Genomic DNA, 118,264 nt, shown 5'->3' on the forward strand with positions numbered 1-118,264 from the left:
CGCTAGCATGTGGCACAGGTAGCAATCCCAAGATTACTACCCTGGAGGTTCTGCTTCTCAGCTTCCTTCCTAGCTCCTGGAAATCTCTCTTCAGGACCTCCTCCTTTGTCCTATCTATGTCATTGGTACCAACATGTACCAAGACAACTGGCTGCTCACCCTCCCCCTTCAGAATATTCAGGACCCGATCCGAGACATCCCGTACCCTGGCACCTGGGAGGCAACACACCGTGCGGGTATCTCTATCAGGCTCATAGAATCTCCTGTCCATTCCCCTGGCTATGGAATCCCCTACGACTACCGCATTCCTCTTCTCCCTCCTTCTCTCCTGCACAACAGCACCAGGCTCAGTGCCAGAGACCTGGTCACCATGGGCATCCCCTGACAGGTCATCCCCCTCAATAGCATCCAGAACAAGATATTTGTTGCTGAGGGGGACAGCCATAGGTGTGCTCTCTACTATCCGGGCATTTCCCTTCCCTCTCTTGACAGTGACCCAGTTTTCTGACCCCTGTAGCCTAGGGATGACTACCTCCCTGTAGCTCCTGTCTATCACCTCTTCACTTTCCCTGATAAGCAGTAGGTCATCAAGCTGCAGCTCCAGATCCCTAACACGGTCTCTGAGGAGCTGCATCTCGGTGCACCTGGTGCAGATGTGGCCATCAGGGAGGCTGGAGGTCTCCCAGGATTCCCACATCTGACACCCTGAACAAAGCACTAACCATGCAGGCATGCTATCTAATTCTACAGGAATGAAACAGGAAAAATAAGTCTACTCACCCACTTACCTCGCCAAACAGATGAACTTTTTAAACCGTTAGCTCTTACCGATAGCTGTGAGAGCCCTGCTGTTCCCGTCTGTCCGGGCCGATTCGCGAAGTGGGGGGGGGGGGGGGGTAGAAAAAAAGTGTTGGTGCTTCGCTCTCGCCTCTTCCCGTTTACCACCGAAGCCCGTTGAAGTCAAAGCCCTACACTCTGCTCCCACTCACTCCACTGCCCGCTGTATAGGGTGGTCTCCTTTTTAAACTCTCCGTACTGTCCTGTTGACGTCACGTGCCTGCGCAGTCTTGTCCTTCTTGCACTCGAAGAAGTTTTTTAAAAAACTGCCTTCCTTCAGAATTCAGCTCCCACGACACTCTGTAGTCCCGATCCAAAAGACAGTCGTTGGTAGCAACCTTCCTTTTAAAACTGTCCGCGCTGTCCTGTTGATGTCACACGCCTGTATAGGCAGGATGGTGGATATGGCAGTTGAATGCTCCTCCTTTAGGATGTGGGAATTCATGGAACCTGATGGTCTCCCTGATGACTACAAATGCGGGAAGTGCAGCCAGCTCCAGCTCCTGAAAGACTGCATTATGGAGCTGGAGCTGGAGCTGGATTAACTAAGGATCATCGGGAGACAGGGCAATTGATAGATAAGACTTTTGAGCAGGTGTAGAATGCAGAGTGCAGAACTCAGGGAGTAGATGTGTGAACACTGAGAGAGGTAAAGGGAGAAAGAAGTCGGTGCAGGATTTGTGGCCATTCTCTTTGGATACTGCTGAGGGGGAATAACCTATCTGGGCAAGGCCACAGCAGCCAAGCCAATGCACTGCGGTTGGCAGGTGGAGTAATAGCCACAGGGACTCGATAGTTAGGGGATCAGATGGAAGATTCTGCAGCAGCAAAAGAGATGCCAGGATAGCATGTTGCCTCACAGGTGCTAGGGTCCAGGATGTCTCTGAGTGGTTGCAGAATATTCTTGAAGGGGAGGGTGAGCAGCCAGAGGCTGTGGTACATATTGGTACTAATGCCATAGGCAGGAGAGGGGCAGAGGTCCTGCGCAGTAAGTTTGGGGAGTTAGGAAGGAGGCTGAAGAGCAGGACCTCCAAGGTGGTAACCTCCGGATTACTTCAGGTGCCATGAGCTAGGGAAGGTCAGAACAGGAAGACAGCGCAGACGAACGAGTGGCTGTGGAGATGGTGCAGGGACCAGGGTTTCAAGTTCTTGGATCATTGGAATCTTTTCTGGGGAAGGAATGACCTGTACAAGTGGGACGGGTTGCACCTGAAATGGAGAGGAACCAATATCCTGGGAAGGAGGTTCGCAATGCTATTGGGGAGGGTTTAAAATAGATTTGCAAGGAGGTGGGAACCGAAGTGAAGAGGCAGTGGGTGGGGCAGTTGGCGCACAAGTAGAGACAGCTTGCAGGAAGTTTGTGAGGAAGCATAGGCAGATGATAGAGCAAAGACGCACTTAGCCAGATGGTTTGAGATATGTCTATTTTATTGCAAAGAGTATCATAAACAAGGCGGATGAACTTAGATCGGGGATCAATGTGTGGAATTATGATGTTGTGACCATTGCAGAGATGTGGATGTCTCAGGGGCAGGAATGGCTGCTGAGTGTTCCGGGCTTTAGATGTTTCAAAAAGGACAGGGAGGGAGGCAAAAGAGGTGGGGGAGTGGCATTGCTAATCAGGGATAGTATCATGGCTGCAGAAAAGGAGGAAGTCGTGGAGGGCAACACACACAAAATGCTGGACCGAAACTTTGACTGTACTCTTTTCCTAGATGCTGCCTGGCCTGCAGAGTTCCTCCAGCATTTTGTGTGTGTTGCACGGATTTCCAGCATCTGCAGATTTTCTCCTCTAAGTCAGAAACAGGAAAGGGAAATGCACAGCAGAAATGAGACAAATGTTCAGGGATCGTTTACATGGTGTTCTACATAGGTATGTTCCACTGAGGCAGGGAACGGATGGTAGGGTAAAAGAACCATGGTGTACAAAGAATGTAGAAAATCTAGTTAAGAAGAAAAGCTTACCAAAGGTTCAAGAAACTAGGTACTGTTAGAGCTCAAGAAAATTACAAGGTTGCCAGGAAGAAGCTGAAGAATGAAATTGGAAAAGGTAGAAGGGGCCAAGAGAAGTTCAAGAGGATGAGCCATGTGACAATAGGATCAATCAGGTGCAACAGTGGAAACGTGTGCATGGAGTCGGAGGAGGTAGCGGAGGTACTTAATGAATACTTTGCTTCGGTATTCACCAGGAAAAAGGACCTTGGCAATTGTGGGGATGACTTACAGTGGACTGAAATGCTTGAGAATATAGACATTAAGAAAGAGGATGTGCTGGAGCTTTTGAAAAGCATTAAGTGAGATAAGTCACCCAGTCCAAACAAGATATACCCAAGGCTACTGTGGGAAGCGAGAGAGGAGATTGCTGAGCCTCTGGCAATCTTTGCATCATCAATAGGGATGGGAGAAATACCAGAGGATTGGAGGAAGTCATGGAGGGCAACACATTGTTCCCTGGTTCAAAAAAGGGAGTAGAGATAACCCAGGAAATTATAGACCAGTGAGTCTGACCAGTTGTGGGCAAGTTGTTGGAGCAAATCCTGAGAGGCAGGATTTATGAGCATTTGGAGAGACATAATCTGATTAAGGATAGTCAGCATAGATTTGTCAAAGGCAGGTCGTGCCTTACAAGCCTGTTTGAATTCTTTGAGGATCTAAGAAAACACATTGATGAAGGTAGAGCAGTGCATGCAGTGTATATGGATTTCAGCAAGGCATTTGATAAGGTACCCCATGCAAGGCTTATTGAGAAAGTAAGGAGGCATGGAATCCAAAGAGACCTTGCTTTGTGGATCCAGAATTGGCTTGCCTACAGAAAGCACAGTGTGATTGTAGATGGTTCGTATTCTCCTTGGAGGTCGGTGACCAGTGGTGTTCCACAGGTGTCTGTTCTGGGACCCCTCCTCTTTGTGATTTTTATAAATGACCTGGATGAAGAACTAGAAGGGTGGGTTAGTAAGTTTGCTGATGACACAAAAGTTGGGGGTGTTGTGGATAGTCTGGAGGGTTGTCAGAGGTTACAACGGGACATCAATAGGGTGCAGAACTGGGCTGAGAAGTGGCAGATGAAATTCAACCCAGATAAGTGTGAAGTGGTTCATTTTGGTAGGTCAAAATTAAAGACAGAATATAACAGTAAGACTCTTGGCAATGTGGAAGATCAGAGAGATCTTGGGGTCGTATTGATAGGACACTCAAAGCTGCTGCATAGGTTGACAGTGTTGTTAAGAAGGTGTATGGTGTGTTGGTATTCATCAACCATGGGGCTGAGTTCAAGAGCAGTGAGGTAATGCTACAGCTACAGTATATAAGACCATAGTAAGACCCCAGTTGGAGTATTGTGTTCAGTTCTGAACTACAAGAAGGATGTGGATAGTACAGAGAGAGTGCAGAGATTTACAAATTTGTTGCCTGGATTGGAGAGCACGCCTTATGAGAATAAGCTGAGTGAACTTGGCCTTTCCTCCTTGAATGAGAGGTGATCTGATAGAGGTGTATAAGATGATGAGAGGCATTGATTTTGTGGATAGCAGAGGCTTTTTCCCAGATCTGAAATGGCTAACACAAGGAGGCATAGTTTTAAGGTGCTTGGAAGTAGGTACAGGAGGATGTCAGGTAATTTTTTTACACAGAGAGTGGTGGGTGTGTGGAATGCACTGCCAGCGACAGTGGTAGAGGTGGATACAACAGGGTCTTTTGAGAGACTCCTAAATAGGTACATGGATCTTGGAAAAATAGAGGGCTATGCAGTAGGGAAATTGTAGGCAGTTTCTAGGTTAGGTTACATGGTCAGCACAACCTTGTGGGCCAAAGGGCCTGTAATGCATTGTAGATTTCTATGTTCAATGTTCTACGCTTCCTGATCATCCAACTTCCTACTCACTTTTGCTACCTTATGTGCTCTTTCCTTGTCTTTTATGCAGTCCTTAACTTCCCTTGTCAGCCACGGATACCTAGCCCCGTTATTTGAGAACTACTTCTGTGAACATATCTACCCTGCACCTTGTGAACTATTCCCAAAAACTTCAGCCACCTCTGTTCTGCCATCATCCCTACCAGTATCCTTCTCCAATCCACCTGGGCAAACGCCTCACTCATGCCTCTATAATTCCCTTTATTCCATTGCAATACTGGTACATGTGAGTTATGCTTCTCCCTCTCAAGTTGCAGTATGAATTCTATCATATTATGATCACTGCCTCCTAAGGGTTCCTTTATGTTAAGCTGACTAAACCTGATTTTCCCAATCTCCTTGCGTATTGAAGTTCCTCTTTATAATTGTGTCATTACTCTTATTACATGCCCTTTTCAGCTCCCTTTGCAACCTCATTCCCACATCTTGGCTACTATTTGGAGGCCCATATATGATTTTCATAAACCTTACAGTTTCTTCACCCACAAAGATTCAATATTCTCTGACCCTTTTGTCACCTCTTTCTAAAAATGTAATTCCATCTCTTACCAACAGAGCCACACCTCCACCTATGCCTCCGTCTGTCCATTTGATACAAAGTATATCCTTTGATGTTAAACTCCCAACTATGACCTCTCTCATCCATGACACAGTGATACCCACAATATCATACCAACCAATCCCTAATTGCACCATGAGTTTGTCCACTTTATTCTGAATGCTATGTGAATTTAAATACAGCACCTTCAGTCCTGCATTCTTTGCCCTTGTGAATTTTGCCTCTGTGGTACAACTTAAATCTTTGCTCTGTCTGCTATCATTGGCTTGTCCTTTCTTATATTCATATTACATCATCTACTTGTAAACCTGCTGGCTCATCTTCACAGCTCTATCATACTGGTTCCCATCCTCCTGCCATATTAGTTTAAACTGCTCCCAATAGCTCTAGCAAACCTGCCTCAGAAGTGATTCCAATGATCCAGAAATCTGAATCCCCGCCCCCGCTCCAATTCTTCAGCCACACATTTATCCGCCACCTCATCCTATTCCTATCCTCACTGTCATGTGGCTTAGGCAGCAATCGCGAGATTACTACCCTAAAGGTTCTGCTTTTCAGCTTCCTTCCTAACTCCCTATATTCTGTTTTCAAGGCCACCTCCCTTTTTCTACCTATGTCATTGGTACCAATGTGTACCATGACTTCTGGCTGCTCACCCTCCCATTTCAGGATATTGTGAATACACTCAGAAACATTGCAGACCCTGGCACCTGGCAGACAGACTACTATCCACGTTTCCTTATCGCATCCACAGAATCACCTATCTGTCCCCCTAACTGTACAGTCCCCTATTCCTGCTGCCATCCTCTTCAGTTTCCTGCCCTTCTGAGCTACAGGGCCAGACTCAGTGCCAGAGGCACTGTTTCCCCCAGGTAGGTTATCCCCCTAACAGTACTGAAAATGGAGTACTTATTGTTGATGGGGACAGCTACAGTGGAGCTTACCACTATCTGACATTCTCCCTTCCCTCTCCTGATAGTTTGCCTCCTGTAGTCTTGGGGTGCCTACCTCCCTGTAGCTCCAGTCTGTCACCACTGCACTTTCCCTAACAAGTCAGGGGTCATTAAGGATGCTATGATAGAGGAATAAAGAAATAATTAAATGGCAAAATAGTCCACCTGTGGCTGACAAAGTAAGTCAAAGCTGATGTAAAAGCAAAGAGAGTGTATACAACAAAGCAAAAATTAATGGGTAGAAGATAAATCTACAGAAGTATTAGGGAGGAAAAAAATGAAATATGAAAGCAAACTAGCAAACAATATCAAAGTGTATAGAAAGTTTTTCTCAAGTATATAAAAAAATAAGAGAGATGTGAGTGGATATAGGACCACTAGAAAGTGAGGCCAGAAAAATAATAATAGGGACAAGGAGATGGCAGGTGAACTAAATGAGTATTTTGCATCAGTCTTCACTGTGGAAGGCACTAGCAGTGTGCTTGGTGTTGAAGGGTGTGAAGGAAGAGAAGTGAGTGCAGTTACTATTACAAGGGAGAAGATGCTCAAAAAGCAGAAAGATCTAAAGGTACGTAAGTCACCCGGACCCGATGAACTGTATCCTAGGGTTCTAAAAAAGATGGTGGTAGAGATTTTGGAGGCATTAGTAATAATCTTTCAGGTATCATTGATCTCTGGCATGGTTCTGGAAAATTGCAAATGTCACTCCACTCTTTAAGAAAGGAGGCAGGCAGCAGCAAGGGAATTATAGACCAGTTAGCCTGACCTCTGTGGTTGGGAAGACGTTGGAGGCAATTGTTAAGGATGAGGTTATGGACTACTTGGTGACACTGGACAAGACGGGACTAAGGCAGCATGGTTTCCTCAAGGAAACATCTTGCATGGCAACCTGTTAGGATTCTTTGAGGAGATTGCAGGTAGGATGGATAAAGGAAATGCAGCGGATGTTGTATATTTTGGATTTTCTGAAGGCCTTTGACAAGGTGCGACACACAAGGCTGCTTACCAAGTTAAGAACTTATAGTATTACAAGTTACTAACATGGCTAGAGCATTGGCTGATTGGTAGGAGGCAGTGAGTGGGAATAAAAGGGTCCTTTTCTGGTTGGCTGCCAGTGATTAGCGGTGTTCCTCAGGTGTCAGTGTTGGGACCACCTTTTATGCTGTATATCAATAATTTAGATGATGGAATAGATGGCTTTGTTACCAAGTTTGCAGATGATATGAAGATTGGTGGAAGGACAGGCAGTGTTGAGGAAACATGAAGGGTGCAGAAGGACTTAGATTAGTGGAATGGGCAAGAAAGTGGCAAATGAAATACAATGTTAGCAAATATAAGGTCATGCACTTTGGTGGAAGAAACAAATGTGCAGACTATTTTCCAAATGGGGAGAAAATCAAAAAATCTGAGATGAAAGGGGTCTTGGGAGTCCTTGTGCAGAACACCCTGAAGGTTAACTTGCAGGTTGAGTTGGTAGTGAGGAAAGCAAATGCAATTTTAGCATTTATTTCAAGAGGTCTAGAATACAAGAGCAGGGATGTGATGCTGAGGCTTTGTAAGGCACTGGTAAGGCCTTACCTTGAGTATTGTGAACAGTTTTGGGCTCCTTATCTAAGAAAGGAGGTGCTGGCATTGGAGAGGGTTCAGATGAGGTTTACAAGAATGATTCCAGGAATAAAAAGGTCATCATTTGAGGAGCATTTGATGGCTCTGGGCCAGTACTCACTGATATTTAGAAGGATGAGGGGGGAATCTCATTGAAACCTTTATGAATGTTGAAAGGCCTAGACAGAGTAGATGTGGAAAGGACATGGTTGGGGAGTCTAGGACAAGAGGGCACAGACTCAGGATAGAGGGGCGTCCATTTAGAACAGAAATGTGGAGAAATTTCTTTAGCCAGAGGTTGGTGAATTTGGAGAATTTGTTACCAAAAATCAGCTGTGGAGACCAGGCCATTGGTGTACTTAAGGTGGAGAGTGATAGGATCTTGATTGGCCACAGCTTCGAAGGTTTCAGAGAGAAGGCTGAGGAATGGGGCCGGAGAGGGGTTAGATCTGCCATGATTGAATTGCGGAGCAGACTCAATGGGCCAAATGGCCAAATTCTGCTCCTCTGTCTTACGGTCTTATATTTAAATCAGCATTAGGGACAGGTGAGGTACTGCAGGATTGGAGGATCACTGATGTTGCTCTGCTGTTCAAGAAAGGTTCTAAAACTAAACCAAGAAAGTATAGGCCAGTGAGCCTGACCTCAGTAGTGGTTGTGGGAAAATTACTGGAAGGTAATCTAAGGGACTGGATATATGAGCGTTTGGGCAGACATGGACTGATTAGGGATAATCAGCATGGTTTTATGTTGTGGTAAGTCAGGTCTAACCAATTTTACAGAGTTTTTCAAGGAAGTTACCAGGAAAGTTGATGAAGGCAATACAGTGGAAGTTGTTTGCATGGATTTTAGCAAGGTATTTGACAAGGTCCCACATAGGTGGTATGTCAAGAAGGTTTAGCCGCTCAGCATTCAAGATGAGGTAGTAAACTGGATTAGACATTGCCTTGTGGGAGAAGCCAGAGGGTGGCAGGACATGGTTGCCTCTCTGACTGGAGGCCTGTGACTGGTGGTGTGCTGCGGCAATTGGTGCTGGGTCCATTGTTGTTTGTCATCTGTCTCAACAATCTGGATAATAATGTGGTTAATTGGATCAACAAATTTGCAGACGACGCCAAGATTAGGGATGTAGTGGACAGCGAGGAAGACTATCACGTCTTGCAGCGGGTTCTGAACCAGCTGGAAAAATGGCAGATGGAATGTAATGCAGACAAGTTTGCGAAGTGTTGCACCTCAGTAGAACCAACCAGAGTGGTTTAACACAGTGAACGCAAGGGCACTGAGGAGTGCTGTAGAACAAAGGGATCTGGGAATACAGATCTATAATTCCTTGAAAGTAATGTCAGAGGTAGATAGGGTTGTAAAGAAAGCTTTTGGTGCCTTGTCCTTCATAAAAAGCTTCAAATCTCTTACTAGCTCTTCTTTCAGTTAGTCCTGACGAAGGGTCTCGGCCCGAAACGTCGACTATACCTCTTCCTATAGATGCTGCCTGGCCTGGTGCGTTCACCAGCAACTTTGATGTATGTTACTGAGTACAAGAGATGGGATGGTATGTTAAAGTTGTACAAGGCATTGGTGAGGCCCAATTTGGAGTATTGTGTGCAGTTTTGGTCACCCTCCTACAGGAAAGAGATAAATAAGGTTGAAAGAGTAGAGAAAAAAAAATACATGGATGTTGCTGGGACTGGAAGACCCAAGTTATAAGATTGAATTGGATAGGACTTTATTCCTTGGAACAGAGAAGATTGAGGGGAGATTAGAAAAAGGTATACAAAATTATGAGGGGGATAGATAGGGTAAATGCAAGCAGACTTTTCCACTGAATTTGGATGGGATTACAATTAGACGTCATGGGTTAAGGATGAAAGGCAAAAGCTTAAGGGGAACATGAGAGGAAACATCTTCACTCAGAGGGTCATGAGAATATGGAACGAACTGCAAGTGCAAGTGGTACATGTGAGCTCAATTTCAACATTTAAGAGATGTTTGGATTGGTACATGAATGGTAGGGCTATGGAGGGCTATGGTTCCGATGCAGGTCGATAAAAGCAGGCAATTTAAATGGTCTGGCACAGACTAGATGGGCCGAAGCAGTTTTTGTGCTGTACTTTTCTGTGATATAAATACAACATATTAAGCATTGCCCAGAAGGCAGGTTTAACAGGTCACCAAAATATGTTATTTCATTATTTCTTGAACTTCAGAGATTTATTTTTCATGATATTTGAATACATGTTACTCAAGTCAGTTAGCACCATTGGATTCAGTGAAAACTTACAGGATAAAGGAGGAATGTGTTATATAAATGGTGCTGAGATATTCCAAAAGTGAAATGATTTCTAATACTGAGGTAAGAAAATTCCAACTTTCTTAATGGGGAAAGGATTGAAAGGGAAAGGAAAAATAACAAAAATACTGCATCATTTTCTTCTTGTTTAACACAGTTAATTGTGGCTCTGGTCAACTTGTAGAGGAGCAGCTTCTAAATAGTTAAAAATTGAGAGTTGCTATGTTTTGCAATAGGTGATAAGTATTGACTCAGGCATTGAAGGAAATATAGACCAAAGACAATCATTTTTTTTATTATAACCATCAGGCATTTTATTTCAAGGTACAAAGTTTTAATGGTGTTTTTTTTTCTCTCAACTCCCTGCAAACCATCATAGTAACCTGCAATAAGTGAAACATAAAAACATCAGGACTAGATTAAATTTTTCTGCTGCTCTGAAATCAAAACTGTGTACGTATAAATGAAAGGCCACCACACAATTTATTCTGTAATTTGAACTGCATTTCAAAACCCAATTTCTTAGCCAAGGTTAGCTCACAAAACCTCATGATTAAACCTCTTTTCAAGATAATGCTTTCACGTCAATGTCCTAGTCAAAAAGCCTAAAGCCACAACAGCAAGTCTGCAAAAGCTCTGGGTATTGAGGAAAGAGTTATGATTTTCTTAGATTTTTTTTTGAGGAAGTGGCGGTGCTGTTAGTGCAGTGGAAAACCCAGCTTTTTTATATTTAAAATTGAATAGTGAACTTACTATTTCTCAACAGCAAATCATCCCAATGACAATGGTTTTCAACTCCATCAACTATTTTCCACATAATGCTGTCCAATGTTAAGTGAAACATGATTTTAGCCTTAAATTTATGTGCCTTTTTCCTTCGGATTTCTGCTCGAGAGATACATGTTTGAAAGCTGAAAATAAATCTATTAATAACTTAAACTGTGAGCCAGCAGTGTATTCTAAAAGCAAATGTTAATATGAGGGATTTTTTTGACCACAACTGGTTTAGATGAACAGTTTCTTGCCAGCTACAAATGCTTAACATATCAGCTTTGTGTAACGATGAATCCTTGCCAACTGCAGAAAACAGCTAAAAAATGTCATCATCTTCATCACTCAGGAATTCATCTTCTACCTCAATACCTTGGAAAAGCCTACAAATTAAAAAGAAAAGTTATATATACACAAAATGTCCACTCATGAAAACTAACATACATGCCATTAGTTAGTGTCAGCTATGGTTCAGTAGGCAGCACTTACTCCTGAGGGCTAAAAGGCTGTGAGTGTTATACCACAGCAGGGTGCTCAGCAGAAAGTTTGGAATGGCACTCCAGAACTGTACCAAAGTAGCTGGCAGGAGCATCATTTAGAAGGAGTCCATTCTGTGTTCTCAGGTGGCTGTAGAAGTTCCTTTCTTGAGGAGAGAGGGAGTGTTCTGCTTATCCTTCAACTACCTTGATTAGTACCGGTTACCCAGTCATGATCTCACTGCTGTTGTGGGAGTTTGCTCTGTGCAAACTGCCTGCTGCATTTCTTATCTTGCAAAGGTAATTACTCTGCTAAGATACTATAATGTTGCAATGTACTTTCAGAATCCCTAAGTTGCAAAAGATGCTACATAAATATGTTTTTATTTTAAATACACTGCAGCCCAAACTAGGAATTCTGTATTGTGGCAGAGTATATACAGGTTAATATTTTTAGAGCATGGCCAGGAGATGTACTTAGGTGTCATACAGATTATTGCAAGTTACCTAGAAGTGAACAATTTTTAATAATGTTTCATTGTGAAACAAAGTCAGAGTACAAGGCAAGTTGTCTGGAGTGTTTTGTTTATGAAGCAGAATCTATAGGGGATCTTTTGAATCAGCAGTTGGTACAAAAAATATGACTAGTTTCCGGAAAAATTTATCAGCTCAAACTATATCAACACTGAATCATTTCCAAATACTGTATGTCTGATGGAAAATTTCCAGTTCTTCAGACATTATTATCCATCCATTTATAGATCTTCAGTCTAGCTTTAGCTCCCATCATTTTTTAGCCACCTAAATGTTCATTATAATCCAGGAGTGGGAAGATTTCCTGGTCGTTAACTGCTTCTTGTTCTCATCCATATAATAGTGTGTTAATCCCTCTCTCCAGTGAACATATAATAAGGTGGTGTCACTTTTGCTAATAACATTTAAAGATTTTCACTTCTGCTTTCACAACTAAAAGGCTGTTTTCTGTTAAGAATTGTGTTGAACTTTGATTTAAACCACAAAAAAAATCTGGCAAGTTTTTATCCTTTTTGTAGCTTCCCTGGTCTATATGGTGTCATTTGTTCTGTCCCTCTTGCTGAGTGCTTCTGAGTCCACATCTTTAAGTTGGAAGGTCATAAGATATTATTCTACATACAAAAGTTGCTAAATATTATTCCTGTCCTTGTCCTTCATAATACATTTCCAATAATGATAGTTTTTCCACTGTCCTGGTTGGTCTACTTATAGAAATATCAGTGTCTACAGTACTGCACAAAAGTCTTCGGCACATATATATATGTAGTTAGGGTGCCTAAAACTTTTGCATAGTACTGTATTTGTCAACATGGAGTTTGTAAAACTGGTGGGAGCAAAGGATATTGGAAATGGTGAGAGTGGAGTGCCGTATGAAGGATGTAGGACAGGGGTGGAGGGGGTAGGTACAGAGAAGGTCACTTGATTCCAAACAATTGGTTTATTGATCATTACAGAATGCCTCTCTGGTGCTTCCTGCTCCCTGCCCTCTCCCTTCCTGTTTTCCCAACCATGATTCCCCTCTCCCGACCTCCTTCCCAATCTCAGTCCACAAACGAGACCCATATCAAAATCAGGTTTATCGTCACTCACATATCATAAAACTTTTTTGCAGCAGCAGCAGTACAGTGTAATATATGAAACTACAATATCATGGAAAAGTTTTGGCACCCTATATTATATACGTACAGCACTGTATTTACCCTTCTCTTTGGATGCTCTTTGTACATGGCTTCCTAAATACGAATGTTGTCAACCACACTCCAATTTCAGATCATTATCTGTGCTCACATCTTCTTCTCCCAGAATATTTCCTTTACCTTAGGATATTTACATCCCCACCTAACCCTTTCCCAAAGTGTATCCATGCATTTCCCTTGCTCAATGCTATACATATTCCAAAATAGAATATACTAAAATCCTCATGGCAAAATGCTGTTATTGAAACATTAACTATATCCAAAGCCAGAGATTTGCTGATACTTTATCACTGACTTATTTCTAAATATTTTCATACCAGCACATCTACAGGAGACTTATAGAACCTGAAGTTTTCAGGATTATGTGATCAATACAAATCCAGAGCTTCTAAGCAAATCAGTCAATAGTTAACAATGCAAGTTACTGGAATACCATGAAAGCCTTATTTGATTAATAAGAAAGAAACTCACGCATTGAAACACGGTGAGGAGGGATCACGGAAATGTCCATATGGATTTACTCTTGATAATGGGCATTGGCAAAGCCAACAGAAGTAGTGTTTACAGCCACCACAAGTCATCTTATTACATCCATTCATCTTCTGAAAAGACACACAAACCACATTTTACTGTAACATCCAGTGACAACCCAAACAATAAAAATACTATAATGCCATTGATGAGTTCTTGACTGGAGATTTACATTTTAAGCAAATATTTTGTAGATGGCATGGCACAGAGCACCAGAGTCTAATGTCTTGAAGCACTAATAATATGACGTTTATTGAAGCAGCATGCAAACCTTGAGCAGGAAGTTGCTTTTAGTTAGTATCCCAGGCTGTCACTAAACTTTAAAGGCATTAAAGTATGGTGGATTCCAGTTCATTGGGACCAGCATATTTCTACCCACTTAAGTGGCTGCCAATTAGTTGAAGTTTCATGGAAGTAGTTAAAAAGGCAAGCTACCATTTAACTGAGTAACAAATTATGTATTTAAATGAAATGCAAAATAAATTAGAACACTGCCAATGCTACTACAGTACTTTCAAACTGTATATTAGTTCCTAATAGTTATCAATGGTGGAACTGATCCAGTGCACTCTGCTCTGTACGGGATGTCCAGGAGGGGTAGCACCTCTGATGAAGGTACTTGTCATGTCCATTCCAGGTCAGCTCACACGCCTTTGGTCCCCACGGCACACTCAGCTCTCACCTGTGGCTTCAAGTAGCTGTTTACATGTGAAAGTGGCCTTGCTCAGGTACACTGCTTTGACAGGCATAGTTAGCCAGGTGAGGATAGCCGGCAGTAGCGTTCTCTGGTGAAATAGGGATATGCTTGTTCTAGCATTTGAAGTCAGCTCCAGCGGACTGGGCAGACGAGACCAACAGTGAGATCTAACGGCCAAGAAGGCGGTTCTGCAATGGTTTGTAGAGAGCAAAGGGCATGACAAGGCACTGAAGTCATGGTTATCCAATGCAACAAAGGAAGACCCCAGTTTGTGATGAATACTCATACCACTGGACCCGGACATCCAATGTCAACAGAGTGGAATTGTCCTAGTACAATGGCTTTTCTACTTTAAAAACTCTCCTGCACATTGTCAGATATGACGGACAACCAACACACGGCTGTGTTCTTTTGAATGACTGTAAATTAATATAAGGTATAAGGTATAACTTGAAATTCTTCTTCTCTGGGTGTACTTTGATAATAAAATTAACCTTATGAATAAAACTAGTGCAGATAATGGGCTGCCTTCATACAATGTTTTTGACGATTGTATCTTCCAAATCTTTATTTTCATTGTAACATTCAAGACAATTGTCAATACCTTCAAATTCTTCATAGTTCCTAACTTGTTGAAGTAGTGAAATCTTTTCATTTTCCCTCCCAGCTATTTCTGGCATCTCCAAGATAGAATGCTTGAAACTGGGGTGTGCAAAATAATTCTAAACAGTCTTACTGCTTATTTCTCACCAACTATCAGTGACAAAAAACACTGCTTTTTGAACACAAACTAATGAAAATGACGACATTTAAAAACTTTTCGCTCTAATCACGATGTAGTGCCTAATGGCCACAAAAGTTCACGTGACTGACGCTAGTTAGAAACCATTTAGCAACAACATTCTGTTCCAATTAAGTTACAGAATGTTTCAAATAAATGAAGAAAACCCGGATATATTCTCAATTAATTTTTGTTCTTTAAGAGTTGTCCCAAAAACGAGGCTGCCCCAAATAACCGATGAACCAATTAAATGGAATCCACTGTACTTCAAAAATGCTTTAAATATTTTTCCAAATGAACTACTAATGAGTGATGCAAATCATGCTTCACTGTGAGGCATGTTTCCAATTTTAACTTTACATCAAACAGTTCAAAGGAATGAAAAAAATTCTTGGGATATTTCTCATGTTTTTGAATAGCTAATGCACGAATGTTACAAGGCTTGGCAAGATAATGTATCTCTGGAAAATTCTAAAAATGTATTCATAACCATGACCAAAAATTGTTCATTTTAAAATAATGAAAATAACTTGATTTGTTCAATTTATTTCAGTATTCACTCATTTAAGTTGAAATTAGATAGTCCTATATTTTCTGTTAGAAGAAAAATCTGTAAATGGTGGGAATCTAGAATAAAAACAGAAAATACTGGAAATATTCATCATCAGGCAACATGTCCAGAGAAGTCAACAAAAGCTAATATGCTTTTACATTAATGACCCTTTATTGAAAAATCTTTAAAAATTATATATAAAAAACTACCTTAATTCAAAACAATGAACTCTTGAAATAGAAAATTAAAATTAAACCACTGGATTTTCAGATGCAAATACGGCACTATCATCAAAAAGACACTGCAAAAATTACCATTAACACACTAATTCTTCAAAAAACTAAGGGTTTGTTTAAGATGCTGAAAAATGCTTTTACAATATAAAGGAAAAATAAAAATCCAGTAAAGTAACTACCTCCGTATGTAACAAGAAAATCCAATATGAGCATTTAGGCTGATCAACTAACCTGTATGTTTGTACCACAGCGGGGACAAGGCTTAGAGTTTTCATCAAGCCATTCCTGGCTACACAACTCTTCCACTGCTTTTTCAATCATTCGACGGCCATAAGTCTTTTCCAGTAGCTTCTTCCCAGATTCATCTGATTCCAAATACTCATCCCGCAACTCAGCAAGTTTCTCTGAAGACACCAAAAAAGACTAAATATGAAGAGCAAATAAAATTTCTTTCCTTGAATATCTTGATAATCCAACAAATGTGAATGAGAGTGAGATTCAATTGCTAAATTGTTTTAGCCTAATTTTTATTGATCCTGGTGTTAGATTTAGATGGTGGCATTTAGTGATCCTGTTGTTGATGTGATTTTCCTACTGCTCAGACTTTACTGCATTAAAAGTAGACAGTAAACAGAGTATTAGAGTTTCTGCCTACATGTCAAAAGGAATTTCAAGAGCAAGTTATGCTCTGATGAAAGCTTGCTGATTTGAAACATGCTATGTCATTCTAACACATTATCTGCAGTTCAGATTTTCAGCATAGTTTAAAGTTAGACACTCAGCAATGAGCTGGACCTTCTTACTGAAAAGCTATTAAATTTTAACCTTAAAACCAACAGGGTGCTACTGCTAAGGAGATTCGGGAATATTTTCTAATCAAAAATTCTAAAACATCTCATGGAAAACACCAGTTATGTAACTGGGTTTCGATAGAAATTTTCGAAACTTAGGGAAGTTCCAAGCATTATTTGTGAACTGACTACTCTCAAAACCAAAACAACGTCTAGTCATTTACAGGTAATCTCTTGGTAGATACTTATGTAGAAATGTAAATATTCTTTTCTTCCAGTGTCACAAATTAACTACTTGCATTTGTGGTAAATTCTTGTAACTAGAAAGCCCAGCTTTGGAAGCATAAAGTTGTATTGTAGCTGGAATATAGATGTATGCACAGATTTTGAAAGGGTTAATTGTCACACTGAATCTGATGTTCGTTAAAACTTTTGATAAGAACTCTTCACTCCCAGCTGTTTTTATCTACCCATTATAGCCAATTCAACAAAATATTTGCAAAACGTATAAGTTCATATGGATTTTCATAAAAATAATAACTCCAAATAAAAAATACCATATTTGGTTTTCAAGAGACTGCAATTTTCACCAACCATACTGAAGCCCAGTAAACCTTACTACTCCTGAAATTCGAATCAACTTTTTTCCATATATAAATTCCATTACCCATAGTTGGCAGAAATTCTTCATGTTATAGTTGCAAAACTGGGTAACTGAAGGGTGTTATGTAAAGATCTTAAATTTCTAGTACTTTTCAGTTCTTTTATTTTTAAGTTTAACTTCATTTTTTTTATAAAAAGGTCAAGACTTCGCCCTGTAATCTTCTGCACCTACTACAACTAACCCTTCCCTCAGAACCTTCTCTTCTGTGAAAGCAAGGTAAAGTACAATGGAAACTAAAAAAAATAGTGTGCAGGAGTGCAAACTCAGGGCACTTCCTTTTTCTGGCTGACACCAACCGGAATACACTTCAAACCATAACACTACCTGCCTATGAAAACATTTCAAAATCCGTATCTATCTGCAATGGAACCAGAGGTAATTATAACTATTCTTTAAAAAAGCCAAGTGAGAACATTTTCTTACCTGCTTTTAACTTACAAGGAGAAATTCCATGGTAAGCCATTTCACATAGTGCACAAAAGGCATGACGACATCCTGGACAGAGACCCATGGTACTCCCAGGTTCAAGCAATACGACTGACCTACAAACGCTACGAGGACAATACACCACATCTGCCATGAGGTCTAATGAAGACTTAAGGAGAAGGTGATCATACCGTGCAAACATCTCCTCATCAACAAGATCTTTGACCTATAAAGATGCAATTTTTTGTACCTTCTTAACAAACATGCATTGTAAATGTAACATGACAAAAAAAAGTGTAAATTTGAAGGATTCATTTAATATAACTGCTCTCTCCCACTGCAGCCAAGAACAAGGAGGTAGGAGGGTGGGGGGGTGCAAAGGGGGTGATGAGAGTGGGGATGGGCGCAGGGTGGAAAGGATGCGAGACAGAGAGCGAGGGTGTGAGAGAGAAATTACACTTGATTAAAGTTAATTACAGAGGTATGAGGGAGAAGCCCGCCAGAGTTGAATGGAAGGGAAACCTAGCCAGAATGATGGAAGAGCAGCAAATGGCAAGGTTTCTGGGAGTAATTCAGGAGACTCAGTCGAATTTCATCCCAAGGAAGCAGCAGCATACTAAGGGATCAATGAGATAACCATGGCCTTTCAGCTTCACCAACACCTTCGCCTAGGAAATGGCCACTATTCTCACCTCTCTTGAATTTCTGCCAATTAGCGGCTCTTCTACTGTAAATATTGATGGAAGGTCCTTGCTCAGTTCCTCCTTTACTCTGTTCTCTATTGTTACTTCCTCAGCTTCATTTCCAACTGGTCCAATGTCTATTCTCGCCTCTCTTACCCTTGGCGCACCTAAAAAGAATTTTGGATTATTGACTGGTTTCCTCTCATATTTCATCTTCTTCTCCCCCCTTATAGTCAGTTGTTCTTTACTGCAGGGGTTCCCAACCTGGGGTCCATGAGCCCCTTGCTTAATAGCACTGGTCCATGGTATAAAAAAGGTTGGGAACCCTTGCTTTATTGACTTTTAAATGGCTCTCAATCATCTTTGCCATATTGTGTGTCTTCTCATTTGCTTTTAGACTGTCCCCAACTTTCCTCAGCAGCCATGGGTTGCCTTATTGTATCCTTAGTATGATTCTTCATCCTCGAGATGAAATTCTGCCATGTTTCCCCAAATCACTCACAGAAACTTCTGACATTGCTGCCCCAGTGTTTTCCCTGGTAGTATCCCTTCCAATCAACTCTGGCCACCTCCTCCCTCATGCCTCCGTAGTTATTTTTACTCAGTTGTAATACCATTACATTTAACTTCAGCTTCTCTTTCACATTATGGTCACTGCCTCCTAAAGATTCCTACACCTTAAGGTCCCTGATCAAGTTTGCCTCATTACACATCACCAAATCCAGAATGGCTTGTTCTCTAGTGGGCTTACCACAAGTTTCTCCAAACAGCAACCTTGTAGACATTTCACAAATTCCTTTTCATATAGTCCTCCTCTACCAACCTGATTTTCCCAGTCTATCTGCATATTAAAGTCAAAGTTTGAAGTTCAAAGCAAATTTATCATCAAAGAACATGTACTCAGAGATTGATTTTCTTGCAGCCATTCATTGTAAATAGAAAAAAAACACAATAGAATCGATGAAAAACTACACAACAGACAAGCAATGTGCAAAAGACAACAAGCTGTGCAAATACAAAAAGGAAAGAAAATAATAATAAATAAACAATAAACATCAAGAACATGAGTTGGAGAGTCCTTAAAAGTTAGTCCACCATGATCATAACATTGCCCTTCCTTATATGCCTGTCCTATCTCCTGGAGTATTTTATGCTCACATCCTGACTACTACTCAAAGGCCTGTACATAACTCTCATCAAGAACTTTTTACCTTTCTACACACAAAGATTCTACGTCACTTGACCCTATATCGCTCTTTGCTATTTACTTAATTTCATTTTTTACCAACAGAGCCATCCATCTCACTGTTGGCTGTCTTTTCAATAGGATGCATATCCTTCTAGTTTTAGCCCCCAGCTCTTATCCTCTTTTGCCACATCTCTGTGATGCCCATAACATTGCACCCAACAATTTTGATCTGGGCGTTAAACTCATTTTCTTTGCTGTTATGTATACTGCAAGTGGGCCCTTCATCTTTCTGAGAAAGCTTTTAGCCTTCTGGTCTCAGAACTGTGTTTAGCAATTTAAGATAAAAACCACTGTTTCCATTTGCATCTCACAGCATGCATCTTTTGTTTCTGTCCTCCCATTTGCCATTGCACTTCCACCCTCTTTTTGTTTAATATCTCTTTCCTTCCACTCTCCCTACATCTTAAAAGTTACATGTAGTGACTGCTGTGGCTTAATGGCTGGCAGTCCCAGCTGCAGGCCAGCAGGCTCCATATTCAGGCGTGACACTGTAGCTCTGAATTGTGAGACGTGCCATCTATTGGCTTTGACTTTAAAACAAGAGTCCATCTGCTGCCCAAGGTGGACATAAAATGAGTTAGTTTTCAGTGTAGGATGGGTTTTCCCAGTATTTCTGACCAACATGTACCCTCTGTCCACATCACTAAAATAGGATCATCAGTCATTATCATGCCGCTGTCAAAAAGAGTGCACAAACTGGCTGCTCTATAGTATTTCCTATATTACTCTGGTACATATTCCAAAGTGGTTTACTGACCACAAAATGTTAAGGATTGTAGTGAAAATAATGTTAAAGCATGCATATAAAAGCAAGTCTGTCTCCTCCCCCCTTCTCTCTTCTTCTACTCCCCATTTGGTACCCTCTTACCTCTTTCCTTCTCCTCACCTGCCTATCACCTCCCTCTGGTGCCCCTCCTCCTCCCCTTTCTCCCATGGTTCACTCTCTTCTTATTAGATTCCTCCTCCTTCAGCCTTTTATCTTTTCCACCTATCAACACCCAGCTTCTTAATTCATCCCCACCTCCCCCACCCATCTAACTTTTTCTTCACCTGGCTTCACCCATCACCTTCTAGTTTGTACTCTCTCACCTCTCCCCACCTCATTCTGGCTTCTTCTCCATTCTTTTCCAGTCCTGGTGAAGGAACTCGGCCCAAAACATAGTCTCTATTCCTTTCGATAACTGGAAAATTGTTTTCAATGTCATGGAAAAATTAAGGAGAAAATAAGCAAAGACAATGAAAGGCTGCAGAAATTATCCTGGGGAAGACTGATACTATTATGGCACTGACAACAGGAATTCTGCAGATGCTGGAAATTCAAGCAACACACATAAAAGTTGCTGGTGAACGCAGCAGGCCAGGCAGCATCTCTAGGAAGAGGTGCAGTCAACGTTTCAGGCCAAGACCCTTCGTCAGGACTAACTGAAGGAAGAGTGAGTAAGGGATTTGAAAGTTGGAGGGCGAGGGGGAGATCCAAAATGATAGGAGAAGACAGGAGGGGGAGGGATGGAGCCAAGAGCTGGACAGGTGATAGGCAAAAGAGATACGAGAGGATCATGGGACAGGAGGTCCGGGAAGAAAGACGGGGGGGGGGGGGAACCCAGAGGATGGGCAAGGGGTATATTCAGAGGGACAGAGGGAGAAAAAGGAGAGTGAGAGAAAGAATGTGTGTATAAAAATAAGTAACAGATGGGGTACGAGGGGGAGGTGGGGCATTAGCGGAAGTTAGAGAAGTCGATGTTCATGCCATCAGGTTGGAGGCTACCCAGACGGAATATAAGGTGTTGTTCCTCCAACCTGAGTGTGGCTTCATCTTTACAGTAAAGGAGGCCGTGGATAGACATGTCAGAATGGGAATGGGATGTGGAATTAAAATGTGTGGCCACTGGGAGACCCTGCTTTCTCTGGCGGACAGAGCGTAGATGTTCAGCAAAGCGGTCTCCCAGTCTGCGTCGGGTCTCGCCAATATATAAAAGGCCACATCGGGAGCACCGGACTGGGAGACTGCTTTGCTGAACATCTACGCTCTGTTCTTTAAATTAAGGGAGTAACAATCAGGTCACTTCCATTCTACTGTTGTTAATATGCAAAATAAATATCAAGATATCAATGATTAAAAACTCTTACTTGGGCTGGTGTAGCAATTGAAGTACACTTTGGTTCCGGACAGTTAAGGCACTGGACGTTCCCATCATGGATCTGAATCTCAAAATATTCTTTCAAACAGGCTTTACAGTACACATGTTGACACTCCTTAAAGTACATGCAGTCAGTGCCAAGCTTTTCAGAAAAGCATACACTGCAGGTGAACACCTTGTTATTGAAAACTTGCTGTTGCTGCTTCTGATCAAAGTCCAAGATTTCACGTAAAACACTAGCCCATGATGCCACATCCTGAATAGCCCTAGGATCAAGGGGAGACTCTGCTTTGTCCAGCAATCCAAGCTCTTTTTTCTTATCAGTTGAGAAAATGCAATCAGATGTTGCTTTAATGTTTCTTTGTATTCGTAAAGGTGACTCAATTTGTAAAAAGGAGAGAGTCTCTTCTTTTAAGAATTGCACCCATGAAAATAGCACAACACAATTGCCATTGTCATTCCAAATTTTATCCAAGTAAGTACAAAGTGCAGAGAGCTGTGTGGAAACAAGTAACCCAGTTATTAAACAACACATGAACTAAAGTACAGAACTATTAGAATTACAATGAAGTACAGCAACATTTGCACCAACATTGACTCCAAAATGCTACAAGGAGAATGGAAATATTTTTTTAAAGTATTCTGTGACATGTCAGCCTGTTTGTGGAATCGTGCAAATTATCTGAAAGCTGTTTGGCCAATGACTTGTGCCACATTCTAGCCTGTTGATTGTTATCTCGCAATACAATAATGCTCCCATATCCACATATTGCCCTTTCATCCAATAATCCAACTTCTTCCAGAGAAATGGTACGACATCTATGTTCCCTATTGTGACTGTAGTGGAATTTTATCTTAACAAGTAATTGTTATTTATGGCACAGACTCTTCCGGTAAGATGGTGGTATGCTCGGAAGCAGCAGCCACTCCAGGTCCAATCAACGGTATAATTGTTCACCCTTTAAGTTTTTTTTTATTAATTGCAAGGCACTGCTGGATGCCAAGAACAAGAAGTACTGCAGTTCTGTCCATCAGTGAGATGGAACTGGATTTACTGCATACATTTGTTGTGTTGTTGCCTAGACTTGTTGCATACCATTGTTGTGCACAGTGTGAGCGATTGCCTTGGACATTTTTATTGTGATCTCAAGACTCTATTGAACGTTAGTAATGTAGAATACGACAAGTCCAGTTTGAGGGCTGGGAATCTGCGTTGCCTCAGTTGTGGTGAGGACTAGGCCCTCATGCCGTGGAGTCGCCTGTTTCAGCCGCCCAGGGGAGGAGATGCTGGAGATGCTGTGGGAGAGAGCAGAGGCCTCCCTGGGCATGCTGAAGTCTGTACTGGATTGGGGGCTGGCCCAATGGTGCTGCCCTCTGGTCAGCAGAAGAACAAGCTGGATCAGGTCCATTTACCATCAATCTACAGGCCATGCTACTCAGAGACTTGGGCTATATATTTTTTTTCTTTCTGACTGTATGTTTTTCTGCTATCGTAACCATATGTTGTATGAGCAGTGTGCTGTCTGCTGTTGCTAATATGTTTTGCACTTGGCCCCACAGGAATACTGCAGCCTTTGACTACATTCATGTATGGTTGAATGATAATTAACTTTGAACTTGACATAAAAATATTGTCTTCCACTTATTTCTACAACTCTTTTCTCCTTCCGAGCTATTGATTAATAATCGGACTAAATTGAACAGCATAGTTCAGTTCAACATTGCCCACTTGTTCCTAATGGAAACAAGAAGTTATTACAGATGAAAATAATTCCATAATTACTAATGTCTGACAGAAATTACTAAAAACAGTCAGCAGCAGAAATCAATGTTAATATTTCCCTCCATTTCCAAGGATTAATTGTAACAGATTGAAAAAAAATCAGTAAGTATTAGAAGGTAAATCTTGATCTCCAGGGCTTTAGTGATTAATTAAGAATATGTCCATAAGGGAACTGTCAATTCCCTTATAGCATGCATTCAAAACTAAAGACAATGAAAGTATATCATTGATTTCCTACCAATGGAGTTTCTTCAAAAAACACAAGCAGATTTATAGAAAAAATTTTTGTATTGCATCCACCCAATCCACTTGCAAGTATCTTTTTCCAGTCATGTCATAGATTAATTCTCAAACCCATAGATTATATCAATTTCATAATCCCACAAAACAATACTTCATAGAACACATATGATGTAAAATGCTAAGGCACAAAAGGCATTATAAAATTTATAACCCGTAAAACAAAGATAAAAATAAAATACTGGAAACATTCATTAGCTCAGGGAGCATCTTTAATCAACTTGAAACGTTAACTGTTTTTCACTAGAGACCTTGCCTGACCTACTAAGTATTTCTAAAATTTCCTTTTTAATTTTATGTTAATATGCCTAATGTGTAAACCACTGATGACTTAAGATAAGACCATAAGATACAGGAGCTGAAGTAGGCCATTCGGCCCATCGAGTCTGCTCCACCATTCAATCATGGGTTGATCCAATTCTTCCAGTCATCCCCACTCCCCTGCCTTCTCCCCATACCCTTTGATGCCCTGGCTAATCAAGAACCTATCCATCTCTGCCTTAAATGCACCCAATGACTCAGCCTCCACAGCCGCTCGTGGCAACAAATTCCACAGATTTACCACTCTCTGACTAAAGTAATTTCTCTGCATCTCTGTTCTAAATAGACGTCCTTCAGTCCTGAAGTCATGCCTTTTTGTCCTAGACTCCCCTACCATGCAAGCTAGTTGTACGTGAAAATCAAAGAAAAAAAATAAAAGTTTGAATGTTCAAAGAATTAGGAGTTCATACCTCTCCAATTAACATAAGAATTCGGCGGTGCTTTTGTAAAGAAGATATTAACCAAGATATCTGACCATGAATTTATCTAACAGATAAAATGGAGTTAAATTACATTTGAGTGGTGGATTGGAGAGACCTCTCTAGCAAAGGAGGTGTAAGACCCCTCCTCCACTAGCTTGCAGGTCACTCTTGGGCAAGGTGTAGCACTTGCTTAGCCACCCGACCAGGGTCAGGTGAAGCCACAGGAGCAGGTGGTGAATGGTCATATGAGCAGCCGGTGCACATCACAAGTCCTGGTTATGTGACCACTAATGCCAGGCACTCAATCTCCGAAGAGTATTGATAATGGCTGAGGTCACCAGAAGAAGGCAATGGCAAACCAATTATGTAGAAAAATTTGCCAATAACAATCATGATCATGGAAGGACCATGACCACCCTCTATAAGACATGGCACATAACATATGAATAAAACGGGGGCCTACAGAGCTCTACAAAGAAAAGGTGTTTCTCGCAGGTAGGTGGTGATTATTTAAAAAGAGAGCTTCATGGGCATTGTCCATTGTACGGCGCCTATCAGTGGTGTCAACAGAGCTCTGAGAACTAAATAAAAGTACAGAGTATTCGCTGATTGGTAGGAGGCAGCGAGTGGGAATAAAAGGATCCTTTTCTGGTTGGCTGCCAGTGGCTAGTGGTGTTCCGCAAGGGTCGGTGATGGGGCCACTTCTTTTTATGCTGTATATAATTGATTTAGATGATGGAATAGATGCCTTTGTTGCCAAGTTTGCAGATGATATGAACATTGCTGGAGGGGCAGGTAGTGTTGAGGAAACAGGTAGGATGTAGAAGGACTTAGACAGATCAGGAGAATGGGCAAGAAAGTGGCAAATGAATTACAATGTTGAAAAATGCATGCTCATGTACTTTGGTAGTAGAAATAAATGTGCGAACTATTTTCTAAATGGGGATAAAATCCAAAAATCTGAGATGCAAAGGGACTTGGGAGTCCTTGTGCAGAACACCCTGAAGGTTAATTTGCAGGTCGAGTTGGTGGAGAGGAAGACAAATGCCATGTTAGCATTCATTTCAAGAGGTCTAGAATACAAGAGCAAGGATGTGATGCTGAAGCTTTATAAGGCACTGGTGAGGCCTCACCTTGAGTATTGTGTACAGTTTTGGGCCTCTCATCTTCAAAAAGATGTGCTGGCATTGGAGAGGGTCCAGAGGGGGGTCACAAGGATAACTTCAGGATTGAAAGGGTTATTATACAAGGAACGTTTGATGGCTCTGGGTCTGTATTCGCTGGAATTCAAAAGGATGAGGGGGGAATCTCATTGAAACCTTTCGAATGTTGAAAGGCACAGACAGAGTAGATGTGGTCAGTGGGTGTATTTAAGGCAGAGATTGATAGGTTCTTGATTAGACATCACATCAAATATTATGGGGAGAAGGACAGGAACTGGGGTTCAGGAGGAGAAAAAGAAAGGATCACCCATGATTGAATGGCAGAGCAGACTCAGTGGGCCAGATGGCCCAATTCTGTTCCTATGTCTTATGGACTTATAGTCTAAAATTACATTACTTTTCACTGTATATATTGGAATATGTATTACTGGCACATAATTAAAAAGTAAGATTAACTCATTTTTATGGTTTCATAAGTTCAAGGTTCAACATAACCAAATGCCATTTCAGTTATATACTTTTATAACATATTCAATAATATAACTTGAACATCACTAGAGCATTTTGCCTGCGAAGCTGGTAGAGCCAAGTACTTACACAATTAAAAGGCATCCAAATTGAATGGCACTTAAGCTGCCAAGACATAATACACAATAAACCAAGTGCTGAAAGTGAGATTAGCTGAAGAACCTATTTCTGTGTTGCTTGACTCTATTAATATCCAACAAAGCATTGGAATAAACATTTTGAGATTTGTTTTTACAAAAGTTGTACTTCTAACTATATTTCATCACAAAATGTGTGTGAAATAAAAAATACAACATTTTAGGAAAGAAGAATGAGACAAACCTGAACTCGGGAAAGCCACTTGCAACTCAAGGTATATTTAGGAGGTGAACATGATGGATAATCTGGTGGAAATTCAAAATTCAACAGAATAGGGGGCAGAAACGAAACAACATATTCAATCTGATCCTTCTTATTCTGCTTCTCATCACCTGGGTAAAGAAATAAAATGTTAGTGGATGACTGATGCTTTAAGTTTGATAAACCATCTTTTAAGAGCATAAGAAATTGCAGGAATGGATCAGTCAGACCCTTATGTCTACTATCAATTCGATGTTAGCTGATCACTTACCTCAGTGCCACTTTCCTACACAAACCCAAATCCCTTGACTCTGTTGATACCTAAAATTGTATTGATCTGTTGTGAATATATTCAGTGTTTGACCCTCTACTGCCCTCAGTTTCGAAAGATTCACCACCTAGTCGTTGATAAAATTTCTTCTCAGCTCTGTCCTGCATGGCTGCTTCCTAGACACCACAGCAAAGCAAAGTACTTCCATAAGACTTATGTGAACTTCCATAAGTATTTGATTAATGTGATCATTCTTCTAAACTCAAGGGGGGAAAAGGCTCTGTCTGCTTAGTCTTTCATCATACAATAAACTTGCCATCCCAGGAATAAAGCTGTTGAGCATTTGTTGTGTTTTCTCTACCTGTGCAACATACAGATTTTTAAAACATTAACCGACTGTTCAACTTACCACAAAAAAGTATTTTGAAGTTTGCTGGTAATTCCAAACAGATGATTATTTCTCCACCCTGAGAAGATTCTGCATGTAGAAATTCATTCTCGCCATAAATGCTGGCGAGAGCCAGCAGCTCATCCTCTTGCTCTTCCTTATCCCTGGAGGACATTTAGATTCTGGGGAATTGGACAAGTTAAAAGAATCCACTGATACGAAATAGCAAATCCTGAGTTGCAAACAGCAATCTTAAATCTGATTTTCTATCCATTCTTACTTTGATTTCAAATAGAATTTTTATGCCATACAATAAAAAGGTTTTTGGTTGGTGAGTTAAATGAAAAATCCCTGGGAGCACACTTTGTACTTTTTCACATGAGAAACATTGCATGTGAAAAACCCCTTTTAGTGAAATGACATCACAATGATAACAATTTTTGCCCCTCCCCCAAAAAATCACTAAGGATCACTGTGTTTTCTTAAAAATAAATCAATATTGAAGGTATGGTTCATTTTATTGATTTTACTGCTGCAATACACAAGTAGAGTGCAATAGTAACCAAGGGTATTATTATGCTGCATTGTGATAAGTTGAACAATGCCTACCACAGCTTTCATGTGAGGGTAACCAAAACCTAGAAACTGAAAGTAACCTTACAATAAGGATGAAGGGTTAACAATCAAATTTAATAATTCTATATAAAATTATTAAAGCTGTACCTCAGTGGTTTATGATGAACCACTTTAACAATATCCAATTTTAATAATAAATAAAAAAGTGACTGGCTCACTCAGTTATTTTACATTGGCTCCAACTTTGAAATCCACTGTAATAGAAGTTAGATTTTCAAACTGTTTGATATCCTGGACTCCCTTCCTTTGTACGTTGATCAGAAAACTTAGATTTTTCTTTTGAAAAAGCATGTCGAACTTTTACTTTTAATTAAGACTGCAATCTCTTATAAATTAATTTCAAAATAATTTCAAATAAATTAATTTCAAATTATGGCTGATTTGCAATTCAAGAGAAAATTTTTAAAAAACAAAAGAAAGTGTTAAAGCTTTTAATAAGGTCCCCTGAGGGAAAAAATCCAAACAGATATTTCATTCAATGGTAAGGGTAAGAAATTATGAGTTTTGCTTTATTTCTGTTGGCTTTTTTGTGGGGAGGGGGAAGAAAAAGAAAAGGAAAAAAAAAGAAAAAAAAGGAAGTTATATAATGCAGCTTGATCAAACCACTGTCCCTTAAAAGTGATTTAAAGTAGGAAGTATAACAGGCTTTGACAATCTCAACCTGGGTTCTGACAGAATTCTATACACATATTAAGAACAATTTTAATTGTACATTTGACATGCAATGCCTGCTCCTAACAATGATCCAAGTTAGGATCTGCTTATCAAAGAGATTGAAACATCTAGTCCTATGAGCTCAAATATAAATCTGATTCACCAGTGACTGCTGTGAAAGAGCAGCTGACAAAGTCCTGGTGACATCTTGGAAAGACAGGTGACAGGAGGGAAACACCCCATTGGGGTTACCATGGACGAGCTACCCATGGCAGCAGTCTTCTTTTGCCTAAATAGCATACAGGCATCAACCACTGATGGCTACAAGAACCACAAAAAGAAAGATACTCCCAGAGTCAGTGAGAGCAAGGGGCACAAGATGACTCAAGGATGGATATTTCAGTAACAGAACATGGCATGACTTTGACTGAGAAACATAGGCAGTATAGTAATTGAGTCAGTGACATCAGCAGGAAGCACACTCCAGAGTTGCATCTGTGACTGGTCTAAAGTAACATCAGCTAGGGGCTTGAAGATACACCAAAGCCGGATGAAGTGCTTGAAGGGGACAAGACTGGGACCTTGCATCGACCAGTATTTCTTGAGGGAAAGATCGAGCAAGTCAAATGAAGTTCAAAGGCAGGATGGAACCCAAAGTCCGCAGAGCATCACTAACCCAGGCGCAGTCTCAGAAGTGTACATCAGCACTGAAGACCACTGGTCACAGGAAAGACAAGGCCAGTCAGTAGAAAAGAAGCTGCAAGTAAAAAGCCATGCGTGAAATGGCTGAAAACCTGTAACAAGAAAGAGTGGGCAATGATCAACGAGGATCTATGCAGACTCCTCAGTGGTCTAAAGAGCACAGTCGAGAAGAGAATTGAGAGGATGGGGAACCTCATATACCACTACGGAGCAGAAAAACTTGGAATGAGGGAAAAAATTAAGACAAAGCTTCATGTACAGCACAAATCAAGACGACAAAAGGAGATAGGTGGCTTCATTAAGGAGAGATGGCAACTGAAGAAACTGTGGTGAAAAATCAACCATAGAGGAAAGAAGGAATTAACATTCTACAGGTAGGACCAAAGGCACATCTGTTGACTCTAAGGAGGGCAGAAAACCTCAGGCCTTGAAGAAAGAGGAAAGCACACACTCGGACACGATTATATTAGGACCACTACAAGTTCATGAAAAGCATTTTCACAAAGCAGAAGAATAGAACTCCTAAGATGTCAAAGGAAGAGCTGGAAGATCATCTAAAGCTGTCATACTCAGACAGCCTGACAGCCGAACACATCTCAATACCTTCAGATATGCCACCCATCCACCCTCCACATCAGCAGTTTGACATCAGTCCCCCCAGATATAGCGAGATAATAAAAGTAGTAAAATGAGCGAGGGCTATTTCAGTGCCACGATCAGATGGAGTTCCGTACAAACTTTACAAAAGTGCACCAAGAGTCCTGAACTTCTTATGGAAACAGATGAAGCTGGTCTGGAGGAATAAACTTGGCGGCAGGCAGAAGGAATTCTAATTCCTGAAGAAAAGGATTCCTCAGAAAGCGGACAGTTTCAGCAAATAAATCTATTAAATGTTGAAGGGAAAATATTTTTTGGTGTCATAGCACAAAGGTTGTCTGCTTACCTGGAGAAAACAACTTCATCGACACACATCTGCAGAAGGCAGGGATGCCGGGTTTCTCTGGCTGCTTGGAACACACAAGTATAATTTGGCATCAAATACAAACTGCTCAAAGGGAAAGAAGAGACCACCATGTCTCGTTCTTCCACCTAGCCAGTGCCTTTGGGAAATAAGCTCACATAACCTCTTATGCTCTTCATTTGAATTCTCCGTGTACTAGAATGTGTTACAACCCTGGTCAAAGCCTTCTTTCAAGATCTCCAGGTCTCACTGATAACCGCAGAGTATAACACAGCCTGGCAGCCTGTGGAGATAGGCATTTTGGCAGGATGCACCATCTCTCCGCTAGCCTTTACCATGGCAATGGAAGTAATCATTAGAGCTTCTAAATGCATAGTAGGAGAATGACTGAAGTCAGGACTATGCCTACCACCAATCCGAGCATTTATTAATGATTTAAACATCCTGTGTTGGCGCATGGCCAAGTGGTTAGGGCGTTCATCTAGTGATTTGAAGGTCACTAGTTCGAGCCTTGGCTGAGGCAGCATGTGTGTCCTTGAGCAAGGCACTTAACCACACATTGCTCTGCGACAACACCAGTGCCAAGCTGCATGGGTCCTAATGCCCTTCCCTTGGACAACATCAGTGGTGTGGAGAGGGGAGACTTGCAGCATGGGCACCTGCTGGTCTTCCATACAACCTTGCCCAGGCCTGCACCTGGAAACCTTCCAAGGCGCAAATCCATGGTCTCATGAGACTAACGGATACCTAAACATCCTGACAACTACCATCCCATGTACCAAACGGTTGCTTGAGAAACTCCATTCAAGCATCAAATGGGCCTGAACGACAATTAAAACGAAGAAGTTTAGGAGCATTTCTATAGTCAAGGGAAGGCTGGTCAGCTACAAGTTTCATGTGGATGGGAAAGTAATTCCTAATGTGTCAGAAATGCCAGTTAAAAGCTTGGGGTATTGGTATGATGTAAACTTCAGTGATACAGGTCAAGTGAAACTGCTGAGAGAAGAAATCACGAAAGGGCTTAAAGTCATTGATAAGACCTTGTTGCCAGGAAACCTCAAGCTCTGGTGCCTTCAGTTTGGATTGCTCCCTCAGGTGTTGTGGCCACTGACTCTATATGAAGTCCCTATCACTCATGTTGAAAAGCTGGAGAGGACAGTTAGTTCCTTCACTGAGAAGTGGATGGGCCTACGAAGATCACTAAGTAACATCTACCTCTATAGCAAAGGAGCTCTGGAGTTGCCTGTCACGGGCTGACTGGAGACTTCAGGTGTCCAAGGTGAGACATGAGATGACTTTCTCAGAATCTCCTGACAGTATTGTCCAGGATACGGCACCCAGGACCTTAACAGGGAGAAAGTGGTGTCCAGCAGAGTCAGTACCACAGGCAAAAGCAGCACTCAGGTTTGCAGACACGCAATCTGGAAGAGGGAACCTTGACACAGGATCAAATAGGTCCATTTGGCAAAAGGTGACAACACAAGAGCAACGGTGAGCTATGGTGGTGGAGGGAGTACAGCAACAGGAGCAGCAGATGAGGTACACAAGAGCAGTGTCTCAGGCAAAAAAAGACAAGATGAGAAAACATTGCGAAAAGAAAATTCAGCTGGAAAGACTTGTGGGAAAAGGAAGGAAGAAAGATTAGCTTCCTTGTATGAGCTGTACATGATGTTCTCCCAACTCCCAAAAAATCTGGACCAGTGGCTCGGTGAAGACCCATCTTGCCCACTCTGTGCAAACCTCAAGCATGTCCTCTCATCTTGCAAAGTAAGCCTCACTCAAGGAAGATACACATGGAGGCACAACCAGGTCCTCAGATGTTTGTCACCCAAGGCTGAATAACAACTCTAAGCCCCATATGACTGGAAGAACCACTATCTCCTTTGTCCAACAATGGCAGACAGTGCCACCCTCAGTGACACCATTGGTGTCAGGCATACTGGAGCCTGCTATGACTGCAACATGGCTGTTGATCTTGACAAAAGGCTAATATTTCCCCCGGAGATAACCACTACCACCCTCAGACCAGATTTGATTTTGAGGTCCAGCAGCCTGAAGGCTGTAGTAATCTCAGAGCTCACCGGGCCCTGTGACGATGCAGTCTGCGAGGCGCATGAGTGGAAACGTGAGATACGCTCAGCTGACCACAGATGCTAAGCTGTGTGGATGGAAAGTGCAGATTTTCACCGTAGAGGTTGGCTGCAGAGGATTTGTGGCTACTTCACGTCAGGTTGCTGAAGGGATTGGGAGTCCGAGGCCAGGGCCAGTGACAAGCTGTAAAAGAACTCGCGGAAGTAGCCGAGCGAAACAGCCACTGGTTATGGATGAAGAGGAGTGACTGCATCTGGGCCCTAAAGTGACCCATGGGTGGCCAGATGTGAAGGGGGTGCACCTGGGACATCGGGTCGCACTGTTCAGCCCTCTGGAGATGTAGTAGGCTTAAATTAATGAAACATCTAAAAAAGGGGCAGGGGTGCCCACGTGATGACCCCTGGGAAGTATCTGCCACCCACCAAGCCCCACCTCAAGATCTCCTGCACATGGATGACATCAAGCTGTATGCCAGATATGAAAGAGACATTGACTCACTAACCCACCTGACAAGGGTGTACAGCAGAGACATGAGGACATCATTTGGACTGGAAAAGTGTGATAAAGTTTAAGGGAATGGGGGATTCTCAGATTCCTGTAAACAATGAATTAAGTACTGACTATGTCTGTGACTGCAGTGTGTTTGAATAATGTCTCACAGCTGCCTTCTTTATGATGATTAAAGTTCGCCCAGAGCTACATAGATGTCTCTGGGCTTTTCACACCTTTTGATTTTGACAAAAAGCAGTACCTGATGGAAATTAGACAGAACATTCCTTTCTTAATTAAAGCACAAATTTGATGGATGTTCTTATCTTTGTAATTAAGTTGTGGCTCCAGCAAACCAGGTTGGACATTCTTTTCTTTAATTAAGGTGGCTGGAGTGTCTAACAAATTGATTGCACTTTTGTACCAATAGTCCATTGACTTGGCCGGAAAAGTTATCAAACTGATTTTCTCTGTGTCAATAATCCATTGACTTGACCGGAATGGTTATCAAACTGATTTTCTCTGTGTCAATAATCCATTGACTTGACCGGAATGGTTATCAAACTGATTGTTCTTTTGTATCGGTGGCCTTATGACTTCTGACAATTCTGACATCGGGCAGTGAACTTGTAGAACCGCCGGGGAGATGAGAAAGGGTCTCTCCCTGATGTCGGGTCTAAGTTCACTCGCCGGCTGAGCTCGAAGAAATAAACAGGTGAAAAGATAAATAACGATCTTTTTGTGTTGTCGTTATTTGATCCAGCAAAGTTACGTTTACAAGTGCAGCTGGATGGTAATGAAAAGAGGCAAACTCATCAACACTGAAGGAGTTGAATTACTTGAAGGCCACATACCAGATGTACAGGACAGCTACAAACACCTGGGGATTCTGCAGGGTGCATGGAAGCCACAATGAAGACACAAGGAAGGCTGCAACATCCCAGTACCTCCAAAGAGTGAGACAGTTCCCAAAAAGCCAGCTGAATGGGAGGAACAAGATCAGGGTCATCAACACATTCACCCTATCAGTCATCAGATATCTTGCCACAATAGTGTGCCAGCCAAGGAACAAACTGGAAGCTGCTGACATCAAGACCAGAAACTGCTAACGATACATGGGGAATTCCACCCAAAGTCCAACGTTAAGTGACTATACACCTACCAGAATAAAGGAGGACAGGGATTTGGAAGTGTCAAGGCAACAGTGCTGGAAGAAATGCGAAACATCCATGAGTATGTCAGAAAGATGGCCCCTAAGGACAACCTGCTAGGAGAATATCCCAGACAGGAGGCAGGAGACATGGAAATAGAAATGGGTGAAGCAGAGCCAGAGGACCAGAGGCCACAGTAGGACAAGTCACTAATGGGATGTACCATCGCCAGATATCAGAGGTGGCTGACATAAAGTCCTACCAATGGCTGGAAAGGGCATGGCTGAGGGACAGCACGGAGGTGCTGCTCATGGCTGCACAAGCACAGGTGCTGAACACAAGAGCAATAGAAGCAGGAGTCTATCACACAGTGGTGTATCTAAGGTATGGCAGGTGCCCTGGGTGCCATTTGAAGGGGGGTCGCCACTGAGCAGTTTCTATTAAAGTCAGACAACCCATCCTCAGGTAGTGAAAAAAGAATTTTCTTCAGATGTATGATTTGTCTTTGATTACCATGGGTGAGAAGCACTAGGATGGCCTTATTTCAGAGCATTGTATAAGACGACCATGAAACGTTTCTTCACAAAGAAGGAAAGTGGAGCTGAAGGACGGGGGAGATGAAAGTTGGAGGCTGAGGAAGCCAAGAAGTCGAGCAAGTTCTTCATGCCCTTCTTTGAAAAGCCCGGAACAAATAGTTCGACACGTTCCATGGAGTCCCCTGCACCTGCTACAAGTTTGTTAGAATCCGAAGGTGGATCAAGTACCAATGCGTCACAAGCCGAGGAGGAAGAAAAGTCCGATAAATCTGAGCATGACAAGATTAAGAGTGAGGCTGCCACAGAGAATGTGGACATGACAGGAGGGGAAGATGATGGTGGTGGTGGTGATTGACGAGATTGAACGTGATGACACTGAACCTAGTGAACTGGATGGTGTCAAAGAGCCTCGAACTGTCATACCAGAAGGGATTGAACAGCATGACATTGGACTTCTGAAGTTCGACAAGGATACTGGAAAAGCAATTCTGCCTGACGCATTGAGAACAGAAATAATAAAGCTGGGTTCGAAGTATTTCCAGAACATTGAGGGGCCTTTCCTACCAACAAATAATCATTCAATGAACAAAACTTGGTTCAAGAGGAAATCGGGAAATGGTCGTGGTGAGGAAGTGACTCGCTCGTGGCTGGTCTATTCTCCTTCTAAAAAGTCTGCATTTTATATCTGTTGTCTTCTCTATTCCCGGTCAGACCATCAATCCTCATTGGAGGAAGAAAGTGGATTCAACCAGTGGAAAGCACCTGAAAGGATTAGTGTTCATGAAAATGCCAAGAATCACCGGGAATGCTTCACACAGTGAAAAGAAATGGAAAGAAATTTAGCTGGAAACAGAGGAGTTATTGACGTGGTATTTCAGTGACAGATTAAGAAGGAAAATCAGAAATGGCATGAGATCTTGACGAGAATCCTTCACTGCATAAAATTCCTTGCGACTCAGAACCTGGCTTTGCGAGGACACAGGGAGTCACTTCAGCTGGACGATGACTCCAATGTGGGAAATTTCCTTGGCTGACTGAAACTACTGGCCATCGTTGACCCTGTCATAAAAGAACACCTCACTCATTTGCAAAGTCATCCATGTCTTAACTTTCACCGGGTGTCCAGAACAAATTCATCCACATGATGGCATCCACTGTTCGCCAGAGTTTACTGAGAAGCATTCGTAAAGTTAAGTACTGTTCTACGGTCTCATGTTCGACTCAACTCATGATCAGACACACCGTGAGCAGATGTCAGAAGTAGTGAGGTATGTGGAAGTTGATTTTGAGAGGAAAACAGTCCGTGTTAGAGAGTCCTTCCTTGGTTTTATCCAGATAAGCCAGAAGGATGCTGAGAGCTTGGTTGAAGACATCTTGAAACAGCTAGAGAAGGACAAAATGGAGCTACAAGATTGTCGGTCACAGTGCTATGACAACGCTGCCTTGATGGCTGGACACAGAAGTGGTGTTCATCAAAGAATAAGTGAGAAAAACAACCTGGCAGTGTTTGTGAATTGCGACAATCATTCACTCAACTTGGTGGGTGTACATGCAGCCAAGAAGGATACAATGATGGTCATGATTTTTGGAACCATTGAAGCTCTCTACTTGTTTTTCTCTTGTTCAACACAGCGCTGGGAAAAACTCAAAAATGCCATGCCTGTGGTTGTTAAGTCGGAGTCCGAAACCAGGTGGAGGGCAAGGACAGAAGCAGTGAAGCCCATCAACAAGTACCTTGAGGAGATACTTCAAGTTCTCCAGGACATGATAGACAATGAAAACGAGACCAGTGAAACAAGAAGTGATGCAAGGCAGCTGTACAACCGCATGTTGAGTTACGATTTTCTGATTTTGTTAGGATTTTGGACAAAGTACCCATTTGCATTGACCGTATTCAAAAGAGGCTGCAGGATCCTAGCATGAACTTCCACAATGCTGCCCTGGATTTGAAAGCCCTGCGAGATCATTTTTATGATGAAAGAGAAGTATTGGTCAGTGAACACGAGGAATTCTGCAGATGCTGGAAATTCAAGCAACACGCAGCAGGCCAGGCAGCATCTCTAGGAAGAGGTCCAGTCGACATTTCAGGCCAAGACCCTTCGTCAGGACTAACTGAAGAAAGAGCTAGTAAGAGATTTAAAAGTGGGAGGGGGAGGTGGAGATCCAAAATAATAGGAGAAGACAGGAGGGAGAGGGATGGAGCCAAGAGCTGGACAGGTAATTGGCAAAAGGAGTATGAGAGGATCATGGGACAGGAGGCCCAGGGAGAAGGAAAAGGGGGAGGGGGGGGAAAACCCAGAGGATGGGCAAGTAGTCAGAGGAACAGAGGAAGAAAAAGGAGAGTGAGAGGAAGAATGTGTGTATATAAATAACGGATGGGGTACGAGGGGGAGGTGGGGCATCAGGGGGAGGTGGGGCATCAGCGGAAGCTAGAGAAGTCAAAGTTCATGCCATCAGGTTGGAGGCTACCCAGACGGAATATAAGGTGTTGTTCCTCCAACCTGAGTGTGGCTTCATCTTTACAGTAGAGGAGGCCATAGATAGACATGTCAGAATGGGAATGGGATGTGGAATTAAAATGTGTGGCCACTGGGAGATCCTGCTTTCTCTGGTGGACAGAGCGTAGGTATTCAGCAAAACGATCTCCCAGTCTGCGTCAGGTCTCGCCAATATATAGAAGGCCACATCGGGAGCACCAGACGCAGTATATCACCCCAGCCGACTCACAGGTGAAGTGGTCAGTGAGTCACTCGAAGAAGGAGTCGGTCTCTGTCAAGAATGGAATATTGAAGTTGAAAGACGTCAGAGACAAAAGAAACGAATGGCTGATGAGAACTCGAGAGACGCTGGCTTAACAGCTAAGGAGCAAATGGGAAGAGTCATGAAGGGAACACTCGACCATCTTCACAGAGAAATGGACGAAAGGTTTGCTCGTTTGCACGACACTGACGCCAAGTTTGGGTTACTTCTCGATGTCGAGGGACTGTGTTACGGTGCCAACAGTAACGACCTAAAGAAGAAGTGCGAAAATTTCGGCAAATTGTACAACTCTGATGTTGATTGACAGCAGCTATATGAAGAAATTTTGGATTGCAGAATGTTGCTATCAAGGCAGGTCAACATGAAAATATCAAGACCTGAAGAGCTGCTTGAATTTATTGTTCAGTACGGAGATGAGGGTGTCTTCCCCAATCTTTGCGTTGCTATTCAGTTAATGCTAACCATCGCAGTTTCCATCGCCAGCGGTGTGAGATCATTCAGCAAGTTAAAAATAATACTTTCGTATTTGAGAACCTCCATGGGTCAAGGCAGACTCTGTGATCTTGCTCTGCTGAGTGTAGAAAGAGAAGAAACTGAAAAAACTGATTTTAATCACATCATAGACCAATTTGCATCAGTGAAAGCAAGGAAGGTGCAGTTATAATTTTCATGTAGTGCCATAATTTGTTAATTAGAAGATGAACAAGCTTGACTTGTATTTTTGAGCCGATATTATGGTAAAGTTATCTAGAAGATGGATGTCAGATGTTTGGATGGGGGCGCAATTTCAGTGCTCACCATAGGCGCTATTTTCTATAGATACACCCCTGCTATCACACCAGAGAAGATCCAAGATGCAGACTGTGCAAGGAATCTGCTGAAACTATCCAGTAAGTAGTAGCAGGGTGCATGAATCAAGAAGGGACAGCATACTCTGAACAGCACAAACAAGTTACAGGAATTGTGTACAGGAACATCTGCACTGAGTATGGATGGAACACTTCCTAGTCCAAATGGCAAACAACTGAGAAGCTAAGATCCTGTGAGACTTCCAGTACAGGCTGATAAGCAGCTATTGGCCAACCAGCCACAGTAATACTAGTCAAGGAACAGAAGAAAGCAATAGTCACAGAGGTGGCAATCCCAAATGACAGTAACATCAGGAAGAAAGAATATGAGAAGCTGGAGAAATACCAGGGATTGAAAGAGCAGATAGAAAGGATGTGGAAGGTTAAAGCCAGAGTAATCCCAGTGGTGATAGGAGCACTTGGAGCTGTGACACCTGGATTGGGAGAGTGGCTCCAACAAATTCCAGGAACAACATCTGAGATCTTAGTCCATAAGAGTGCGCGACTAGGAATAGCAAGGATACTGTGCCAAACTCTCAAACTTTAGGCCTCTGGTACAGGACCCAAGATTGAGAGAAAAAAATACACACACACACCACACATGAGGGGTGGGGGGAAAGATGAGATACATAGATAAAAATATATACAGAGGGCAGCCCATCATTTCACTACCAGGTTGTCAGTGAGATGCTGCAATTGTCCTTGATAGCTGTGCTATTAAGAGAATAGTAAGAGCTCCAGACAGGATTCGTGCTCTTCATATGTGTCCAACAACCATAAAGAGAAGATTGGGTGCTGTCCTGCCGAGAATAGAAATGAACTCACTTTTATTTTTCCCAAACCCTATACCCTCACATCAATAACTTGGGCAATGGATAAGCATTCAATTGTTATCAGACTAACAAACAGCATATCAAAGATGAATAATGTTCCACTCTACTGCCCTGGGAACACATAGTTTGTAAATGGGCTAAACATAGTTGTAAAGATTACTTCACTGAAATTCTAAGTAAATTGGAAAAGCAGCTAATTCACTATTTTTTTGATCAAATGCATGTTTATCTAACATCATTGCCTGTGCCAGTCATCAAATCAAATAACATATTAATAGACAAATATACTTTGGAACAATTTTAACTGAAGCAATCACTGCCACATGCATCTGCAATCTATTAAGGAAGTTTCAATCAATCAAACTGGTACATGTACGTCTCCAAACTGACCAGTGCCTGTTAAAACCCATTATAGATAAGAAAGATTCAAAATGCTTTTCATAAAATGACTTATGACTAAACATTTGAACAGATTGACTAGCAGAACAAAGTCATATGCCTGAATGGAAAGAGCCAATGTCAAAGAGATTAAGGGCAATTTTCCGGATATATTAATACAAGCATATGATTGCATTTAATCTTCAGAGTTATGCACTATAAGGCAGGTTATTTTTTTTATTTTTAATATAAAATGTTAATTTTAATTTTATTTTAAAAATTAAAACTTCATGTTCCCAATGATAGACTATCAACTGATTGCAAAGATATTTGAAATGTCTTTAGGCATGGATGAGATGCCAGAGAACTAGACCATGGCTATTGTTCTGTGGATTAAGAAAGGCTCTAAGAATAAACTGGGAAATTATAGGCTGGTTAACATGACGTCAGTCGTGGGTAAATTAGTGGAGGATATTCTAAGAAATAGGATAATACATATTTGGATAGACAGAGCATGGTTGGAGATAGACAACATGGATTTGAGCATTGTAGGTCACATCTAACCAATCATATAGAGCTCAAAGAGTTTACCAAAAAGGTTGATGAAAGATAGGCAGTGGACATTATCTATACAAACTTTAGAAAGATCTTTGACAAAGTTTATCTAGTCGGGAAGGGTGGAGGGGGTATTGTTCCAGAAGCCTAAGTTGCTTGGAATTCAGGATGAACTAAGTCCTGAATAAGGATCTCAGCCTGATATGTTGACTATTTATTCATTTCCATCGATCATGACCTGCTGAATTATTCCAGAATTTTGTGTGTTGAATTGGATTCAATGTTGGCTTAGCAGGAGATTCCAGAAAATGATAGTAGATGGGTGTCTCTCTGACTGGAGACCTGTGACTAATGGTATGCTACAGTGATCACTGGCTCAGTTGTTGTTTATCATCTATATGTGTTTTTTGTTAGTTTTTCAGTCTTGGTCCGTCTTGTGTTTCTGTGATATCACACCGGAGGAACATTGTATCATTTCTTAACACATGCGTTACTAAGTGACAATAAAAGAGGACTGCGTGTCCTCATAATCTAATCTAATATTCATGATTTAGATGACAATATGGTAAACTGAATCACCAAACTTGTGGATAACACCAAGATTGGGGGCAGAGTGGACAGTGAGAAAGGCCAAAGTTTGCATAATGATCCGGACCAGCCAGGAAAATATAACTGAAAATTTTCAGTTATATTTTAATGCAGTGAACTGTGAGGTGTTGTACTCAGGGAGGACAAACTATGCTAAGATTGACACAGTGAAGGGTAGGGCACTGAGCTGTGTGGCAGAACAAAGGGTCCTAGGAATACAGATCCGTAATTCATTGAAAGTAGAATTTCTTTAATTAATAGGTATCACAGGTAGTTAAGTTAATAAAGAGAGCTTTTGACCACTGACCTTCATAAATCAGGACAGAGTACAGAAGTTGGGATGTTATGTTGAAGATGTAGAAGATGCTGGTGAGATACTGTGTGCAGATGGGGACATTTACCCACAGGAAAGACATTAGTAAGCTTATATGAGAGCAGAGAAAATTTACAAGGATGTTCAGGACTTGAGAACCTGAGTTATACGGAAAGATTGATAGGTTAGGACATTATGCATGGCAGTGCAGGAAAATGAGAGGAGAATGAGAGGAGAGTTTTTAAGAGCTATACTAAATTATGAGGGTTATAGATTGGGTGGATGCATGCAAGCTTTCTCCCCTCAGGTTGAGTGAGATGAGAACTAGAGGTCATAGAGGGAAAGATGAAATATTTAAGGGGAATCTGAAGATGAACTTCTTTACTCAGAGTGTGGAACAAGCTTACAGTGGAAGTGGTAGATGCAGATTCAATTGTAACATTTAAGAGAAATTTGGATAGATACATGGATGAAAGAGACATGGATCGCTATAGTCCAGATACAAATAGATGGGTCTAGGCAGAAGATAGACTGACATGAACTAGATGGACTGAAAGGCCTGCTTCTGTGCTGTAGTGCTCTATGACACCACCTGCAAATAAAACACTAAATATATAACAAATAGATTATATACAAAAATGAGATCTAGAAACATAGATTGTCGTAAGGACTAGAAGCTAGAAATGCACTTCTCATATAGAGTCCTGTATTTACAAGACATGGACTGATGTTGACAGGTTTGAAAACATGAAACGGAAAACAATACATCAAAGTATTACAAACAAGGAGAAATGATGTCAGAATAGTTTATTTTATCCAGTTTACACATCTGAATCATTTGTTCAAACATCTAGATTGCTACTCCAGTGGCTTAAGCATCATGCTACACTTCACAACAGAAAAGCCCCCTCCATATTAAATGAAGACTATTTAAAACAAATCTATCTAAAGCCAGTCTCTGGTTTATTTAAAAGGCTTTTGAAAAAACCAAAGAACCTCAAAGTTTAAAAAGACAAGCAAATCTGTGCTTTAACATTTGTTGAGACAGGTAAAGAATTTGTTTTTTTGCATGCAGACAACAGATTGTGAAACTTCTCAAAAATGTAAACGTATCCAGTACAGGCCAAAAGATTATGACATGCAGATATCTTGATAATAAAACTTTAAAGTCAAAACTGAAGTTAATGGTTCGTTTGGCAATTTACTGTGAATTTATCAGAATTGATATTTGATTAAAATAATGCTTTCAGTTACTGAACAATAAATTTAATGAACATTGGTGCCATCGATAGTTCAAAGTTTTTAAAGATTATTTACAAAAGTAACTTTCATGCTAAGTGTTTACAAAGGTTGCCTAACCACTTATGACATAACGATTTAAGCCAAAACAGATCTGGGCACCTCGACTGAACGCATAACAGAGTTTGTGGATTTTTTAAAATTTGGAAGCAAGATATCTTTGGGGCGATAGATGCAATCACACAAATTCAAGGATGTCACATATTTAAAAGCAGCAAATCGTTGGTGTACATTTGCCCATAAATAGCACACCTTCACTTTCGCCATAGCAACGTCACCGGAGAACAACCAAGACAAATTTGTTTCCGCTTGCCGCAGGCGCTCCTCTGGAGATTGGGTATCCTTGAGGCAACCTTTCCAACCCCAGTGAAGTGTCCAAATGGATTTAGAAAAAGTTCACACCACTACCCAAGTCCCCCTCCACATGTCATACACCCTCCAACTCTCACGATTGCTCATTTTTACACTTAACAATATATTCTTACCGGTAAATCCTCCACTGAAGTAATGCTGTCCCTTGGCGTCTCACTCCCCCCCCCCGCCCCGCCGCAAACCTGCACCCCAGCACCACCCCGCAAACACAACAATATCCGGGCTCACCGAACGACGGCGAGTTCGCCGGTGACGCTCGCGGCCGAAGTGACGACGGGTCGGGAGGCGGGGCGGAAAGAGGCGAATTCTCGCGAGATCGGAGCCGGCCGATCCTGTGGTGCACGAGTGAGGGAACGAGAGAGAGCCCGGCGGTTCCTGTTCTTCTGAGAAAGCCGGAGAGCAAGCTGAGAGGGGGAAAAAACACACCAGGAAAAGTGCTGGCGTTGGGTAGATTGCTCTTGGTTGTCCGAGACCATTGGAAACAAACAAAAACAATAAGACAGACCGGAGATGTCAGTGGTCGGCTTTGATGTCGGTTTCCAGAACTGTTATGTGGCTGTGGCAAGAGGCGGCGGCATCGAGACGGCCGCTAACGAATGCAGCGAAAGGAGCACCCCGTAGGTATCCGCCTGGGCTCTTCCACGGCTCTGGCAGGGGTCACGAACAGCGAACGTGTAACGTTGTTGGTTGCATTGGGGCCTAGTCACTCCCACCTTACCCACCGGGGGTGGAGGCATTGACTGACTGCGGCACTAAAATTGAGCATCTTACTCACTGCCCCATGCCTTTCGCTTTCTAGATTTTTCCTTTCAACTTAATCCGTGTGCGTTTTGCCCATCGGCACGTTCCTATTTTCATTTTAACTAACACGTTTATGTTTCAAGTCAGCAGCATTTGCATTTTTGTTTTAACTGGAAGATAAATTCCAGTGTTAAAGTTGTTGTGCTGTCTCCCCTTCATTGCAAGATTCCAAGTGTTTTGGGAAGATTGAATATAAATTTTTCGCATAATTTAGTTCCGTTCCTTCATTAAAATAGAAATTTGGTGGATATGCTGATTGCGATGTCTGCGAGGTAGAAAGGCAATACAAACTGATTGAATGCCAACAGGATTTCGGTAATACTGTATTGCGATTCTTCAATCCTTTCCGTAATGTGAGTTGTGATTTGGCATATCTCCCGTGTCCAGTTTGCACACGCCTGGTCTGATATACTTAGTGCACACCCGACCATTTATCGCTTTCATGACCGCTCCCTGAAAAAGCATGTTAGAACCTCATGAAAACTGGATTAGTGGATGTGGCCCTTCATTCAATAAGATCATAGTTGAATTGGTACTTCATTCACTTTCCAGTCTGTCCTCCACGTCCCTCAATTCCCACATTTTTCAAAAATAGAATTATTTCAGGGAGAGTCATTTTTTTCACCCTTGAATGTACTTAGTCATATAATGTGCAAAGCCACTATGCGTAGACAATTGCAAAGGTTTGCAATCTTAGTATTTTATTCATCTCTACTGTAGACAGCATTTGAGCTTCTTCGATTTGCACGGTGATAATATTACTAGATTAATAATTCTGACGCCTAGGTCAATAAACCAGTGATGTAAATTCCAATCTGGCAATGTCAACGGTCTTTTAAAGTTGGATAATTAATAACTGATTGGGATGGGAAAATAATTGTATTGACATTGTTGATATTAACTTTAAAAATAAAAGCAAATCCTAGAACTATTCATCAGGTCAGATTACATCTGTGTGAGGAGAAACAAGAGTTACTGTTTCAGGTCGGAGAAGAGTCATCAGAGTCCATTTTTTTTCAGCTCTTGTTCCACAGCAATGTAGTTTATTAAGTGACTAAAGCATGATGTTTTTTCCACTACAGGGCTATAAATGTTGGTCTTGTCATGCCCATGTCCACTAAATGAATAAATTCCTTTTGAGATGAACCAGATATTTTGATTGGATTGGTGTCCAGCATGCTTTGGTTTGAACCTGCAACACTGTAAATTATTTTTCCTTAACTATGAATGATTTGACTTTCATGTCACACCTCAAGTTTTATTACTTTTCATGTTAATAAGCCAGTCCCTATACTCTTCCTAATTCAAACCTCACTATTGTTTTTTAAAGGACTTTTTAAATAAAATCTTATTACAATAAAACAAAATGCACAGATCCTCAGTATCTATAGAGTGCAAAAATAAGTTTCCAATTACTTTCCAAAAAATAAGAACCCATGGCTAGCTGGATCTGAAACTGGCCTGGTGATTGGAGGCAGAAAATATTGATGTAAGGTTGTTTTTGGAATTGAAGCCTGCTACCAGTGGTGTACCAGAGTGGGCCTCCAATGATTTTTTTTTTTTTGCAGAGGGAAAAGGAAGTATTGATATAACTAGAATACCGATGTTCTAGACGTGGGTAGCCCTCACACATTGTTAACCCATAGGTTTGATAGCCTGGGGATGGCCAAGGCTGACAGGAAAGCAGCAATGGATTATCCTCAGCTGCAAATTGACCTGTAGCCAAACACTGTCATAATGATTGCATCACCAAACATTTGAAGGTTACTATAATGCTATTTTGTCCCTCAGATGACACTCAAATCATGTGTGTAATTTTATTCTGATAAATTAGGTGCATTAAGTAAATACTGTGGTTTTATTAAAACCACAACAGATACTGGAACTCCAGAGCAGCGCGCACAAAATGCTGAAGGAACTCAGCAGGTCAAGTACCAACTATTGAAAAGAATAAAGAGTCGATGTTTCGGGCCAAAACGTCGACTCTTCATTCCTCTACGTAGATGCTGCCTGGCTTGCTGAATTCCTCCATTATTTCGTGTTGCTGTATTTTTATTAAAAATTTGAAGAAAACCGCAATGTATTTTCTCTGTATCACTGTGTTCTTTCGTATCTAGGATATTAATTGATGTATGTACATTCAATTACCAACCTAAATCCTTGCACATTACTACAACCTTTCTAAGCCATGAGAATTTTCACTCTCAGTGTGTAGATTTTGGTACTCAGAAGTATAAATGAATGTTTTTTTTCCCTTAAAGGTTGCCATTAGTATGTTTTACTTTACCAGTTTCTGCAAATAACAAAATACAACGTAATAACCTGGAGTACCTCAAAGCTTAAAATTTAAATTCATTTTTTCAATTTCCCAACATGCATCTTGCTTTCAGCTGCATGAACGGGCAGGATAGACAAAGGTGAGTTGGATTTCCAGGAGGCCTTTGGCAAGGTGTAGCATATGAGGTTGCCATGGTATTACAAGAAAGGTGCTAGCATTGTCGGAAGGTTGTCTGACTGTCAAAAGGCAAAGAGTGGATATAAAGGGGAATTTTTGTGGTTGGCTGTTGGTGACTGGTGGTGTTCTGCAAGGTTGCTGTTGGGTCCACTACTTTTCACAATAAAAGTTAATGATCTGAATGACGGAATTGATAGCTATGTGGCCAAGTATACTAGATCCGTGGAGTGGCAGGTAGTGTTGAGGAAGCAGGGAGTCTGCAGAAGGATTTGGACAGATTAGGAAAATTGGCAAAGAAGAGGCTGATTGAATACAGTGAAGGATATTGTATGGTCATATTGTTCAAGATGACATCAAGCTGCAGTTCTGTCACAATTGTGGCTCAAACTTAGTGGTATAAATCTCAATGATTCTATGATGTTTTCAGTGGACTTCATCTGCTGACCACATTTTCCTGTGGTCACTGCAACATTAGAGTTGAAGTAACACCATAAAGTTGCTAAAGTTCCCAAAAGCAGCTACTGCAAAAAAGGCTCTGCAAAAGATAGTTTTAAATTAATTGGACTGTATGTTTGGGCAACTACCAATGATTTTTGGTCATTTAATGTAATCTGGGAAGCAAATTCAACTTGTAATTCTCAATTCATTATTTTTAATAGGGTGTTTATTGACTGGTTTTAAGGCAGAAACCTATCTTGATTGGGGTTACCATTGATGCTGGGAACATTAGAAGGTTATCACAGCTCTGATTTATTTACTGATTGAATCTGCATAGTTATTATCTCAGGTTTTTCTAGGACCTGGATACTTACACCTGAAGTCTTAAATGCAAAAACATAAATAAACTGAACTGTAACTTATTGATTAGTCTTTAATGCAGCATTCATTATACTGTTAGAAAATCTCCAACTCCCTTTATTGATAATGGGCCTGCATATCACCTATTGAGATAACGTAGTCAGATTTATCAGGAAAAATACCGGTATCTGGCTTGTGAATATTATTCAACCTATAATCCAACACAAGCAATCTCTACATTAATATAAAAGCAGTTTACATTTCTGTGACAGCTTTTGATCTGTTTATTATCTGACCACTGAAGCCAAATGTTAGATATTTTAATACAAAATTTATCATGGAAAAAGTATAAAATGGGATCTTGGAGCAATTAATTAAAGTTTTTTTAAACTTCCAGGTCTTTTGTGTCGTTGGGACCCAGAAATCGTGCAGTTGGAGCTGCAGCCAAAAATCAGGTAAAAATTCAGTGCTTCCTCCTTTAAAGAATATTCCAGGAACAGATGTTATGAGACAGTGTTACCAGCATGCAGGCTGTCAGGCCATAGCATACTATTCAGAGGGCAAATGAAGTAAAAGCAGAAAACACTGCAAAAGCTCTGCAGATTAAGCAGAATTTGTGGCAAGAGAAACAGCGTTAGTACTCAAGCTTAATAACCATTTTATTTAGTAATTCTGATGAAAAGTTGTCAACCTAAAATGCTGATTCTACTGCTATGCAATATTTTCAGCAATCAGTTTAGTCTTCTGGCATCCAATTATTTATTTTCAGCAAACTGATAAATTGTGTTTTAAGCAAACTTTATGATGTAATATAAGAATTGGATAAGATTTGCAAATTGTATTTTGTGTAAAGTAAACTTCAAACTTAGAAAAAAAATTGGACCAACAATTTTCCTTGGAACTTCAGACCTTTATCCTTGTGTTTTTGGTCACTTTGGTGGTAAAACCATTGTTTCAGCTTTATCATGAGTCAAAGGTGCTCTCTGCAGATTTGAGTGAAGCACTTGTTCTGGCTTTCAAGTGACACAATTTTGTCGTAATAATGCTCTAGCAAATCCAAGGGCTTGCCAGTTAGGTCAAAGGTGTTCTTGACCACTAAGATCTTCAGGAATACACAAAAAAGTTGACCGGCCTTTCCTCCGACAGAAGCTGCTTGACGTGCTGAATTCTTCCGGTAGATTGTTTATTGCTATAAGTTCAACTGATCTGCTTCTACAATGATGGTCTTGCTCATCAAAATCCAATACATGGTGTTTAGATATTGATAATTAAATTTTAACTTTTGGTTTGTAGGTGCTGTCAAATGTCAAAAATACTCTACAGGGATTTAAACGGCTCCATGGACGGGCTTTTACAGACCCATTTGTAAGAAGTGAGCAATCCAAACTTGCATACGACCTTGTTCAGATGTCAAATGGTGCAACAGGAGTTAAGGTTGGTGTCACTATACTCCTTGTTCAAAATCTACTTACGAATGCATGCTTTGCCAATAGGATGGAAGTGAGAAACTAAAGTTACCTAGTACATATACAATTTTATGTTGTGCTCATGATTATTGAAATTTGAGAATGTGGATTGGAATTTTAATTTTATTCTGCCTTGTCTTAACGTCCTGGTATAGAATCAAAATTCCTCCAATGTTTACTGGATTGATTATTTTTTAAAGGCATTTAACTGGAGTTGGTATGTTCCCAGTATGTCCAATGACACTGTACAGGTGGAAGACCTTGCATCCTTGCTATCACTTATTTTTCTTTGCCATTATGAAGTTTTAAATAAATGTCTTTGTGATTGACAAATGTTTTGATTCAGGGTGTATTTTTCCAAATAGGATTTTAATGCACTACCTTTGCATACAATTTTTGAAAGGTTTCGTACATGGAAGAAGAACGAAATTTTAGTGTAGAACAAGTTACAGGAATGTTGCTGACAAAACTGAAAGAGACGGCCGAAGCTGCGCTAAAGAAACCAGTCATGGATTGTGTGATATCAGTAAGTAATTGAAGTGTTGCTGATTTTTGTGCATTTATGTGTAATTTTAAATTGAGCCTTTTAATTTTATCTTCATTGGCCATGGGATTTCCATTCATTAGTGTACTATTTTGTACAGGTCCCATGTTTCTACACAGATGCTGAAAGGCGGTCAGTAATGGATGCTGCTCAGATTGCAGGACTCAACTGTTTGCGACTCATTAACGAAACCACTTCAGGTAATTACTGTTTGAGCTTATTAGTTTATTTGTATTCTAGGAATCAATCTTTGGAATAGTATAAATACATTGTTGCAGTGTGAAAGGAAAACAAAGTATACTGTTCTGTTTTAGTGCAGATAAGATTTTAGCCTGGTCAGCACAATGAGTATTAACTCATTGTAACTTGCACACATATTAGTGAATATAGAGTAATAATTTAAATTTTGGTAAAACTTTGTAAATGTATTTTAAGCAGAAATAAAATACTTCGTGCTCAATTGCTTTTTGAAATGTGACTACAGGCAGCCTTGCTCTAATTGTGGAGGGAAGGAGTTGTGTTCCTCGATAGAGTCGATGTGGAGAGGATATTTCCTATGGTGGGATAGTCTTAAGAAATGAGGACACGCCTCAGAAAAAAGCAGCATCCTTTTAGAATGGAGATGAGTGATTTCTTTAGGCAGACGGTGGTGAATCTATGGAATTCTTTGCCACAGGCAGCTGTGGGGACCCAGTGTTAATGTATATTAAAGGCAGAGGTTGATAGATTCTTGATTGGTCGGGGCATGAAGGGATATGGGGAGGAGGCAGGAGATTGAGGCTGAAAGGAAAATTGGATCAACCATGATGAAATGGCAGAGCAGACTCAATGGGCCAGATGGCCTAATTCTGCTCCTGTATCTTATGGTCTTAAAATGGTTTGTGTCAGAATTTTCAGTTTCATCTGTGCATATGTTAAGAAGCAAAATTGGAATATTATGTTTTGGGAATACTTTTCAAAATTCTATGAGTGAATTTTATGCCTTGTCTTGAATCTTTGTATAGTGATGTGACTTCTGTAAGGATGAATTTCTGTTAACTGAACAGCTGTATTCCAGGGTTTGCCTGTATTATATGCAGTAATTGCTAAACAACAGAATTTCACAAAGAATAAGAATTATTTAATGTTCTTGGTTAAAAGGATTGCTTTTCAGAGCTCTTGTATAGCTCCCTATGAATAGCAGTTTGGAATATTTAATGCAGCACACACACAATGCTGGAGAAGCTCAGGTCCGGCAGCATCTATGGAAAAGAATAAACAGCTGACGCTTCAGGCTGAGATCCTTCAATAGGATTGGAGAGGAAGGAGGAAGAAGCCAGAGAAAGAATTTGGGGGAGGGGAAGGAGTGCAAGTGAGAAAGTGATAGGTGAAGCCAAGTGGGTGGGAGAGGAAGTAAAGAAGCAGGGAGGTGATGTGGAAAAGGCAAAGACTAGAGAAGAAGGAATTTGATATGAGGGGAGAATGGGCCATGGGAGAAAGGGAAGGAGGAGGTGCATCAGTGGGAGGTGAAAGGCAGGTGAGGAGAAGAGAGGAGGTGAGAGGGCAGCCAGAATAGGGAATGAAAGAAGAGGGTGGAGGGAAAATTACTGGAAGAAATTGTTCATTTTTATTATTTTTGTTGTATCATGGCTGTAATTGCATCTCATTCTTTATTCTACTGTTCTTTTATTTCTGTCCTTGTTCTTCTCTTCCATGTCACTCTGCTTAATTTCACATTCTCCATCCTTCCTGGTTTAAACCATCTCTAGTAACACTCGCAAACGTGTCTGATCTGGTCCTGGTTGGGTCTAAGCTAACATGTCTGTACAAATTATTTGTTCTCCAGTACCATTCCACCGTGCTGGCAATCTAAATTGCACTCTCTTCCACCACTTTTCAATATTCATTCATCTAGCCCTTTTGTCTTTTACTATATTCATCACCATGTGATACAGCATGTAATCCTGAGATTACTGCCTTTTGAGGTACTATTCAATTTATCTCAACTTAGTTTCTTTTCTCTCATCGCCTATTTCTGTAATGAAAGACAAGGAAGGGAATTTGTCACTAGGATGTTATTCTTTTGGATCTTTCTATACCCTGATAATGGCAAAAATGTAATGCTGTCCTCAGAAGTTTATCCAGTATCACCATATTAGTGAAAATGTTGGCTAGTTTCATATGATTTCATATTTTGCTGGACATCAATCCCCAGGAACTTTGATACTTTAAGGGTAGTAGTAAATTATTGAATGTAGGATACTTTAGGAAAAAGGAATGAGGGTCTTAGTTGATCAGTTCCTAGAAATACTGAATTTAAATTTAGATAAGGGTACACAATGGCGAATAAAATTACTTAAAGAGGATGAACTTTGAGAATAAAAGTCCATTTGAATCAAATTTTACAAGAATGATTCCTTTGAGAGTTGTGGATTCCTGCTGATATACCCATGGTTTTCCATAGTATCCACCTGTCAATACTGTTTCTGGAAAGGCCCATTAATCCATATATCAGGGATTCCCTTTTCTTCCATAGTCTGGTATTATGCCTAGGGTATGTTGGTCTAAAACCCTGGCATTTGACATAATGAGAAAAGGGTAAAGGAGAAAATGTCAACATCTAAATAAGCTTTTTGGTTAATGACTTTTGTGCTTTAATTATTTTGTCCAAATTGTGTTGATCTATCCTACTGTTAATTAAAATTGGCACTCTGGAGCATTTTGTAGTTACACCTGTTGATTGATTTGCAGTTGCACTCGCATATGGGATATATAAACAAGATCTACCAGCCCCCGAAGAGAAGCCAAGGAATGTTGTTTTTGTTGATTTGGGACATTCGGCATTTCAGGTTTCTGTTTGTGCATTCAATAAAGGTAAACTAAAGGTAAGGGAAAGCAATATTCACTCACGTGTAGTCTGACTTTCTGACTCTATAGTGATACAAGCAGTGTAAATGTTTATAAACCTGATATGGAATTGAATGTTGGTAATGGAGAAATAAATGCTTATTCCTTTTGTGTTTGGTCTCAAAAATAATCAGCAACTTTTAAAGTAAATAAGGCTGAATGTAGTTCTTGGTTTAGATTGCAAATATGTTAATATATAAAAATTTTTCCAGAGTCTACCAGTTTTACTTTTTGGTCATTGCTTCCTGTTCCACTCATTATACCTTAAAAGCATTAAAACCTTTTTCATTTTTAGTTTTTATTTACTGATGTGATTGACTAAATTGAGCCACACAGAAGCTGTAGTTGGGAAATAAAAAAGACTTTATTCTCATCGCAGAGAGTGTCTCAGGAAATCTCATTTCCCTGCCACAATACTTTCATACATTTTAAGCACGATAACAATAAATGCTGAACTACAGTTTCAATAGCTGTATTCACCTACTTTAGCATTTTAAGTATGGTAAGGTAATTTTGCAGAACTGCATGTTGAGAATGGCCGCACATCCCAGCTAGCAGAACCCTCTTGACTATATAAAATTACTAGAAGCTCTTGGACTAGTTACTAGCCACAAACTTCAGACACCCAAAATATATTGTTTTTGTTAGTCTTAAAGGATGGCACAATAAAACAATAAGGCATAGGACTAGAATTAGGCCATTCAGCCCATCAAGTCTTCTCTGCCACTCCATCAGAGCTGATTTATTATCTCTCTGAATTCCATTCTCCTGCCTCCTTCCTGTAACCTTTACGAATCAGGAATGACTAAAGATGGAAAATAGAATTAAGTAAGGCAGACCACACTTTTAGAAGAAGGAATAGCTCTCTGCAGAAAGGTGTGTACCTTCAGAGTACTGGGAACACTTCTGTTGCCTGAACCTCGGCAGAAAAATGAATTTTTTTTATGTTTTAAAAAAATATTGTAGAAATGCTAACTCTACCATTCAATGTGATTATGGCTGATCATCTAAAATCATTAACCTGTTCTTTGTTTTTCTGTGTCCCTGTTTTGTGTCAAACTTTTTGATTGTATTTAATAGTTTAGCCTCAGCCACCTTCTGTAGTAGAAAATTGAACTTGTACCTCTTTGTTTTGGTTATAGGCAACTCATCTCAGGTTCTTTAAATAGCTTATCCCTTAGCCTGTGGCCTCTCATCTTGGACACACTCCAACACTGGGAACATCTTGCATCTAGTCTGTATAGATCTATTAAAATTTTTGTGAGATAATACTGTCATCCTTCCAAAATTTCAGAAATATAACCAAGTCTCTTTGTACCCTGATGATTTCATCCCAGAAATTTGTCAGGTGAATTTTCATTGCACTGCTTTCACAACAAGAACATATTTCTTTTGTTAAGAAGATAAAAATAGCACAAATCGCAAGGCTTTGCCATTGTATTTTATGTTTGCAATAAGACACCCTTGCTTCAGCGCTCAATGCCTTTAGCAGTGAAACCCAGCATACCATTTGCCTGAATTGCCTTTTGTGTAATTTCATTAGCTGGTGCACAAGGGCACCCATACATCACTGTTTCCCCTTTTCCTAAACTTTTACAACTCAAATATTCTACCTTTTTTAATTGTGCTTTTTTATTTGTCTAGAATATGTTGTACCTGCCCTGCAATGCACTTGGTCAACCTGATAACACTACTCTGTACCCTGTCTGCATCCTTTTGTCCATAAGTTCCATGTAACTTTTAATTTTCTCATCTAAATCATTAATATAAGTTGTGGCTAGCTGGATCCAAACATTGAATCCCTCAGAAATGATTCTGTCACTTGGAAAGGATTTGCCATTGTATTTTATGTTTGCAATAAGACACCCTTGCTTCAGCGCTCAATGCCTCTAGCAGTGGAAAGTTAGTTTTTTGTCATTCAACCATACATAAATGAAACAACGTTCCTCCAGACCGAGGTGCACAACACAGTGCATATAACTCACACACATAACAAATAAAGTAATATTACCACCAGTAAATTAACAAATGATAAGGTGTTTTTGCATTACAAATTAAAGAATAAACAGTATAATGTTACTGTTGCTTCATGCCTGACGAAACCTGGGTGATGGCAGTAAGATCAGTAGTCTTATGGCCTGAGGGAAGAAGCTGTTTCCCATCCTAATAGTTCTTGTCTTAATACTGCTGTACCTCCTATTTGATGGTTGGGGGTCAAAGTGATTGTTGAACAAATGGGTGAAATTATTGACAATGCTAGAGACCCTGAGTACACAGCACTCCTGATAAATATCTCCTGATGGAAAAGACCCCAGTGATTCTCTCAACAGTATTCTCAATCCTTTGTAGGGACATGCAGTTAGATGCCTACAATTCCTGTAGCAGATGGTGATGCAGCTGGTCAGGACACTCTTGATGGTGCTCCTGTAAATATTGGTTAGAATCGGGAGGGGGAGGGGCCAGAGCCTCACTTTCTGCAGTCTCAGGAAGTGGAGATGCTGCTGTACTTTCTTAACCAAAGAGGTAGTGTTAAAGTACCAGGTGAGATCCCTCAGCTTAGTTAATTTTCTGAAGTTCCAATGACTCTGAAACAATTCCAATAGTTTCAATGTGGTTAAATTCCTGGTTTCCTGTCTGCCAGCCAATTCTCTCTCCATGTCAGTATTTTAACATCCAATTCCATGTGCTTTAATTTTGCACACTAATCTGTTATGTCAGATCTTACCAAAAATATCTGGAAGTCCAAAATCCATTGTCACACACACAAAATACCCACTGTTTGTCTCTCCATTTATTGTGCTAGTTACTTCATCAAAATGTATGATTTCCCTTTCATAAGTCTATGTTGAATTTGTTCAATCATGGTAGATGTTTTCTGTATGTTTTGCTGTTACCTTTTATAATAGACTGATATTTTCCATACTACCAATATCAGGCTAACCAATGTTTAGCTCCCTTGATTCTCCAGCTCTTTAAATCACCGGGTTACATTTAGCTACTATTTAATCTTTTGAAACTGTTTCAGTCATTAGAATTTTGGAAAATAAACAAAGATGCATGATATTTCTAGGACCTCTTTGTTAAGGATGTCTTCAATGAAAACTGCTTAAGCTGAGAAACTAAATAAATGCTGTTGTCCTGAAAGATTACTGTAGATTTAAGCTTCTCTGAAGTTCTCTGACTCCGCTGGAGCAAACAATCTCAGCATATTACTGGAATGCTGGTAGATTTTTGGAAGTTTCTTGGACACTTATCAGTGTTAGTATTAACACTGAGATTTCAATATTAATCATTTGGAATTCAGCACTCCCCTTATTGCCCAGTCCACTTTCCATTATATTGGCTTTCTTTTAATATTTCTTCTGTGCTGTTCCTCACTCATCTGAGTCTTCTGTAGTCTTCTTAAATGCAAACTTAATGTATATTGTAAACTAGCTGCAAGGCTACATATTTGCTGTTGGTACTGATTTGTCCTTGATGTCAATTTCTCTCACCTGTCATTTGTATTCAAAATTGCATACTGTTCTATTTTTACTCATTAAAGTTATCAGCATTGTCACATTTACTGCCCTTCCTTAATAATAGTGTTAGCATATGATCTAATTGCCAAGTGTAAAATTGATTGAAGTTTCTTTATAGTGATACAACAAGTAGCAAAATACCATGTGTCCATTTACACTAACTCTTCTCTGAGTCATAGAGTAATACAGGATGGAAACGGGTCCTTCATCCTAATGGTCCATGCTAACCACAGCATCTGCCCTGCTAATCCTTGTTGCCTCAGTTTGGTCCATAACCCTTAAGGCCCCTCCCTGCACATACTTATCCAAGTTCAACCTTATCTATACTCCTTATGATTATATAAAGTTCATACCTCATTCTTCTGCATTCCAGGGAAAAAGATTCCCTCCAGTAACTTCCCTACAACTGAAGTCAGGGTCACCGTCCTATAGTTCCCTGGCCTATCCTTGTAACCCTTTAATTATGGAACTATGTTAGCCACCCTCCAGTCTTCTGGAACTTTGCCAGTGGCTAAGATAAGCAAATACTTCTATAAAAGCTAACACATTTACTTCTCTGGCCTCCCATAATGTCTGGGAGAGCACTTAGCCTGATCCTGGGGATTTGCCCATCTTAATGTGCTTCAGAGCTGCAAATATCTCCTTCCTTATACATATGACCCAAGACCTTACTACTTATTAGCTTCATTTCTTTGGCATCCAGGATATTCATTTTAGTAAACACAATTTTAAAAACTTCAACTCCATGCATAGGGGGCCCTGATAACCTAGTTTCTCCCTAGTTAACCTTTTTAGTTGAAATAATTGAAGAACTTCTTGGGATTATCTTTAATCCTACCTGCCAAATCCATCTCATGCTTTTTTGCCCTCCTGATTTACCTCTTAGACCTGGTCTTAATTCACCAAGTGATTCACAATAAATTGTATCTCTCCATGTTCCTATCAACTCCATTTGAGAGTTGAGAGATGTCTGTTCTGTTTTTGTTTGCTGCTGCTTGTCTATTTGTAGTTTAAAGCTATCAAAGTAAAAGGCCATTGTGTTTGGTGAGATTACTGACAACATCAGTGTTTAAAGCAAAGATATTATGGTGGTGAGTGAGATGAGCAGCAGAGGATTAGTTATGAGAGTATTGTAATATTCAATCATCTCAGCCTCATAGCAGGGTTTGACCTTGAGAGTGCCAAGTCCTAAGTGTGAACATTATCTCTTCCTGGCAGTAATGTGATGCAATTGTGCTTGTCCTCTGCTGCTTAGCTGAACTTCCTTCAGCTTTGCGTCAACTTGCAGAGAAAAAAAGTATTTTGTATATGGGGGATGTCATAGGTGAGTAGTTGGTAATGTAGAAAAAAGTCTGGATGAGAATCTGGAGAATGGAGAAAAGTTGCTTGATCTTGTCAATGGTCAAGTGACCATGTGCCTTGAGAGTGATCATCGGCACATCAATGGTGAGGATATGATATGATGTACAATGAAGTGATACATCTGGTGGATTATGGCATTTGAAGATATTTGTTGAATTTGCCTGCCTCTAAGGTTTATTAGTTTCTTGTGGCATTGTGTCCAATTCTTAGGATTATATTTTGAGGAGTGAATGCCATAGCAGTTTGCTTCTTCTCCCTTTTGAGTGCATGTCTGGATGGCCTTTTCCTTAAAGAATGGATTATGCACCAATTGTCTTGAACTTCCAATGTCAAAATGGAATGAAATCAACAATGGCTTTATATAGCACTATTGTGAACAATATTTCCCCACAACAGAGGTGATCAGCCACTCAAAATCACAAATTTTGCTGGCTACATGCAGTAGCCATGTAAGTATCAAGTTGCTCAAATTGTAATGACTCCTGAGTCAGTAAATGAGAACCAGAAATTATTTATATACCATGATTGTTTTTGGGCAATCTAATGTAGACTGTATAACTTGACTCTTCTCTTTTATCTGCATTTCTATCATATTGAGTACTTCAAGTACATTTTGATGATATTACCTCTTCATTCTTCTAAACTCCACAGTACAAGATCCATTCACTTCTCTTACCGAAGCATAGCCCAGGATAAGGTCTTTGTTGCAGTCCCTCCTGGCAACTGTCATTTATTGGATAAGGAAGCAAAATAATGGGCAGTCATGTAGACTTTGCAGTATAAACTAACATGTATGTTTTTCTACTTGCTGCATCTATAGGTTAACTCCGCGATTTCTATACAGGATACCAAAATTCCTTTGAATATTAAACTTTAGGGGTCTTGAATTCAAAATCTGCTTCTCTGTTCTTCCTGCTAAAGTGGGCAACTTCTGATTTCCATGTACTTGATCTGCTATTTGCTTACCCACTCAACTTAGCTGCTTATTGCTTTGCAGCTCATCTTCCCCAAATTACTTTGTATAGTTGGTATGCTTAGAAAAATTGTACAGACCCTGAATGTCATTGAATTAAAAATGTAGAGAGCAAAAATCTCCAATACATTGCAGTCTAATTTACAATATGCAATTTGAACATTAGACTCAAATGGCAGCTAGAGCAAGAAGCAATTATCCCTTAAATAATGATTCTTCATTAACAAAATGTTTACTCAATATCCAAATTTACTTGATCTAAAGCTATATTGAGAAGCCTGAATGAGGTAAATTGTGAGGGCCTATTTCCTTGAGCAGGATAGCGAGAAACTTTGTGGCTTAAGTTAAAAGTAATTAATGTTTTTTCCCTAGAGCGTACATAAGACCTGGAATTCTTTCCATGATAAGAGATTTACAAACCTCCATCACATTTAAATAGCATTTAGGAGTGGCAGTGGATCAAGTGCTACAAGGTAGAATTAAGTAGCGTAGCTCTTAACATTTGGAACAGATGCAATGGGTGAGATAGCTTCCTTCTTTGTTAATTACAGGAGGGAACACCTTTGAGGTAAGAGGAGGAGAAGCTTAAAGGAGATTTATGAGGCAAGTTTTTGTTTCAAACCCATTGAATGGTAAATGCCTAGACCTTGCTGCTAGAGAAAATGGTTAAACTAGATACCATAGCAACGTTTAAGAAGTATTTCAACAGGTAGGAAGTAGAAGCAATTGTTTCAATTGGCATCATGGTTGGTACAGAATTGGCAGAAGGGCCCTTTAGCGTACCAAAAATGGTACACTAAAGAATGGCCACAGAGGTAAGGAAGTTCATTTGTAGTTGTAGACAAAATAATATGCAGATCTGTCAGTGATCCAAGCATGTTGTCCTGCCACTACAACTCTTAACTTTTTAGATTATTCATATACTGTTGGTTAGAGAGTGTCTGCAAAAATAACGTGCTTTTATTTTGGAATTTGTAGCTTTTGTTCCCTTGCCATTTAACTGTAGGTTTGTGTTATCCTAGGTCCTTGCTACTGCTTATGACCCCTACTTGGGTGGAAGAAACTTTGATGAGATTTTAGTAAATCACTTCTGTGAAGAATTCAGTAAAAAATACAAACTAGATGTTAAATCAAAGATTCGAGCTGTAATCCGGCTTTCCCAGGAATGCGAAAAGCTGAAGAAACTAATGAGTGCCAATGCATCGGACTTACCATTGAATATTGAGTGTTTCATGAATGACATTGATGTTTCTGGAGTATTAAACAGGTACAAAATAATGTTGGTTTCAGGATTCTCATTCTTTAGAGTTTATAATAGCTACAGTAACTGGAATGAACACACACACTGCAGTAGAGAACACAGTGGACTACAAATAGCGTTTCTGCAAGTTAAAATGTACTAAAAGCAGTAATGCCGTGTGATCTAAATACACTCCTTGGTGTCTCACTGTTCTGAAATCCAATAAAATTTATATATGAATTTTATGTGATAAGCAGGACAGAAAAACAGTAATTTTTTTCCCCTTCTGGCATTTAGTTGTGCAGCTGAGGTATAGTAACCTAAAACTGCAAATGTTTTACTGGTGATAGATGGCCCCAAAGATTCTCATATGATCTGACCCAAACATGAAAGCATAGCACAGATACCTTTGCATTTTTTAAAATTTTCTATTTTCTTTCAAAGAACATTTGTTGAACAAAAGCCTGTGTAAAGTTTGTGTAAAGTTTTTGTAAAGTCTGGAATTAAGTAGAGAAGAAACTAGCTACTTCCCTTTAATTACCTGAAAGTCAGAATTTTTCTTTTTGTTGAGTAAAATGTTCGTCCATCTTCATGAGTAGATGGATGAATTGCTTGATATTTAAAATGTTATTGATCCATGCTAAATATGTCTGCTTTCTCCTGACTTGCTCGCTTCCAAATTGGAGAGCATCGCAAGACCAATCATTATAACTGAGCAGATCATTTCCTGTTTGACAGTTGTGTAGTTAGCAAATTTAATGTTGCAACAAAATTGTGCTGATATAAATCAGAGTTTCTGGATGTATGTTTGTAGACAGAACTGTTTGCAGTGAATACTGTGCACACTTGGAAAACTATGACAGATAACAGAGTCATGACATCAGCAGCTATGTAAAACTCAAAATAGGGAATGAATCAGCAGCTTGGCTTAGCTGGCAGCTGTCCCATGCCACTCTGCTTTTCAAAAGGTACTGCTTCAAAATGTCAGAGTTTCAGCAGGACCTAATGGCTCACTTAAGGGCTGTTGGATAGCCTTATGGCCTGATTTGAAGGGTGAATGATCTTTCGGTGGATCAAAGTTCCACTATGTTTTAAAATGTACACATTTGTCTGTTTTCCCAAAACTTATGAAACTAATCTCATGATTTAATATACCGTATGGTTGGTGTAAGAAATCAGAAGATGCTTTGTTTTCCCCAAAACTGCTAGTAAATTTTTGTAATTGTTTATTAATCTATATTACCATCATAGAAAGGCAAACTGAGTGTTCTGTCACTATTTGCCATAATACTAATGCCAAATCCCAAGGTTTATATCATTCTTTGAAATCTGAGGATTATTGGCACGGCTAATATTTATTAGCTATTGCTGATAGCTTATGAAAAGGTGATAATATATCACAGCAATCCATGTGAAAATATTTCCACAATGTTGTGTCTGGGTTCCATGACAAAGGATTGGGAATGCATTAGAGTATTTGGGAAATGTGACATTGTTGCTTACTTATCCTTTTTGAGTTCAATGTCAGAAGAGCAAATTTTGCATTGAAGGGTCAAGCTAATTTGATATATAATTGGGGATTTATCAGTTTGATACATTCAATTTTTCTACTCTATTGTACATAGAATATTGGGGTGTTTCATTAGAAATTTGCAAAATACAGTCTTTATGACTATAAATTTAAAAATCAAAGTATATTGTTGTCCAGTTTATCTTTTAAAAGTTCATGGATAGGCATCTTACATTTGGACCGAAGTTTCAAACGCTTGATTTTTACTTTGAAATGTTTAAAGGAGCCAGTTTGAAGAGATGTGCGGTTCGCTTTGGTCCCGAGTGGAGTCTCCTCTTCGTAGTCTCATGGAGCAGACGAGTGAGTCTTATATTTCAATTGGTTTATTTTTGTTTGTTTGCATTTTAACTTATTTCAAATTATATGGTTAAAGTATCATGACAAATGAACTAAAGATTGTCTCCTTATTACAACATTCTTCAAATTTGATCTGAATTCCTTAATCTGTTCCAGCTGTTTTTACATTCTTGTAATATTTATCCAATTTAGATTAACCTATGATTAAACTCTGATATTTGTGCAGTAAAATTATCTGACTTTTGTCATAGATCTCATTTAAGGTGTGATTCCTTCAATTATTAGACTGAGGAAGGTGGAGTTTTTTTCATCTTTCTGGTTTTGTTTCTTGATCATTTTATGTGGGATCCTTTCATCTTATTATTAGGTAATGAATTCTGACTTGAATACCATACTTTGAAGTTATTCACTGAGAATGTTTGCGTAATAAAAATGTTCATTTAAATAAAAGGAGACTCAAAGTAATAGAGCGCCTTTCCTTTCATGATTTTCACAATAATGCATGTATAATTTTAGATATTACTCTTGAAATATGAATACTGGAATTTCATAGTGCTACTTACAACAGATACGTCACTTGAGTTTTAGTATTAAGCAATCTGAAACGGCTTTATTTCATGATGGAACATGCCTTTGTCTCTCACCTCATGTACTCAAATCAATATAAAGATGCTACCGTAATCCTTCAGTAACAAATATTTCTCCTTCCTGTAGAGCTGAAACGAGAGGATATTTATGCTGTTGAGATTGTGGGTGGAGCAACTCGTATCCCTGCCATCAAAGAGCGAATCACTAAATTCTTTGGGAAAGCCCTCAGTACAACCTTAAATGCAGATGAAGCTGTAGCTCGTGGTTGTGCTTTGCAGGTAAAAAGTTTATTCTGCATGTGTTCTGAAGCACAGTGTGTGGCTTGCCATTCGCCCTTGATAAAGGTCATCTCATTATTTTGCTGTGGAAAAATCATCAATTAAATGATCATGCTCATGCTCTGTTTGTACAATGCATCAACACACGATTTTTAGTTATAATTAGTGTTCTTTTGGATGTATTGATTGGAAAGAAGGAATTGGAAAGGCAGATAACTCTACTTTCTGTTATGCAATAATAAAATTTCTGTAGATAGTTTAATATTTTAGTATATTGTATTAACTGGCAGTGGGATTATTGCTTAAACCTGTGATACTCTTTATTTGTGTCTGATCTTTAACACAGTGGAGCTGGAAGTTTTTTCTTAACCCTTTCTTTCTCCCCTCACCCCCACAGCTCCCTGTTGTCTTTTAATTGCTAATTGTTAACGAGCTTGCTTTAGTTAGCAGCATAACTGTTGGAGGTGATTCCCCCATTCCAGTTGCTTTAATGGGGGAAGGGTGGTTTATCATAGCCAAAAAGTTTTTTGTTTTTTTGAAAAGTTCTATTCCACTTGTTTGTCACCTTCTCAGCTTGCTGAGTGAGACCAACCAAAGGGGAAATAAATTTATTGGTATGACTTGTGGTGTAGCAGAACTGCTTCAGCTTTAAACTGATTAAATCTGTAAAATTTAAGAAAATTCAGCAAGTTATAAAATTCATGGCAGATGTTTGACGTTACAAATTTAGTGCCCCAAAGTGTCAGCTTTTACATGGGAATATGTTCAAGAAACCATTCCTAGACCAATAGAAAAAGACTACAGAGCAAAAGTAACCTTTCCTTAAGTTTATTAGTTGTGATTTTAATATACTTTGCATTTTCACAGGCCTATCTCAAATATCATCTTTGTTTAGCCAAATGCCAATGATGAAAACATAAGCAACCCCATCTGAAAAATGTTAATGTAGAATTATGCTTGCGTCTCTCTCAATAGAGATCCATCTTGTCCTCTGGATACTATTCTCCAAGCCCTGAATTTGAACCTACTCTTGGGTTTTGCACCTCAATAACTTTGTTATTCAAACCATTGAATGTATCCCCTGCACTTAAGATGTCTGGATTATTTCAGTTATTTATCAAAATTGTCTGAGGTAACATGCTTCACTTTTTTTACTTTTCCAGTGTGCTATTCTTTCACCTGCTTTTAAAGTGAGGGAATTTTCTATCACTGATTTGGTTCCATTCCCAATATCTGTGAGATGGAATTCACCTGCTGAAGAAGGTCTTGGGTGAGCATTTATTTCACATTTTTGAACTATAAACAATTTGTATCAATTGGATCACATGAATCAGAGTAGTTGAAGATGGATTCTATTCAATTTCCCTTTGTAATTTTTAAGAATCATGATATATGGCATTCAAATGTTGGAGTGAGGGTAGGTACACAGCAGTACAGGGATTGAGATTGCTTAGTTTGAAATAAATGTGCTAGTAACTTGTGGTCAAATGCTAATACTGCCTTGATTCTTTTATCACAATCTAGATGAAATGGTATAAGGCTCACCTGTGATGGCAGCTGAAGCCAACTGAATCTTATTGTAAAAGCTATCATTAATTTTGGAGTCATAGCTTGGCTTTTTAGTTCCAGGAGACACGTACAGGATGCAGTTCAAATAGTGGTGGGGGGCGGGTGGGGGGAGAAAAATCTGCAGTTGTGCACTTTTCTTTTTAAATGGCAGATTTCTGCTTTTATGGAGGTAAGAGGATTTCTGCATAAACACCATCTGTCCTTCCTCTTGTGCCAAAATGATTTTGCTTTCTAGGATCATTCCAGAATAGTGATAACTCCCAGCTATACAAGTTTTTTTTCTCTAGCACCAATAGTCCTCCACCTATCCTCAATCCTTATAGGAGTTGGTATCATCAAAATGAGGAAGATTTGATCACATGCTTTTTTTTCTCTCATAATGCCAGCTTCCCATCAAATGCACATTATCTAGTTCCTCTTTTACTAGCCTTAAAAATGTCTTGTGCAAATTCATCTTGTCAATAAGGGCCGTAGTATCCTTTGACAATATTCATGGTGAACAGTTGAGTATCTTGGGCTTTCTGAGAGTGTGTTCCAATTGTTGCTTCTCCTCCGATATTGTGGTTCTACCATTCAAAGTCATTATTATCACCCAGATATGCCAAACATACCATTAGACTCTAATAAATTATAACCTCTCCAAAGGCCCTGGACGTGTTATTTTCTCAAACCTGCGTTCGTCTTTCTTATTACATGCTTTGAAAGTATCCAGTCAGATTTCTGTCTGCCACAGCAGCAGTTGGACCATATTCAAAAGTATAAATTTTGTGAAACTGATGTACTTACTATCTTCCTCCCACCTCTCTGAAGCCTTAGACATGGTCAATTGCATTTCCTCTGTTCATGGTCTACCCTTGGCTTGTTCTGCTTTTCTCTAGCGAGTTAAGTTTTTTTTCTGCTCAGCACCATTTTCTTTGGAGCTGTTTAAGACGTTTTCCTCGTCCAGTTCATCTGCCTCAGTTTTCTGTCCTGCTCCAGTGTCACTTTTGAAAATGTGTCAGGTTCCATATATAGGCTATTTTGCTTGTAATCCAACTCTTGCAGTTGCAGAGTTGCATGTTGTAACGTCAGTCTATTTGCTCACTATCCAATTATAGTTTAAGTTGAAGCTCCTTCCAGTTAAATACCAGCAAGCCAAAGGCTATCATCGGAACTGTTACAATTCCCTTGCCACAGACGCTAATCCTTTTCCTAGTCACTTTTTGAATGAATGAGATTGTTAACTATACTGAGTTGCGCTCAGTTTGATCTTTCTTTAACTAACGTGCAAGGAGTAATGAATGAGACAACTAGATTCTCTAGATTTAGAATGCATTTGTGCATGTTGGTATGGTGGCAGATGGTTCTATTGCAGATTTATGTTGAACACCTGAACAAATCATTTTAAATTGTGCCATGACATTTAAATTCAGTTAACGAATTAAACAACAGATCTAGTATCAATAATGTGACCTTTAAAGCTCAAGGGGTGTGGGTTTGGTGGTAGAAAGAATCTGTGTCTTTGACCATTGTGATATGATTCCAGACCAGTGGAGTCAGCTGTTCACTGATATAACCATCCAAGTTTGCATAAAAGCATGTGTAGCAGTTTGAAGTAATTTAAGGGCACTTAAAGAAGCACTTTGTTAATGATCACAGAAAGAATTTCATATGTTCCTGTATTAGCTACACACAGCTTGTCTCCAGTTAGTAATCTGTGGAGAATGACTTATGTGGTGTTTGATACATTTATAGTGAGATCATACAGAAATTTTGTTCTAATGTCTCTTTAGTGATTGTGAAGTCTTTCCCAAGAACCATGCAGCGCCGTTCTCCAAAGTTCTCACATTCTACAGGAAAGAATCCTTTGACCTTGAAGCAGTTTACAATTGTCCCAAGGACTTGCCTTATCCAGATCCCAAAATTGGTGAGATGCAGTATTTCCCTGTATGCTCGTTTATATTGAAAATAACCTTTGTGCCATTTGAATAGACTTCTTTCTGTAGTTAATGGGCATCTTCACTATTGAGGTTAAAGGGATTGGGTTGGTCTACAAAGACTTTTTTATTGCATTCTTCTGATGGATTTGATTTAGGGACATTTGTACTTGGCAACTGTTACAGGAAATCAGTGTTTTGTAGCCAGTGAGGTTAACTTTAGAATTGTTGTCACTGTCAAAATTAAACAACGTGCACCCCTATCAACAGTATTGTAATACTTTGTTTTAATGATGTTGACTGGGCAATAAATGTCTAGAATTCACCTGGAGGGTGGAGGGTAGCTAGTTACAACAGGCCTAATGACCGCTTCACGGGCCAATTCCTCGAGAATAAATCTCCTTTTTGAACTGGTGGGCCTTAAGAATGATGAGGCGCATGACTGAAATTTTTAATGTCTAATGTTTGCTGAAAGACCAGCGAACCTTGGTTCATTACACCTTTCATCTGCTTTCAAGATCCTGAATAATCTGATTTTGGGAGCTATTGAAAACAATGTTTTATGCTACTATTATTTGTTAGAAGGTTTAGCATTTACATCGACTGAAGTCAGAATTCCTGTAATAGTACTGGGTTCATTTCCTTTCTCAAAAAATATGGTTTTGGTTTCAACTTGCATAAACTGCTCACCAGTCCATCCTAAAAACTGAATTGCATGAAAAGACAACTGTGGAAATTGCAGCCATTTTGTGCAATAAAGATATTTGGTGTTAGTCCATCCAGGTTATATGGTCATACACCTAAATGTTGAAGATAAACCTGAATGTGAGAGAAATGCATACTTGAAAATGGTTATTCAAACCCGAGAAAATATTGGATGCTGATCTGAAGTTTGTACACCCTGGATTAAAAATCAAACATTCAGGAAATTTCATAAATATGAAGTTTTGAGTAATGAATGATGTTCACATTTCTAGAGACTATTTTAATTTACTATACTACTTAGGTCGCTTTACAATTCAGAAAGTGGTCCCTCAAACTGATGGGTCCAGTTCTAGAGTGAGGGTGAAGGTGCGAGTTAGCATTCATGGAATCTTCAGTGTATCAAGTGCCTCGTTGGTGGAAGTACAGAAGTGTGAAGAAACAGATGACGTACCAATGGAAACAGATCAGCAATCCCAAGCAAATCTAAAAGAGGAAGAGGTATATTTTTCTTTCATTGTCTTGTTCTTGATGGGCTTTTATAATGTGATACTAAAATTTATGACTCATGCTTCCTTGGGTTCTTGTACAATTATGCCACTGGCAAATAGAGCCAGTTAGCAAAGTATTCTCCATTATGGTGTGGCTTTATTATTACCTGTTCTTTGTACAGCAAAGATTAAAAGGTATAAGAAAACATAATGTTTTTATGATTTTCATCTCTTGAGTGTTGATCTGTTAATTCGAGAGAGTTAAATGATGCACTACCAAGGGGAGGTAGGATATGTCTTAGAGTTTTCAATATTAAAATGTGTGCTCACTTCTGTAGTTGTCTCCATTGACCAAGTTTTTATGCCCAAATTACAAGAGGTGATGTTTTGACACAGTTAGCATAGCCCAAGCCTTGCAGCGTCAACAATCCTGACCTGTTGTGCTATGTGAAGTTTGAATTTTACTGCTGTGACCATGTGGGTTTCCTCACATGTCCCTGAGATATATAATTTGTAGGTTAATTGGCCACTCTAAAATCCCCACTTATGGTAGACTCTTCAGAGTTGATGGAAATGTGGTGAGAATGGATTACAAGGTTGAAAGCCAGCTGCAGTACACTTATCAAAATGGTGTCCTGTGTCATGCAACGTGAAAATTCTCTTCTCACATAATGGATGTGGTGACACAAGAGACTGCATATACTGGAATCTGAAGTAGCAAACTATCTGTCTGAGGAACTCAGCAGGTTGCGCACCATCTGCAGGGGTTGGGTAAGGGCTGGAGTTGTCAACATTTTAGATAGAGACCCATTGCAGGGTTTCAACTAAAAACTTCAACAATTCATCTCTTTTCTGCCCTCGCAGCACCCCCTAAATGCTGCTTGACCTGCAGTGTTCCTCTGGTGGATTACTTGTTATTCTAAATTTTGTGGTTTTTGCATTCAATAAATGGATCAGTGAACAGATGTTGTTCATTTCAGAGCAAAATGCAAGTTGATCAGCAGGAAGAACCATCACATGGAGATGGCAATTATCCCCAAGGATCAGCAGAAAATCAGAAAAATGAACTAGATGAAATGGAGGTAATTTTTGTGATTAAGCTTTAATTTTTTTTATTAACAAAAGGTTGGATCTGAGGGTCTTCCTAGAGAACACCGAAGACTTCGAGGCACAAGGGCACCATGGTACAGTAGCAGTTATTGTGACACTAGTACAGCTTGGGGCATTAGAGCTCAGAGTTCAATATCGGAGTGCTTTGTAAGAAGGTTGGTATGTTCTTCCCATGTGCCCATGGGTTTCCTCTGGGTGCTCAGGTTTCCTCTAGCATTCCAAAGACATTGATTAGTAGGTTAATTGGTCACTGTAAATTATCCTGTGATTAGGCTAGGGTTAAGTAGATGGATTGCTGAGCAGTGTGCTCATTGAGCCAGAAGGGACTGATCCATGCTGTATCGCTAAATAAAGAGACTGCAGATACTGAAATCTAAAGCAGTAATCTGCTGGAGGAATTCAGCGGGTTTAGCAGCATCCGGGGTTGGGTGGGGGGGAGGTTAAAGGAAATGTCAGCATTTCGTTTGGCTATTTCTTGCAATTTCCCATAATTTTCTTTCCAAAAAAAGTCACCACATAATTTACCATTTTAAAATGCCCACTTTCCAATGGTAATATCTCATGCTTATTGGTATCCTTAGTACAGTAAAATGCTCCAAGGTTTTTGATAGATTGTGACACAGCACCTTGTTAGACAGTGTTTATGTAGAATCCATCTGGCTAAAGAAATGCATGCTTATTTCTATTCTAAAGGAAAAGCCTTGTATGCTGAAGCAGTGTTCCTTTGGTCCTAGACTCTACCACTGTTTGAAATATCCTGTCCTCATCCACTCTATCTAGGCCTGTCAATTATTTCCCATATTTGTGCAATTTGTTTCATTTGGTTGTATATCTGCACAGTCAGGTGACAATAAACATGAATTTGAATTCTTTGTTGATGTGTTATGAGATGACATTTTTAATCCTTACATTTAAGTAGCTACTTTAATAATTGCTTTATTAATGTTTCTAGACTGGTGAACTAGGTTCAAAGGAGGATAAGAATAGAGATCAGCCTCCACAAGCAAAGAAGGCAAAGGTCAAAACAAAGACAGTGGATCTACCTATAGAAAACCATCTGCAATGGCAATTGGGTCAGCAACTACTGAATGTATTCATTGAAACTGAGGTAAGAGAAACAGACTTTTCTCAAAGATGTGTAATAAGGATAATAAGAAACAAAAACAGATAAAGTGTTTTTTCCATGGTGGTCTTATGATAAAGATCTAAACGTCCTTCAGGAAAATAGCCAGGGAAGAAAAGGGGGGGGGATAAACAGAAAATGCAGGGGGCTTACTGAGGTGGGGAGTGATGTACGAGTCATTGCTAGATCTATTTTTAGCATGTATGTTAATAATTTTGAAATGTTACTTGAAAATACAATTTTAAAATTTTGATTGTGGCACTTAATTGGGTGTATTAAAATAACAAGGACATTTTGACAAAATACAGGAAGACGTTAATATGGTTCTAAGAAGCCTAAAATAAATGTGAATTGGTGCATTGTGATGAATTGCTTGGGTTCCCTGAATGGCAAAGCTATCTCAAAGCATCAATATGCAAATCTCTAAATATAAACTAATCCTTTTTTTAAACAAAGTAAATTAACTGCTTGTTTATTTCTTAAGGGTCTAAATTTAAATTTGTTTTAAATTGCTCAGTATTCAACCCTTGATTATCACTCAAAGCACTGGTCACAAACACTTACACCACTTGCCATTCCTCACTTCCTAAAGTAAAGACAAGAACAGCTACGCCTCTTTTCACCCAGTGGGACTCTCTACATACATACAGCTTTTAAAAAAATGTTTAAAAAGTTCCACCCTATCTCGGCTCCTTGCACTAAGACAACCCCAGTCAATATGGGAAAAGTTTAAATCACCCACTACGCTAACCCTTTTGGTTTTACATCCTACTGCTATTTGACTGGAAAATCCTGCAAAAAGTAGTAGGTATGGTCCAGTACATCATGGGTAAAGTCCTCCTCATCATTGAGCACATCCACACAGAGCATTGTCATAGGAAAGCAGTATCCATCCCCAGGGACTCCCACTAACCAAGGCATGCTTTCTTCTCACTGTTGCCAAAAGAAAGAAGCTACAGGAGTCTCAGGACTCTCACCACCAGGTTCAGAAACAGTTATTAACCTTCAACCATAATGCTCCTGAACCAGAGGGGATAACCTTACTTGCCCTATGACTAATCTGTTCCCACAACCTACTGTCTTACTTTCAAGTACTCTTTATCTCATGTTCTTGATATTTATTTTTCTTCTTTTTTTGTACTTGTACAGTGAGTTTCCATGCTTGTACTTCCCAATCCTGCTGACTTATAATGTAACCCTATAAAGTAAATGCCCCTTTCTAATTTCTAAACTCAATCCATGTTGCTTCATTAGCCAATCCTCCAGGATAAACTCCTTAAGTACTGTTGTAATGTCCTTCCTGATCAGCAGTGCAATACTACTTCCTTTTGGGGAAACTCCACTGCCATGTGTACATACCATACCCAGGAATGTTGAGGTGCCATTCCTCCCCTCAGCCACATTTCAGAGATTGGCACGACATCACAATCCTGATTCATACCCTCTGCTGATCATCTTGTCTGCAGTAAGCCTGCCAGCCCTTTTGTGCTTTCTCCACTTGCTCCATTTACTGCCTATTCTTCGCTTTCCCCTCGTGCTGCACTGTCATCTTTGGTCCCACCCTTTGAGTCACTGATCCCAGATAGTACTGGCAAGTCTCCCAAGAAGTTAATGCAGAAGGGAGTTGATGCTGAGTGTCTGTTATTAAAAACATTTGTATTTACCTGAGTGAAACAGTTTTCTATTTACTAAATGAGCCATTGTTCTAGCCATATTTGGTTAACCATGCTGCAGTCAAAGGCAATATAACATTTGACTTCAGTGCACTTCTACTTCACTTCTCATGAAAGCTTTCACATAGTGCCTGACTGCACATTTTTCCATCTTCATTTCTGTTGATGAGAATTCAAGTTGCCCTTTTATTTTTCATACTTCATTTCTACTTAACTTGACGTTCAAACGAGTTTCAAATGAATCTTGTATAGGACTATCCATTGTATATTTGGTTTGTTAATAGATTTTCTACATTCGGTGCCATATAGCATGAAAGCGGCCTCTTTGGCCCATATTCCTTTCCATCTCTCCTATCCATCTACCTGTCCAAGTATACTTGTATCCCTAGATTTCTCTATTCCACAATGCTGCCTGGGACACTGTTCACTGCACATGTCCTGTCCTGGTTTAACTTCCTAAAATGCATTTCTATGCTCTTACCGATGTTAAATTCCATCTGTCATTCCTTTGATTGCTTTCCTAGTTATTGAATATCTGCTGCAGCTTTTTTCACTATCCACTACACAATTAATTTTGGTATCATCTGCAAACTTGCTAATTATGCCATCTACATCCTCATCCAAATCGTAAATACAACAAACCCCAGCACTGATCTCTGCGGCACGTCACTGGACACAGGCTGAGAAACAACTTACAAATTCAATTGAAGTTTTGATTAATGTTAGCAGTTTTTAAATTATTGATGTATTTCATTGTTTTACCTTTGTCTAGGGTAAAATGATCATGCAGGATAAACTTGAAAAGGAGAGAAATGATGCAAAGAATGCTTTGGAAGAATATGTGTATGAAAGTAGAGAAAAGCTATGTGGAATCTATGAAAAATTTGTCAATAATGATGTAAGTATTTGATTCAGTGCAGTTTGTGTATTTAATGAGAAAAATTTTAATCTGGAAGGCTTCAGGCTATACCTGGAGTTTTATATTACTTCTGCTTTGAAGCCGGGACCATAGCAAAGAGAAGTTGTATTAAAAACATGGAAGCAATGATGAATTGCCATACTTGTACTTTTTTGTCTGATGCTCTGAAAGCTATTATTCTTAATTTTAAAGAGAATGTAAAATATTAATATTTTCTATGTCAGGATTTTCCTTGCCAATTAATGAAAGTTTTATTTTTAAAAAGCCAAAAGCATGTTCAGAAAAAACATTATTTTATTATACTTTTGAGATTTCACTCTCCATTCCCTGTTTTGTTGACTTAATTGAGCTATCTTAGTTGAAGGTACTTGTACTGCATTGAAATTTACCTTTTGCGTAAGCAGCAAGATGATAGCCAGGTACACTCATGTTGTATCTTTGAGTTAGTTGCTTGACTAGGAGTTGGATGAGGTGGAGTGCATTCACTAGACAGGCAGAATAATGACCATATGATTGTTTGGTACCTCAAGAATTGGTACTGGGCCATCAACTGTTCTCAATTCTTGTTAATAAAAATTAATTTGTATGGTATCAAGCTTATTGATGCATAGCTTGGAGAGAAACCAAGCTTTGACAAGGATGCAAAGTGTTCACCGAACGATATAGATCAATTGTTAAAAATATAGCAAAGATATTTGTTGGAGGAGTTCACAATTACGCACTGTGCGGGAAGAATAGAGAAAATAAACTTGGTTTTCATGAGGCAAAACTACATCGATGAGAGATGGGTTATTTTATTCACATCTATAAAATACTAATAGATTAGCAGCATAAGTTGAAAATTGACAACTGAAGAAGCGAAGCAAACATTTTGAGTCTCCAGATGAGTCATCATGCCCGATGCCGGCCCTCTGGGCCTGAGTCGACGTAGTAGTAGATGAGTCAACCTTTTCAGATGGATTAATCATGGAGACTAAGCGAATAAAATTGGAATTTGAATAAGAGGACTTGAAATACAGGATCAGCCATGATCTTGCTGGCAATCTGCAATAAATGTAGGAGTAGGCTATTTCATCTCTTAAACATGTTCCACCATACAATAAAGTCATGACAAATTTGATTGTAACTTAAGCTTTACCTCTTACTTCCTTGTTTAATAATATTTAGGTAGCCTTACCTTAACATTTAAAGACTGCCGGCACCCTGTGAGGAACAGTGTGTCAAAGACTCAATCCTCAGAAAACTTCGCCTCATCTGGTTTAAGTGGACAACTCCATTTTTAAACAATGACCCACAGTTCTAAATTCACCGACATGAAGAATCATCCCCTCCCCAGCCATCCAACGTCCTCTTCTAAACTGCAAGGGATACAGGCTTAGTCTGTCCAACCTTTCCTCATCAGATAACCTAGCCATTTCAGATCTTCATATCGTAAACTGTCTCTGAATTGTTTCTACAGTATTAAAGTGCTTAAATAAAGGGACAACTATTGTACAGTGTACTCCAGGTGAGACCCTTATTAATGCCGTATGGAAACAAAAGCATCAAATATTACTGATAGAGCAGGCTAGAAGAACCACATAGCTTATTTTTTAAGGTTCATAACTATTGCCAGGAAATCCTAGTTCCTATGCAGATCATAATAAACCAGTTTTTAACGATCATTTTCAAAGACTTTTGAAAGAATATGTGCTATCTTTTTTTCCTTTAAAATTTTAATACTTGGATTGTGCTCTATTTGGACAATCAAGTAGAGGTCCTGTGTTCTTCTCTTGATTAGATGTTCCTGTTCAGGGTTTCATGAAGCATGAGCTTGCCAGGCTGAAGGGCTGTCAAGAAAGGATCATGTTCTCAAATGTGTCTGTTGATTGGTTAACCAAGGGTCTAAAACCAACTGAATGCAAAAGTATGGTAACCTTTTCAAATAAAGTGGGTGTGATCTCTTGGAACACAACATATTTGTCATCTATAATTAAATACAGTTTACATTTTATTTTTCTGGGCAGGAGGACATGCACATGATTAAAATTTGCATGATTTTTCAGTTTATGTTGGTGATGCTAACAATTGCATTTGGTTAGAAATTTTGTAAAGTTTTTTTTTGTTCCTCAAGCATTAATCTAGAATCAGCAATATCTTTGTAATATTGGGCATTTGGTACATTGCAGGAATTTTTATATTTGTGAAATATATAACTGGTTGTGGGCCACTTTGTAAGAGTGCTTAGCAATGTGTTTTTGTTGAAATATTCATTTTACTTTTCCATTGGCATCAAGTAGTTTCTAATGGTGACATGTGTAAGCTAAGGAGACACTGCACTTCAGTAAATGTAAATCCTATGTTTGGTGACTACCTATGTGTTAGTGTTTTTGACATTTTTCAGAGAACTTTCAAAGCATGAGCTCTTGAAATCGCATTTGTAAAAACTTGGCAAAAATTTAAAAGAGCATTACTGCTGAAAAGAGAAAATCTGCAGATGCTGAAAGTCTGAGCAACACACACAAAATGCTGGAGGAGCTCAGCAGGTCAGGCAGCATCTATGGAAAAAAGCACAGTTGATGTTTCGGCCACAAGTGTCAACTGTGCTTTTTTCTATAGATGCTGCCTGGCCTGCTGAGCTCCTCGAGCATTTTGTATGGATTACTGCTGATATGCTGAATTAGAAGTAAAATGCATATCTTAATGTTTGTAATTCAAATCAACATGAACGTTCATTACTTCTAGGAACGAAGCAAATTAAGCCTTCTATTAGAAGACACAGAAAACTGGTTGTATGAAGAAGGGGAGGATCAGGGAAAGCAAGTGTATATAGATAAGTTAACTGAACTAAAGGTAAATATGTGCAATTTTTTTTTGAGACTTCTTATGAGCCACATTTGTAAAATGTAAATATTTTGATATATAATGGAATAAAATTTGCCATTTCTGAATTTGAAACTAATGTTATTGATATTTCTGTAACTCTTGAAACCTACAATTCATGGTGGCTGATAATCCATATTACTAAAGTATACTTGGAAAAAGAATGCAATCATCTTGTTGTATTAATGTTAAATTGCTGAGGCTTTGCCCACTATAGATATGAAGCACCTATTTAGCAGATCTCTCAGAATTCTTCCTATTGCTTTAATTAGTTTGACCATGAGCAAAATATCATAAACGCATCTTTGCTAAAAATATTTATTAGTTATCATTTATGAATAGTTAAGGGAATAGGTGTGCATGAGTTTGCTACGGCTATTGGTGAAGTTTTCAAGTAAGATAGGAGTTTGGCAACCAATGTAGGGAGACAGGAAAGGGGAATTTTGAAGGGTAAAATCAAAAGATGGTAAAATGTATGCAAAACTTATACAGTACTAAGGTTTAAAAAATATCAAGCTTGCATGTTACCTTGATCAGTTTTGCATTCATAATGAGATAGATACAAGAATTGCATCTATTTGTGCAATTAACTGTATACGAGGGTATGGGGTAAGCTATTGTAGATTTGAGATGAGATTTTTTTCCTCTTCTAAAGAGTGAACCAGTAGAATTCTCTAATGCAGAAACAGTTGAGGGTGACTCAGTACATGTATTCAAGAAAAGTTCATTTAAGTGATCAGTGGATTCAAAGATAAAGCAGGAACTATGTACTGTGTATGAATGATCAACCAAAATCATAATTGATTGGGGCAACTTCAAAGGCTTCAAATGGCTTTCAACTCCTACTTTCTACATATCCATGAGCTGCAGACATAACTTGTTTTTGAAGCCAGGCCATTTATAAACTAAATAAATGGTGTTGTCATTGTTGTACTTAGAGGGAGTTGATCTCATCTTTATTTACATGCCTATCCCTTTCCTGCATCAGCGAAAGGCCAGAGTCTATGACTCCACCATCTTTCTTGTCTCCGTTGTTGGAAGCAATTGGAACAATTTCCTTTCAGAGTAGATGGGATAACCAAAACCATTTCAAGAGCAGTACAGTACTAAAATTCTTGACTTTTCATTTCCCATTTTCAATCTCTGAAAATGAGAGCACACTCTGTAAACTTAATTTAAATTTGAGTTCATGCTGTATTTTGGAAAACTCAGTTTTAATTTTGGGACTCAATAACTAATGGAAACAAATTTTCACTGCAGAATTTATGGGGAGGCTGCAAACCTTGTAGAATTTGGAACATAGATTTATGAATATCAAAACCACACACACACACACCTTATTCTGCTGATATAAATTCAGGGCAAATTGACTAGTCTTTGCATCTTGCTCTTTTTCACTTTATGTTGCAAACATGCAGGTTTCAAAGTAATATGCCGTCAAGTTTATAATGCCTTTTGCTACTTTCTAGAAACTTGGTCAGCCAATTCGGGATCGCTATCAGGAGTTTGAGGATTGTCCTAGAGCCTTTGATGAGATGGGGAGGCAAGTGCAGCAGTACATGAAGATTATAAGCTCTTTTAGAAACAAAGTATGTAAAAACAAAAATAAATATGTTGTCATAAGTAAACAATGAAATGTGATAAATAAAGTCTGCTCAATTGTATTATTGTTTGATCTGTTAAATTTAGCTGTATAGTACATAATGCTGGGCAAAATGTATTAATTATAACCTGGGATTTAAAAGGATGAAATGATGGAACTTGAAGGTCATCCAACAGCATCATAGTTTTTAAATAAATATGATGTAACTTTCTATTGTTCAAGAGAAGTTGTTTGAAACAGTCAACCAATCTAATGTGCTTCTACATTGGCAGCAGTTGCCCACTTACTCTACGTTGTTGGTGATTCAGGCATTTTTGAAATTTGTCAAGTTCACTTTTCCAGTGACTAGGAAGTAGTGCTTTTCATACTCTAGTTTGTAGCAATAACTCAATAGTTAGTGTTAAGAAACTTTTTTTTGAGAAGTAAATCCTTGTATGTGGAGGTGTAATAAAATGTAACAAACCTCCCACTATTAGACACTAAGCATTTGTTTATGCTCTTGCCTGCAGAACTTGAATTATTTAATCTTAAATTTGCAACCCCCTTGAGAATGGATTTGGCAAGTTAAGGGAAATGGTTAGAAGCATTTATTCTGTACGTTAATCCAGAGATGTTAGCAATTAACTTTTTTAAAAACTGATCATGTGTTTCAGTTATAGAGAGCTCATGTTCCACACTAAAAAGCTTGTAAGTGTTTTCCCCAAATTAGAATAGGTTATAAGAAAACAGGCACAATTGTTAATTAGAATTCTTAAAAACTTTTCACACTTTAGATTATTTCTTGCTGTGCAGTTGTATTAGCATTAATGGCATAATATAATAATTTTAAATCTCCAAGACCTTTTGTTCTTCAAGAGCCCACAAATGTAAATCTTACAGCCTGGTTAATTTTTGAGTTAGTGTTTTGTTTTGTGAGCCTTCTATTAATATAAAATTTAACTGGGAATTCTTAAAATTGGTGCTTCAAAAGTTGATGTACCTCACTATGGAAGTTTGAATTGCATGCTTCACTAGAGAACCAATTTAATCCTTTTTATGCTAAATTTAGTCATCTAATATATGCATGAGACAGTCTTGCAGTATTCCAGCACATTATTGAAGTTAACCAAGACCCTAGTCCAGAAGTTGAAGTAAATTAATTATAAACATTTTAATAGTAAAGATTGCAGCTGAGCTAAGAAAAAACAAAGCCTTGTTTTTCTGAAAGAGAATGGAATGGTACAAACAAGCAGTCAACAATAACAAATTACAAGTTCACCCCAGCTTACAAACTCCCCATATGAATACAGCCTGTATATACATACCAGCATTTAAAATACCACCAACATGGATTTGCTGACTGCCACTGGGCTGTAGGCATCTTCTGTCATGTGGAACTCTGTTCACACCGGATTTCTGATGTGAATGGTTTGATTTACAAGCAATTCACTGGAATTGAACCCTACCATAATCCAGGCAGGGTCACAGTGCAGGAGTTAAATATCAGGACCAGAACTAGTTTTTTAGTCCAGACTAAACTCAGAGTCATAAAACATGGCTGAGCCAAAACTGAAATTGATCTATCACTGTAATAATCATGTATGGCTGGCTCAGAAGAGTTTCTTGGTATTTTGGGAATTTCTGATTTTGTAGTTTGTTTGTTCTGTGCTAGGAAGAACAATATGATCACTTGGATCCAGCAGAGATGGAGAAAGTGGACAAATATGTTCAAGAAGCAATGGAATGGATGAACAGTAAAATGAATTTACAGAGTAAACAGTCTCTAACACAAGATCCACTTGTGAAATGTACAGATGTTCGAGCCAAAGTTAAGGTATGTTTTAAATAATTTGTCAAGAATTTAACTGTCATCTCTCTAGTTTGAGACTTCTAAAAAAAATAACTTGTTGTATTAGAACTACCATCATGCTAGGCAAAGAATCCATTAGAAGTTATCTTAGTTAATTTGTATGGTTGAACATATTGCAGGCTCCAGCCAGAAGTATTTTGAATGATTTGCACTAATTATACAGGTTTTCTTGGAATTTACTTTAAAAATATGTGCAAAGAACCCAGAATATTGCAGATTTGGAATATTTTGAAGAAAGAATTGGATATTTACAGACAAATTAATAAACTTGAGGAAAAGTAGGATGGAGAAAGTCTGTCACCTTATGACTTCAACTTCAACACAGTAAAATAGCCTAGGTTTCTTCATAGGAATTTTGACAATTGCACAACGAGGCGTAAAGACAGATGACGATAGGTTTTAAGGAATGATTCAAAGAACAAAAAAGTTTTGAAGAAAAATACAAATAATGCGAACATGACAGACTGATAGTAATCCAGCAGTAGATTCCAGAGGAAGCCAGGAATCCGTAAAAAAAAAAAAAAAAGCATGCCAGTTTTGTTTTTGTGTCAGTACTTCATTATAGTGAATCAAGTGAATGTTTCTTTGCTAAAATTGGTAGTTGCCTGTCCTGGATGCGGTTTCCCCATTTCTCCCTTCTCCTGCCCTCTTCTCCTCCTCCCCCCCCCCCCATTCAAGTTGGTATCATCGCCGATTGCATTGGTACTGCTTCCCGCACCCACGTGGAGCTCATTGACTTCATCAACTTTGACTCCAACTTCCACCCTGCCCTCAAATTTACCTGGTCCATTTCTGACACCTCTCTCCCCTTTCTCAATCTCTGTCTCTATCTCCGATGACAGCTTATCTTCTGATGTCTATTATAAACCCACGGATTCTCACAGCTACCTGGGCTATACCTCTTCCCACCATGTTACTTGTAAAAATGCCATCCCCTTCTATCAGTTTCCTCCGCCTCTGCTGCATCTGCTCTCAGGATGAGGCTTTAAATTCCAGAAAGAAGGAGATGTCGTCGTCCTCCTTCAAAGAAAGGGGCTTCCCTTTCCCCATCATCTTGACTGCATTTCCCCTTCACTGCATCTCTTCCATTTCACGCACATCTGCCCTCACCCCATTTTCCTGCCACCCCACTAGCCTCTGCATCCAACACATACATAAAGCTCAGTAATTTCCGCCATCCCCAACGTGATCCCACCACCAAGCCATTCTTCTCCCACCCGCCCCAAACTTCCTGCTTTCAGCGGGGTTTGCTCCTACGCAACTTCCTTGTCCATTTGTCCCTCCCCACTGTTCTCCCTCCTGGCACTTGTACTTGCAAGCGAAACAAGTGCTACACCTGACCCCAAAACCACCTCCATCACTGCCATTCAGGGCCCCAAACAATCCTTCAAGGTGAGGCGACACTTTACCTGTGAGTCTGCGGGAGTCATCTACTGTATCTGGTGCTCCTGGTTATGGCCTCCTGTATATCGGAGAGATCCAACGTAGATTGGGCGATGGCTTTACCGAGCGCCTACACTCCACCTGCCAGAAAAAGAGGGATCTCCCAGTGGCCGCCCATTTTAATTCCACTTCCCATTCCCATTCTGACATGTCAATCCATGGCCATCTCTACTGTCACGATGAGGCCACACTCAGGTTGGAGGAGCAACACCTTGTATTCCATTTGGGTAGCCTCCAACCTGATGGAATGAACATTGATTTCTCAAATTTCTGGTAATGCCCCCTACAGCTTCACCATTCCCCATTCCCTTTTCCTTCTCTCATCTTACTTCCTTATCTGTCCGTCGCCTCCCTCTGGTGCTCCTCTCCCTTTTCTTTCTTCCATGGCCTTCTGTCCTCCCATATCAGATTCCCCCTTTTCTAGTCCTGTATCTCTTTAACCAATCAACGTCCAGCTCTTTACTTCATCCCTTCCCCCTCCCCCTTCACAGTTGTACCTATCACCTTGTTTTTCTTCCCCCCCCCCCCACCACACCTTCTAACTCTGACATTTTTTTCTCCAGTCCTGATGAAGGGTCTCGGCCTGAAATGTCGACTATGCTTTTACGCAGATGCTGCCTGGCCTGCTGGGTTCCTCCAGCATTTTGTGTGTTTGGCTTGGATTTCCAGCATCTGCAGATTTTCTCTTTGTGTGTGTGTGTGTGTGTGTTGCTTGGTATTATCATTGCTATATTTTATCTTACTTGATTTTGAAATGTTGCTATCAGTTTTTAATACCTTCTACTTTTCTTCTCAGGAATTAGTCAACCTTTGTAACCCCATTGTTTGCAAGCCAAAGCCTAAAGTAGAGCCTCCAAAAGAAGAAAAGGGGGCAGAACAGAATGGACCAGTTAATGGAGAACAAAATACCAACTCAGAGGGCCCCACACCTGCTGCCACTGAGAATGCCCAGAAGAATGCAGAGCATCAACAAAATCTACCAGAAATGGACATTGAGTAAATGTGCAGTTGTCAGTCACACAAAACTTGGTGAAGTTTCAAGTCATGAATCCCACGAGACGTCTTTTATTTCCTTTTTTTGGTTAATGGTGAATGGATAACCTGAAGCTGATATTTTTCAGCCACCTGTCAAACTTTAGTAGTGTTTATTTTTACCCTTCCCTATCTTTGCAATGGAACAGGAAATAATTAATATAACTGGGGCTTGACTATTGATTTTGTTAAGAAAACTAGTTCTGATTTTGCTTGTGGCTTTCACAAACAGAATGTTTGCTGTTTAGACCTCTCCTTGCCACCACTCCTCATTGCAGATGTTGCAGGATTGTTATGAATTTTCCAGGCAAGCTTTTTGCTACTAATTGGTATGCTGGATTGAAGTATCAAACAGCAGTTCAGTAAATCATTCATATTCTGCTTCAGTGTATTTTTTTGTTGGCCTGTTTTGTTAGTTATCGATAACTATTAGAAACAAAGCTATGTTGCCTGTCTTTTTAAAAATTTCCAGTCTTCAACTATTCCACCCTGTATGTTTTCTTTTGAATGCTACTGCCATCTACTGTCATTCACCACCTAGACACATGTTGCAACACTCCTGTATTGACGTCAAAATTAATAGTTTAATCACGTCAGAGGAATGTTTTCTGTTCAGTTTTTCTAAAAAATTCATTGTCCAAATATTTGACACCTAGTACTTTGATTATAAATATGTATCAGAGAGGGATACTTGCACAGTAAAGTTCTAGTTAATGCTGCTGTACAAACTTTGTGCGCTCAATTGTGCTGCTTTGATCTGTGATTTTGGCTTCTTTCTTTAATTTCCATATTATTTAAAATGAACAGATTTGTAGGGACATGTTCTTATGGTGGTACTAATTCAAAATTCAAGTTTTAGGAGCAGCAAATACATTGTTACAATCATTCAGTGCAATACACTATTGACTGGCAAAGAATAGATACCACCTTTATGCTTCGAACTATTGCTATAAGTGGTGCATTTAAAAAACTACAATCAACAAGTTCATTGAAGGGAATGTCTGCATTCTAAATAATTTGATCTGTTACCTGGTAATGTAAATTCATGGTAGACAAATCGTGTTATAATTTCTGTCTGACTCACTTAAAGGATAATGGATATGTTTTGTCCAAAAAACGTAAATAATCTGTATTCAAATAACCTAATAGCATTGGTACTGGTTGACTTGGCCTGGGGAAAATTAGTTAATATTTTCCAAGGTGCTTTCTTTTTGGAAAGATGGTGGGTTGGTGACTAATTTTCAAACTCTTGTAGTTGACTGGTAAATTTTGAGTATTGAACTCTTAAGCATGTCCCCTCTTCTGTATTAGTTAACAAAAGGTTTCTCTCTGAAGCGAAGTACCCATTACATTTACGGAATTCCCCCAGAAAACAAGGCTTTCTTCTCACAAAATCCCAAAACAGTAAATTGTTGCAGCTGTAAATATTGAAGGTGGCACCAAATTAAAAATAAATCAGTTAGTTATTTGTTCCCACTATTTTTCCTGTGTGGAATGAAGGTTGTTGTTTGCTTTAAGTGTTATTAAATTGTAAATTCGTAGAGGTGTAACTGGATATAATCAATTTTATATAGAAAAGAATGGTCATGGCAGAGGAAGGAATGTAGCGACAGTTGTCCTGTGCATATTGAACTGTTGAGAATGTGTCAGTCTTTTAAATATGCCCTTTCTCCTATATACTATTTGCATTTCATCCTGCAAGAGGCTTGTATGTCACATTCAGGTTACTTTAATTATTTGTTAATAGCTCCATGTAAAGTACTGTCTTTGTATGATACTTAAAAGACCATTTGCAATATCCCAAATTGCTGAGAAATTAGTCAGTTCTATCCATTATCCAGTTCTTATTGCTTAATTATTACATACAGGTGGTAATCAATCATAATCATCAGGATGTACAGTTTCAAGGATGAAATCTTGCAAAACTGTCAGCTAGCATCCCATGTTACATGGCTTGAGAGTTGCTATTCTCACTGTATATTTACACTCACTATTTCACTGAAAGGAGTGTGAAATGCAATAAAAAGTTGAATGAAAATTGTGTTTTTTTTAAACTAAGTTGGTGAACTACTTTGTTTTTCTCTTACTCTCCCCCCCCCCCACCTTCTTACACTGACTTCTCGTCTTTTTTTTTTCTCCAGCCCTGATGGAAGGGTCTTGGCCCGAAATGTCAACTGTTCACTCTTTTTCATTGATGCTGCCCAACCTGCTGAGTTCCTTCAGCATTTTGTGTGTGTTACTTTGGTGTTTGGCTAATTTCAAATAGAGAGTGATTATCAAGGAAAATGTTTGTTCTTTTCATCCAACTTGTCCTTTGAGTTCAAGGGAAGAAAATATTAATTATTTTATTTCACCCTATTCATTTCTTTGGCTTCATTTGCCAGTGATAACATGTATGATCATTGCTGCAGAGGAATTTGGGTCAATGTTTTTGTCCTTTTTTACTTGGACCATTGGGGATATTATCAGCAACCACCAAGAGGAGTAAAGTGCATGTCTGTGAAAGCTGCATGTCTTTTGAAATGTAGGCAAGTAAGCAGTCTTTGGCTTCAAAATGGGATATTTAAGACTGATTTTTTTTTGTTTTTGTTTTTAAGTCCTCTTCCTCAAACATGGCCTATACATCTATTCATATATTGACAAGTGAGGCAAATGCTGAATTTTTTTTTATTGGAGTCTAACTTACATTGCAGAGGATGCAAGTTAAGTTTTAGGTAACTGAATGCTGGATTAAATAATGATATGTATCTATAAAAATGAATTGGTTTTGGGAAGCCTAGCTATGCCATACCTCAGTAATGCAAAATACAGAGCGAACAACAAGTTTGGCATAGTTCACTATTTGACAACTAAGTACTTGGACTAAAGTTCCTCAAGATGATGGTTCTTACAAATTTTGTGGAATTTGCTACTCCAGGTGAAGTGTTACCTTTTGAATGGCCTCATCAGGTTCATCAGAAAGTATGGGGAATTCTTAAGCATAAGTCTGAAGGTCTAGTCATTGATATCAAAAGTATGGAAGTCACCAGGATTATGGAGACTTGTGGGGGAAAAAAGGACTACTTTGAAATGTGTATGCTAAGCCATTATTGGAACAGTTACTTTAAGGGTGGCTGACCAGATAATTATCTGAAATACAGCTCTCCCTCATCTCAGAGTTTCAATAGCTGCAAATTATGTGTATTTGTGGCTAGTGAAGGTGGGGAACAGGAACATGTGTTGAAGTGAAAAACCTGAGTGCTTCAGCCAATATATACATCATCCCACTGTTTTAAACCCACCACCACCACCATCACATTTGCATTGTATCTTCTCCTTCTTGTGCAACCCCTTGTAAAGGATTGCTAGTAACTCATTTAATGCTTTAAGAAGGATCTATGTTTAATCATAAAACTGGGCCACAAATTGCTAGACAAAAGGGGGGAATAGTTTACAGTGTTATTAGTTCATTGCTCCTTGATTACAGACTCTTCTCAGTATCCCCTCCCCCAGTTAGTCATCCATTTTGAAGAGTCATTCTCCAAGAATTCACAATGCCATAATTTTTAAGGAAGCTTTCACAATGCCTGTGAAGTTTTTCTCTTGTCTGATTTATTCCTGTCATGGGGCTTCATGATCACTTTAGGAATTTACTGTTAGGTGTGTAGAAGTTGTAGATGAGTGAATTTGATCAGAACCTCAACACTGGGAATGTTGCTCTAGGAGAGGATACTGATGGGCAGAAAAACCAAACCCACAATTTTGTTTTTTGCATTAGTACCTTTAAGTAGTACTTTATGCCAGGATCATCAGACAGTTACTTCCCCCAAGCCATCAGGCTGATCAACACCTCCACTCCTCCCAACCACCACTACATACACATCACCTAGGTACACTCAGTCTATGTATATGTACCAGTTACTTCTACATCATATAGGATTGCTTTTATACTTACTGTGTAGGTTCTAGTCCTGTACCTAATAAAGCAACCACTGAGTATTCTTTATTGCATATCTGAGGTTTTCCACTTGCCATACGGATTATTTTGCTTTCATAATATATCCCTATTCTGCATGGGAATTAATGTGATAGAGAATATGGTAAACTAGATCAGCACATTTGTTTTTGACACAGATTGGGGGATAATGAACAGCAAGGAAAGCTATCAAAGCTTGCAGCAAGATCTAGACCAGCTGGAAAAGTGGGCTGAAAAATAGTAGATGGAATTTGTTTGAGATGTTGCACTTTTGAGAGGACAAACCAGGATAGGCCATAAACAGGGAACAGAAGGGCACAGAGGAGTGCAGTGGGAGAATGATCTGGGAATACCCATCCATACATCCTTGAAAGTGGTTTCACAGATAGACAGGGTTATATAGAGCTTTTGGCACATTGTTTTCATACAAGTCAGGATCAGAATGTGAATCAGGTTTATTATCACTGGCATGTGACATGAAATTTGTTAACTTAGCAACAGCTCAATACATAATCTAGCAGAGAAAAAAAATAAAAAATAAAGTAAATCAATTACATATTGGATTTTTTTTTTTTTAATGTGCAAAAACATAAATACTGTATACCAAAAAAGTGAAGTTGTATCCAAAGATTCAATATCCATTTAGGAATCAGATGGTAGAGGAGAAGAAGCTGTTCCTGAATCACTGAGTGTGCGCCTTCAGGCTTCTGTACCTCCTCCCTGATAGTAACAGTGAGAAAAGGGCATGCCCTGGGTACTGGAGGTCCTTAATAAAGGACGCTGCCTTTCTGAGACACCACTCTCTAAAAATGTCTTGGGTACTTTGTAGGCTAGTGCCCAATTTGGAGCTGACTAGATTTACAACCTGCTGCAGCTTCTTTTGGTCCTGTCCTCTGCCCCTCCATAGCAGACAGTGATGCAGCCTGTCAGAATGCTCTCCACAGTACAACTATGGAAATTTGAGTGTATTTGTTGACATGTCAAATCTCTTCAAGCTCTAATGAAGTATAGCCACTGTTTTGCCTTCTTTATAACTGCATTGATATGTTGGACCAGGTTAGATCCTCAGATCTTGACACCCAGGAACTTGAAGCTGCTCACTCTCTCCACTTCTGATCCCTCTTACCCTTCCTCAAGTCCACAATCAGTTCTTTCATCTTACTGACTTTGAATGCGAGGTTGTTGCTGCAGCACCATTCCACTAGTCAACATACCTCACACCTGTACGCCCTCTTGTCATCTCCTGAGCTTCTACCAAAAATCATCTGCAAATTCATACATGGTATTTGAGCTCTGCCTCACCACACAGTCATGTGTAATAGAGAGTAGAGCACTGGGCTAAGCACTGAGGTGCACCAGTGTTAATCGTCAGCAAGGAGGAGATGTTATCACCAATCCGCACAGACTGGTCTTCCAGTTAGGAAGTCGAGGATCCAATTGCAGAGGGAGGTATAGAGGCCCAGGTTCTGTAAATTCTCAATCAGGATTGTGGGAATGATGGTATTAAATGCTGAGCTATAGTCAATGAACAGCATCCTGACGTAGGTGTTTGTACCGTCCAGGTGGTCTAATGCCATGTGGAATGCCATTGAGGTTGCATCTGCCATGACCTATTGTGGCGATAGGCAAACTGCAAGGGGTCCAGGTCCTTGCTGAGGCAGGAGTTCAGTCTCATCATGACCAACCTCTCAAAGCATTTCATCACTGTTGATGTGAGTGCTACCAAGCGATAGTCATTAAGGCAGCTTACATTATTCTTCTTAGGCACTGACATAATTGTTGCCTTTTTGAAGCAAGTGGAAACTTCTGCTCACAACAGTGAGAGGTTGGAAATGCCCTTGAATACTCCTGCTAGTTGGTTGGCAAAAGTTTTCAGAGCCTTACCAGGTACTCTATCAGGACCTTCCACCTTGTGAGGGTTCCCTCTCTTTAAAGACAGTTTAACAGCGGCCTCTGAGACAGAGATCAGAGAGTCATCGGGTGCAGCAGGGATCTTCACAGCTATAGTTGTGTTCTCCCTTTCAAAGCGTGCATAGAAGGCATTCAGTTCATCTGGTAGTGAAGCATTGCTGCTTTTAATGCTATTGGATTTTGCTTTGTAGGAAGTAATGTCATGCAGACCCTGCCAGAGTTGCCGTGCATCTGATGTCACCCCCAATCTTGTTTGAAATTGTCTCTTTGCCCTTGAAATAGCCCTCTGCAAATCATACCTGGTTTTCTGGTACAGGCCTGGGTTGCCAGACTTAAATGCCACAGATCTAGCCTTCAGCAGATGACGTAACTCCTGGTTCATCCACAGCTTTTGGTTTGGGAATGTACAGTAAGTCTTTGTAGGCACACACTCATCCACACAGGTTTTAATGAAGTTGGTAACAACTGCAGTATACTCATCCAGGTTCGAAGATGAATCCCTGAATACAGTCCAGTCCACCAATTCAAAGCAGTCCTGTAGGCACTCCTGTGCTTCCCTTGTCCACGTCTTCTTGGTCCTCACTGCTGGTGCTGCAGTCTTCGGTCTCTGCCTGTACTCGGAGTAGGAGTACAGCCAGGTGATCAGACTTCCTGAAGTGAGGCATTGAGGCATCCCTGATGGTGGTGTAGCAATGGTCCAGTGTGTTGTTTCCTCTGGTTTTGCAAGTGATCTGTCGATGGTAGTTGCTTAGTGATTTTTTTTTCCCCAAACTGGCCTGGTTACAATCTCCCACAATGATGAAGGCACTAGAGTGTGCTATTTTGTGCATGTTGATCCCATTACTCAGATCATTGGCCTGAGGTGAAATGTAAACTGCTACCAGAATGACCCCAGAGAACTCCTGTGGTAGGTAAAAAAAAAAAAGGACAGCACTTTATTGCTAGATATTCCAGGTCTGGTGAGCAGAATTGGGACTGCACTGATATATTTGTGCACCAAGAAGAGTTGATCATGAGGAATACTCCTCCACCTCTGCTTTTGAGAGACTCTATATCTTGATGGTGTATAGTAAACCTGATCTGGATCGCTGCATCTGGTACAGAAGGGGTTAACCAGGATTCCGTGAAACAAAGGACACACGCGGTCCTAATGTCCCTCTGATTCAGTACCCTGGCTCTGAGATCATCGATTTTATTCACCAGAGACTGCATGTTCACCAGCAAGATAGACGGTATGGGGAGCTTAAAACCCCACTTCCTCCAAGGTGTCCTCCATGGGCACTTCTGACCACAATCGGTGTTGTTTCTGTTGGTTTTAAGCAGCGATAGTTTGTTTAAATGCATTAAGACATCTTTGTTGACTGTACTGACCTTGGAAGCAGTTGTGCTTTTTAGCTGTATCAGGCTGAAACAGGAATATTTAATCGTATCCATTGAGAGTATTAAATATGAGTTAGTATGTTATGTTATACAAGACTGAGACCAAATTTGGAGTCCTGTGTGCAGTTCTGGTCACCTATCAACAGGAAAGCTATTAATAAGATTAAAAGATTACTGAAAAAACAAAGATGTTGCCAGGACTTAAGCACCCGAGTTACAGGGAAAGGTTGAATAGGTTAGGTCTTTATTCTAAATGCAGGAGAATGAGTGAAGTTTTGATAGATGTACAAGAAATTGAGGGGTAGAGACATGGCTTTTTCTACTGGAGGTTGGGTGAGACCAGAGTTAAAGGTCATAGGTTAAGTGAAATATGCAAGGGGGAACCCGCGGTGCTGGTGAGAGTGTGGAACGACCTGCCAGCAGAGGTGGTGGACGCAGGTTTCACTGCAACGTTTAAGCAAAGTTTGGATAGATGCATGAATGGGAGAGGCATGGAGGGCTCTTGTCCAGATGTGGGTCAGTGGGACTAGACATAACAGCAGCTCAGCATCAACTAGATGGGCTGAAAGGCCTGTTTCTATGCTGTTGTGTTCTGTGATTATGACATTGTTCCATGCCTGCTTAAGCAATGACATACTCCAAGACCATCAGCTGCGGGAAGTCAGCAGATGTGGTAGGGATTGTCCTGATGAAGGATCTTGGCCTGAAATCCCAACTATTCACTTTCCTCCAGAGATGCTTCCTAACCTGCTGAGTTGCTCTACTCTTAGCATTTTTTTGCTACTTGCACAGCTTAAATGTCACACTTTGTTTCCTGTACCTCAAATATACTATTTCAATGAAGTCAAAAAAGCTTTTCCAAACACAAGTCAATTCTTCAGCCATTAAGTTAGAATAACTGAACAACCACATTATGGAAATGCAAGTGTTTATTGAATAAACAGGTCAAACTTCAGAATTTATATTGAATTTTGTGGACAAACTAAAAATTAATACAAAGACAAATATACTGCACTGAGATACTTACCAGCAATAGTATTTTAGATTACTACTGTATCAATAGATTTAAAGTAATAATCTCTTTCCCTAAAGGCTAGGTAATCACCACAATGCACAATATAAACAAGACATTTATCTTTAGAATATAAATTGTTCAAGCTTAAATACAATGATGGAAAAATTCAGTTGTTTGTAACTTTTGTTTCCCCTTGTAGGTTGTAACCTAGTTTATATTGCACTGATCAATTCATTGGTTAAAACACACGTTCAGTTTAAATAAATTAAAACAGAGCTGCAGGCCATCATTAACAAGTTACTTAAATGAATAGCAATAAAAAGGAACAAAAGACACTTCCCCAGCAGGGTCTTAATGATGTTCGATAAAAGTTTAAATATATTAACATTTTCACCAGTTTGACATCAAACATCGTTTTCCTCATACACTTGTTTAAAGACTTTGAAACAAAATAAGACACTGGAAGAATTCACATTCTGAATCACATACCTAGTACAAAGGTTTCCAGTTGTTCTTCCTGCATAACACTTCCTAAATTTATCAACAGATTATGTAGCTATATCAGAATGCACTAATTGCAAGAACGGGCAGCTAAATTCCAGACTCACTGGCCTTAATCAGAAGCAGTAACTGGAACAAGGTAATCAGTCTGCAGAAACTGAAGCAGAACAGGTTCAGCAACACACCAGCAGTGTGGACACAACTTACTTACAGAGGCTCTCCAAGTTGCTACTGGGCTGAAAGCAGGACTTTTTTGACCAGGCCAGTTCTCCATCCACAGAGCCCTGTCCAGCCAAACACCTGTCATTGAGGCTGAAAGACAAATTTTGGGCAGATATAGTCTTTCTTTCTCTCCCCCCCCCCCCAAACAAAAAAAAGAGCAGAATTAGGCCATTTGGCCCATCAAATCTACTCCAATCAAGGCTGATTTACTATCCTTCATCCTCATTGTCCTGCTTTTTCCCCCATAACCTTTGACACCCTTACTAAACCCATCAACTTTTGCTTTAAATATACCCAAGGACTTTGTCTCCACAGTTATCTGTGGCAGGGAATACCCCAGGTTCATCACCTTCTGACTAAAGAAATTCCCCCTGATTCTGAAACTCTACCCCGATCTCAGTCAACTCTGCACACATTAAGGTTTAAAGAGCAGCTAAATCTGATACTAAACTCCTTTCCTCTCATTGCTTCTAGCAGCTCTTAGACACATACATTCACTGCCATAATTTCACAATTTGGGAATATCCAATCTTGTGGTTCAACTGTATTTAAGACTGTTGCACACTTTTCAGATTACAGTAAAAACGTTGCTGCTGATTACCTACCAACTTAAACCACCAGAGCCAAAATTCATTGGCAACATGGTCAGAGTCAAACATTATCCAGCAAAGTCAACACAGTGCCATCAAGTACTGAATACAAAAGGCATGCTGAAAACCCTTCAGATATGAAGTATATGAGCATTATTATAAGTTTATAATATGCAGCCCTTTGGTATCAATTCCCAAGTTGGGAGCCCTCAGTACGTGCAATAGATATAACACCCTTCTACTTCAGTAGTTTTGATCTTGTTGATCAGAAATCCTCTTTCATTTTAACAAAGAACATCAAGTTGATTTTATAGAATAACTTCTTTATGGTTTTGATACAACAACCAACAAACTGAAAATCCAAAGTTTACTAACATTTGTGACCAAGGGAATTTCTATTCATAATATACATCAGAAATTACAAATATAGTATTAATGAGTGACAAAGCCCCAGTCCAATATCTTTGCCAGATAACAATCTCAGTGCAAGAGGTCATACTTGCTAAAACTAAGCTTTTTCTCTGGATTGTTTTGTAAGTTTAAATAAACCCTAAACAATGCTTAAATTTTAAGTGAAGCAAAGCACAGCGACTGTCTACTACACAACAATCAAGGGAATAGCGGCCCATAACAATACAAAATTCCTATGAAAAAACAGTACTAAACTCTAGAGGTAGTCAGAAAATTTTCCCAAATTCGTAAGTGCTCAGGCAATATTCAAAATGTTCTTTTTATCTCAACATATTGAGAATGTTACATCAAAAAACTTCCATTTCCCCTATTTTTCTCTACAAGAGAATTCTGAAACTTTTGAGAAATGTTTTGAAGTGGCTGAAATGCATATCGGTGTTGCCGTGTTCTAATACCTTAATGTAGGCCAGTCAACAACTGGGTGAAGTGTAGAATACTGGTGAGGCACGGCCAATATACCAGTTTTACGCACAGAAAATACTGACGCCTACTAATACTTTTCTTGAATAAAGGCCTTCTATAAAGTCACTAAATGGAGAATTAATGCTCAAATGTGAGCTCGGCTGAGAAAAAACTATTTGTAAATCCCCTAAATTACAAGTCATCCAGATGAATGAGATCATTAGCTAATTATACTCTCCTTTATCAGTTCGAAATATGCGCAAGATAACCCGTTTCAAGTTCAAGTGAATTACTAAATAACTTAAGGTGTGGATAATAAAACATGAACCTCCTGGCATAAAACCTGAATTTATAGAACACACTTTACAACTCAACTGCCTACTAACAATGCTTAGATAGTGATGTGCAACTGGAAATAAAGAGCAAATATTGATTTTCCTCATCTAAAACCAGCAAAATCTGTATCTGCAAATCTTTCAAATCAAGACTTATCATAGATTAAATCTAAAAAGTAGCATTAATAGATACTGCAAATAAGTCTATTCCCAGTCAATTTACAGATACATCTGCATCTTACTGCAATTCAAACCTTCAGTAGAAGGATAGAATGAAATAAAGTCAACACATTACAATGATTTTCAAACTAATGGAGATTCCTTCAGGGGAAAAATCAATACATTTCCACACACATGAATTCAACATTTCCACTTGGATACCTAAAAGAGCAAAAGTTAAAGGTTCACATGTGTTCAGATTAGATTAATAAGATTGAAATAAGGATGATGGGATACAAAGTCAAGATCTGAATGAACCCTACATTCAGCTTTCAAAACGTGATTATCACCAAGCAAAACTAGTTAGGCATCCTATTGGGAAAAAAAAAGGGAAAAAAGTAACCAGTGTTATTTTCCAGAACCACATTCCACACGATGTTTCACAGTAAGCTGCAGAACTTGAAAGGTCACTTCTCCTGAAGATGAAAGAATCAGTTCACCGTTGTGGCACTTAATGTGACAACGGTCACTCCTTCTTGTTGAGTGATATGTTAAGGTTCTGTAGAAGAAAAAAAAAACAAATCCATGTTGCACTTTTGCTTAAAATTGTACATTGAATAACTCCATATCCAGACAGTGTGTCTAACACTTCATATCAGCTGACCAAAAAATTCATGCATTTTTACAGATTAAGCACAAAAAAATTCTCCAAATGCAATTGAATTAATACAAGTGGATAATACTAAGTATCTCCTGTTGTATTTTGTTGATTCATGGTATAGCACTTATAATTTAACAGCTTAAACTTCAAGATCAAAGTTTAGAGCCCTTGGCTAATGTGACACATGTAGCTTTCCTGCCTCAGATGCAATAATTTATGTCCAAATCTCATTCTAGACACTGAAGGACAAGTTCAGCCTGACAGTGCTATGGAATAGTGAGAGAATGCTACACTATAAGTCATGCCTTATTGGGCTGAAATTTTAAAATTAGCCTCTTTCTACTTACTTGGTGTTATTAAAAAAAACCTCAAGTACTGGAAGAAAGGCAAGGGTATTCATCTGCATCCAGACCAATACCCATCCTTCACTGAAAACTCTTGTTTTAAGAACCACCCCAAAATGAGAATTTTTAATCTTACCCAGGGGCCTATCTACAGAAAATAGCACCTATGGCAAGCACTGAAATTGCACCCCTCTCCAAACATTTGACACCCATCTTTTAGATAACTTTACCATAATATCAGCTCAAAAATACAAGTCAAGCTCGTTAATCTTTTGATTAACAAATTATGGCACTACATGAAAATTATAACTGCACCTTTCTTGCTTTCACAGATGCAAACTGGTCTATGATGTGATCAAAGTCAGTTTTTTCAGTTTCTTCTCTTTCTACACTCAGCAGAGCAAGATCACAGAGTCTGCCTTGACCCATGGAGGCTCTCAAAAATGAAAGTATTAATTTTAACTTGCTGAATGATCTCACACCACTGGTGATGGAAACTGCGATGGTTAGCATGATCTGAATAGCAATGCGAAGATTGGGGAAGACACCCTCATTTCCGTACTGAACAATAAATTCAAGCAGCTCTTCAGGTCTTGATATTTTCATGCTGACCCGCCTTGATAGCAACATTCTGCAATCCAAAATTTCTTCATATAGCTGCTGTCCATCAACATCAGAGCTCTACAATTCGCCCAAATTTTCACACTTCTTCTTTAGGTCGTTACTATCGGAGCCGTAACACAGTCCCTCGACATCAAGGAGAAACCCAAACTTGGCGTCAGTGTCATGCAAACGGGCGAACCTTTCGTCCATTGCTCTGTGAAGATGGTCGAGTGTTCCTTTCATGACTCTTTCCATTTCCTCCTTAACTGTTAACCCAGCGTCTCTTGAGTTCTCATCAGCCATTCGTTTCTTTCATCTCTGACGTCTTTCAACTTCAGTATTCCATTCTTGACAGAGACCGACTCCTTCTTTGAGTGACTCACTTACCAACACTTCTCTTTCATCATAAAAATGATCTCGGGGGGCTTTCAACTCCAGGACAGCATCATGGAAGTTCATGCTAGGATCCTGCAGCCTCTTTTGAATACGGTCAATGCAAATGAGTACTTTGTTCCAAAATCCTAACAAAATCAGAAAATCGTAACACGGTTGTACAGCTGCCTTGCATCTCTTCTTGTTTCACTGGTCTGGTTTTCATTGTCTATCATGTCCTGGAGAACTTGAAGTATCTCCTCAAGGTACTTGTTGATGGGCTTCACTGCTTCTGCCCTTGCACTCCACCTGGTTTCGGACTCCGACTTAACAACCACAGGTACGGCATTTGAGTCTTTCCCAGCGCTGTGTTGAACGAGAGAAAAACACGTAGAGAGCTTCAATGGTTCCAAAAAACGTGACCATCATTGTATCCTGCTTGGCTGCATGTACACCCACCAAGTTGACTGAGTGATTGTCACAATTCACAAACACTGCCAGGTTGTTCTTCTCACTTATTCTTTGATGAACACCACTCCTGTGTCCAGCCATCAAGGCAGCGTTGTCATAGCACTGTGACCAACAATCTTGTAGCTCCATTTTGTCCTTCTCTAGCTGTTTCAAGATGTCTTCAACCAAGCTCTCAGCATCCTTCTGGCTTACCTGGATAAAACCAAGGAAGGACTCTCTAACACGGACTGTTTTCCTCTCAAAATCAACTTCCACATACCTCACTACTTCTGACATCTGCTCACGGTGTGTCTGATCATGAGTCGAGTCGAACATGAGACCGTAGAACAGTACTAAACTTTACGAATGCTTCTCAGTAAACTCTGGCGAACAGTGGATGCCATCATGTGGATGAATTTGTTCTGGACACCCGGTGAAAGATAAGACGTGGATCCAGGATGACTTTCCAAATGAGTGAGGTGTTCTTTTATGACAGGGTCAAAGATGGCCAGTAGTTTCAGTAAGCCAAGGAAATTTCCCACATTGGAGTTGTCGTCTAGCTGAAGTGACTCCGTGTCCTCGCAAAGTCAGGTTCTGAGTCGCAAGGAATTTTATGCAGTGAAGGATTCTCGTTAAGATATTACACCACTTCTGCTTTTCCTTCTTAACCTGTTACTGAAATACCGTGTCAATAACTCCTCTGTTTCCAGCTAAATTTATTTCCATTGTGTGAAGTGTTCCCGCTGATTCTTGGCATTTTCATGAACACTAATCCTTTCAGGTGCTTTCTACTAGTTGAATCCACTTTCCTGCTCCAATCAGGATTGATGGTCTGACCGGGAATAGAGAAGACAACAGATACAAAATGCAGATTTTTTAGAAGGGGAATAGACCAGCCACGAGCGAGTCACTTCTCACTACGAGCATTTCCCAATTTCCTCTTGAACCAAGTTTTGTTCATTGAGCGGTTATTTGTTGGTAGGAAAGATCCCTCACTGTTCTGGAAATACTTCAAACCCAGCTTTATTATTTCTGTTCTCAATGCGTCAGGCAGAATTGCTTTTCCAGTATCCTTGTCGAACTTCAGAAGTCCAATGTCATGCTGTTCAATCCCTTCTGGTATGACAGTTCGAGGCTCTTTGACACCGTCCAGTTCACTAGGTTCAGTGTCGTCAGGTTCAATCTCATCAGGTAAAATCTCATCAATAAACTCCAACATCACCACCACCACCATCGTCTTCCCCTCCTGTCATGTCCACGTTCTCTGTGGCAGCCTCACTCTTAATCTCGTCATACTCAGATTTCATCTCCTTGGCATTTATCTCTTGACTTCCTCCTCAGCATGTGACGCATTTGTACTTGATCCACCTTCAGATTCTAACAAACTTGTAGCAGGTGCAGGCCACTCCATGGAACGTGTCGAACTGTTTGTTCCGGGCCTTTCAAAGAAGGGCATGAAGAACTTGCTCGACTTCTTGGCTTCCTCCACCTCCCGTCTCTTCCGTCCTTCAGCTCCACTTTCCTTCTTCGTGAAGAAACATTTCATGGTCCTCTTACACAATGCTCTGAAATAAGGCCATCCTAGTACTTCTCACCCATGATAATCAAAGACAGGTCATACATCTGAAGAAAATTCTTTTTTCACTATCCGAGGATGACTTGTCTGACTTTAATAGAAACCGCTCAGTGGCGACCCCCGCCCCCCCTTCAAGTGGCACCCAGGGCATGTGCCATACCTTAGATACGCCACTGATCTTACCCTCCTGAAGTACAGAAGCACCATTCTGCTATTAAAGTATACAGAGGAATATGTGCAGTTTGTTTGTGTCATGATCTAATGCTATCAGAATGGGCTACATGGGCTTCTGGAGTGCTGTCTTATAGCTATCTTGTGACTGTCTATTGTAATTTCAGTTTGGTCATTTTTGTACAGCAGTATTAATATACCGTGCAACAGTAGAGGCCATTAGAACAGAATTCATGAAGGGACAAATTAATTCAAATGAATGATGAGGAAAAAGGAGAACACAATACTTTATAAAAACAGAACAAGAATAAATTACACTAAGCCATACCTTATTCAGTGCTAGTGGTAACTTCAGGAATCGTTGGAAGAGGAGTTACGCGATGGAAACTTTGAAGCTGCCTAGATGTGCGCCTTGAAACAATCCACATGAGTTTTTTGTTATTTGGTCTTGAGCAAGTGGGTGACGAATATTCTGCTAAACATTTCGCAACAAGTTCCCTCCAGTAGAATAAATCAAGATCACTTATCTGTTATGAAAAGAAATTGCTAAACTTCAATTTTTCTTGTATAATGGTGAAAAGTATCAATGTGCCAAGATGTTTATTTTCAAGCACAACGTGCCACAAATTCAGTGCAAAATATCAATGATATAGTCTGGAACAACAAGAACTAAAGTACAAGCATGAGATAGGAAAATAAAAAGTACCCAGAATCAGAAGTGTTTAGTGATCTTTTCCACATAAAAATCCAACATTGCTGGATTAGACTCTATAATTGTTATTTTCTTTGCAGTTGTACAATTTATCTGCTTGTATTTTCTGTCACTCTACATATATTGACTGTTCAGTACAACTCCTAGTGGTCACAGTATGCATATGTAATTATTCAGTGTGTACCCTAATGGTTACAGTTCTCTCTTTCGGGAAGCTTCTTCAGTAACACATTATTTGAAAAGGATCTATCTGATTGGTTAACTCTCATCTACCAATTTGAATTGAATGTCTCGTCTATGATACGAGGGCAGAGCACGTTAGCCTGCCATCTTTGCTTCTGCTCCCCACTTGCTACTCTATTTCCAATTCTCTTGGTTCTATTAGCACCAAAATGATCACAAAGTAACAAGTTACGTGTCTCTTTAATGAATTCCAAAAAAAACCACTTTGGATAAAGAACATCAGAATCCAACGACATCACCTTCTATTTCACTGGCACCTTTTAAAGAAAATAAAAATAAATCAGTTCTACTCTGCTAAGTGAATGCTGCTTCAATGAGAGGCATACAGGTGCCAGATGCCATTGATTTTTTGACAGAGCATCTCCAGTGCTTGATCAGTCTAGGGAATACATCAGAATATGTCCAGCAAGTATGGAAACTGTAAGGGGTACTAAACGATAACTGCTAAAGGAATACCAGTAGACAGTCCCCACCCTGATCTCCCAATGTAGCAGCAGTGAGTGGGACTGGCATTAATTGCCCAAGTAACAAGGGTGATTGTGATGCACCAGGAACTGGTAAATCATTGTCACAATCAAGGTAAAGCAATCCTCTCTACACTCTAATCTTTAATACCAGTAATAAGCAGAGAAAGAAGCCCAGGTGAAACAAGCCTTCAAACCACAATTACAAAACAAATAACATTGATTGGTGGTGACGGTTGGCACCTGTCTGTCTTGAAGGACAATAGGTGGTGATGATTATCACAAGCCTGGGTGGAAAATATGGAGATCCTGAGATGCCCAGTCATCAAGATCCCTCTCTCAGCCTCGTCAGTGTAGTCTTAAGGAAACATAGAAAATAGGTGCAGGAGTAGGCCATTTGGCCCTTCGAGCCTGCACCGCCATTTATTATGATCATGGCTGATCATCCAACTCAGAACCCGGCCCCAGCCTCCCCTCCATACCCCCTGATCCCTGTAGCCACAAGGGCCATATCTAACTCCCTCTTAAATATAGCCAATGAACTGGCCTCAACTGTTTCCTGTGGCAGAGAATTCCACAGATTCACCACTCTCTGTGTGAAGAAGTTTTTCCTAATCTCGGTCCTAAAAGGCTTCCCCTTTATCCTCAAACTGTGACCCCTTGTTCTGGACTTCCCCAACATCGGGAACAATCTTCCTGCACCTAGCCTGTCCAATTCCTTTAGGATTTTATACGTAAGCTTATGAAGTAATACGTTTGGTACCAGTTTGGCTGCAGGAGCTGCCAGAAGGATGTTCATTGACATTGATTTTAAATGTGTCAATGAATGATTCCCTCATTTATTAATGAATTGGCATTCTAAAAGTACTTCTGGTGAAACACAGTTCACCCTAAATTCTTGAGGACATGAAGCCAATTTCTGCACAGCTTGGTTGAGTAGGAGATAGATGCAGCCACTTCCTGCCAGGCTCTTTCTTTGGTGACCCACACTAGTCAAAAGGTCTCCTTTGTGAATAGGACATTTCATTTACCATGCACCCTTCTGATGATAATTTCCATGCCCCTTTGAGTGAACATTTAACCACCTACAAATTCTCCCTACTCCAAGTAGCCACAGTAAATGTTGCTACTATCTGATTGCAAATGCTAGTTTTGCCCTGTTGCTCAAGATGAATTTCACCCTAACTGTCTCAATCCCTGTTTATTCATCAGTATTATTTATTTTTCTAAATATTAGCACAATTTGTCTCCTTTTGCATATTGGTTGTTTGTCAGTTTTTGTTTATGGATTTAACTCTATTGCATTTCTTTAATTTCCTGTGAACACCTGCAAAAAAACAAATCTCAAAAGGTATACATACTGAGATATACATTGATAATAAATTTACTTTTAAAACTTTGTTGTGAAATTACTTTAAAATAAGCAACACACATCAAAGTTGCTGGTGAACGCAGCAGGCCAGGCAGCATCTCTAGGAAGAGGTACAGTCGACGTTTCGGGCCGAGACCCTTCATCAGGACAAAGGGTCTCAGCCCGAAACGTCGACTGTACCTCTTCCTAGAGATGCTGCCTGGCCTGCTGCGTTCACCAGCAACTTTGATGTGTGTTGCTTGAATTTCCAGCATCTGCAGAATTCCTCGTGTTACTTTAAAATAAGCTGGTTTTATAACCCCACATAAAATATTCATCTGATCCACTCTGCAAGAAAACAAAATACTTGAAGGAAGAACAAATTCTTCCTGTCTTCCCTCTCCACCAGACATCTAAAATCCCTTTAAACCCACATACACACATTAGCATTTACACAAACCTTTTCATTTTATAGTCATTACTTTATAAAGATGTACAAGGGCTATTTTATTTTTAAGTCACAAGGTAAAAACCGGGTCTCAGCACATGCACTATGCTACTTACTTTGGAATGCAACTGTAGGCTCTCGATTGTCTCCAGTACATCAAGCAGTTTTTGAGTTTGGACCTCCAAAGCAAGGACTGACAGTGCCAAGATCGACCCCTAAAATATAAAGCAGATTATTTGAAAAATAGAATAATTAGTCTTCCTTTAATTTTCTATCACTGGCTTCAAAACTTACTTTTGTCTTGGAGAAGATAAAGCGACAACTGCAAGCTTTGAGTTGGGATTCAAGTCGATCAAGGTTCAGCATCTCTTTTCTAAATGTAAAGAAGATTTGTCAGGTAATCCAGTAATACCAAGTTATCCAGGTCCTCCACACATTAACAGTACGCTGCATCCTTTATTGCTCCCTACAAGAGACTTAGCCCTTTCAGAATCATTGACGCATGATGAGGTAGCAGGCCCAACTGGCCCAACAAGCCTGCCGGCCAATTACACCCATGTGATCAACCCATAAATCTTTGGAATGTGGGAGGAACCGGAGAACTGGGATGAAACTCACTTAGTCACAGGGAGAACAAACAAACTCCTTAGACAGCGGCAGAACTGAGCCCTAACCATGCCACCCTAAATATAGTCAACTTATCAAGCCAAACAAGTTCAGAAGTATGGACAACAAGCAAGAGTTTCTCCTTTCGGACCACACCACGGAAGTAACCCACAGAGCATCTGCAGTTGAATGCAAGCTCGACTCCCAATTCATCACATGGGCAAAATCTGTGATGGGTGAGGCAGAGGACAGCACCATGCAGAAAATCTGCTAATCCTCTGGAAATGTTAGAGCTAAACTGGCACCCATCAGAAGTACAAGAAAGATTAGGAGCTGTACCTGGGAGAGATAATGCACTTGTGTAATTTGTGTTGTTACAGCAATAAGAGCACTAAATGACTCCTACATTTCATTCAGTCTCTACCTCTCTACTTGTGTTTGGCTGGGTTATTTGACAAGTGCATTGTCTTACATTTTATTTACTTATTGAGATACAGCACTGAATATGCCTTTCCAGCCTTACAAGCCGCATCTTCCAACAATCTCCTGATTTAATTGTAGCCTAATCACGGGACAATTTATAATGATCAATTAACCTACCAACAAGTAGGTCTTTGGACTGTGGGAGGAAACCCACCCAGAGAGAACGTACAAACTCCTTACAGGCAGCAGCGGGAATTGAACCTGGGTCGCCTGTACTGTAAAGCGTTACGCTACGGGACTTCCCCTTTTATATAGTTAAAATAAGGACCACTCACGAGTCCAGCAGAGAATGGTCAAACACTTCCTTTAAAGTTTTCAAACTCAATGAATAGGTTAATGAGAAACCCTGATGCCAGCATCAGTCAGTATGCATTGATAGTTGCTTACCCTGACGAATAACGCTCACCAAGCTTACAGATCTAGCACTAATGTAATGAGAATTCAGCCCCAAAACAAACAGAATTATTAACCATACCTTTCAGATACAGAACAGTTCTGAACAAGCTTGTGGTATAGTCGCAGAAAGTTCAAAGCAGTTGGACCTTTCACCCTCCAGTGCAGCTTTTCTAGGATAATATTCTCCATCCTCGTCATATCTGAAACTGTGAATCTGTACTGACTGATTCGGATCAGGTCACTGGCATGTGGAATTATGCGTTCCTCTTCAGTTGCCTTCACAGCAAGGTACATGCAGCAAAGTCCAACACAGCACAAGTGTTTTGGCTGCACCTGGAACCAAAGAATATTTTACTAATCAACTGTAACACAAAATGCTGAAGGAACTTAGAAGGTCAGGCAGCATCTATGGAAGGGAATGAACAGTCAAAATTCAGAAAGAGTCCCTTCATCAGGACTCGGCTACACATTTAATTGAAAATTCAACGGGATATGGTCATTCAAGAATCTACAAGCTCCACAAGCAGAGAACAAACAATTCCAAAGATAAAAATAACAGTGGCTTCCCAAGACAGATTTTCCCTTGAAGTAACTGGTCTTTTCATTTAAACTTTTAAATTCACCACATGAAAGCATCTTCATGTTCCAAGAGGCATCTTATTGAGGGCCACATCAACACACACAAAAGAATTATAGAACTATAAATTATTTAAGGTTGCACATGAGAGAACCCTGTTTTAATATTTTTTTTAAAAAATCAAGTGTGGATAAAACATCTACAAGGGGCAATGCCCATTATCAGAGCCCTTTACCATTTGGAATATGACCTGTTCTTATTACTATCAGAGAACAGGAGCCCAGAGACCTACACTGAACAATTCAGCAACAATTTCTTCCCTTCTGTCAGATTTATGAATAATCCACAAACACTACCTCATTATTTGTTTTGTAATTTATAGTAATTTTATGTCTTTGTATTGTATGGCTGCCACAAAACAATGTCATTTAAGACTGATAATAAACTTGATTTTCTGATTCTAAAATATTAAGTCTTATCCATTAACAGACAGGTGCTTTCATTCATTTTAAAATGTGCTGGGAGGGTGAAAGAGAAGGGCTGGTAAGGTTACTGACACACCCTGCGAATGAATCACAATAAGTGAACAAAGCGGTTTCACTTTCCATCATCCTTTTGTTGACAAATAACCTCAGTCCAATTCCAAATACCACAAGATCCAAAGGCAATGCGACAGGTTTGTGACAAGAAAGTTGATAAATGCCAGTGTTTCTGTGCCATGCTGCTGGCATTTCTCCTCACAAATGTCGCATGAACACAGAAGACTGAAACCATGTTGCTGTTTTCCAATTATGCTCAAAAGTTGGACAATAAATCAAGTCCAATCACAGAGCGACAAACTGCAGCTATTTTCCCAGCAGTAGTGTGCGATCACTCGAATTGTGCATGATGCTCTCCTAAAGGGTTGTCTAATAGGGGATTGTCAGGTGGCTGCGGAGGCTGGTCTGCGTTCCACATATTCTGACTAGTGACTTCCAGATTTCACAATCCTGTCCCCTTTGCCACTTGCTGATAGCCACGCGACTTAATCCAGGATGTTCAGGTGGATATCCTTAGTGGAGAACGCCTGAGTGTGACACTCTTTTTCCGTCAGCTCCACTGCTGAGGTCTTGATTGGGTCACTCTGTCTGGAACTGCCCCCTGACCTAACCAACACGAGTGACCCTACCAGGAGCTAAGTTCCACATTGCTCAACTCCAGGCGCCATTACTCTCGGGGGCTCAGGAACTCGAGCTTCTCCACTACAACAAAGCGACAATCCTCAGAGACTTCCCAAACACTTTCACTGACAAGTGTGCCGGCTGAAACATTCAAGCAACACACAAAATGCTGGAGGAACAAAGGCAAGCCAGGCAGCATCTTTGGAAAAAAAAAGTACAGTTGACGTGTTGGGCAGTTAAGATCCTTCAGCAGGGCTGGGATCACAGAGGGGGAGCAGTGAGAGAGGGTTTCACTGAACCCTTGATGAAGGGAAAATTTAAACTTCTTCAGAGTATGCAGTCCTGTTAGAGACTTCATAGTGTAGTAATCAAATCATAAACAAGAGAAAATCTGCAGGTACTGGAAAGCATTCCCCAGGTTAGAATTAGTTCAGGATCAGGAAGCCCATTTGTACTGACAGGAATAGCAGAGAAGGAATGGCAAGAATTAGTTAATTTACATGTTTTTGGAATTAGTCAAAAATGTAATTGTAGCAGTAATATTAATTAATAGATTTTAACAATATTTAAATGATCCTTAATTAATAAATTTCACTGACATTTGAAGCCCTTAACAGGTTTGACAAAGTTTGGGGCATTACTTAGTTTGATTTGCAAAGAATTTTTCCGGCTGTTTCACAGGTAGGACTTGATCTGGTCCGTCTACACGATGTCTTTATGTTGTACCAGGTCCTGTCACTGCTTGTGGTCTCTCCATTTTGGATTAAGACCACAACTCTGGGCGGCAAGTCAATACCAGCAGATCCTTAAAAGTCAATACACAGGTTTGTAGGTGCACAGCAAACAGAAGGAGCTCAACACAGACAGCAAGGGCTTCCCACTATTTTATAAACACTAAAGCAGTACAAGTTTTGGAATCTAGTCCAGATGAGTCACATACTCATAAGTATTACCAAAAAGCTGGGCACGCTTCCAGCAAGGTATATTTTTGCACAGAAAATAAAAGGCAGAACTGAAGGGTGTGACACAGCAGTGAGAATTCTATACATATTGAAAGAAAGTTCATTCCCTATTCCCAAAATAACAGGTTTCCAGCCAGCTTACATTATCCATTTCATTCCCCGTACTTGGATTACATTACTGAGTCGCAATCCAAGTAGTGAGAGGAAAGACAAAGGATTTAATGTAATTATAGAAACTATTTGAAGACATTTGCACAGGATTTAATACATCTATTATAGTAACCTTAATAATATTTTGCTCATGCATTAGCAGAATGCTCAGCCTTACCTTCATTAGCCCCAAGAATCTATCAAGTAAAGAGACAGCCAGGACAAATGTGTCTGTGCTAAATCCAAAGAACTGGGACAGACTTAGAAGATCCTTAACTTCAAGATCCCTCAGACGTACAGTCATCCGAATTCCATTTTCTTGTGCTGATTCAATAGCCTTCAAACCACTGATCCTTGGTTGATATTTTGGTTCTTGCTCTAATTGTGCAGTCAGCTGGTTCACGAGTGCCACAATTTCATCATTTGCTTCTTCTGGTTTAGTTCCAATCATCTTAAATTGCAAAGTTTAAAGAAAGTGACATCACTTAACAGCTTCAGACAACTAAGTGAACTCTACAGCACCTCTGTGACATCTATTCAATTCTAAATGCAATAAAAAGCACCCAGCTACTCTTCCTGACAAATTTATCTTCAAATTAACATTAAATAGTTTATTATTGGTCCATTCTCTTACAAAGAAGCACCCTTAATCTAAAGTTTAAACTCACTATCAGCACGTTCAAGAATACCTACCAGCCACTCACAATTGGAATACCCACCGATGGTCTTAAATTTACAACTGCTCCATTTTTTCTCCCAACTGATTTTGTGGGAGTGGACCTTTCAAAAGAATTGTCCTTAACACCATTATATAATTTGTGATTAAATTAGAAAACAGAATAGCAAGCTCTGACTTTATCAATGATTTTAAACATTTAAAATTACACAGCCATGGACTGAAACTCCACGCTTCCCATGACCAAAGACAGCACAGCAAGCATTCACTATGTGCACCAAAAAAAAAATCTGGAACTCGTGTTGCAAAATAATTTCTCACATTCTAGGTATGCACAATGGATTTCTGCCCCATCACTGACAAGGGCAGTGAAGAAATTATGGCATACTTGTCTCTATGAAAAGCCAGCAATACATGCAGTCATTTAACAACAAAGAAATTTGAGCTGAAAAAATTATTCAGCCAGTGCACAAGGCCAGATGGTAATGCAGTTGCAGCGTGACAATGAAAAATGTGCAGACACCTGCTTGCACCAGTTACCCCACACAAATTAGTGGCACAAGAATAAAACTACATACCCAAATAAATCGTAGTCAAAACAATACATTTTTAAAATTCTTTTGCACAGCAAAAATAAAATTAGCAAACTGGAAAAAGTTAGGACACATGGAGAAACTGTCATCATTTCTAGGCTCCAGGTTCTTGCTCAGAACTGGGGAGAGTAAACAAGTTGTTTTAAGTTGTAGAAGGGATGGAGTCAAGGGAAATATCTGATAAAGAGCCAGTCCAGAGTGGCCATGGGGATCAGCTGTAGTTGTCATTTGATCTTGATTCAGTGGGGACAGTTAGAGACAGGGCAGAATGGACAAAGATTATTTTTATCCAAGTAAAAACAGCTATTGAAAATGTCGTTAAAGGAATAAGTTACAAATTGCAAGACAGTGAAGATGCTCAGAAGGTCCAGTTGTGTCAGTGGTGGGGGAAACATAAATCAAGTCAATATTACAGATGAATTACATAGTAGAAATGGCCATCTCTGATACAACAAAAGAAACCAATTTACTTGTCTCTTCTAATCTAGTGTCCTGCATTTGGTGCTCACAATGACAATTTCATCTACATTGAAGCAGCTGGCTGTCCATTTTGCAGCGCACCAGCGTTCAGCCCGTAGGAGGGGCCCAGAGCGTGCGTAGGCTTGCCACTTTAATTATTCGTCCCATTCCCAATCTCACCTGAGGCCTCCTGCAGATAACACAAGGTCTTGATACAAGTTTGAGTGATAACACCACATCCACCATGATTACTAACTTGGTCTGTCTGTATGAGAAATGGGTATTTACGGTGCAAGTCATCCTTTCGTGGTCTTGGCTGAGATTTTCCTCGCTCCATTAGTATGGCCTGGCCTAGGCACCTCTTCGGCCTTGCACTGCAGAACTTCCACTTTCCTTTGGCGTATTAACACACCCCATTCTCCCCCTCTCCCTCCCCCATGAATCACAAGATATAGGAGCAGAATTAGGCCGTTTAGCTCCTCAACTGAATGACAGGTAGAAAGATATCCTTTTGTCATGTACATCTGCCCCCCCCATCCTTCCTACAACTTAAAAATTACCTTTTCTCTCTCCTCCTGTTCTAAACTCTCAATTGAATTGTTAACCTTTTCCCCTCCCTTTGCACAACTGCCCCATCTGATGGAGTTTGCAAATTATTTTCTGGTTTTATCTAGATTTCCAAAATTTGCAGGTTTCGCAATTCTTTCCCTTCAGTGTACTTAAAACAACAGGAATTACATCTGAACACGTTTACAATAAACAAAATTGGAGTTAGAAATAAGGGCAAAACAATGTGCAGAAAACATTTAGCTGGTGAGGCCATTTGTAAATAAAGGAGGGAGTAAAGAAAGGGACACTTTCCATCAGAAATGGTGAAAAACCTGAAGAATTACCTCGGTGCCCAACTTGTTCGCCCACCCCCGACCATGTTCAACGTCTGGCCTCATTTTGCTTTTGAAAAGTACAACCACATTCGGGAACATTTGAGGTCAGGATTGCATTTTGAGTGTAATTCAATTAGAATAAGCATTAACCCAATATGCAGACAAACGTGGACCTGTTTTGCATTTATATGTCTGCTGAAGTCAAACTATTTGAGTTGACAATTCCAACTAGGTTATTAGCGATAGAGCATCTTTAACTATTCTGAAATTCCCTTTGACAACAGGCGACTGGACGGCCTGCGATTTCTGCTCCTCCCGCTCCTCCCCTCTGTACGAGCGTCACCAGTCCCCGTTTCAGGGTTAGCCCCAGCCGAATTACCCTCGCACACTGGAGGATATGCCCGGGCTTGTCCCCCCTGCCATTTTAAGGCCCGGTAACTTGCTTAAATACCAACTATGTCCAACAAACAGGCGACAACCTGGCAGAATCAACAGCCACCGTGCGATTCAGCAATAACACCCGGCGTCCGATGGAAATGACAATGCACTGAATTTCAATCCACAATAACGTTTACCTTCCCTTACAACTTGAGAATGAGCAGTCCAGGCAGTCAGCATATCAGCTGCCACACAAAGATATTTCCAGCCAAAACAAAATTCCAACATAATAAAAAATGAAAATAACTGGATATAAACTTACAACAGACACACATCCTACACGTAACGGGCATTTGAACTAATCTTTCTAACATTATCGGTTAAAATATATTCTTTCCTCACTAGGATATTTTAAGCACAAAATGAAATTATATTAAATTATTTAACTTATTACAGCATAATTACCTTCCAATCTTTCTTGCGTTGCTCAGGATAACATCTGCCACCGGGGATCTTTTAAAGCTTCCTCGATGTCCCGCCCCTGGACCCTGACAATTAGTTTCCTTTCCTTCACTTGCATTCGACAGCTAGGAAGTCAATCATAGGAGAGGGCAGGAAGTGAAAGCTGCGTCCCAATTGCTAACTGAGGAGGCAGCAGTGGGGAAATCTAAACCCAGTTATATTCCAGTGCGATCGACTGCTTCAGGCCTACATAATTTCCTCTTGTACTGTCCCTCAGACGCTGTTCTTTTAGTGTCTTATGGTCTTTCGTCCTACATTGAGATGAAATATACAACGAAAGTGTTTCTGCGATTATTACAACCGATCAAACCTCTTATGCGCAATGCATATGCACAGAAACGGAGAGAAAAGTGTTGAATTTGTTCCACTATCACGATAAAACCAATATAATAATTAAAAAAAAACAAAATGTATATGTTGGAAATCTGAATTAAAAGCTTATTATGCAGAAGTACATTATGCAACAAGGGGAACAAAGATAAACATTGTTGTGATTTTTTTCCCCTCGGGACTTTACTCGGTTTGCAACGGTAAAATTATGTTTCAGTTTCCCCAGATGCAGCTGACCCTTATCAAGTTCATGCAATTTTGAGACGTTTATGGTCGCTAAATAAGAACATTTACTGTCCTTTTGCAAATAACACAACAGTTTTAATTTTGCATTAATTAATTGAACTTGGAAAGGAGGTAAGTGAAATGGAAGTTTATAAGTTCCACAGAAATCGGGGTTAACCGAAAGACCCAAAATAATAACATTGAACGTGTAACCACTTTAAATGGGACAATGCTCTGCTGATCAAAAAAAAACCTGACCCTACGTATTGTTTGAGCAGTAAACGATGACGGTAGCTATATCAGACAAATAAAAATCTGTTCTATGATCATGGGTGTCTGTCAGCTGTACAGGAATATCAGGGCAGAGAAACTAAACAATAAACCAAATTTCATTGCTGGCTGGAATTAGAAGTGAATTGTTTAAATCCTTTACAGCAGTTAAACAACTTAATGCCCTAGAAATGCAGGAAACTACTGGTCTCTCTTAGGAAAGGTAAAAGCTATTCATTAAATTCAACAACTTACTGATCTAGCAACACACATCAAAGTTGCTGGTGAATGCAGCAGGCCCAGTTTTCAAAAACCAGAAAGAACTAATATCAAGAAGCTTGATTTCATTAAGAAGTTGTGCGCAGTGGTCTTGTGTGAAGATCAGTGATTTTCTGTAAGGCAGCCCCCAGCTATGGAGATGAATTTCCGTGGAGCAGCTGAATATGAGGAGGATGCTCCACTACACCTCTTGACCAAGGGAGTCAAAGGCTTTAGTGAGGTTGAGCAAGATCACAAGGAAGCAGCACATTCTGCCATTCAATAAGATCATGGCTGATCTGGCCATGGACTCATTTCCACCTACCTATCTTTTCCCCATAACCCTTAATTCCCCTACTATGCAAAAATCTATCCAACCTTGTCTTAAATATATTTACTGAGGTAACCTTCACTGCTTCATTGGACAGAGAATTCCACAGGTTCACCATTCTGGGGAAAGCAGTTCCTCCTCATCTCTGTCCTAAATCTACTCCCCCAAATCTTGAGGCTTTGTCTCCTAGTTCTAGTAATGAATATCAAGAAATAAAAGACACTGGGGGAGGAAGGTGGTTGAGGATCCTAGTGTTCACTTTCAAGGCATTAATAACCTTCAAATTCTCTAGAAGAACAAGTCAACCTACATTAATGTCCTCATGCAGGCTAACATCCCTGTCACTGAGACTTGACTTATACACCTGCACCATACTCCCAAAGGAGACATAATATTCTGAGTCACGGGAAAAAAATTATCAGAGGTAAGGTTCAAGAGTGTATCCAACGCTCTTAGGAAATATATCACTTCCTTCCGACCATCTTTGACCACGACCAGCCAGAATGGCAGAGGAGAATTTGTGGCAGTATTGAGACTTCAGGGGCTTCTCATCCAGATTCAACTTTGTTTAACATCATCTCCAGTACACAAGTGTAAAGGAGAACAAAATAAATGTGATCCCAGATCTGATGCAGCATAACAAAAGATATGGTAAAATAAAGAACACAATAAAATATTTTAAAAAACACAAAAATATAAGTACATAAGATAGCTTATGTACATAGTTGGATTGTACGTCTATAAAGTGACTTGAGACAGGAGTGTCTGAACATTTGATGACCGGCAGGAAATGGTAAATTAGTGGGGGTTGGGGTGTGGAGGGCGGGTTAGTGGATAGCGGTGTTGATCAGCCTTACTGCTTGGGGAAGCTAAATATTTTTCAGTCTGGTTGACCTGGCTTGGATGCTGCTTCGACCCCTCCTTGATGGGAGTGGGTCAAACAGTCCATGAGCAGGGGGTGGGATCCTTCATGATGTTACTGGTCCTTTTCCAGCACCATTCTGTATATAGGTCCTTGATGGTGGATAGGCTGGTGTCAGCGGTACGTTGGGCAGTTTTGACTACATGGTGCAGAGGCTTCCTGTAGCTTCCGTGCCATGCAGTGATGAAGCATGATAGGATGTTCCCTACTGCACATCTGCAGAATGACATCAGTATAGATGTGCATACTCCAGCTCTCAGCCTTCTCAGAAAGTAGAGGGGTTGGTGAGCTATCCTGATTGTGTAGAATGTGTTCTGGGACCATGAGAGTTTGTGTGAAATGTGTGCAGCCAGAAGTTTGAAACTGCTCACAGTTCAGTACTGTTCTGCTGATGTATAGAGGAGTGTGAGTTCTCCTGAAGTCAATAACCATCTCCTTTGTCTTGTTGACTTTGAGGAAGAAGTCATTTGCCTGGCACCTGAAGGCAGATGGAATGCACTCATTTCCGGACTATTCGCCTGTCCTATCAGGTACCTTCTACCCATCTATGGCAGAGTCTGTGGTTTTTTCCCTTCAATAACCACTTCAGAACCCAAAAGACTGGAATAGGAGTAAGTCACCCTCGATCTGAAAGGACTAACTAAGAAGAAGAAACTTTAATAAACTTCTTCACAGTTCAGAGTATCCTGACTGATTGCATCATGGCCCGCTACGGAAACACCAACGTACAGGAACAGAAAGTGATGGATACAGCCCAGTCCATCACAGGCAAACCACAACTGAGCACACTTAAAAGGTGTGCATCCCACAAGGAAGCAGCATTCATCATCAAAGACTCCCTTCGACTAGATCAGCAGTTCCCAACCTGGGATCGCGTTGCGTCCTCAGCACTACCTACCCCTCCACCTACCTTTGTATCATCTATAAACTTTGCCACAAAGCCATTAATTCCATTATCCAAATCACTGACATATAATGTGAAAAGTAGTGGTCCCAATACTGACCCCTGAGGAACACCACTAGTCACTGGCAGCCAACCCCTTTATTCCCACTCGCTGTCTCCTGCCTGTCAGCCATTCCGCTATCCATGCCAGTATCTTTCCTGTAACACCATAGGATTTTATCTTGTTAAGCAGCCTCATGTGTGGCACCTTATCAAATGCTTTCTGAAAATATTGTTATCTTCTTTTACATTTTGCCCGTTTGTTAGTGTTTGTTTATGAATAGTTTTTCATAAATTTTATTGCATTTCTTTATTGTCCTATAAGTGTCTGCAAGAAAAATGAATCTCAAGACAGTGACATGTATGTACTTTGATAATAAATTTGCTTCAACTTTGAATTTGACTTCAGGAATGGCTTTGCCAACAAGAAGGTTAACTAATCGAACTTGAGATAGTTCTTCCCTGACGGGAAAGGAGATCTGCTACTCAGCAGTAACTTTCTTTCATCCTTCAGAATCCAGTATTAAATATGAAATTCCTTTGTATGTTACTTACTGCTTACTCTTTTTAGAAGGTTCAAGGCTTTCTTGTTACAAAATACTCGTCGCTTAGCTTCCTAATTTTGTAAAGGATTCTTTTCTATATTAGGTAAAAACGCAGATCTCTGTAGTTTTGATTTCTTTCATAGTCCATTGACTTCAACAAATTCAGTATCTACAACTCAGTACTACCCCTGAAGCAAATGTTTAAAATTAAAAATATATTTTATTTTCCAAATAGCGAACAAGAGCATTACAAGTGACTGAAACAGTTGCAGATGGATGGGAAAGCTGATTAATAATCAAATAGTGGTGTATTTGTTGATCCAAGTCAGGTTGCACATTTGAATCTGTGCATGAAACTGAAGTACTCTGCATTTTCTCGCAACCACCTTCAGGCAGGAGATACAGAAACCTGAAGTCCCGTGTCACCAGGTTCAAGAACAGCTACCTCCCCTCAATCATTCAGTCCTTGATCCAACCAGGACAACTGGGCTTCTATACATTCCTCTGCAACTGGATCCTTGAATTTCTCTTCGGAAGACCAGAGTCAATGCAGATCAGAAATAACATCTCGTCCTTGCTGACAATCAATACTGGCACCTCAATTGCTTAGTCCAATGCTTTACTCTCTCTACACCCATGTCTGAGTGACCAGGCACAGCTCAAACACCGTCTATAAATTTGCCGAAGACACAACTATTTTTGGCGGAATTTCAGATAGTGACAAGAAGGCATTCAGGAGTGAGATAGATGAGCTGATTGAGTGGTGTCAAGCAAAAACTTTGCACTCAATGTCTGCAAGACCAAGGAATTGATTGTGGACTTCAGGAAGGGGAAGTCAAGGGAACACACTCTGGTCCTCATTGAGGGATCAGCAGTAGAAAGGGTTTCAAATTCCTGGGTGTCAACATCTCTGAAGGTCTATTCTGTGCCCAACAAATTGATGCAATTACAAAGAAGACACGACAGCAGCTATATTTCATTAGGGTTTTGTGGAGACTGGTATGTCACAAAACACTCACGCAAATTTCTACGGATGTACCATAGAGAGCCTCGTCCCTGTGCCAAAGACGCCGCGCCCCAGCGGCCTCAATGACTACAGACCGGTGGCATTGACCTCCCACATCATGAAGACCCTGGAGAGACTTGTTCTGGAGCTGCTCCAGCCTATGGTCAGTCCACACTTAGATCCTCTCCAGTTCACCTACCAGCCTCGACTAGGAGTTGAGGATGCCATCATCTACCTGCTGAACCGTGTCTATGCCCACCTGGACAAGCCAGCGAGCACTGTGAGGGTCATGTTTTTTGACTTCTCCAGTGCATTCAACACCATCCGCCCTGCTCTGCTGGGGGAGAAGCTGACAGCGATGCAGGTGGATGCTTTCCTGGTGTCATGGATTCTTGATTACCTGACTGGCAGACCACAGTACGTGTGCTTGCAACACTGTGTGTCCGACAGAGTGATCAGCAGCACTGGGGCTCCACTGGGGACTATCTTGCTCCCTTTCTCTTCACCATTTACACCTTGGACTTCAACTACTGCACAGAGTCTTGTCATCTTCAGAAGTTTTCTGATGACTCTGCCATAGTTGGATGCATCAGCAAGGGAGATGAGGCTGAGTACAGGGCTACGGTAGGAAACTTTGTCACATGGTGTGACCAGAATTATCTGCAGCTTAATGTGAAAAAGACTAAGGAGCTGGTGGTAGACCTGAGGAAAGCTAAAGTACCGGTGACCCCTGTTTCCATCCAGGGGGTCAGTGTGGACATGGTGGAGGATTACAGATACCTGGGGATGCGAATTGACAATAAACTGGACTGGTCAAAGAACACTGAAGCTGTCTACAAGAAGGATCAGAGCCATCTCTATTTCCTGAAGAGACTGAGGTCCTTTAACATCTGTCGGACGATGCTAAGGATGTTCTGTGAGCCTGTGGTGGCCAGTGCGATCATGTTTGCTGTTGTATGCTGGGGCAGCAGGCTGAGGGTAGCAGACACCAACAGAATCAACAAACTCATTTGTAAGGCCAGTGATGTTGTGGGGATGGAACTGGACTCTCTGACGGTGGTGTCTGAAAAGAGGATGCTGTCCAAGTTGCATGCCATCTTGGTCAATGTCTCCCATCCACTACATAATGTACTGGGTGGGCACAGGAGTACATTCAGCCAGAGACTCATTCCACCGAGATGCAACATAGAACGTCATAGGAAGTCATTCCTGCCTATGGCCATCAAACTTCACAACTCCTCCCTTGGAGGGTCAGACATCCTGAGCCAATAGGCTGGTTCTGGACATTTTTTGGCATAATTTACATATTACTATTTAATTATTTATGGTTTTATTACTATTAAATTATTATGGTGCAACTGTAACGAAAACCAATTTCCCCCCGGATCAATAAAGTATGACTATGACTATTCTAACTGGTTGCATCACCATCTGGTATGGTGAGGCCACTGCACAGGATGTAAAAAAGCTTCAGAAAGTTGCAAACTTAGCCGGCTCCACCAGGGGCACTAGCCTCCACAGCAATGAGGACATCTTCAAAAAACGATGCCTCAGAAATCTTATCCATTACTAAAGACCCTATCACCCTCTTCTCATTACTACCATCAAGGAGGAGGTACAGGAGCCTGATGATGACACAGAGTCAACATTTTAGCACCAGCTTCTTCACCTCCACCATCAAATTTATGAATGAACAATGAACCCATATATATATAGGCATCCATTAGTCTCATGAGACCATGGATTTGTGCCTTGAAAGGTTTCCAAGACGCAGGTCTGCGCAAGGTTGTATGGAAGACCAGCAGTTGCCCATGCTGCAAGTCTCCCCTCTCCACGCCACCGATGTTGTCCAAGGGAAGGGCATTAGGACCCATACAGCTTGGCACCGGTGTTGTCGCAGAGCAATGTGTGGTTAAGTGCCTTGCTCAAGGACACATATGCTGCCTCAGCCAAGGCTCGAACTAGCGACCTTCGAATCACTAGACGAATGCCTTGGCCATGCCCCAACGCAATTTATATATGTATATATCGGCATTAAAGATTATTCTTTAATTAATTAAAGGTTAATTTGCAGGTTGAGTCAGTGGTGAGGAATGCAAATGCAATGTTAGCCTTCACTTCGAGAGGATTAGAATATAAAAGCAAGGATGTAATGTTCAGGCTTTATAAAGCACTGGTGAGGCCTCACGTGGGGTATTGTGAGCAGTTTTGGGCCACTCATTGAAGAAAGGATGTGCTGGCTTTGGAGGGGGCTCTAAGGACATTCACAAAAATGATTCCAGGATTGAAAGGCTTATCATATAAGAAGCATTGGATGGCTCTAGACCTGTACTCGCTAGAATCTAGAAGAATGAGGAGTGACTTCATTAAAACCTTTTGAATGGTGAAAGGCCTGAATAGATTGGATGCAGAAAGGACGTTTCCTATGGTGGAGGAATCTAGGACCAGAGAGTGCAGCCTTGGCATAGAGGGACATCCATTTAGAATGAAGATGAGGAGGAATTTGTGTAGCCAGAGGGTGATGAATCTGTGGACTTCCTTGCTACCTGCAGGTGTAGAAGCCAGGTCTTTGTGTGTATTTAAGGCAGAGGTTGATAGGTTCTTGATTAGTCAATGCATGAAAGATTAAGGAGGAGGCAAGAGAATGTGGTTGAGAGGGGAGAAATGGATCAGCAATGATGAAATGGCGGAGCAGACTTGATAAGCCAACTGGTCTAATTCTGCTCCTCTGTCTTATGATTTTTTATATATCTTATTGTAATTTAAGATTACAACACATTTCGTGACACATGCCAGAGATATTAACCCTGATTTTGAATTTGAACCATAAACACTAGAGTTCGGCAACACTATGACCACTTTGATCACGAAAGTGTATTTTTTTTGTTCTATCCGTGTTCTTTTCTGTAAAATTTGTGTTTAATTTATGTTTGTTTCTTGTGGATGCTGCCTGAATGCAATATTTATTTTTATTTATTTAGAGATACTGGCCCAACGAGCTGCGCCACCCTGCAGCCCACCTATTTAACACTAGCCTAATCACAGCACAATTTACGATGAACAATTAACCTACTTAACCGGTACGCCTTTGGGAGGAAACCCATGCATCGACGGGGAGGGTGTACAAACTCCTTCCAGAAGATGCTGGATTTGAACTCTGACTTCTGGCAACCCAGGCTGTAGCGTTGTGCTAACTGCAGTGCTCTCGTGGCACTCATGGTATATGCCAATGATGCTATTGCAGAGAAGTTTTTCATTGCACCTATGCATATGTCAATAAATTTGACTTCAAAGTTGAAATATTATTAAGGTTGTTTTTATGTACTTGAATTCTTTCATTTCTGCACATTTGATAAGAAATTTATAATACTCTCAAGTAAAATCTTGAGGTCAGTCTCAAGCCAGGGCTAAAATTTAGGAAGCATCTAATGTCACCTAGAAGGAGAGTTGGGTTGGAAGAACAATCTGAAGAAATTACTGTCAAGAGCTTATTTGATTAGGGATATTATACTCAAGTACCCCCAAGGGATATTCAAACTGAATGGCCTTAAGGATACTTTCAGCCATAGCAAGGAAACCAGCTGTTGTTGCAAATAGCGTGAGAAACAATGTGCCTATCAGATGAGTAAACTGCACTGAACAGCTGCCATAGCCATACATTTTTCCCTTAAGTAAGGAGACCAACTCCAGACCAACACAGATCTCCAGATGTGGTCTCATCAGCACCCATATAATGAAGCACAATTGCTCTACATTTATACTGTCTTAGCATTAAAGGTTCAAAGGTTAATTTATTATTGAAGTATACAACTCTGAAATTCTTCTTCTCCAGATAGCCACAAAACCAGGAAAGAAAAGAATGGCAGCACGATTATCAACCCTGAAATCCCTCCTCCCCACACAAAAAAATGAACAAATGGAACAGGCATGTCAACTCCCAAATCCCCTTCCCCTGCACACACAAAAAATAAGAAAGATTGGGTGAAAAACACAGAATATAAAAAACTATAAGACTGAAAAAAGTCTATAGTCCAAGTCCATATCCAAAACGCAGAAAATCTGGTAACATTTTTCAGGCCCAGAGGCAGGCCTTTCCCCCTCCATAACAGCGTGATCTCACTCACGATCAAAAGGCAATCTCCCCTCTCCGTAGCAAAATGATCCCACCAGTGATCAAAAGGCAGGCAGCCAGTGCTCACATTCCACATTTACCTCGATGTTTCAATTTCTCTCGTCACTTCAAGCAGCGAACAATGGAAGCTTTGATTGGTGAAATTGAGTCAAACATCGACTTGCAGCCTGTAGCCTTCTTGCCATGAGGTTCACACACGCTACCTGTGCCTCTTGGAATCCTCTTGGAGATTGCAGAGTGCTGAACAACCGAACGATCTCCAAACAGCAAATCACAGGCTCCTATGGTTGCAGAATCATATTCAGGACAAAAAAAAAACAAACATAAAGACAAAAAAAGTGAAATATATGGTTTCATGATCCATCCAGAAGATGTTGACCAAAGGAGCATTGTATGTAGATGCCATCTTGACCATTCTCTTACTTAATTACTTTGCTGTATCTGCATGCAAGCTTTTCAAAGTTCAGAGGTCAAATTCAAATAATTATCAATGTGTATATCAATATACAGTGCACTATCTTGAGATTCATTTTCTTGCAGGCATTCACAGTAGAACAAAGAAATACAATAGAGTCAATGAAAAACTAAAACAAAAACTGACAAACAACCAATGTGCAAAAGAAGACAAACTGTGAAAAATAAATAAGTTAATAAACGTGATTTGAAAGTGAATTCATAGGTTGTGAAATCAGTTCAGTGTTGGGTTGAGTGAGTTATCCACTCTGGTTCAGGAGCCCGATGGTTGAAGGGTAATAACTGTTCCTGAACCTAGTGGTGTGGGGCCTAAGCCTCTTGTACCTCCTTCCTGATGGCAGCTGTGAGAAAACATGGCCTGGATGGAGGGGTCCTTGATGATAGATTCTGCTTTCTTGTAGATGTGCACAATGGTGGGGAAGGTTTTTGTATCCACCACTTTTTGTAAGCTTTTCCATTTTGGGGCATACGGTACTGTTCTTGAGCCTCTTGCATGTAAAGCAACAGGATGCCCTGATCCTCCAGCACCTCAGAGCTCTACAGTCCTTATAGGTGAGTATGAGGGGAAATTGTTGTGAGACAATCTCCAGAATCAACCACATGGATCAGTTTTCTGCAGAATAAAACATGTTTATTCACATTGAAGTTACTTCCCTCTGTTATTACAATGGAACACAGAACCCATTGAAATGTGAAAGTTAGATCTTATTACAGCACAATTACAGGGCCTTGAAAAGGTATTCAGACTGCACAATTATTTTCACATTTATTAAATTTAAAATATATTGAAATAGGATTTTTGAGTAAATCTACAAAACATTGTATGTCATGTCAAATAAAAAGAAAAATTCCAAAATCTGTCAACAATTTACTAAAAATTAAAAAACAAAATTGTGAGGCTGAAAATTTAATCATCCCCTTTGTAATTACTATGATACCTTACCTTGGGTGTAATACTGTATATTACTTACCAACTCACCTGATTAGTTGATGTAGAAAATTGGAGGATCACCTGTTTTCAATGAATTCATAAGAATGGTGTAAGTATACCGTCTCTGTAAGGTCCAACAATATGGTAGGTTTTCAACAGACCAAAGCAAAATGAAAACAAAAGAGCATTCAAGACAAGTCAGAAAATCGATAGTACGGAAATACAAATCTGGGGAAGGTTACATTGAGGCTCAGTGCAGTCCATCGTGGAAAAGTGGAAAAAATATGAAACTACAGCCACACTGCATCGTTCAGGCTGCCCCTCTCAACTTAATCGCTGGAGAAGAATGGCACCTGCAAGAGAGGCTACTGTAAAGCCAATATTTACTCTGAGTGAGCTGCAGAAGTCAGTGACTGCAACTGGAGTTGAAGTTCTTGGCTCCACAGTCTCTAAGGCCTTGCACAAAAAGGGGATTTATGGAAGAGTGGCAAGGAAGAAGCCCTGTCTAAAAGAAGCATATCCTTGCCTGTAAAGGCTTTGCAAAGTGTCACTTAAAAGATACTGTAGAGATGTAGAAGAAGATCTCGTGATCGGATGAGACTAAAGAGGAGCAAAGCTAAAAAGAGATTTATCCAAAAAGACTACTGGCTGCAATAGCTGCAAGAGGTCATTCAACTAAATACTGAGCAAGGTGGGGATGAATACTTTTGAACTACTGACATCTCAGCTTTTGAATTTTTAGTTTTTCATGCTTCACCATTTTCCCTGTTTCTACAGTGATAAAAAGGCACAAATAAAAATTCTCAGTTAAATTGATCACAATCCCAGGTTGTAATACTCAATTATGTGAGCAAAGGCTTAGGGGCTGAATACACTGTAGATGGATTCTTCATTGCGGTTTGTGTAACAGTTTTGTTTTACCAGTCAGGGTTGTTAGCCCTGAACTGAACCTCTGAACCTGGAGAAATGGCGGACCTCTCTTAGTCTGAGCAAGGGGGATGAATACTTTTGAACTGCTGACTTTGCAGCTTTTGAATTTTCAGTTTCTTGTCCTTTGCAATTTTCCCAGTTTCTTTTTTGGGACTTGACTGTGAAAAAAAAAGGAGCATGTTATCCACAAATAAAAATTCTCAGTTAAATTGATCAAAATCAGTTAGTCTAGACAAGGAAAAGGCAGATAAATTAATAATATTTTGCATCAGTCTTCACTGTGGAAGACACTAGCAGTTAGGTGGAAGTTCCAGGTGTCAGGGGTCAGGAAGTATAAGAAGTTATCATTACTAGAGAGAAAGCTCTTGAGAAACTGAAAGGTCTGAAGGTAGACAAGTCACCTGGACTAAATGGTGTACACCCCAGGGTTCTGAACAAGGTGGCTAAAGAGATTGTGGAGGCATTAGCAATGATCATTCAATAATCACTAGATTCTGGAATGGTTCCAGTAAAGTGGAAAATCGCAAATGTCACTTCACTCTTCAAGAACGGAGAAAGGAGGAAGAAAGGAAACTATAGGCCAGTTAGTCTGACCTCAGTGGTTGGGAAGATGTTGGAGTTGATTATAAAGTCTCAGGGCACTTGGAGGTACATGATAAAATAGGCTGTAATTAGCATAATTTCCACAAAGGAAAATATTTCTTGACAAATCTGGGCCCTTTATTATAGAAAGGATGTGCTGAAATTGGAGAGGGTTCAAAGTAAGTTCATGAATGCCAGGATTGAACAGCTTTTCATGTAAAGAGCGTTTGATGGCTCTGGGCCCGTATTCATTAGAATTCAAAAGAATGAAGGGTGACCTAATTGAAACCCCTGGAATGGTAGAAGGCCTTGATAGAGTGGAAGTGGAGAGGATGTTTCTATGGTGGGAGAGTCTAGGGCCAGAGGATACAGCCTCAAAATAGAGGGGCATCTTTTTAGAATGGAGATGAGGAGGAATTTCTTTGGCCAGAGAGTGTGTGAATCTGTAAAATTCTTTGCCACAGGGAGATGTGGAGGCCAAGTCCGTACTGTATGTATATTTAAGGCAACTGTATGTATATTTAAGGCAGGGGTTGATTGTTCAGGTCACCAAGGGATACGGGGAGAAGGCTGG

General features: G+C 40.0%; 3 protein-coding genes across 5 annotated transcripts; 1 reads left to right on the top strand and 2 right to left on the bottom strand.

The window, feature by feature from the left end:
• Nucleotides 1-10,450: 10,450 nt before the first annotated feature.
• Nucleotides 10,451-42,871, bottom strand: rnf14 (ring finger protein 14). 3 transcript variants are annotated; one of them, XR_011886654.1, is made up of 9 exons: nucleotides 42,672-42,758; nucleotides 27,414-27,574; nucleotides 26,716-26,864; nucleotides 21,867-22,373; nucleotides 17,805-18,033; nucleotides 16,158-16,330; nucleotides 13,600-13,730; nucleotides 10,905-11,305; nucleotides 10,451-10,534 (listed from the first exon to the last, which is right to left on the bottom strand). XR_011886654.1 is itself a non-coding variant. In XM_072263990.1 (8 exons), the coding sequence occupies exons 2-8, from the start codon at nucleotides 27,565-27,567 to the stop codon at nucleotides 11,242-11,244; spliced, it is 1,407 nt and encodes a 468-aa protein (XP_072120091.1). In that variant the 5' UTR covers nucleotides 27,568-27,574; nucleotides 42,787-42,871; the 3' UTR covers nucleotides 10,813-11,241. The 3 variants fall into 3 exon arrangements, 2 of the variants coding, with proteins under 2 accessions (XP_072120091.1, XP_072120090.1); XM_072263990.1 differs by lacking the exons at nucleotides 10,451-10,534; nucleotides 42,672-42,758 and adding an exon at nucleotides 42,787-42,871 and having other exon boundaries at nucleotides 10,813-11,305; XM_072263989.1 differs by lacking the exon at nucleotides 10,451-10,534 and having other exon boundaries at nucleotides 10,813-11,305.
• LOC140200523 (heat shock 70 kDa protein 4-like) lies at nucleotides 42,862-81,667 on the top strand. Its single transcript, XM_072263988.1, has 19 exons — nucleotides 42,862-43,175; nucleotides 47,010-47,067; nucleotides 47,906-48,046; nucleotides 48,482-48,604; nucleotides 48,723-48,822; nucleotides 51,353-51,486; nucleotides 58,387-58,631; nucleotides 60,398-60,474; nucleotides 61,186-61,337; nucleotides 62,501-62,607; nucleotides 64,679-64,812; nucleotides 65,829-66,025; nucleotides 66,996-67,097; nucleotides 68,078-68,233; nucleotides 70,694-70,819; nucleotides 73,565-73,672; nucleotides 75,172-75,291; nucleotides 76,957-77,118; nucleotides 79,394-81,667. Exons 1-19 carry the CDS (start codon nucleotides 43,069-43,071, stop codon nucleotides 79,595-79,597), a joined length of 2,553 nt encoding a protein of 850 aa, XP_072120089.1. The 5' UTR covers nucleotides 42,862-43,068; the 3' UTR covers nucleotides 79,598-81,667.
• Nucleotides 81,668-87,800: 6,133 nt separating this feature from the next.
• ccng1 (cyclin G1) lies at nucleotides 87,801-105,848 on the bottom strand. The gene is made up of 7 exons (XM_072263991.1): nucleotides 105,755-105,848; nucleotides 102,478-102,750; nucleotides 99,530-99,783; nucleotides 98,260-98,338; nucleotides 98,082-98,180; nucleotides 95,076-95,274; nucleotides 87,801-91,129 (listed from the first exon to the last, which is right to left on the bottom strand). The coding sequence occupies exons 2-6, from the start codon at nucleotides 102,748-102,750 to the stop codon at nucleotides 95,077-95,079; spliced, it is 903 nt and encodes a 300-aa protein (XP_072120092.1). The 5' UTR covers nucleotides 105,755-105,848; the 3' UTR covers nucleotides 87,801-91,129; nucleotide 95,076.
• Nucleotides 105,849-118,264: the final 12,416 nt, after the last annotated feature.

Source organism: Mobula birostris, chromosome 7, assembly GCF_030028105.1.
Source record: "Mobula birostris isolate sMobBir1 chromosome 7, sMobBir1.hap1, whole genome shotgun sequence".
In the NCBI taxonomy this organism is placed as follows: domain Eukaryota; kingdom Metazoa; phylum Chordata; class Chondrichthyes; order Myliobatiformes; family Myliobatidae; genus Mobula; species Mobula birostris.

Excerpts from the sequence above, each read along its gene's own strand:
- rnf14 (XM_072263990.1), bottom strand. The coding sequence starts at position 27,567 with ATGTCCTCCAGGGATAAGGAAGAGCAAGAGGATGAGCTGCTGGCTCTC. Across the intron at positions 13,731-16,157 it reads GCTGTGGTACAAACATACAG|AAGATGAATGGATGTAATAA; the intron begins GTTAGTTGATCA and ends GTGTCTTTTCAG. Across the intron at positions 11,306-13,599 it reads TCCTCACCGTGTTTCAATGC|GCTTTTCCAAGGTATTGAGG; the intron begins GTGAGTTTCTTT and ends TTTAATTTGTAG.
- ccng1 (XM_072263991.1), bottom strand. The coding sequence starts at position 102,750 with ATGATTGGAACTAAACCAGAAGAAGCAAATGATGAAATTGTGGCACTC. Across the intron at positions 99,784-102,477 it reads GATTCTTGGGGCTAATGAAG|GTGCAGCCAAAACACTTGTG; the intron begins GTAAGGCTGAGC and ends CTTTGGTTCCAG. Across the intron at positions 98,181-98,259 it reads TTATCTTCTCCAAGACAAAA|GGGTCGATCTTGGCACTGTC; the intron begins GTAAGTTTTGAA and ends TTTATATTTTAG.
- LOC140200523 (XM_072263988.1), top strand. The coding sequence starts at position 43,069 with ATGTCAGTGGTCGGCTTTGATGTCGGTTTCCAGAACTGTTATGTGGCT. Across the intron at positions 47,068-47,905 it reads GAGCTGCAGCCAAAAATCAG|GTGCTGTCAAATGTCAAAAA; the intron begins GTAAAAATTCAG and ends TTTGGTTTGTAG. Across the intron at positions 60,475-61,185 it reads TAGTCTCATGGAGCAGACGA|AGCTGAAACGAGAGGATATT; the intron begins GTGAGTCTTATA and ends TCCTTCCTGTAG.